This window comes from Akebia trifoliata, chromosome 2 (assembly GCF_017979445.1).
Source record: "Akebia trifoliata isolate Shusen 1 chromosome 2, ASM1797944v1, whole genome shotgun sequence".
In the NCBI taxonomy this organism is placed as follows: domain Eukaryota; kingdom Viridiplantae; phylum Streptophyta; class Magnoliopsida; order Ranunculales; family Lardizabalaceae; genus Akebia; species Akebia trifoliata.
The window spans coordinates 3,768,891-3,877,649 of NC_141376.1; the positions used below are offsets into that span (position 1 = coordinate 3,768,891).

General features: G+C 34.2%; 10 protein-coding genes and 1 pseudogene across 27 annotated transcripts; 7 read left to right on the forward strand and 4 right to left on the reverse strand.

Moving 5' to 3' along the window:
- The first annotated feature begins 641 nt into the window (after window positions 1-641).
- Window positions 642-4,601, forward strand: LOC147408874 (ubiquitin-conjugating enzyme 15). The gene is made up of 6 exons (XM_086423196.1): window positions 642-799; window positions 922-1,025; window positions 1,132-1,234; window positions 1,334-1,397; window positions 3,908-3,996; window positions 4,101-4,601. Exons 1-6 carry the CDS (start codon window positions 770-772, stop codon window positions 4,194-4,196), a joined length of 486 nt encoding a protein of 161 aa, XP_086279322.1. The 5' UTR covers window positions 642-769; the 3' UTR covers window positions 4,197-4,601.
- A 322-nt stretch (window positions 4,602-4,923) lies between these two features.
- Window positions 4,924-10,618, forward strand: LOC147408875 (Tetrapyrrole (Corrin/Porphyrin) Methylase). Of its 3 annotated transcripts, none has more exons than XM_086423139.1 (9): window positions 4,926-5,694; window positions 5,940-6,007; window positions 6,734-6,830; window positions 6,996-7,124; window positions 7,485-7,593; window positions 7,706-7,850; window positions 8,218-8,260; window positions 10,054-10,227; window positions 10,351-10,618. In XM_086423139.1, exons 1-9 carry the CDS (start codon window positions 5,509-5,511, stop codon window positions 10,351-10,353), a joined length of 954 nt encoding a protein of 317 aa, XP_086279265.1. In that variant the 5' UTR covers window positions 4,926-5,508; the 3' UTR covers window positions 10,354-10,618. The 3 variants fall into 3 exon arrangements, with proteins under 3 accessions (XP_086279271.1, XP_086279265.1, XP_086279255.1); XM_086423129.1 differs by having other exon boundaries at window positions 4,929-5,694; window positions 10,347-10,618; XM_086423145.1 differs by lacking the exons at window positions 10,054-10,227; window positions 10,351-10,618 and adding an exon at window positions 8,359-10,045 and having other exon boundaries at window positions 4,924-5,694.
- Window positions 10,619-11,986: 1,368 nt separating this feature from the next.
- On the reverse strand, window positions 11,987-20,302 carry FOLT1 (folate transporter 1). 10 transcript variants are annotated; one of them, XR_015171866.1, is made up of 12 exons: window positions 20,064-20,301; window positions 19,910-19,986; window positions 19,713-19,789; window positions 18,931-19,024; window positions 18,682-18,775; window positions 17,118-17,191; window positions 15,355-15,468; window positions 13,727-13,798; window positions 13,607-13,627; window positions 13,171-13,283; window positions 12,942-13,009; window positions 12,334-12,403 (listed from the first exon to the last, which is right to left on the reverse strand). XR_015171866.1 is itself a non-coding variant. In XM_086423153.1 (11 exons), the coding sequence occupies exons 1-11, from the start codon at window positions 20,167-20,169 to the stop codon at window positions 12,271-12,273; spliced, it is 930 nt and encodes a 309-aa protein (XP_086279279.1). In that variant the 5' UTR covers window positions 20,170-20,294; the 3' UTR covers window positions 11,987-12,270. The 10 variants fall into 10 exon arrangements, 6 of the variants coding, with proteins under 6 accessions (XP_086279279.1, XP_086279285.1, XP_086279299.1 ...); XR_015171865.1 differs by lacking the exon at window positions 12,334-12,403 and adding an exon at window positions 13,416-13,534 and having other exon boundaries at window positions 12,994-13,009; window positions 20,064-20,302; XM_086423153.1 differs by lacking the exon at window positions 13,171-13,283 and having other exon boundaries at window positions 11,987-12,403; window positions 20,064-20,294.
- An 8,445-nt stretch (window positions 20,303-28,747) lies between these two features.
- On the forward strand, window positions 28,748-38,407 carry LOC147408877 (BEL1-like homeodomain protein 7). 4 transcript variants are annotated; one of them, XM_086423218.1, is made up of 5 exons: window positions 28,748-29,178; window positions 29,986-30,989; window positions 36,557-36,936; window positions 37,033-37,093; window positions 37,423-38,407. In XM_086423218.1, exons 2-5 carry the CDS (start codon window positions 30,003-30,005, stop codon window positions 38,116-38,118), a joined length of 2,124 nt encoding a protein of 707 aa, XP_086279344.1. In that variant the 5' UTR covers window positions 28,748-29,178; window positions 29,986-30,002; the 3' UTR covers window positions 38,119-38,407. The 4 variants fall into 4 exon arrangements, with proteins under 4 accessions (XP_086279344.1, XP_086279326.1, XP_086279331.1 ...); XM_086423200.1 differs by having other exon boundaries at window positions 28,749-29,178; window positions 29,858-30,989; XM_086423205.1 differs by having other exon boundaries at window positions 28,749-29,178; window positions 29,870-30,989.
- A 1,404-nt stretch (window positions 38,408-39,811) lies between these two features.
- Window positions 39,812-42,396, forward strand: LOC147408878 (Pentatricopeptide repeat (PPR) superfamily protein). 2 transcript variants are annotated; one of them, XM_086423231.1, is made up of 2 exons: window positions 39,812-41,304; window positions 41,401-42,396. In XM_086423231.1, exons 1-2 carry the CDS (start codon window positions 40,228-40,230, stop codon window positions 41,923-41,925), a joined length of 1,602 nt encoding a protein of 533 aa, XP_086279357.1. In that variant the 5' UTR covers window positions 39,812-40,227; the 3' UTR covers window positions 41,926-42,396. The 2 variants fall into 2 exon arrangements, with proteins under 2 accessions (XP_086279357.1, XP_086279350.1); XM_086423224.1 differs by having other exon boundaries at window positions 39,813-42,396.
- A 3,244-nt stretch (window positions 42,397-45,640) lies between these two features.
- On the forward strand, window positions 45,641-53,338 carry LOC147408879 (uncharacterized). Of its 2 annotated transcripts, none has more exons than XM_086423245.1 (8): window positions 45,641-45,799; window positions 46,749-47,261; window positions 47,837-47,979; window positions 48,364-48,635; window positions 49,598-49,752; window positions 50,214-50,476; window positions 51,768-51,830; window positions 52,720-53,338. In XM_086423245.1, the coding sequence occupies exons 2-8, from the start codon at window positions 47,015-47,017 to the stop codon at window positions 52,975-52,977; spliced, it is 1,401 nt and encodes a 466-aa protein (XP_086279371.1). In that variant the 5' UTR covers window positions 45,641-45,799; window positions 46,749-47,014; the 3' UTR covers window positions 52,978-53,338. The 2 variants fall into 2 exon arrangements, with proteins under 2 accessions (XP_086279371.1, XP_086279377.1); XM_086423251.1 differs by having other exon boundaries at window positions 45,648-45,799; window positions 46,738-47,261.
- A 1,314-nt stretch (window positions 53,339-54,652) lies between these two features.
- Window positions 54,653-58,610, forward strand: LOC147408880 (26S proteasome regulatory subunit S10B homolog B-like). Its single transcript, XM_086423259.1, has 10 exons — window positions 54,653-54,813; window positions 56,332-56,451; window positions 56,584-56,720; window positions 56,894-57,055; window positions 57,171-57,257; window positions 57,353-57,439; window positions 57,530-57,667; window positions 57,757-57,948; window positions 58,039-58,137; window positions 58,278-58,610. The coding sequence occupies exons 1-10, from the start codon at window positions 54,717-54,719 to the stop codon at window positions 58,350-58,352; spliced, it is 1,194 nt and encodes a 397-aa protein (XP_086279385.1). The 5' UTR covers window positions 54,653-54,716; the 3' UTR covers window positions 58,353-58,610.
- Window positions 58,611-59,448: 838 nt separating this feature from the next.
- LOC147408881 (NAD(P)-binding Rossmann-fold superfamily protein) lies at window positions 59,449-62,710 on the forward strand. Its single transcript, XM_086423264.1, has 8 exons — window positions 59,449-59,768; window positions 59,954-60,046; window positions 60,450-60,528; window positions 60,805-60,886; window positions 61,601-61,640; window positions 61,740-61,874; window positions 62,042-62,179; window positions 62,263-62,710. The coding sequence occupies exons 1-8, from the start codon at window positions 59,464-59,466 to the stop codon at window positions 62,540-62,542; spliced, it is 1,152 nt and encodes a 383-aa protein (XP_086279390.1). The 5' UTR covers window positions 59,449-59,463; the 3' UTR covers window positions 62,543-62,710.
- A 3,625-nt stretch (window positions 62,711-66,335) lies between these two features.
- RAB18 (Dehydrin family protein) lies at window positions 66,336-67,535 on the reverse strand. 2 transcript variants are annotated; one of them, XM_086423275.1, is made up of 3 exons: window positions 67,393-67,535; window positions 66,966-67,298; window positions 66,336-66,844 (listed from the first exon to the last, which is right to left on the reverse strand). In XM_086423275.1, exons 2-3 carry the CDS (start codon window positions 67,290-67,292, stop codon window positions 66,644-66,646), a joined length of 528 nt encoding a protein of 175 aa, XP_086279401.1. In that variant the 5' UTR covers window positions 67,293-67,298; window positions 67,393-67,535; the 3' UTR covers window positions 66,336-66,643. The 2 variants fall into 2 exon arrangements, with proteins under 2 accessions (XP_086279401.1, XP_086279397.1); XM_086423271.1 differs by having other exon boundaries at window positions 66,336-66,847.
- Window positions 67,536-72,785: 5,250 nt separating this feature from the next.
- On the reverse strand, window positions 72,786-75,120 carry LOC147408883 (protein CASPARIAN STRIP INTEGRITY FACTOR 1-like). The gene is made up of 3 exons (XM_086423285.1): window positions 74,962-75,120; window positions 74,178-74,233; window positions 72,786-73,183 (listed from the first exon to the last, which is right to left on the reverse strand). The coding sequence occupies exons 1-3, from the start codon at window positions 75,029-75,031 to the stop codon at window positions 73,043-73,045; spliced, it is 267 nt and encodes an 88-aa protein (XP_086279411.1). The 5' UTR covers window positions 75,032-75,120; the 3' UTR covers window positions 72,786-73,042.
- Window positions 75,121-89,808: 14,688 nt separating this feature from the next.
- LOC147408884 (bZIP transcription factor 44 pseudogene) lies at window positions 89,809-91,433 on the reverse strand (annotated as a pseudogene).
- Between the last annotated feature and the right edge of the window lie 17,326 nt (window positions 91,434-108,759).

The window sequence follows — 108,759 nt, forward strand, 5'->3', positions numbered from 1 at the left end:
AAAAAAAAAAAAAAAAAGATAATGAACTTTCAAATTTTAAATTAAAATCCCAGGTGAAAAAAAAATCTTTTTTTTTCTTAAAAAAAGATGCAAAAACTTAAGATTTACAATTATGATCATGATTTTGAGATTACCTTTACTACATCTTCCATATTGTGTGATTTATGCAAAGAATGAAAGGATGATAATCGATTTTCTCTAAGATTTTAATATTTATTAAACTGAGAGGTTGAAAATGATAATAAACTTTTTAAAATAAAAAACTCATGATTTTCAATCTTACACCCTAAATCTGATGTCCCATACAAATTTTGATATTAAAGATCTTGATTATTTTATTGGATTTTAATTTTAAATTATTTTAATCTTTTAACAATTTCTTATCCTCTCAAGCGTGAACATGACTTAACTAGAAGGGTATTTCAATCTTTTGATAAATGATTATTATCTCAAAGTGTGATTTGATGTTGGTCCCTCCACAAGAACATTAGTCAAGGGATCTAAGTCATCAATTTGAAAATGTGAGGGTATCACTAATATTAATTGAAACGTAGAGGGGGTATGTCAAAATCACCCTGAAGAATACAATAGTACCATATTGTCTTGGTCGTTAGTCCACCCATTAAGTTACTCCATCCCCCTAGAAAAGGGCAAAATGGGTAAATTAAAATAAATTAATGCACATAAGAGGACGATGCTCCATCCATCTTTTAAATACAACCCTCTCTGAATTTATTTCTTCGATCTCTCTTCAACTTCAACCCCAACCATGACGAGCTCTTCTACCCCTTCTCGCAAGGTTTCTCTCTGTCTTCATTTCTGTACAGTCTCCATCAATCTGTGCCCTAATTTTTCTGTTATTTCTTCATAATTTTCTGCAAGTTTAGTTTTTTATTTATTTCTCGTATATGTTCTTGTTAGGCTCTGAGCAAGATCGCCTGCAATCGTCTCCAGAAAGAGCTTGTTGAATGGCAAGTTAATCCTCCCACAGGATTTAAACACAAAGTCACAGATAATCTACAAAGGTTAAGCTTGTAGTTTTTTTTTTTTTTTTTTAATCTGGTTGTTCTGTTTTTGTTCTTTTCTTGATTCTGTGTTTCATGTTTTTTTTTTTTTTTTGGTGATCCAAAGATGGACTATTGAAGTTATTGGAGCTCCACAGACGCTTTATTCCAATGAAACTTACCAGCTTCAAGTCGATTTTCCCGAGCATTACCCCATGGAAGCACCGCAGGTAAAAAGATCGAAACTTTGTTTCGAACTGCGGTTCTTATGTGATTTTGGGGTTCTGTATCTTAATTTTTTGAATTTGTATTGGTTGGATGTTGGATAGGTTATTTTTCTCTCTCCTGCTCCACTGCATCCTCACATTTATAGCAACGGCCACATATGTTTAGGTAATTTTGTAAATTTCTGATCTTTTGTGTGGATTTTGGTTATCGAAGTTGAGTCGTTCAATTTTGATTTGCGGAACAAATGTTTTTTTTTTTTATGTTGTGTTTTGTTTCAGTTCTTATAATACAAAATAAAGCGAATATACTGAATGACTGATGCTTAACAATTTAAATTTACCCTTTCCATGGTTTGTGAGTCAAATGTTATTTTTCTGCATAAATTTCATTTCCCTATAGTTTTGATGGATTCCAATTGGAAGTTGTGTTGTTTGTTTTATTTTACTTCTATAATTAAAAATGTTGGAAGCTTTATAAAGGTGAAGGTTCTTGACATTGGGTTGGAGCCAATTTTGGGGTAGATGGGATTTAGAGGCCATTGCCTGGACAGTTTGTGGAGCATGGGATGTGAAGCCTTTTTTTCTATCAGATATCGCTGATAGTTTCTCATTGGGGCAAATTATGTGACCTCTAAAGTATTCTTGGAGTGAGGAGGATCAGACAATTATAAATTTCTCTCCCCAATAGAGTTCCAACACACATTAGTAACTGATAGAAGTTACCCTGAAACTTAAACTGGTATATTGTTTATGCATTTGGATTGAATGTTAGCATAGTTAAATCTGGATGATTCAACAAAGAGTTTTCTTCGCTCATGTCATTGGGCGGTATACATGTGAATTTGCCAAAACCCCAAAATGAATGTTAGTTGTGCTGTTGGTGGAGGTGGCTGTAATTCGGCAACTATGGATTTTGTTAGAAATCACTGGAAAAGTTTTAGTTTGTGAAATGTTTAACCACATTTTAGGGAGGTCATGATCACGTTTATTTGTGACTGAACTGTAGCTAACCAATATAGTATCTTCTTTCTATCTGACTACATTTTTATTAGTGATTTTGAGTGCATTGTTGTGGTTATAATTACTTTAAAATAAATAAATAAAACCTTGGGTATCTGGGTCTTTTAGAGCTCCTGACCAATCCTACTGGACATGCGTCACCCCTTCCACACATACCAAGTGTACTGGGGTGGCCATAATGATTCATTTCTAATGTCAAATGCTTCTGCTAAACATGGATCTTGCCAAGGAAATGCAAGCTGCCTACTCTGTTGTTTACTGGTATACTTTATTAGCATCGATAAATAAGGGTCATCCTAATAAAAGTAAAAAAAAAAAAATCCACATATTGAGGAATGAAGGAAAAGGCTGGTATCAAATAGAATGGTCGCTATTTCCTGCCTTCACCTTACACCTATAAAAAAAAAATGGTCGCCATATAACTAGGACATATACCCAATAGTTTGTGAGATGGTAGTTGTTGATTCAATTCTCTGTGTGCTACTGCTAGTTGTTTGACTTTCCAATTTAACAATTATATGCTATATAAGCCTCTTTTGAAATTCGTTTCAGTTTTGATCTAAAAGTTATTGACAATAGTAATGATATTAATAGGAGAGATTAAAGAAACCAATTTAGCAAAACATGGTACATAAATAGGGAAGATCGACTGCCAATAGCTTTAGAAGTCCACAAATCTTTAAATTAGAGGTCAAACAATACAAAAATAACCAGCTCTCCACGCTATATTTGCAACTTTTATACTGTAGAGATTATTACACTACATAAGAAAATTCTGCAAATACCGGTATTTTAGTTCCCTAAGAAAAAACGTAGTTTTTTCTTTCCTGTTTTGTTAAATATGAAGTCTTACTAAACATGGTGCTTGAAAGTAAGCATCTTGTTTGAAATGAAAATACCTTTTGACCATTAACCACGTTAGAGATCTTGTCTGAGAAGATTCATGATATTGAATAATGCCAGTGTGATTCGAATGTCTGTAACAAGTAATTTTGGAACTTCTAGTACAAAAACATATTCTTTCTCCATTTGATCTTTAAACTCTTTTGGGGATATCCTCTTAAATAAATTAGCCTATATAGAATAAGTAGAAAAGCTAGTTCATTTGTTCCTCCACTCACAGTTGCCATTTTGGAATTTGAACTATGTAATTTTGTAGTAGGCAAGATGGATATTATGAAAGTACTTTGGAACCCTCTTCACACAGCTTTCAACTTGTTCTTGCTTCGGACTGATCTTGAATGGTTAATTTTTTGATTGTATGAAATTTAAAATTTCAACTTAGGATCAGTTCTACTTGAAGTGACCATATGCCTTCATTTACTCCTCCACTCAAAGTTACCATTTTGGAATTTGAACTGCGTAATTTTGTACAAACGAAGATGGATATTATGAAAGTACTTTGGAACCCTCTTCACAGAGCTTTCAACTTGTTCTTGCTTCAGGACTGATATTGAGTGGTTAATTTATTTGATTGTATGAAATTAAAATTTTCAACTTAGGAATTGGTTCTGCTTGAAGTGACTATATGCCTTAATTTTTTCTAACACTGAGCTACTAAACGGTAACCATCAATAAAAATGTATTTAAGCATTCAAACAGTGTGTTCCTCCACAAATGGACACCCTAAATCCCTCGGTTCTTTTACACTGACAGACATTTTGTATGATTCGTGGTCCCCGGCCATGACTGTTAGTTCCATCTGTATCAGCATTCTCTCCATGTTGTCAAGCTCGACTTCAAAGGTATGGACCCAATGCAATTAAAATTTGAATTTCTTGGACGAAACACATGGATGCCCTTGTTTCATTGTTCTTCTATCCTGACATGATCCCCACTTTGTGTGCAGCAACGCCCTGCAGATAACGATCGCTATGTGAAGAACTGTCGGAATGGTAGATCGCCCAAGGAGACAAGATGGTGGTTTCATGACGACAAAGTGTAATAACAATATGATTAATAACCAATACATCTTCCTGTCCTGCGAGTTAATCAACGAGGTAGTTATTTTGCTGCCTCTTTTCAAGGGGAAAAAAAGTGCATTCCAGTGCCCTCCAGCAAAGTCGGGGTTCAGAGCATGTTATGTAATGAGCTTCAGTTAATTTGCATGCCTGGTATTTGTGAAGGAAGAGTATTTTGTGTTTTAGCAAATATGTAATTGACCAGACAGACTGGCTGGTGCCAATGGGTAGTTTGGGTAAATACTTTGTGCATTTTAAATTTGTGCAAAATGACATAACCGGAAATAACTGGTTATGTGGTTCTCACCTAGATCTGTATAAGGCTACTGTGCCCCATTATTGCAGCAAGCCAAACCATAGATTAGTCTAATCCTGGATTAATTATATTCTATATAGGATATTGTCGACTGGTATCGTTATCTTTGGAATTTCCTGTCCAAGATAACCATTGGAAAGCCTGAGGTAGGTCAATATAAAAAAGCCTAATACAAAGACCCATTCACATACACACACACTCGAATACAAGTTTAAAAGAAAATATGGATGTATGACTGGTCAAGGCATGCCCAATATGGGCAAGCTTCATAAATCTATGCAATGTGACAGGAATTTGTGCACACGATTGTTACACAACCCAACTCGAGTTCGTTGTGCATCATGACAATAAAAGCAGTTAAGCCACATGATATATGACATAAAAAAGATTCGTGCTGGAGTGATCTCAAAGATTGTACCTCATATCGCACATCTTGACGTGAAAGTGCATAGGAACTATAGATGCTTTTTCAATTGTATCTCGATGAAAAGCATTAATGACTCCTATATACTTTCACTTCAAGATGTGCGATGTGAGTTATAAACTTGAGTTCACTTCAGCATTATTAAAAAAAAAAAAGGAGGAGAAATGTGGGAGAATGACCAGCAACATGCTTGCCACCACATTCGTGTATTTCCATTATTTATGAGCTACTCCTTCTCACACGCCAATGGAATGAAAAGAAAAAAAATCAATAATTGTGGGAGAAGTTTTAACTTGCAAGAACCTAATTTTAGATTAATTAAAATTAATTTCTATTAATAATAAAACAAATAACAAAATTTTACTTGAGCAAGGTTCTAAAAAAATTAGTAATATATACAAGATGTCTCGGCCTCAAATTACAGGTCTAATGACAAAAGTTATGTACTATCCTGGATAAGGACACAACTATCGCTGCATCCAAATACACCAACACAAATCACAACTAGTACTACTTCCGCATTAGTTCGGACAGAGAGAAACTGAGAAAGAGAGAGATGCTGATTTCTACTCCAGCTGTTCTTTCATGGAGGTTAAGGTTTCCCAAAGTCCTCTCATTTTCCCCAACCAAGATATATTCTGCTCTTAACCCTAAAAATGGCGTCTTCGCCTTCTCTTGTTCGATCTCACAAGAAGCCACTGGACAACCCACGGACCTTATCTCTGAAATATCCTCCAAAGGAGTAATCTTCTTCACTTTTCCTTTCACGAGTATCAGATAGATTTTGGTTGCCATTTTTTTTTTTTAATATTTATACTCTCTCTTTGTTTCTTTTTAGAAGTTCTGTAAATTAACAAAAAAGTACGTATTTTGTTGTTGTTTGTATGTTTGTTGGAGTTTAGTTAGCTTTCATGTATAAACACTAAGCCTTTCGAAACATCTTTTAGTGTAAAACGATAATATCTCTACGCTTTAATAAATTTTCAGGGCACTTTGAAACCAGGCTTGTATATAGTAGCAACCCCAATTGGCAATCTCGAAGACATCACCTTGCGGTATGCGATTGAGTAATTTTATAGAATCTAATGTTCTTATCATGTATATGTTCTCTCTTTCTCTTCTTAATTACAAAAACAAAACCATGTTTAAAATTCACCTTACCCATCTAGTGCATCAAGTTAACAACATAGGATGAATCTCACTTTTGGAAATTATGTTGGTTGCACTTCTCAACCATCAACTATAGTTTTTCGTTATCTTGAAGAATCCAGAGTTGTGTCCCTCCCTGTTAACAAGGCTTAAAAACATAGTGAAAGAGATCCTAGCTTACCCATTGAAAGAAGAGTGAGGGAGCATCATCTATTCCTTTTTATGCCAAACATACTTGAATCCTATTTCACCATTCAACTCTATTTTTATTTTTTTGATTGGTGAGCTGGACTTGAACCCAAGACCTCAAAGTTGCTTTGTCATGTATCAAACCAACTGAGCTATGGTTCTAAGCCCCCATTCAACTCTAATTTAAACCACATTTTCTTTCATTATATCTTTTGTAAGTACCACCATCCATGTAGTTTTCAGCCTTCTTGCCATTTAGAGACCTCGACTTTCACCAAAGCTTTCATTTGGCTGATGTCATAATGGGACTTAGTTGTACATTCCCAAAACCAGTTTACCCATTAACTGGAAACCAAAAGGAAAGAAAGAGATTTTAAGGAGATAAAAGGATTCTTGGTCCTCTATTTGCCAGGTTCTTCAATGTTTTGATTTCATGAATGCAGTGCTTTGCGTGTCTTGAGGTCAGCCAACGTCATACTTTCGGAAGACACTAGGCATTCAGGAAAGTTGCTTCAGCATTATAATATCAAGACTCCCCTTGTAAGTTCTTGTTGAAATTTCCATCAATGAGTATGTTGAATTGTTTTTTTATTTATTTTTATTTGGGCAAGCTGGACTTGAACCCCCACGACTTCAAAATGAATATATTAAGTTATTTGGCATATTTTTTACATTATTTCTAATTTTTCTGTTTTAGATTTTCAGCTGAGTTATCACAAATTTAATGAATCACTACGTGAAAAAACAATATTGACGAGACTGCAACAAGGTGATATTGTGGCATTGATCAGTGATGCGGGGACACCAGGCATCAGTGATCCTGGTATGGAACTGGTAAGAATTTGTTAGATTTTTTTTTAAAGAATGGTTTGTTCCACTTGTGAGGGAAGAGTTGCATATTCATGACCTCGCGGGTTAGAAATTAACTCTAACCTTGATATTGGAAAAAAAAAAAAGGAAAGAAAGAACGGAACGGAACGGCTACCCTCTTTTCTTAAGATAAATATGTAACAGAAAATTATTCAAGTTTTCAAAAAATTTAACTTCACTAATTTGAAATTAAATTTCTTGTAATCTTCTGATTGTTACTTTTGTAGTAGTAACCTGGAAAGCAATGGTACTATTGAGAATTAGGGAAGCTTTTTTTTTTTTGGTGTCTGATGCAATCAAAGAACATTTCAAATCTTGATGCAGGCAAAGTTATGTGTGACTGAGAACATTCCCGTTATTCCAATCCCTGGGCCTTCTGCTTTGGTAGCAGCTCTTTCTGCCTCGGGTTTATCGACGGAGGAGTTTACATTTGGTAATTTTCTGAGATAATTGACAATCTTCTGTTGGGATGCAACAAACTTTATGTGAACACTCTGTCAATAGCCCTTGTTTATTGATGCCTAGTTTTGCATTTACTGTTGCAGTCGGGTTTCTTCCTAAACATGCTGGATCGAGAAGAGAAAGACTGTCGGTTTCTGCCAATGAAACTGCAACACAGATATTTTTTGTTCCTCCACACAAGCTTCATCAGTTTCTTGAAGAAACTTCTTCGTCTTTCAATGATTCAAGGTAAACATCACATAAGAAAACTACTTTATCTATAGTATCATAATGGAAGCACATATTGATCGACATCTATTGGCTCTGAGTGACTTTATAGATGCTTGGGTTTTTAAATTTTTATCAAACAATAGATATAACCTTGATTAATCTGGAAAAGGGTAAATTTCTGGATAGCTCAGTAATAATAAGCCGTATCTCATCTCTGTGGAGTAAGCTGTTCTTCCATTTCTATCTAAAGCTATATTTTCCATCAAGGCAAGTGTCTTCATATGTGCTCTCAGTACCTCAATAAATGTTGTTTGAGCTAAATACATGAGCATGTTATTGCTTTAATGCAAAACATCCAATGATGCTCTCCTTTGATTCCTTGTAGGCAATGTGTTATAGCTCGGGAGATAACAAAACTTCATGAAGAGGTAGCTTTTTATTAATTGAAACTGTCCTAATTGCAATGTTTCATGTTGGTATTGGAGATTTGAAGCTTCATGTTCTTATTATGACCATTTTTCTACAGTGACAATTCCTCCACTACATGGTATGTTATATACTATTTATTGAGAAATATTTGCAAATACTGCCCTTTTCTTTCATGCCTACGTCCATGGTGAATAAGTTTTTAGAGCTTCAATGATGAAGAATTCTAAGGCTCGGTGCAATTCTGGTGCTGGATTTATTCAAAGGGCTTGTACATTATTTCATTTTGTTGATCTTATATTTTGTTTCAGATATCTGGGATAGTGTCAGTTGATTTAATATTAGTTAGTTGCTTCCTTGATTTTTGAAATCCTTAAGACAACACTAGAGGATTGGATTTTTGAAGTTGTATTATTCAAGAGGGTTGTACCTTATTTCATTTGCTCTCCCTACATTAGTTCCAGGTTTGTGGGATGGTGGTTAACTGATTCCATACTATGGGTTGCTTTATTTTTGAACTCTTTAGACAATACAAGATTTGAAAGCAAAGTTGGGACATTGTTTAGATACTTGTTTTCATTGTATAAAGACTGATTCCTTCTTTCTTGATCAACTCAAGTAACTTAAAATTTCTAGCTTTTGACTCGAACACTCCCAACTCCTGGAATTGCAAGTTAGACGTCTGAACCTGGTTGATCTTTTGTAAAGGGGTGATTTAAGAGTTAATATTGCAACATTTGATGCTGCTTCAAAGCTAAAACCCAGTCTCATAGGGGTCCCCGAGTTTGAGTGGTTTGGCTAGTGACACCATATGATTAATATATTTTTTTTCCTGAAATTGAACTATTTTGGAGCACTTTTGTGCTGCAAAAAGTGGATAGATTACAAATTGCATATTCACATATTTGGCTGTGAGTTCCGCTTAGTTTCAAGGACCCTCTCCTATTATTTCTTAATACATTCTACTTTTAAGGGTTTATTTTATTTTATTTGATGGGTAAGCCTGTTTTTAATGAGATCAATAACTTGGTGATGGAAAAAATTGAACCCATATCTATGGTGTCGTCACCCATAGACTTTACCAACTAAGCTAACTGGCACCTTCATAGTTTGATAAGTTAAAGCTCCCTCTTATGGGGATGGGGGGATGCACACGTATATGTTATTTGAATAATATGTTTTTTTTTGTGCCATAGAATCAGAGTTGAATGGTTGCAGTGGATGTGCACTTTGGAATGCTATGTGACCCATGCTTATCAATCAAATTAAAAGGGAAATTTTATAAGTTGGCATTAAGACCATATATGCTTTATGGAACTGAATGTTGGACAACCAAGAAGTTTCATATTAATAAATTGAGCATGGAAGGGATGAAGATGTTGAGATGGATGAGTGGAAAGATAAAATAAAAATGGATGTATTCGATAAAATGTAGTAGTTCCAGTACGTGCTAAATTAAGAGAAAGTCAATTAAGATGGTTTGGAATATACAAGTTGAAGATTCTAAAAGAACGATAGGAAGGCCCAAAAGAATGTAGATTGAGATAGTGTAAGTGTATATGAACACCTTCTCAATAACAGTAGATGTGAAATTGAATAGAATTGAATAGAATTGAATGGAGGAACAAGAATTATTAGCCAACCCCAATTCTTTAGGATAAGGCTTTCATGATTATGATGATGATGTATATGATCTTTTTTCCCCTTTGTTCTCTGATAGTATATATGTTGATGAATGTATCTCTGGGAGTTCTTATGAAATTTTTAGTTACTGATATAGATAATGTTTCATTAGTTTTGGCGGGGCACCCTAGGGGAAGCAAAAGAAGCATTCTCAACTCACCAACCAAAGGGAGAGATCACACTCTTGATAGAAGGGAAGGCAAATTCTACTCCTGAAACTCCATCAGAAGCTCAACTTGAGCATGAATTGAGAGATTTAATCTCCAGTGGCCAAAGTCTTTCTATGGTAATTGATATTTGGACTTCCCCCCACCTCTTCTACTGTTCTTTAGACCCAAAAAAAAAAAAAGAACTTTTAAGTTTACTTGCTGGCTATTGTTTCTCTGACAACTTGGTTTTGTTTAGGCAGTGAAATTGGTATCTGAAGGAACATCAGTGAAAAGAAAAAAAATATATGCACTTGCACTTCGGAAATTTGGAAAAGTAGATGCCGAGGATGGCTCAAGTTAAGCTAATCAACCTGTTAAATTCGGTTAGTCTTCATGACAAAGTAACTGCCCATGCTTCTCATCTTTTTATCCTCAACAACAGTAGGGGAAAAAAAAAGATTAGTTGGTAAAATATGTTGATCATGAACTATGTGGTTTGCAAATTGATTATGTGTCATGACCAGTTTATGACTAAATTTTTACTGGGTGGTGTTATGTACAACAAAAATCATCAATAGTTGTGATGATATTGGAACTGGGAATTGCAATGAGTTAATTCATTCTTGTTTCTCATGGCCGCATATCTTGGCCGGTCCATCAGAGCCGTTCGGCTTGGACGCACAACAGCAGAATGATCCTTTTTTTCAAAAATAGGAGGGTGAGGGTGTGTGGGGGGAGTTCAATGTATCAATCTATACTTTCTCTTGCATGGTAAAATTTTTTAAGAGCAATAGGTTAAAAAAAATTCCTGGAAATTGAAGATTAGGTTCAATTAAGCTTATTTTTTCACTTGAAGGTCCATCATATCAAAAGTATCAGTGGACCAAGTGAATGTACCAATCAGAGTCTGGCATTGTAATCAGTGTGACAAAAACCTGCAATTTTTTTAAAATATCACAATTAAATCAAGATTTTTTTTTCAAAAAATCATGATTTAGTTGATTTTTTTAATATATCACAAACTATTTTTATTTTTAGTATTTTTCAAGTATTATTTTATCATTTAAAATACAAAATACATATTTTTTTACTTAAAATTTATTTTATTTAAAAATTTTTCTGATGATTTTTCGATCTTTTCCCCAAGCTTTCTCTTGCCAAATTATTCCCAAACCTGACTTTGTCACTCTGATTGTGAGTGTGAAATTTGTTATTAGGTCTGTTTGGAAACATTAGAAATTTAATGACAAAGACTAGATCTACTCATATTTAAGATTAGTTCTTGACTAGCATGATTTATTCATTGAAATAATTCTGTGCATCCGTTATTAAAATAAAAGGTAAAGAACTTCACTGATTTATCTGGTCCTCTTTCGTATTCATAAAAGTGAAACCTTACTAACATAGTAAGATTTTGAGTCTTACTTAGGGTCGTTTTGTTAAAATATATTGAAAACATCTGAAGTCCACCACCACATCCCTCTTAAGTTTCATCGAAAACTCAAATTCAAAAAACAATTTATTTTGAATTAGATCCAAGATTTTGAAAATGGCCTGATCTTCCACGTAACTCCCAAACTTAAAAATGAAATTCAAACAATGAAAAATTACCTCTTTTTTTTTTTATAATCAAAATTCATAGAATTTCGTCCTCTACAACCCTGGAGCATCAGATCACATTTGTGAATGCCAAGAGGTGAGCCCATGGACAAGGGTGAAACCCTTACTAACTTAGTAAGGCTAAGGGCACTCTTCATCAAAAGCAAGAATTTATAAATGGTTAGGGTTCAAGCCCACATAAATAATGAGGGACGTGATATTGCCAGATACCAAAATGCGTGGCATAATAGATTTTTTCGTAGGCCGCATCCCCACTATAATAGTTAGATCACAAAATTTAACCCAATTTTTTAGATGTATGTAGAAACTAATATCATGTTTATCTAAGGTCCTGCATTGCACCTTACAAAAGAAATTTCTACTACTTGGGAAAATTTCTAAGCTTCCAAGAAAGGCCCAAGAAGAATCTATTGCGCAATTAGTTCAAGTGCTTTGCATGCATTCATCTGCGAGGAATACAATATACAACTAATTTATTTTTTCCTCTCACAGTGATATAAATATCACACTATCTACATGCCGCGCCACCAAAGAATTGAGAACAGAAAAGCATACACATGTCAGTCTTCGCTTCTAGCTCGTTTAAGTAGTTTCAGTACGTTCTCGTACACCACAAATGTTATCGAAGAAGCAGGAACATTTTTCAGCAGGTTTGGCATGATACCCTTGTAAAATCCTCGAAAACCTTCAAACCTAGAAAGGCAGGAAAAAAAACATTAGGAAAAAAAAAATGCTAATCCCTTGAGAAAGATAGCATTGATGAGTGAGCCTCAAACGTGGGGTTGAAATCAATATGCCCTAGATTTCAATAACAAAATGAAACAGGTTTTACAAAGAAAAACGTAATTTCTTTCAAAAAGGAGGGTAGCTCACCCCCCTTGGTAAGCAAATCCTCAAGCGGAGGTCATCGAGCCTGCCCAACTAGCGAGTTAACGCAAGAACACAAGTTCCACAGTCTTAGCTTTCCCTATGTAGGGTGTCACAGTCTTGGTAAAACATCTTAAAGCCACCCAAAAGGCAAGTTATCGAGCATGTCCAACCAATCAAGTTAAATAAGATACAAGCCATCAAGTTTTAGCTTTCTACCCCCCCCCCCCAAAGGAGGGTCAACACGTTCAGATTCATAATGGCTCCTATGGTTTCTTATATTCTCTAACAAACTATATTCTTTATTTAGGAAAAAAAATGCAGATATATATGAAATAGTTGACATGACGAGCGTGAATCTCACCGTACTGTATCCTTCAGGACATGCCAGCTATCCTTATATTTTTGGATTCCATCGTTATTGGGTCGTTGCTGCAATGACAAGTGACATGCATACCAAATCAAATCTAGCAAGCAAGAAAGAGAAATCACAGATCTCTTAGGGAAAGGACAAGTTTTCAGGTTAATTCTACGATGCTAAAAATTCTACAGCATCCAGTGAACACTGAGTGGGACGAGATTCCATAGGAAACCTGTATTTCTCTTTGAATCCCAAGGGAATTCTTCCATCTCAGCCATATGTTGGACACTGTCCGACGTCATTGGGCATTTGGGCCCCAGAAAAGTCCCGAGATGAGTTATCTTCCTGGATCCAAAACCAGTATCAAAAGTGGCACGGTTTCCTTCAATTTGATTGATTTCAACAATTCAATTAACAAGATCAAAACTTGTTTAAAAACAATGTTTCGGTCAGGAAAAGAACCGAGATGATCTTAACTGAAACATCTGAGGTACTTCAGAACATTCCCAAAACATTCAATGTTTTGCAGTCGATGTTTCCTTCCAGTCTCGGTCAAAACTGGAATGTTCCGCCAAAACGATGTGAAACTTTGAACCCTGACTATTATTATGGAAAAAAAATTAAATAATAATAATAGAAGAAAGAAAGAGGGTGAATATTTATTATACCTGTAGTCGTGCCCTAATGACCTGGAATAACAAAAAGGAGTCACCCAATGAACATTAAGGGAACTCAAACAACATACGATATCTAACAAGACAAGCTTTTATAAAGAAAAGAATGCATGCCTGATAAGGATATGTCAGAAGCATGGCAGTGAGTTTAGATGATGCCCCCAGCATAGCATAATCAACTGAATTCTGCAAAAACATAAAAAATTATTACAAATTGAAATACAACAGGGGAAAAGCAGTCAATGCACGGAAACCACCAGTGTACCATTAACATTTAATCATCAAGCAGTAAATGGGGCCAGGCTAGCTCAATATTCAACCAAAGAAGTGAATATTAGAATGTTGCAGTGAATTTCAGGGCCCAAGTCAACAACACCAGCAAGTGTTGGACAGAATTGCACCACCCATGAGGGCTGAAACTAGTTTGTACTTTTTCATTAGTTTTACTTCTAGTAAGCAATTTTGATTTCGCATTTTTTGTTCTTGCCAATGAGATTTGACAGTACTTGTACCATTTGAACTTGCAAAATTTTAGTACGGTCATTATGATTGATGAGCTAATCATAACCTAGTAAAAATTTGAACATCCCATGCTACCATGTGCTTTTTTAATTCCTTTTTTTTATTTCATGTGGGCTTCTTGATTTTTTTTTCTCCTTTCTCTGAGTGTACTAAATCATGCTAAAATGTATGTTAAAGGCACATATGCAACACTCTTGAGATTTGAAGCTCAATATTATGCATGAAATCTGTTTTAGATCATTTGGGAAGTCTGTCACAACTTTAGACACACGAACGATGAGACTTATAGCACATATATCATCAACACACTACCGGATCAATAGGATTCACCTTCAACTCAGTTCTACTTCATATTGATATGAAATTCAGGTAAGCACCTCCCTTCTCTCACTGTCTTTGGTAAACTCAACTCCCTCTTGCAACATTTTCTGTCAGAGAGTGTTGATTGGATAGATTAAGAAGCAAATTTACTGAACAAGGAATCATTGTGTTTTTTTTGTAAGTAGGAATCATTGTGTTTTTATTGCACTTAAGTCAATGGGACCTGATGTTTTATGCTTCAATATTGTTGTACTAGTATTCAACCATAATTCTCTGGTATTTTTTAATTTATTCAACACCTTCAAGCAAATAGCAGACAAAACTAGCAACTCAGATCAACCCAGCTAATCTCAATGTATTTACACTCATCCAGTCATAATTGAGCTTTCTGGTATAAAAGTTGGATGCCAAAGTAGCATATTTAAAATATCAAATTCCACAAGATGAAGTTCTGTTCAATCAAATTATTAACTCGACAAGGAAATGTTGATAAGGTAGCCCAATGCTGTCTCTTTTCCTAGATTGTCAATGTTCCAAGGAGAATCGTGTGTTTTACACTTTTTTTTACCACTACACTAGGAAGTTTCTCCTCTCCTAAAACTAAGATGAAAGATATCACTTTTATTCATTTCCTTTTTTTAAAAAAGCTTATATTTGATACCAAAAAAAAAACTTATATATTAGTAAAAACTGGTCTTCAAAATTTAAGAAAGTTCCCCTTTCAGCCTCTTACACCCCCGCCCCTGTGTGGTGATAAAATATCAATGGCAACGTAAGTAAAGGTATCCCTGTGTGGTGACTGCTGATAAAAATCAATGGCAATGTAAGGTAAGGTATCCAGAACATGCAGCTTCAAACTACAGATTACTCCAAATGAGAACAGAATTGTAAAGATTTACCAATAATTTATCACCATTGGCGTGATTTGTTTTTCCTTCTTTACACTTAAATGCAACTACAACTTTACGAAGCTCCTCGTACACAGTGAACTGAATAGCGCCATGAGAAACCTGCTGAAGCAATACATGTGACAATTAAGTTGCATCGTTAAGAGCAGTACACATAACATAACAATCAACGAGATTGTGCATGTAAATATTATATTTCTAGCTTGCTAATCAGGTTAAAATCTGTGAGTGTTGATACCATGACCTGGGTTCAAAACCTGCCTTCACATATAATTCTGACCGTGTAAATCAATGTCTTTGAACTGAAATTGAGACCCAATTGAAAAGCAAAGCTTTAATACAAGCAAAATCCACCTAACTTATACACAACCTCAAAATATGCACATTCCTTTGCTTCCAAATACTAGAACAAAAGTTCAAGGAAAACATTTTCCAAAATATACAGCCTCTCACTTCAAAGACACCTTATCGACCAGCTTTGGACAGTCTTCAACAAGGTTCCAGGAAGAATTTGCTGGAGACTGAAGAGATGATACAAAGTTTGTTGAACAGTTGCAAAATTGCAATGGATAAGGATAAATTAATGCCTTTGAAAACTGAGAAAATAAACATCTGGTTACTTCAGTGGCATAACATTACCTAGCATTTTTTATTTTCGGATACAAGACATGTATACTCTAATATCTGTCATACACATGTCTAAATCTCCAACAACGTGTTTTTTACGTCCACAAACCATATACCGGGTGCACTTTGTGGTGGGAGGGAACTCCTCAAAAAGATACCAAACACCAAAATTCTTACAAAAGAATCAAAAAAGTGAACTACCTGTGGACAGGAATTGACAAAGAAAAGAAACCACACCTGATAGGAACTATGAAATACAAGCTCAGTTGCACCAAGCAGGAGTGGGTGTGTTAAAGTTGAAGGTAACTGCTGCAAACTAGACTATCTAGGAAGCAAGAGCAGGAGAGATTCTGGAGCGGGTGAGGGAGTGGGAGTGAAACCTAGGTCAGAAGGTTCTTGCAACTACAGACAAACGTTCCCCAACTCTGATCCATGGTTATTGGTGAAAAAGTTGCAAAGGAGAAAAAATGGGGAGGAGAAAAGCATGTCTAGGAAATTCGTTAACAGAGGCATAAACAAAGAATGATTGATCAAGAAATCACCCTCATATACCAACGAATAGTAGTCTTTCGACGGCAAGCTGAGAGAATAGTGTTGGCACCCACAGCTTCTCAATATATCCTCTAAAATCCTAAACCAACTCCGAACAAAAACAAAAAAAAAAAAACTATGAAACATGCCTAGATCATGCTTCTCACCTATGATTTTAGGAAAGCGCATGGCAATGACCCATTGTTCAGGGTGCCATTTCCCAAGTCTCAATAGCAGGAATTTCTAAACTTTTTTGTGTACAGTGGAGTTGATGCCCCATATCTTTGTTGAATACTTGAGTTAATCAATTGTTGCACCTGGTGCATGTCATTTCATGTTGCACACCTCAGAATTTTGTTCTTGCTTAGTTCCCAAGGATTATCCACGACAGATTCCCAACTCAATCATCTACTATAGAAAGATACAATATCAATTAAAGAACATCAAATTTTCTTCCAGTTTCAGTCTTAAACATGCAAGCTTGCAACAGAATGAAGTACATGATGAAATTTCGTAAAGATCATTTCTGCTAGTAGTGATCATTAATTAAATTTTAAAATGAGATAGAGAAAGAGATGAATGGTATAGTAGCTTACAAGCAAAAGGCCAGGTCCCATCCCTCTATAAAGTGCACGCCATCCTTCTTCTTTCGTTATGGTTCTTAAAGCATCTGATATTAGATGCATAAGCCAGAAGAATTACAAAGTTGATTATCATGTCATATCTTTTCACCAATTGAAAACACCTACACGCATGAAATCTGGCTATTAAAGGAAACAAAAGAATTAGACAATAGAAATGAAAGAGTCTACGGGAGGTACTTGAAAGCCAATGTTGTATGCTGGTTTTGAAGTTTTAGGTTGATGAGGTCTGCTACTCCTACGTCTCAACAATGTTCCCAAATATCTTCAAGTTCAGGTTGAGAACCGTCGCAGTGATTTTATTGACCTATGGTAATTAGGATTTCAGCTAATTGACCTCAAAAATAGCAATCGTCAAACAACGAACTATTTTTCATAAGTACAAAAATTTCTATACTAATTAAAAATATCGTGCAAATAGGGAACGCAACTTGGATTGTGCAACAGTCCATGTGATAGAATATAATGGTCCATTCTATCGCCATCATCATTTATAAACAACTCTAAGATCTCTATCCTCCCTTCACAAAATAAACCTCCAAATGCAACTAAACCAGAATTTCCTTGTTATCACTCACTTGGAAAATTGTTGAGAAAAAATATTGGAGAAACACATTAATATTACAGGAAATGATAGAAGAGACATGATGACAACAATCACAATTTTTTGTATAAAAGATGGGAGTGTGCAAAATGAATAGGGCTCAGGTATTTCTGCAGGTATCTAAGATACTGAGAATCCGATTGGAAAAAATTACAAGTAACTGTTAAAGATGATATTATTTTGGATTCTCAAGTTCCAAAGGAAGGAAACTAGGGTTTCCCCCAAATTTTTTATCTCCTTAAAAATCTAAAATATAGCAAATAAATCATTACAAATGCAATTAGAATTGTAATCTATTGCATTTACACATTTGTAATACAAATATAGCTTAAATGTACAATGAAAGCATACACACTTATCAAAATGTGCGGATGGAAATGCTTTTAAATACCTTTTCTTCCAAAATTCATCATAATAAATGGCTCCCACCAACTGAAATGAAGTTTATTGGGTTCATGCCAAAATATCTCCCAAATATTTTTTGTTTTAAACCAGTAACCAATGGATTTTATCCTACCCACCCACCCACAGAGAATAATATATATTCTAAATATTGAAATTACCAGCAGGTTCAATAAATTTATTAGAATGCCTTTTCTACCAAAATTAACTTTTTTTTGGTTCAAATTGAAATGGTTTAAATACTAACAATATTGATTAAAAAAAATTCAGTTCTCCAGTCTGTTTAGTTGAAGAAGATGTTTAATCCGGCATATTAATGAAAACACTCAGTTGTGGTAGGCATCCAACTAGTGAAGGGGGTGAACTATTCTTACAAAATTATAAGAATCAACATAGAATTAAAAGAGTCAGCTTAAGATAATCTTTATAACACATAATTGACACAAATCGCTATATCAACAGTAACTTAGCAATTTCAAGTGTATCATTAGCAACATAAGAAAAAGAACAAACCATAAAATCCAGAATATGGCCTTGTTTGGTGAAGGGGTGTCTGAAGCTGCAACCTTGTTTTAACAAGCCAAATAGGATTTGTGAATAAACATACCTGATGGATGCACAAGTCAGGCGTCATAAACTTCCACGAAAAATATTGCAGAAAGGAAAATAAATAAATCTACATTCCATAGGGACAGTAAGCAGTTATCGTTAGTAAACTCTTCCGAGTTCCAAGTCATTAAAAGAGCAGTTAAAAGTAGTTACCAAAGCGCCTGCCTCTGCAGCCGAAGCTAGATGAAGGGCAGGGCTCAGCTTCTCGTCATAGATTTTAGAGTACCTATGCTTGGCTCTACTATAGCTACAATATGACAAACTCGACAAAGTTATTTACTTCGAAAAAGTATTAAATAATATCATCCAATTTTGATACAATGCAGAAGAATGAAGCTCAACACACAGTAAATTATGACTAGAATAGATATACTTATCAATAATAAAAAAATCTAAATTTTTTAATGAGATCTGTAATTCGGTGATGACGGGAATCAAAACTGTGTCGATGGTACCATCACCCATAGAATTTATCAACTAAGTTAGCCAGCACCTTCTTCTTGCTTATCTTAATAGGCTCGGAATTAAAAATAGGAAAAATTCACAAAAGGTAAACAAAAATTGAAAATTTCCTACACTATTCATTTTAATTCCGGAAACGGTAAATTACCCTTTTAATTTCAGTAAAACAGTTTTAAAAAAAAAGTTGTGTTTTATAAAACAGTGAATTTTTTCCCTACTTTAGCAAAAATATTTTTATTCAAAAATGTTAAATTATTGATATCGGAATTAAAATGAACAGTGTGCCGCTTTGGTAATTTTTCGATTTTCAGCTCATGTTTTGGTAAATCTCAGTGAATTTCTTACTTGGTGATCTGGGATTTAACATGGTCTTCAATCTAAAGCCATTCGCCCAGCTAAATTAATCTGCTTTTCATTATCAGTTAATATTACAAGCTAATGGAGGGAGCCAATTGTGTTCAAATTACACTTACAAAAAGAAGTATAAACCCCAAGAAACAGTCGATCCAAGAACTGCGGGGAAAAAACCTGCATAAATACCCTTCAAACCCTGAAAAAAAAGCACGATTGTATGAAATCAAACCAAAAACCAAAGCCCTAAAACATACTAAACATTCGAAGAACCAAAAAAGAGGAATCTTAGGGAATTGGATGAGTTAAATAAACGAACCTCCACTCGAGCAATGGTGAAGATCGCGTGTGCAGTGTTCTTGTACAGAGGAAGGTTGGAGACTCTACCATCGTTAACTGGTAATCAAACGAGAAACAAAGAATTACGAAACTAAAATCTTCACTTTATGAGTCTGAACGAGAGAAAGAGAGACCTTGAAATCTTGTACGGACGACATCGAGAGGGTGGAGAGAAGCAACAGTTGCAAATCCAGCAATGGCACCTGCGGTGGCGCTTTCCCATTGCCACTCCCCCGCCATTTTTTCTCCTATTTTGCAGACTATGGAGTATGAACCGGAAGAAAATAAGGTTCACTGATGGGTCGGGTCCGGTCCGGCCGGATTGGCTCAGAATCCCATAAACCCGGGATCTCGAGATAGAGACATAAAATGAGAGGATCTCCGAGCATTTAGGGAAATGTTCGGCACCCTACGCTTTACCCTACACTTTACTCTACATGTTTTGTCCTACATGAGTTAGAAGTTTGGGAATGGACTATTTTTTGTGAGGATGAGCTCTATGGTAAGAAGATCCTTCTCACCAAAAATCAATCCATTCTGAAATTTCTAATCCTATGTTTACAAGTTGTAAAATCGTGGATCATCTTTTTTTTTTAAACCATTTTTTATGGGATTAAAATTTTTGGAATGGGCTGATTTTTGGTGAGGATGATCTCCTCACCATAAAGATCATCCTCACCAAAAATCAATCTATTCCAAAACTTCTAACTCATGTAGGACAAAACACGTAGGGTTAAAGTGTAGGGTAAAGTGTAGTTTGTCGAGTGGAACCCATATATCTGGACCTTGAGATGTATGTAATTTGGTTTTTTTAATTATCTTAAGTTCACTAATTAATTTGATTTCAGGAATGCGAGTCATGAGGACATAACTTTTAATGTTAAAAAAATGCATGTTATAGATGATGATGTTGAGACGAACTTGTAATAAAATAAAATTATGAAAGAAAAAAAATCAGAAATATGTAAAATAAAAGGAATCCAAGAAGATTGGATTAGGAGAAAATGTATCATAAAGTCAATTAGACATGTACAATTATAGGTACCTAAAGCTATGAAATCTGGATATAATTACTTGAAATTAAAGTTCCTTAAATGAAAAAAATAATTAATTAATAAATCATGATAATTTCATGCTATTTTTTTTTTGTATGTTCTCCGATGTGGTAATTCATATACTCATAAATCTTTGTCTTTGTATATCTTGAAGAAAAGGAACTACGATTTTGTGAAGGAAGCGTATAAAAAAAATGTGTCAAAGTATCATCACTCTTAATTAATATGATTGATATGAATATTGATGTTTAATCAAATTATAAATATTCAACAGCAACGTCAAACATGATTTTAAAACTCGTTTGGAAGTCTTGTTTCGTCGATGAACAATATCAAATCGTTTCAGACGAGATTTAAAACCATGATATCTATTCAAATAATATGATGAAGATATAAAGTTCAAACATGGAGTCAAACCAAATACTTTGAAATGATGAGTAAGGAGTGGTTGGGCTTGCTCCACAGTTCATGACTTCGAGTCTTTACATGCCCCTCCACAGAAATATAACTACATAAATGTCGTAACACGTGATAAGATGTTTGATGGTACGTGCAGTCCTAGATAGATTAGTCTCACCACAAGTGGAGATACTCTTTGGGTTACAAAGTAATAATAATAGTATACCAATCCCTATACCAAGAGGATGGGGTAATTTAGTGGTGTGATGTAAACCTGACGATACTATGCATGAATTGGGCTTATTGGTACAGGCCAAATGCATATACGACAAATTGAAAGGCATATCACTGTCCATTCAACTATCTATGTAACAAAACAAAACAGTGGATCCCACTCTCATTGCCTAAAAATTTATACCCATAAATGATGTATCTCGATGACATGTTTTTCTTTTTTTAATCTTTTCTCTCATTCTTCTCCCCCAATAATACAATTCCAACTTTATTATTTCTCTCTTTTTATTCTTTTAATCTCAAAGATTTTTTAATAATAACTCTTCAACTTTATTATTTTTCCCCTTTTACCTTACGACATGAGCAAACTCTAGTTTATATAGTAAAAGTAAAACACAACGGTGGATCCACTTCAATCTTAGTTTTGTAGGGCTATAAACATTCCACTTTAGCTACTAGAGTGAGGATCATACTACCCTCATTTTATTGTCTTTTCTCTTCACTCCCTTTAATTTTATTGTCTTTCTTCCTCCTCCTTTCCTCTCCCATTTTCAATAATATCCCCTTCGAGTTTATTATCTTTTCTATTTTATCCCCTTTTTAATAATATCCCTCTAACTTTACCATGTTTCCTTTTTAACCCCTTTAATCTCAAAGAGGATACTTGTGTTATAAGCACATGCAAACTCTAGTAATCCGATAAATATAGTTTATTTATGATTTTTTTAAAAACTATATTATTTATTGTCAGTTGCCACTATTTTCGTAAAAATGTTTATATTCAATTATACTTTTTAAAATCATAAAAGTATTCATTATCTCTCACCCATTGTAGATAAATGTGTATATTTGCCCTTACAATAGAAAATGTGGATTGAATTGGGATGAGGTGCAGACACCGTTACTCTCTTTAAGACATTTCATACTTTTAGATAATTATTGAAAATGTAGAAAAATCTACCACAAAATGACCCAAGAATACGATGACCAAGATTAACTCAGAGATGTCATTTTCTCATCTTTTGTGGTAAGACTGAAAATCAAATAAAAGCAACCATTTCTTTGCCTATGGGTAGGATGGAAAAAATAAAATTAAAGTTGAAAGACAATTGAGAAATCCCAAGAGGCATGGTTGACATGTTTTTTTGTGAGTGTGTGTGACAAGATAAAATATTCTTTTTGATATTTTTGATAACAATAGAACCACGGTATGAATGTAATTTCATCATCAACCCTCATTTTTAACTGTAAGGTTTTATCTACTTCAAGTTATAGGAATGGATTAGTGTTCATCCTATTGGGATGCATGACACCTTATTAAAAAAAAATGATTTTGACAAAATAAAAGCCAATGGAATTTTGGGTAGATAAATCAAGTAAGTTTAGGAGGGTTATAACGAAGGTTGAGACTGACGTATATGCACTGGGAATGAAGTTGAATAAATTGAAAATAATTTAGCTTTTAGATTATATATGATTAGTTTGGGAAGTAAAATAAAGAAATTTTGACTATAAAAAAATGAGGGCATTTAAGTCGTTTCATTAATATACAAGAGAAGACCAAGGTCAAGGGGTATACCATCAATTTGAAAATATATGAGAATATCTCAAATATTCACTGAAACATTGAGAGGTATGTCTAAATAACACTTCATTAATTTAAGGGACAACCATTACCAATTGCACTCCATCACTTAAAAAAATCACCTTTACATTCCATATAGATGATTACACTTCAAAAATAATTAAAACAAATGATGCACTCCTTTTTTGTATAATTATTTTCTTCTTTCTCAACAACGCCCACAAAAATAATAACAACACAAAGAAGATTTCACTAAACAAAATTAACAACATACAACAAAAAGGGTCATGTTTCTTTTTCTTTGTTTTATATTTAGAAATTAGTGTCTATGTTTTATATATATGGGAAGTGTTAGAAGGTCATAAAGAGAGCCAAACATTTTTCAAAAGTAGGGGTTACAAGTTTCGGAATGGGTTAATTTTTTGTGAGGATAATCTTTATCATCCTTACTAAAAATCAGCTCATTCCGAAACTTCTAGCTCTAGTTTCCAAGTTAAAGAATCGTGGACTGTTCGTTTTTTGTAAATCACTTTTGATGGGGTTAGAAGTTTCAAAATTGGCTGATTTTTTGTGAGGATGATCTTCACAAAAAATCAGCCCTTTCCAAAACTTCTAACCTATACTTTGAAAAAATGTTTAGCACAATCTTTGGCTGGACTCCGAACGCCATCCTGTGTATATATATATATATATAAATAGAGAGAGAGAGAGAGAGAGAGAGAGAGAGAGAGAGAGAGAGAGGCATTTAGAGGTCCTAAAAAGAGTCAAATATTTTTTTAAATAGAGGTTAGAAGTTTTAGAATGAGTTGATTTTTTGCGAGGATGATCTCTATGGTGAAGAGATTCTGAAATTTCTAACCCTAATTTACAAGTTGAAGAATCGTGGATTGTCTAATTTTTGTAAACCACTTTTGATGGGATTAGAAGTTTCAGAATGAGCTGATTTTTGGTGAAGGTGATCTCCTCATCAAAGAGATCATCCTTACAAAAAAACCAGTCCATTCCGAAACTCCTACTCCATACATTAAAAAAATGTTTGGCTCTCCTCATCTAATTTTTGTGATTTGTTCTATTGGAAAGAAGAACAATTGTAAAAGAGAAAAGAGAATCACAATGATTCTACAATATAGCAGCAAAAGTAAATATATCTCTATCGACACTTCAGGTAGATAAAAAATCATGGAAATTCAAGAGTTGAGATCCAAACATAGGTTTATATTAATTTCTAAACAAGATTCAAAGTGAGTTTGGAAAAATAGTAACTTAGGTTAGATCCAAAGAAAACACTTGTAGATCACCGGTAGAGATCACAAGCAAAATAGATCACCGGTAGAGATCACAAGCAAAAGAATACAAATTAAATTGTAGGAAGATAAATAAATTTTAAACCTAAGAAGATTATGTATTGAAGTGCAATCTGTGGTTAACGAAAATTCTATAAAAATAAAAAATAAAAGCCAAAAAACAAAGGGAAGTATTACCATTTATATATTTTGTCGTGGGAGGTTGTCGGCTCGTTGTTTGCATCCTAAAAGCCAAACCTCTGTGGGACTCACTTGACCATTTGCCTTTGTTTTTTGAGAAACATTTTTCCTTATTAACTTGATAAGTTTTCAAATCTTACCAAGGCCATTGTGCTCAAATAGATTACCAAATTGGCAAATCTAACACCACATCTCTCAAGAATTGATGGAAAAGCTCTGATCCAAAACATAAATTCAAAAAAATAATGTTTTTGGGCTTAATCCAATATTTTGAAAATGAACGGCTATTGAACTCCCACCAAATTCTCAAATTTAAATTTAAAATCTAATGGTGAAAAATAAATCTTCATCTTTTTAATTATTATTTTTCTAATTTCTTAGAATTTGGCCCTCTACTGTCACAAGATGGGCTCAACTACCAAATCTTACTAATTAGTAAGGATATACTAACTCTTGTTTTTCTCAGAGAAATTGTCCAATCAAATTTCACCGTTGATTAACCTCGGATACCCAATCTGAAGGTTTTGTTTTGACGAGTTCTCACTCATCCCTATCTATCTTTAATACAACGGGTGTTGGATGAGCTCCCACGCATCACCCCAAAGGTTCAGCTCTTTTCAGATAAGTTCTATTGGCACCCCACCCTTGACCATCGTCTCAAATTATTTATCACACCCCAATTAAAAATTAACATACACCGTTTAAAGTGGGAAATATCTTTCCACACCAAAATTTTCTTCATAATACTTACACAAGATAAAAAAGCCACGAATTTATCGCTATTAAAATAGCCCATCAAAAAGAACAAATTGACATCACAACGATCTTCTTCTTTGAAGCTGATCTCATGCTCTTTCCTCTTCGATATCTCTCAATCATAGAGAAGGAAATATTTATATCTAGCCCTTTTGTAAGGCGAAAGAATGATATTCTCATTATTAGTTTTTGTTTTTTTTTTTTTTTTTAAATTTAATTTGAGTGTGATAAGTAAAAGTTGAGGTGCCAATGTAAGTTCTCCTTTTCTTATTGCCAACCTTGCATTGATCTGCTTCATATATGCCCCTACTATTGATTTTTTTACGAAAATGCCATTTGCTTAGAATAAAAGTTGAAAAATTTGTGTTTGAAGTAGTAATCATTTGCATTTGTTTTAGCTTGTAAGCCAAAATAGAATAATAGATAGATAAATTAAAGATATGATAAAAGAAGGAAATTCTGGTACTGCTTCACCTAATTTAGTTTTGAATGGCCCCATTGTTTGATCACTATCAAGAACAATCCGACGATGACATTTGGGTCATATTCATTGGATATAAACTTACATCGTGATGTATAAAACTAACAATTATCATGCACTTCATGTAACTTGTAAAACAAACAAACAAACGAAACAGATGGATTGTGGAGATAGTTGTACCATCCTCCTATCCTCCCATAAATGTAATACATTCTAATATTCTTGATCTCAAGGAAATTTTATTTTGAAATAAAATATTTATAAATAACTCATCAATTTATTTTGATAAGGTAATTTAAAAAAATAATAAAATAAAAAAATAAAAAATAAAAAATCTTACTTATGTGTATGTGTGTGAGAGAGACTCAAGTTCATTGACTCACGAAAATGACATAATAAAAAATACATGGCTCCCATTGTGCAAGTACGAAATCCAACTGTCGACCTTATTCTTGAGACATGCATATGTATTAGAGTCGTGATAATCTGACACCCCCTCTGACATATGCCCCCCTACGCTCTCATCATAGAATAGTAGATCATTTGCTTTAGGATACACAATAAAACGATTTATAATTCTACGTTTCTCGAGATAAATGATCTACGATTCTGTGATGGGGGCATATGTAAAAGAGAGACATCAGAAAATCATTATTCTATATATTATATATGTTCACAAATTTAGTTATTATTAAATCAAGAGTCTTGATAATTTTATGTCCCCGTAGACGTACGCCCTTGTCGTATAACCATAGATCATTTGTCTCGGGATATACAGGAAAAGATTTATGATTCTACGTGTATCGAGACAAATGATCTACCGTTCAATGATGGGGGTGTAGGTCATAGGGGGTGCTAAAAAATCATTATTCTTGAATCAAATAACAAAACCAGCTGTCCTTAATATGAGTTAATATTTTATGGAGAGATTTTAATTCTATATACGTCATTGCCCAACTAGACAAAAAACTAAATCGAGTGAGGATCACATTAATTATTTTATTAGTATTGTTATAATTATCAACATCATTGAAACAGGCTTAAAGATAAGACGTGAGTAAATGATATCATCAAGCTTATTTTTATACAACCCCAACCAATAAATGCACAACAATTATATATACTATTCAATGACTTCTAATAAGATTATTATTAATAATAAAGGGCATCCAAGGGATACTATTTAATTGATGCTCAACCATATTTTAATATTTTTTTTGGGGGTGATATTTGACATTGATAGTTAATATTACCACACCAACTTTTACTCATACCACACCAATTCTTATGTAAATTACCAAATAATTGCACAGATTTGGTGTGGCAATAGTAGCTTTCTTGACGTACCTCTGTGTTTTCAAATGGATGATCACATGCTCCTTTGGGATGGGTTTGCGCTAATATACTAATATGAATTTATCTTAAAAAAAAAAAAAAAGAACATGTGATTTTTCTTTCTAAAAAATTGAACTTTTCAAATTATTTAAACTTTATGTCAAATAATTTTTAATCTAGGGATCTCAACCTTGCCTGGACTCCATGTAGAAATTTCTTTTGTTTTTCTGTCCAAAATTTCATAATACTTCTATTTTTAAAAAATTCTATCTCGATCTTGAGATTAAAAGATTTAAGTGATAATATTAAAAGTTGCAAAAATTCAAAGTAAATTTTCACGCAAGATTGCATTACCATATGTCAATGTTCCAAGTGAACAATTATCATATTTTTTCCTTATAAATGTCATATATCATTGAAAATATCCATGACATGGCTAAGATTAAATGCATGGATGATGATAGAATAGATGAGTTGGATTTATTTTTGCTTTTTGTGTGGGTAAGCTGGACTTGTACCCATGACCTCAAAGTTGCCTTACAATGTATCAAATCAATTGAGCTATGGGTCTAACTTAGATGGAGACCTTGAATAGAATGAAGAAGATTGAGAGATGAGTTGATCTGAAAGGGAAGACATCGGGAGAAATTTTTATTGAGAGACAGGGTAAATGGAATGGTACATCACCTGATCTTATACATATTATATATTTTACCATGAGGATAGAATTTGAACAAATTTTTGACCCTACACATGACAAGATTTGCGAAGGGTTAGATAGATAGAAATAATTATATTCCAACATCATTCAACCTCAAAGTACTTACGATGGTTGAGTGGAGTTGGTTATTTATTAGAATAGTAGTGTAGACGATTGAGACAAACTCAACTATCCTTCCAATTGTATTGGGAGAGTATCTTAAAATTTTAGCACCGGTTGATCATATCAACCACATTCCTTCCTAAATGGATAACTTTGCATTTTGTGAGGATTTTCCTTTAACTACTACAAATATCCAATTGAGGATCATCTAGGATCCCCTCAATTAAGGAAAAATGACAATGTGTCTATAAGATCAGTTAGGTGGTTCAATCAAATAATCATTATTTTATAAAATTATAGTTTTAATTTGAGCATTGGAGAGTTTTTTTTTATAGATATTATACATGTATTCTAACTCGACGGAGTAGACTTATTCACCATTATAACTAGCGTTGAGGTTTAACTGTGCATGTATATATATATTTTTAAAACTTTCTCATAATGATATTTCTATAATTTATTTATAACAATTAGATCATCCAAGAAAAAATGATTTTTATTTTATTTTATATCTGACCATAAAAAAGTAGGCCTGATTGTATCACTTGTGTCATAGAAATTAGGCTGGACAAGAGAGGTGGGTTTAAGAGAGGTTTAGGTCTACCAACTGGTGGTTAGAGATTGAACACCTTAACTAAATCCTTAACCACAACGAACAGCAAGAAAACCAACGCAACGCAACGCAGCCAAGCCCACAACCCAACCCACAATAACGACAGCAGAAGAAAAGAGGGAAAAAGTTGAAAAAAACAAAAAGAGAAAGTTTGATTGATGGGTTTTTGTTTTAGAGTGACCTTTTGAGGGGAGAAGTTTTCATGGAGAGGTGTGAGGTGGGGTTGTGTAAATCTCACGTGTGAAAGATAGATGGAAGATATCTGTATATATAAAGCAGTAGAGTAGAGCACATAATTTATTGTTGCTTTTTTGATTTTTTATTTGAAAATTGAAATCTGATGATGTATTGTTTCGACGAAAATAAGTTGTTGTTTTGGATCTCGGGATCATTTTGTCTCCGTTTTGGGATGTCTGTTTCTGCCGATCTGGCCTGATTTCGAGCTTTTCTGTTCCCCACGGCCCGCTTAGTCTCGGGTTTTCAGGTAGTTTTTTTTTTCGTTTTCTGTTGTTATTTTTGATTCTGATGTTGTGCATGTTGTTTTATTTTATTTTTATTTTTTTGGGTTTATTAGTGTTGATTATCTATGCTTTCGTGCATGATGATGATAATGATCAGGAAAGAGAAAAAGTTTTGTTTTTTATGAATATTTTTAATTTGGGGTTAATTTTAATTAATGTTTTTTCGATTGTTTTTTTTTTTTTTTGGTTGACTTCTGTTTTGTGGGATTTCTGGAAATGGGTGGTTGGTTTCTGGGTTATCTTCTCTTTCTAAGATTTGGGGTTTAAAAAAAAAAAAAAAAAAAAAAATTAAATTTCTCGGCTTGTTCGATAAAAATGTGGTTTTTGAGGAAATTTTCCTATTTTCATTTATTTTTGTCTCATGGTTTTGGGTTCTAGCAGATAATACGGTGATTTCACAGAGTCTGCGATACTAACAAAAACAAGAACCCATAAAATGGTTGGCTATGATGCATGATTCCTCTTTGATGTTTAATTCTTCTCTGTTTATAACTGTTACTTAGAACTTGCCATCATGTTTTCTCGAGCTTCCAAAGTTGCCATTACACCTACTTTGTTCATGAAAAGCAATTAATTTGTTGTTGCAATTATTATTGGTGTTGATAATTTCAAAGAATTACTAAAACTTGAAATATTTTCAAGAGGTCTTGACAGATAATCATCCATTTTTTTTGGAACACCATTAGTTCCTGAGGCAACAAATTTCTTTGCAAAGAAAGCTGGTAATGTTTTGTTCTCCAATTCTAACTCCTCCATGGGAAGTCTCCAAGGTTGAGGAGGAGAAAAGATGGCTACTTATTACCCCAATTCAAGCAACCAACGAGAGGCTACACCGACTCTTTATCTAGGGGACCCTATGCCTGTTTCGTATCCCGAAGCACCAGTACTTCATGGTAACATGATGATGTATCTAAACTACCCATCTTCTTCCGGGTCGCAGCAAAACTGTGTCGAGCTCCCATCAGTCGGATCGCTTGAACACACTCCCTCACAGCAAGGAATCCTATCAAACCTTATCACTTCCAATACAGGGAACCAATCTTATTGGAGGGATGGAAGAAATGAGATGCTGTTTATGCAACCAACAGGTGGCCCCACGACCATGCAATCCATTGGTGCAACCGATGATCTGGTCCGCCGATCTATTACCGAGGATTCACATATGAGTCTGCAGACACAGCTAGGCATTCTACACGGTGGACAAAACTTGCAAGGGCAGGGATTATCCCTCAGCCTTGGTACACAGGTGGTCCCATCCAATGTCCCCGAATCTTCATTCCAGTTCCGGCATCCTAACCCAAGCCTTTGTTCCGGAACCGAGTCGTGCAGAGATGATGAAAACTCTCAAAGAAAGCAATCGAGAAATGCTGAATACTTGTCACCCGGGTTTCATGGAGGCAATCAGGATGCAATAAAAAGAGAGGCTTTGAACAACATTCAGTGCTCAATGGGACCTAAACAGATGCATTCGGATTCTACTCTATATGAACTGCCCGATCTCGCAAGCACAATCCCAAACTCAAAATACCTCAAGGTAGCACAACAACTGCTTGATGAAGTAGTTAATGTCCGGAAGGCTCTGAAGCAGCATGAGTCTAACAAACAGCAAGGCTTTCAAGGGTTTGGATCAAAGGACTCCAAAGAGACTGATGGGGGATCCGGGATGCCCTTAGACTCTCAAGAATTAACTACCAACTCTAAAGGTGAGCTCTCACCTGCCGAGAAGCACGATTTACAGAACAAGATGACAAAGCTTTTGTCCATGTTGGATGAGGTGAGCCCACCACTTTCATTTTCCTGTGCTAATTCCACGATTGTCCTAAATTCCATTTTTTTGGGCATGATAACTCGTTTATATTTTATCTTATACTTGAGCTTGTCAACTATAGTGAAATGAATTAAATCTCCTCTTGGCTGAGTTCCTTCTGAAATCTAATTAAATGGTTGTCAATTTAGCAAAGTTGATCCAACCTCTTGCACTCTTTTGACCCTTAAAAGCAAGCTATTTTTTCTTTCCTGGTTTTCACAGGCTTGCAAATGGTTCCTACTGCTTTGAAAACTGAAGAGAAACAAGCTATTGACAATATTGTTTTTGACAGTTAAAGCATTGAAGTCTATATAATAAGAGAAGGGTGACTTATGGAGCATAAACAATAGCATCCAATAGAATGACTAGTTGAATGCACACTCTAAAATAACTACACATAGTGTTTAGTTAATAGTAGAATGATGTTGATTGCTTCATGTCTGTTCTAAGAAATTGGGTACACACAATACAAGCAGTTTTCCCCTTATTTATTTTTTGGGAAAGAGAGGCATAGTCTAAAGGAGAAAAATGAACTCCACAAGTTGGTGCCACTGCCCTTGAATGAATCCAGTTGGTTGTTGATGTTATGTTGGATACATAATGGTGATTTTTCAAATTAAGATGTTAGATAATATTGAACATGGATCAAAGGAAAATGTGTTGTGAAAGATAAGAATAGCAGATAATTGGCAGATCTAGCTTGAAACATTCTGGAAATTGTGAAATGGAGAGGTAATGATTTGAACTTGCAGTGCATGCAGATCTTGTTCATGTTGTGTAATGTATGAGCTTCTTGAAGCATTGATGACATCTGAAGTTCCAAATTTTCACTAGGATAACGTGATTATTAATTTAAGTAGTCTGGTGTTGTGTCAAAGGGGTGAGGGGCTGCGTGTTGTGAATGGGGAATCCACAAACACCGGAGATTGTCTTTCACTGATGTTTGGAGTTATATTTATTCATCTCAAAGCATACATATACCGATAACAGTGTCTTCTCAAAAGGCCTTGGAAGAATGGTTAATTCTCTCATATACAGCTTTGCGTTATTGTTTTGGGACAAAGAAGTTCACTGAGAGAATCATATTCTTATTCTCATCTCTTTAATTTAGTCCAAGCTGGGTTTTGTTCTGATTATCTAACTTGATCTATATGATTTCATTCTATGTTTGGTAGTGTTCAAAAGTGTCAATAGACATATCCTATAACAAAATCTGCTATAGTAGTAGCCCCTCATTTGTTTTTATTTCACTGTTTAGTGATGCAGTGGTTTTCATAATCGAAGAAGGGTGATACAGAAACACTTCTATCTTTTCAGATCCTCCATATCATACTCATGAGTTCATAGATCAATGAGGTCTTATTATGATTCCATTAAAACTCCTAGTTCAATCCTACTCATCAGATTTTAATGTTCCTGAATTTTGTAGAAGATCACAGCTGAGCTACAATTCATTGGTAGTCTGTTGTGATCATAGCAGAAATTTCTCTTCTCAGTGCTACTTTGTCTTGCACTAGTAGTGACCATCCTACTTTCTTTCACTCAAATTTGACATTTTTGGTACTTTTTCTTCTCTTTTCTAGTTTTCATTGAGTAATGGTAATAATTCCTGATCCATGTTATGTCTACATTTTCTCCCGTGTCATCTATAGGCTTCACAGGAGACAAAGACAATTTGCTGTTATGTTAGGGGTACATATGGTAGTACTATTCCAACTTTATTGTAAAGGAGGGAGGATGGTTAGCATTTTTTTTTAAAATCGAGATTAGTGTTATCATAATACCTCAGAAAAGTTGCTGAAATAAATCTTGGGAGTTCTAATGAATAAATATTAAACGCAAGTTTGGTGATGAGTACATCACAGTCTGTTAGGAAGAATAAAAATCTGCCTATGCACTATATACAAGGTTGTCTTAGGCATCTCCAATTTAGTATGACAGTATCCTTCCAGTATTTTCCAAATGCTTGAATTGATTCAGAACTATAAAAGACCGTATCCTTCAGACCTAACATGTAGTCAGATAATTGATCATATTTCTCTAGATTCATGTTGTTTTTGGAGATGACTATAATATACCATATCCTTCTAGGTGGCTTGAGAATTTTGCATCCTCCATAATGTTCTTAGAGCAGAACAGGAGTCCTTGTACCTATCAAAGTGGCTTTGAGAATATGAAAGCGTCCAAAGAGCTTCCATCCTTGAATATCTCCTTTGCAACATTCATTAGTACATCAATGAAGTAGCTTCCCAAGCATCTTATACTATCTGGTGTTCCTGATATCCAAATTCCATTTCAAGCACCAAAAGCATCCTTGGTTGCCATCTCTCCATAAAATCTTTCATAAGTTCCCAAAGTTAGTTTTTTTTTTTTTTCCACAACATTGCTGTTTATCCATGACTACCTTCTTTTGGTGTCAATCCTGAAATATCCGCTGCTTCATTTTGTCCATCTTCAAAGAGTATGATAAAAAGATAAAGGCACCAATTTTTCATCATGCTAATCCCATCAAGAGGTGTCCTTACTATCCAAAATTAGATCAAAGGAAAGGACCCTAGTGGACAAGATCTGGAAGTTGCTTTATCCTTTGAAGCTAATCACCAGCAAGTAATTTTCCATGGATGGGGAATACAAGTTGCCAGGACAGCCAGCCAAAAAGTGTCACCTTGGCTTGTATGGCACTATGGTCTGGATGAACAGTGCTAAAAAATATTCCAATTTGTGTTGATGCATCCAACACTGTAGTTCTAACCTTGGTGTCGTGGCAATTGCATAGGACCCTAGTTGGATGCCTTTGACGGCTTTGATGTTATTCAAGTCAAAGGTATGTGGAAGGATTCAAATATGGACTTTTTTCATTTGAACACTTCATTAATATAGCTTTTTCATGTGTAGTCTATTGAAAAAAAAAATATGAATCATATAAAGTAACCTATGCTCAAGCTCTACAAGAGGTCGTTATATCCATCATAGGGTTTTATTTTTTATCGTAAAATTATCAAGGCCTTTTAGGGTGTCTTCTTTGAGGACTTCTTATTCAGATGGGACTCAATTCATAACCATCGTGAGTAGTCGTGGTTCTTCTTGCTTTTTTTTTTTTCTTTGTAGGTAGGTCTTCTCGACATCCTCCCTTGTATTTGGCTTTTATTCTCAATGGAATTTACACCTATCAGAAGAAAAAAAATATAGAAAACAAAAGAGGAGTTAGTTATCTTCAGTGACAGTGGTGTCGATACATGTTAGGATTGATGAACTAGGAGATGTGAATATATTTTTGACTCATTAGTATAGGACATATTCGACCATGGTTTCACCAATGGGCATTGCTTGTAATCTCCATTGTCTATGTGTCGGGTTTGAACTTTGAACTTCGAACTGACAACTTAGTTGCAGGAGGTTTCTTCTTAAGGTGTTCCTTGCCTTGGAATATCCCTACCACACCTACTTCCATTTCAGGAATCCAGGCCTTCAACTAGTATCTTTAGCTACGATTTATAATCCATATGTAACACCTGTAATTTTATGTGGTTCATTGTTTTCAGATTGTAATCATTGTTAAAATCTAAGTTTGTGTTTAAGCAATTTGTTTATTACTTCATTTTCATTTTAGTTTCATAATATGGTGTAGACACTTCCTACACATAATATTTGAAAAGTACCACTTCTTGGCACCGCTGGAATCCATTGATTTCTCCAGTGTCTCGTTTAATAATGATTTAAGCCATGTATTGTTTGTCTCTCTTGAAACCTGTTATTCCTTGATCTTTCATTTTTTGGACTAATATTTTGAAGGAAAATATATTTACACAGTCAATTCCAAGGAGTTGATTAAGTCTCCAATTCATTTACATTTATAACATTATCCAGTCGAATCAAGTCTTTTTGTAATCCTTTTTCTTTTCTTTGAGCCAAGTTATCCTGTCCTCTTAGAGCACCCGACTAATCCTCAGGGCACGTGCAGGCTCGTATCCTCACACGCACCAGGTAATTTCTGGGATAAATCCCTGAGGGTGGTCCACCAAGGGGGGATTTTAACTCCAGAAAATTTTTTTTAATGGTAAGCTGGATTTGAAGCCACGACCTGAAAGTTGCTTTGCAATGTGTCAAACCCCCACTAAGCTATGGGCCTTTTTGTAATCTTATTCACTAGATGCTAGGAAAACATTGCATTTCCAATTTGACATTAAAAATATACTTCCTTGGTACTAAGGATGACTAAAAGAATAAATGAAAATCTGTCCAACGTGTTTTGTTGATACTCTTAAGTAAACCAATGAAGAGTGCTTTGGTGCAAGCAGAGGGCTTCAAATGGACAAGAGGAAGACCAAAAATGACATGGATGTAGGTAGTAAGAAAAGGCATGAAGGAACATTCCTTGATTGAATATATGGTTCAATAGAGAGTTAAATGAATAGTATTCATGTCGATCAGCCGAGGAATTTGGATAAGATGTAACCTGATGATGATAACTTGATGATGATGAGGATGAGTTCAAAGTTGTTTATCAAATCATTTTGATGTAAACAAAATGAATAAAAGAGTGAGGGAAATAAAAAGGGCTTTGACACGCCATAAGTTTATTGCGTGTTGGTATAATGTAACCTTTCCTATTTGCTACTGATTCAGTCAGCAATGTACGTGGAAGAATATAATTTTTAGGATATTGGTGATTACTGCTTACGTGGTATTAGTGAGTATTACATTCTTCGAAAAGAGTATTGCCCCTTCAAATGCCATGGATGTTTTTTCTCACGTCTCCCTGACCATCCTCCAAAATTACTCTCTTGGGACCGAGGGATAAAAACACTTATACCATTGCATATCTGCTGCTTGTAAAATATTTGGTGACTACCGGTCAGGCAAAGGTGAGAAACCTTTGATTGGTGGAATACCAGTAAGATTCCACGCTTTTTACTCTCTTTCAGGTTTTGATGGTGACTTATGACAGGAATTTACCTAATATTTCTCTTTTTGTTTGCCAATTGTTGGTGGAAATTTATCTGAGCTCTCATGCCTATATCAAAGTTAAATGCTTAATTACCTTCATTTAAATCTCTATTAGAGCTCAAACCATATATGGTGGTTGGGAGACCATGCCGATCTTCATTTTGTTCAATATCTGTGGCTTGATTGAAGTGTGGAGTCAGAAAAATACTTGGAACCTTATGCCATCATGTATGTACTATTGTGTGAATGTAGAAATTCTTCTTCCATATTTCTATGCTTAATCCCATATATATATTATATATATATATGTCTAGAAAACTCTTCTTACATATGCCATGTACCATTATGTTGTATAGAGACATAATAACCAAATATGTAGAAGAAAAACATGATGGGAAATCCTCCATGAAAGTCCAGTCAGATTTCAAAAAGAATGTTCCTGTAGTTGAAATAAGTATGGTAAAATTTCATAAACTATTCTCATGTTGTATATGAACTTGGACCCCACTTTTTTGAGCTGTAATTTTGACATGAATTATCTATCTTTCAAAAAGATTTTTTTTTTAATATACATCATCTTGTCACAGGTTGATAGACGATACAGACAATACTACCATCAGATGCAGATAATAGTGTCGTCTTTTGATGTAATAGCCGGGTGTGGGGCTGCTAAACCATACACTGTACTTGCTCTCGAGACTATTTCCCGCCACTTCCGCTGCTTACGAGATGCAATTGGCAGCCAGATTAAAGTAACCCGCCAAAGCCTCGGGGAGCAGGATACTTCAGGAAACAACAAAGGGGGTGGAATATCTCGTCTTCGCTTCGTAGACCAGAATCTCAGTCAAAATAGGTCTCTTCAACAGCTCGGTATGATGCAACAACATGCTTGGAGGCCACAGCGAGGACTACCAGAAAGCTCCGTGTCAATTCTCCGGGCTTGGCTGTTTGAGCACTTCCTTCATCCGTATGGCCCTCAAATATGCTGCTCTCTTCTTTTTTTCTTTCTTTATTAGAAATCACTTGAGGGTCTCAAATTTATTGTTGTGTTGATGTTCATCAGTTATCCGAAGGATTCTGATAAAATCATGCTAGCGAGGCAGACGGGCTTGAGCAGAAGTCAGGTAAAAATAAGTGTAGAAAATTGAAGCTCCTCTCAAGTTGACTATAGTGACGGGTCTTCATCTGTTGTAGTGTGGGGGACTCCAAAATTTGATAGGTCCAACTAAATCTCCTATACTACAGATTTCCTTTTAGTTGACCCATTAAATGCGGGGTTCTATCCCCCTAAATTTGCACCATATATGTATTTAGCTCCTTTCATTTCCTCTGCAAGGAACGCTGAACACAATTATTTTTCAGTTTCTTCCATTCATGCTGGATAATCTTTAATCTTTCAATTTTTTATATACGTATATTTTATTTTTATTTTTATTTATTTTTTATTTGTCAGGTTTCAAACTGGTTTATAAATGCACGGGTCCGTCTTTGGAAGCCCATGGTTGAGGAGATGTACAAAGAAGAATTTGGTGACCCTGAGATGGACTCGATTTCTTCAACTGATAATGCACCCAAAGCCACAAATGGCGATATCAAAGTCGCCGAGGATAGGGGGGAGGAGTTGCAGCAAAACATAAAATCTGCAACCACTGAGGGAACCCATCCCAGCCAATTCCATGAATCGATATCCAATCTTGTTCCTGATGTAGAAATGACAGGGTGCACAGGAGGAGATAGCTTCCAAAACAGGGCTCATGAAGAAGATGAGACGGACTATGGGGGTATGAGGTTAAGGGGATCCCAAAAACCCAATGTCGATGACTCTCTTCTTCTCCACGATGCACTCATTCAGCCTGATGGGAGTGGAAGCAGGGGATTTATAGCTTCGAATGCTGCATACCAGATGGCAGAGTTGGGGAGATTTGGGAGTGGTGGTGGGGTGTCGCTCACGTTGGGGTTGCAGCATAGCGATGGTGGTGGCCTATCCATATCTGGTGGGACACATCAGAATTTCGTAACCAATAGGGGGGATGGGATGTACAATGAGGCTCCTCTGGGGCCTGACACGGTAGATTACGACTGTATGGATCCAGAGAGCCAACGTCATAGGTATGGCTCCTCCCATCTGTTGCATGATTTTGTAGCCTAAGATGATACTTGCCTGCAAAAATGAGGATAGCAATTCAAGCTCTTCTTGAGAGAAGAAAATGATAATGGCTTTCCTTCGGGCCTGAGCTATTCCTCTTGGTACCATACCATCCTCCGAGCTTGGAAATTGTTGAAACATGTAACAAATTCAGTCAGTATAAGTATGACTATGGTCATGGTGTTGGATATGAAACAAAGTTGTAATATAGAAAGAGATTGGTGGTGGGAATGTAGCATATTTGTAAGATATATATGACAACATATTTTTGATGTAAAATCTGTTGAAGAAACTTTGTACAACTACTTCAAATTGTAGTATTGAATGGTGGGTATCACATCTTTCCCGCAAAATATGAGATCAGAATTGACTGATTTGTAATTTTGATTTTTCTAGTTGTGAAAGTGGGTGTTCGTAAGATTTCAAGTTTCCGAGATGAACTTCTTGGTTTTACTCCTGAATCACCTGAGTACCATTCATTCACACTGGATGTGCTATATACCCTTTTATTTTCTCAACAAAGGAGCTATTACTTGATTGCCCTAGGAGTTCTTTGCTTTACTATCTTATAAGGTGGGAGAAGTGTGAAAATTGATAATTGTGAAAATTGATAATTGTTTTTTTCCAATCCATCGCTTGCATTGGTGCTCTTTCCCAATTAGTGATACACGCACCAAGGTAGCCAGGCCTTGCCTTTTAGAGTACCGGACTAAGTGTATGTTTGGTAACACTTTTGAAGTCTGAATGGAAGTGGTCCATCTATAAAATTCAGGTTTTAGAAGTTTTAATCTCGTTTGTTTCGTTTCAGATTTCAAACTTCAGAATCGAAAATCAAAAGTTTTGAATCAGAAATCAGAAAGTAAAAAACAATTTAAACTTCCAAAGTGTTACCAAACATACTCTAATTCTCGAGCATGTGCAATCCCTTCTACCCCCCGCCCCTGAGTAATTTCTGGGATAAATCTTGAAGAAATGATTAGAACTCAAGATCTCTCTTTCTTGAGACGTGGTCTTGACCATCTCATCAACACTTTTACCCCAAGTTTTGTAGCAAACAATGACCTAAAATAACACATAATTATGTAGAAAGAGAATTAAGATCATTATGTTTTTTCAGACTTGAGATTAGGTGGTCGACCTACTTGAGTTACAATCCAATGTGAAGGGTTTAGTGTTGAAGGCACCCCAATTATTATTAGGGCATGTCATACCATAGTCAATTTTTTTATTTTATTTTGACTATGGTGTGAGGGCACCCTTAAAATAATTTAAGGGTGCCTTTAACATTGAACCCATGTGAATAGTAGGCAGAAAATTAGAATCCAAAATTTAGGAGGTCCACCTAAGAGATCAAGCCACTGCAAATGATCACGACTCGTCCATATGATTCATGGGATATTTTGAAAATATCAACCGAGTTATTAGAATTTGACTGAATTAACATTTATTTTTATATATTTTAATAAAATTTAATAAAATAATTAGTGCTTTAATAATTTAAATACTTATCATCAAAATAAAATTATGCTCTTGTGACTGAGCATCATCTAATCCATCTTATTTTATAAAAAAAAATTGTAGTTCTTTAAATAGAGTTAAATAATTTATCTAGTGGAAGACGAGATGACTCAAGTGAGTCAACACTGTACCGAGACGAGATGGAAGACACACCGAATTCTGCAAGTTTAGAGAGATAAAGCTTGTATGGTGGATGAGGTTGGTGTGGAGATTTCTTCTCCAAGTAAAAGGAGAACGACACAGAGAGTGCCTGTGTATGTTTCTTTCTCACTCTCTCAATCTATCTATCTATCTATCTTTCTCTTTGTTTCCTTTACTGCATTATTTTCATTTATTTACAGTAGAAATGTCAAACCCATCTCCAGAATCTCATCACCATCTTCTTCAACTTTTCTTTCTCACTACATAGAAAATTTCTCAGAACTCCTTCTCTCCCTCTCTCTCAATTACTCTGTCATGCTAAAAAATCTCACAAACTCATAAAAATAAAAATAATTCTTGCAAGAACATATCTCCAGAAAGAAAAGAAAAGGAAACTAGTTGATTTAAATATACTTGAGAGAAATAAACAGTATAATAATCTCTAGTAAAGCCATGACATCAGCCTTGCTTCATTCCGTGTCTCCTCTCCCAAACCCAACTTCAGGAACTACTAGAAGGAAATCTTGCTGTTTCTTCTCTCAAATCCCAAATCTCCATACCCTTTCACTCAGCAAGGGGTTTTCAAGGATTTTAGCTTCCACCCACATCACAATTCCTCCAAAGGAGACTCTTTTCACGCTACCCAATTGGAGGAATGGGAAGAGTGATCCTAGAACCAAAGAACAAAGACTCAACGACGCTTTTTTGTACTTGGAATACATGATAAGGAAGTCCCACAAACCCGATGTAGTTCAATCCACTCAGCTCTTATATGATCTCTGCAAGTCCAATAAGATTAGAAAAGCAATTAGAGTTATGGAGATGTTACTCACTTCAGGTACCACACCTGATGCAGCATCTTATAATTTCTTGGTGAACCAATTGTGCAAGCGAGGTAATGTTGGGTACGCAATGCAGTTGGTCGATAAAATGGAGGAATATGGTTGCCCACCCAACACTGTTACTTATAATTCACTTGTTAGAGGCCTTTGCATGCATGGTAACTTGCAACAAAGCTTGCAACTTTTGGATAGATTGGTGCACAGGGGACTTGTCCCTAATGTGTTCACTTATTCGTTTTTGCTTGAAGCCGCATACAAGGATAGAGGGGTAGATGAGGCGATGAGACTCTTGGATGAGATAATTGACAAAGGTGGGAGGCCTAATTTGGTTAGTTACAACGTTTTGATAACTGGGTTGTGCAAGGAAGGTAGAACCGAAGAGGCAATTAAGTTCTTCAGGAATTTGCCATCGAAGGGTTTTGATCCAAATGTTGTTAGCTACAATATTTTGTTGAGGAGTTTGTGTCATGAGGGGCGGTGGGAAGAGGCAAATGAGCTTCTGGCCGAGATGGTCGGTGAGGATCGTGCCCCTTCTATAATTACGTACAATATCTTGATTGGTTCGCTTGCACTCCATGGCCATACCGATGATGCTCTCAAGGTCTTGGAGGAGATGATGCAAGGACGGTTTAAGCCCAATGCAGCGAGCTACAACCCTATAATTGCTCAGTTCTGCAAGGAAGGAAAGGTGGATCTCGTAGTTAAGTGTCTAGACCAAATGAATTATAGGAATTGTAGTCCTAATGAGGGGACATATAATGCTATTTCTGTGCTTTGTGGGCAGGGGAAGGTACATGAGGCGATCTCCATAATCCAAAGCTTGGGTAATAAACAGAAATCCTCCATGCAAGAGTTCTACAAGAATGTTATAACGAGCTTGTGTAAAAAGGGGAATACTTTTGCAGCATTTCAGCTTTTATATGAGATGACGAAGAATGGGTTTACTCCTGATTCCTACACTAATTCATCCTTGATTAGGGGTCTATGTTTGGAGGGAATGCTTGATGAGGCAATGGAGATCTTTGCAGTAATGGAAGATCACTATTACAAGCCTGATATCGACAATTACAATGCCCTTATACTTGGGTTATGCAAGGCTCAAAGGACAGATCTATCGTTGGATGTTTTTGAGATGATGATCAATAAGGGTTACATGCCCAATGAAACGACTTATACCATATTAGTGGAAGGAATTGCTCATGAAGATGAAATGGGTATGGCAGCAGAGGTTCTGAGGGAGTTGTATATGAGACATGTTGTGAGTCGGAATACAGTGGAGAGGCTTGTGATGCAATATGATCTGGAGTAAAAGAAAATATAACCCCGAGTTTGAAGCAAACCAAGATAGTCTTGCGAGAATTGATTTACACAGATTTAATTGGAGCAAGAGATTGCGGCTGTTTAGATCAAGAGGAGGGAAGTCTAATCATGGATTCAGTAAAGTGACGAATGAAAATTATTAAACGAGAGTTGCTCTTTAAGCTTGATATTGACATCAAAGCTCGAAATGGTAGGGAAGACATATCCATAGATGAAGATTACATGGGTATATAAGGTTACTTTCCTTGCCGCATGCTTTTTTATTTTAATTTTGTGAATGATCATAAGTTGATTTCCTTAAATTTGTATTATCTGCCCCACTTCATTTGCAACCTAAGGGCTTGTATCCTTCAATATTAAGTTCACCAAACTGAATCAAGTGGTTGATTTGATTATTTTGTTTGGTTGGTCAGTTCCACACTTGGTATGGATATGGAAACTATAGATTATACTTGTTCCCCTTTTTTGCATTACTTTTTGTTAACATTTACTACGTTATCTTTTTTCATTTTTTCTTTTAAATATCTTGGTACCATATGTGGGCCTTCTTCATTTAGCAACATGTATAAGAGGCTTAAGACATCACCCAAGATACCGTAAAGAAACCATTTTGGGTGGTAATTGAGTATCACTTGGATTCCATTGTTATTGACTTCTATAAATACTAAAGTCATTTGCAGTAAGCAACAGGTTTAGACCTGGCCGTGTTGAGTGAGGCAAATATGTATATAAAGTTGGTAAGAGCCTATGTTGTTGAGTGATAGGTCATGTGGTTCAAAACTCATTTTCATCTTAGTTACTAGATCGTTAAAACTGCCTTTTTGGTGGCACCACCAACCTTTAACCTACCTATGGATGTAATGTTGTCCAACTAAACATTGCATAATTATAAAATACACACTATGGAAAAAAAAAGTATCTTTTCACTCAACCCAATAGACACACTCAATGAATTGATTAGAAGGATCATCCTATGTTCTTATGTCAGCCTCAAAATCTAGTTTCTTAAGTTGCACTTTGTTTTATACGGTTTGGCTCAATTTTGGGGGTTGTCTCACTAAGACAAGATTCATCTGAGACTGGAAAAGAAAACAAAGAGAATTACAAGGGAAATGGTTGAATTTCTAGTCATGTGGGTTTACACATTAAGTAGACCAAGTCGGGCTCTTGCCTTCTCCATGCAATTAGGACCCTGGTTCCAAGTTTCTGAAGTTAAGGTTTTCCCAACCAGCGAAGAAGACAAACACCACTTCTCCTCATCTCCATGTTATTTCATATCTATAGAAATTAAAATGGAGCAGTGCTAACAATAGAAAATCTTGCCCTTGAGTTAGTGAAGCTCCATAGCCCACTTATGGCACTCGAGACCCCAGTAATTGGATTTTTAAAAAAGTTTCTCTATGTGATCTCAAGTCTTCATTTTAAATTTCATTTCTCTAAGAATTTCAGTGGGAGAAGAAATGACTAAACACTAGTAGCTTCTCTTCAGCAGGTTCGCTCAAATCATTCTTTCTGCTTGTAGCACCAGATTGGGAAGCACAATGAAGTCATTAAGCTTGGGAAGTTCCTCCAAGAAATTCCCTATGTAATAATGAACCTTACTTTTCATCTCCCAAAGTTATACAATTACATTGATTTTCATTCTAAAACATATTTTTTTCTATAGCGTCTCTTCAATCATTGAAGAAGGTTGTATCCACCCTAGTTCTAAACTGTCTTGCTCCCAATGAATATCCATCTCCTCCTCATTCGCAGGGGACTTTGCACTACGAATTTCTGCTTCATGTGCGGAAGGGATGGAGAGTATGTTAGCCATCTATTATTACATTATTCGCTGACTAGGGAGTTCTGGTTGTACTTATGGGATCTCTTTAGTGTTGTGGGTTGTCTTCCATGTTCGGTGAAAGCTTTCTTTGAATCTGGTTGGCATGGGTTACTCTTTCTCGATGGTGAAGCGTATTCTGTTGTCTATAACTCCTTTTTTTGTTGGGGGGTTTGGAAAGAAAGGAACTGTCGAGTTTTTGAAGGGAAGGAAGCCTCTTTTGATGATATCTTAGCGTCAAAGGTTTTTTGTCTTCTTGGTGTAAAGTTTTTGAAGAGTTTTAAGTATTCTTCTTTAAGGACTTCATGCGGAGATGGGACCTGGTTTGCAGATTGGCATAGTTTAATCCATCTCCTACTCAAGACACATCTAACGATAACCAGTGAAGATTCCAACTTTGGGAATTTTGTACAACAACATCCCAGATGTTAGAATACTTTAAAAACATCATTCAGAATGAGAAGACCAGTGATCTTCAGGAGTATGTGAGTGACAGGTACCTGACTCTTTACTGCTACTGGCACTCCCAGACTATTTGAACTGCTTATAATGAACAAATACCTGCTTTTGAAGGGAGACAACAAAACCAACAATGGAGCAAATTTTTGATTATGTAGATGTTCCAAGTGACATAAAAAGTGAGAATAATAGCCATCCAATTAGAGAAGCATGCATCAACTAGGAGGGATAACACATTCAAACAACTGCAATAGTTGTTTACAATTAGGATTTGACTTATATAAAATCTTAAATCTAACAAATAGAAATCTAAAAGAGAGAGAGAGAGAGAGACAGAGAGAGAGAGTTTATATTGGCACCCCAACTTTTATTGACGCTTAGCCATTGACTTTATTTTATTTTAATTGGGTGTTTAAGTAAAAGTTGTCGTGGAGCAACTTTCAATTTTTATTGAGGACTAGAAGGTGTCATGTTGTCCAAACATGGGCTGATTTTAATTTAAAATATGAATTAAAAGGACTTTTGAAGATTATATAGTGAAAAAGGATAATTGTATAATTTTAAAAATCAACCAACGAGATTATAACATGATTTTAAAACTCGTTTTAATGGGATAATTTTGACAATGTTTTCAACAACATTTTTGTTCTTTTTTTTCGACGGCAAAAAATTGATGTGTTTACTGTTTGATAAAAGAAAAACTAAATATTCATTTTTGAACTACAATTTAGATGAGCGGTAAATTTGAGTTTTTCCAATTCATGTTTATGGGAGAAGCAAACGATAAAAATGACTTACGTGAAAGGACTCTTGTACCCTTCACATATTCAACATTTTCAAGTTGAGTAATGTTAAAGGCACCCCCATCGTAGCCAAATTTTATTTTTATCTTATATGGATTAAATTTTTTTTAGAATAAATTGATTTTTGATGAGATGATATTTGTAGTAAAGACATCATCTTCATCAAAAATCAATCCGAAACCACTAATCTCATCAAAATTGATTTACAAAAGAAATGAATAATTTACAATTCTTGAACTTATTTTAATGGGATTAAAAGTCCTAGAATGGGCTTATCATCCTCATAAAAAATCAGTTCAATCTGATTTTTTTTTTTTTTACTTATAAAAAAAAAAAAATTCAGTTCAATCTGAAAATTTTAATAGACAAAATAATTTTGCTTATGATGTTAGTTGCCTTTATTAATACGTGGGGTGACTTTAGCATTACTCTTCTAACTCCAGTCCCACGAATTAAAACAGGAGTGCTGATTTTGTAGCTCAACCTCTCAGGGTAACTAAAAAACTCACTGAACATGTGTAAGAACCATAGATTTTTCCTCAAGATACACAATTACACATATTTTATTGAGATGAGAGCTTGGGTATCCCGAAGAGAAAAATCTACGGTTTTTGAAGGGTACACGTCAGTTGAGTTTTTGAGTTCTTGTCAAGTTGAGTTGCAAAATCATTACACTTAAAAACAGATTACACCAACAGAACCTGGTGGCCATCGGACAGATGATCGAACTTCGATCGACAACAACCACGACCTCCAACTCCGATCGACTGAAGCTACAGGTATGGGGATGTTTTCCGATTTAAAATCCATTAGTGCATGTGTTATTGATGTCGATTTGCCGAAGATTCCTACTCTATTTTCGATTGTGAAGAACCCTAACTCTGTTTTCGAGTTTTATGTCTCATCAACCATCGAATGTGACGATCTGTGAAGAACCCTAACTAATCAACCATCGAAATGCCGTGTAAAGAACCCTAACTCTATTTCGATCTTTTATGTGTAATCACCATCGAATTTACCGATCTGTGAAGAACCCTAACTCTTTTCAAATATTTATGTGTAATCAACCTTCGAATATACCGATTTGCGACGTACCCTAACTCTATTTTTATTTTTTATGTGAATCAACCTCTGGGTTGAAATCAGAATGTAAAAGGGTTTCAGTATACTTGAAATATACCCAGTTGGTTGATTAAATTTTGTTTTTTTGTTTTTTTTTGTTGTTGTTGTTGCAATGGTTCATTTGTATATATATAGTCTGAAAATGGTAATTTTTTCTTGAAACTTGATAGAAATATTTGAACTATGATTTTTGATCTTTGATGGTATGCATTTTGGCAAAGTCTGAACTTGATAGATACAAAATTTTGAACTTTCCTGTGTCGATTCCTTGTAATAAATTTTGAGCTTTGATTTTTTTTTTCTTTAAATCTTTGATCTATGTATTTTAATCTGTGTGTGTTGATAAAGTATGTTTTTTTTATATAAAAAAAATCTTTAGTCAAAATAATAAATGTATTAACATTAATTTTTATAATTTTTTCATAAAAAATTCTTAAATTCATATATTTTAGTATAATTATATATTTATCAGGGTCATTCTGTTTAATTTGGTGCATTATTAAATATCAAGGGCATTCTGGTCATTTTACCAGAATACTGTAGAATCCAGAACCTGTATCAAACAGTAATTACCAGATTTTGGTAAACAACACAGTACTTTTACAGGACTCTATCAAACGAGCATTTCAGAGTTCAAGCTTTTATCAGCTGGTTTGTCTAGCTGCTTCCAATCGCAAAATCTGACAGCAAAAGCTCACAGCGTTATCAAATTGGCCTCAAGTAACATCTGAATTCTGAAATCCAAAACCTTAAAACATCTCGAAATCGTTAAACCCTAAAGTTTGAGATCTCACGCAAATTAGAAAACCAACCACATACAAAACCCTAAAATGCCCGAATCTGCAACAAGATCAGAACCTTAGGTCTCAAAAATGGCGAAACAATCGGTCGGGTGGATCGCGTATCAGAAGAGATGGCTCTTGATGCTTCTCGTCATATTTTCGATCTCAACTGCTATTGTGTTCGTCATTAGAGCTGCATCCGACTCTTGCGATCAACATTACAGAGGTACGGACGATGGGATTCACTTGACAACGCAGACTGGAAGCATTTCAAATCCACTCAATTTCATGAAGTCGAAGCTCATTCTTCTGGTCTCTCATGAGCTTTCTCTCTCTGGTATTGTTCGATCTCATCTCTTTCTTTGATTTTAGTACTTTGAGTCCAAGCAATTTCATGTTTCTTCCTTTGATTTTCTCCTTTTAAGGCCAATATTATTGTCCTCGTGTGTGTTAAGTTGCTTCGGTAGTGGACTGTCAAGTTAAATTTTAGAGGAAATTATGCTTATAGGAACTACCGATAAAAAAAAGAAATGCTTATAGAAAGTCACTCCCCTTAATGTAATGCAGAATGGAGATTTATTTATTTTCATTTTAACTATTTAAAGTAAAGAAAAGAAAGAAATTCATCAGGTTTTTGTTCAAATTTTTTCTCATAATTGAAGCCAAGATTTAAAATATCATATCAATTGAATGTGTAGGTTAATGAAAAAACTGATACAGTATTGGTCGATACAAACCGCTACATTCTCGAAACATTCAACGTTTTGGGGTCAATGTTTCATATTGGTCTCAGCCAATACCAATAAATTTCGATACATTCTGATATTTTAAAACATATTGAAACTTAAAGGTCGTCGTCACAAATTTTTTATTTATTTTTAGAAATGAGTAATGAAGAGCATCTTTATGCAGGTGGACCATTATTGTTGATGGAGCTAGCGTTTCTGTTGAGAATTGTTGGTGCCAAAGTTGTTTGGATTACCAACCAAAAACCAACTGAAAGAGATGAAGTGATATACAGTTTGGAACAAAAGATGCTCGATAGAGGAGTGCAGGTAGTATTTTTTATTTTATTTTATTTTTCAATGTTCAGATTCTATTAGTTTTCTTTAGTGGTAAAATATAAGAAATTTTAGTCATACTCTCTTGTTGTCACATTATCTTGTTAATTCTATATTTCATGTGTAATCTTGTCACTAGAGTGTTGCATCGTTCGGTTTCTGGTTTTGGTAAAATTTGAATTTTTAGTGAATGTTGAAGGGATTATTATATGAACAAAAGTCGAAGCTTCTCTTTCTAACTTATCTCCGATTGGTTGTCTGCTTTGGGTTGGGGAGAACTTCTACCAAATTTAGTCTCTCTTCCCATAAGTTTAAATGGTTTTTACTTTGTCAATGTGCCATATACCTTTCTAATTACAGGTTTTCTGGCATTGTTAGGTCTTTTCTGCAAAGGGCCAAGAAGCTGTAGATATAGCTCTTAAAGCTGATTTGGTTGTTTTAAACACTGCTGTTGCCGGGAAGTGGCTGGATGCTGTTCTCAAAGAAGATGTTCCTCGTGTCCTTCCAAAAGTTTTGTGGTGGATTCATGAAATGCGAGGGCATTACTTCAAACTGGAGTATGTTAAGCACCTCCCTTCTGTTTCTGGTGCCATGATTGATTCACATACAACGGCAGAGTACTGGAATAATAGGACTCGAGAGCGCTTAGGGTATGCCAATAACAACTTCGCCCTTGTTCTGCAGCATTGTGTGTGTGCAGCAATTCTTTTAATGCTGTTGCCTGTTACAATCATTGCTTAAATTTCATGTGTACCATTTGTATATTCTCGGTTTTATGAGAGTATCAGAGGCTTTCTCTTGCTAGGGAAGGCAATTTGACTATGCTTTGTGGCTTGTTAATTGGCACGGAACTAACTTATAATGTTTAGATGACCTCTTACTACTTACTAGTAGTGGATACTGCTGGGTGTTTGTCCAGGTTATTCTTCTTCGTTGGGTGTCAGGCTTCTAATGCATTTTTTTATATTGTTCTCCATGTTTATTCATGTAGTTGTGGGTTTTGATCCAGGCTAATTCCCATATTTTCTTGGTTGATTCCCATTTTTCTTCTATCCGTAGGCTGTGTTTGGTTTGCTTCATGTCAATTCTAGGTGGACTAGCATTTCCAAGAAAACATTATGGATGTGGGACTTTTGGTGCCTAGTTGAGTCTTTGTATAATATCATAAAAAACTAAGCAATCTTTTTCTACCCATTCCATGACATTTCTTTCCTAGCAAACCAATCCGAGCATAAAAAAATGGAAAGAAAATTATTTCTTATCCCATGGGTAAAAGAAAAGAAAGACAATATCCATTTCTATAATTTGCTCTTTTGAATTAAATGCTGATTAACTTTGAGAAGTTGATAAAATTAGACAAAAGATCAATGCCAAGCTACTAGTGGCATATCATCATCAAGCAATTAATGCCCTTATGAGTAAGATTCATCAGTAGACTTATCTCTTATTTGGAGATTTCTCTATTTGGACTATTATATTTGTTGGTAATTGTTTTCTGTTGATGCTATTTCTTTCAGAAATTTTCTCCTTGGCCTACCTTTCAGATATTTTCTTGATTTATGGTGTATTTAAAAAAAATTATTTTCGTTCGTTTTCAATCATTTTCCCTCAGGATTAGGATGCCCCAGATCTATGTCGTTCATCTTGGAAATAGCAAAGAATTAATGGAGGTAGCCGAAGATAGTGTGGCCAAAAGGGTTCTCCGTGAGCATGTACGGGAGTCCCTCGGAGTGCGAAGTGAAGATATACTCTTTGCCATCATCAATAGTATGTCCTCTACGCTCATGAGTTGATTAGTTGGTTCTTAACCACCTCCCAAGTTACAACTTTAAAATTGTGAACTGCTCTTCGATACTGCTAGACAATTTTAAATTTATGATAATATTCAACCGAACTTCACTAATAAATTTCTGATTCTCATCAATCATAGTTGCACTGAAATAATCAATATTCCATTTTATGATATGAAGCCCTTTCATTTTACTTTTTTTCTAATGATAATCAATATCATATTTGGGTATTTTTATGTGTGCCCTTAAAGTGCATTAAATGCACCTTGGAAATAAGCATTTGAGGCTATTTTGGTAAGAACCTTTTTTTAGGGCAGTTTTGCTACGAAAATCAATTCCGAAGTGCATTTAATGCACCTTAACGCGTGCCTTAGGGCACATGTTAACAAAACCAATCATATTTTTGTCTTTTGTGCACTGAGCATCTGATAACTGCAGGTGTTTCCCGTGGGAAAGGTCAGGATTTATTTCTTCGTTCCTTCTACGAAAGTCTGCAACTGATCCAAGAAAAGAAGCTACAGGTGCCATTGATGCATGCAGTAATAGTCGGAAGTGACATGAATGCTCAGACGAAATTCGAAATGGAACTCCGCAACTTCGTAATAGAGAAGAAGATTCAGGATCGTGTTCACTTTGTCAACAAAACCCTAACTGTAGCTCCCTATCTTGCGGCAATTGATGTACTTGTCCAGAACTCTCAGGTATACGCTTGTTTCGTATTGATGTTTTGTACGTAGGGAACTCTTTGCTCACCTTTTTGTGATAGGCTAACATGGATACAGACACGGTATCTGATCCAATTAAAACGATTCCTCCTTTCTTAAAATCTAAAACAAGGATACAGAGACCGGTATCCTATCCGATAACTTTTAAGTCAATACATTATTTTTATCATTTTTTGACTTAAATGTTATCCTTTTGCATCTACATTTAGCAAAATGCAGTAAAATTTGGAAATTTGCCAAATTTTCTACATTTAGCAACAGTAGTATGATGCTTAGCTTAAAAAAGAAGGTATTAAAAGACTTGTTTAAGTCAATTAGAAATATTACCCAGCTACTATGGAAGATGTGAGTAATAACAGAGCAAACCTAAGCAAATGATAGTCTTGCACCTTGTATTAATCATCATCTTAACTCCTACGTGTGATTAGTTTCACTAGTATTTAACCTAGTTGATTTTGTACTATGATTTGCAATTCCTGAATCTAGATAGTCTATGGCCATGTCAGTGGTTAAACCCAATCAATAAGTAATCAACTTATATATTTGGTTCAATAAGAAAATTAAGATCTTCCCTAGTTATTTATATGGTTATGTCATGGTAACTATGTGGCACTTGTGAGTGAGTCGTGACCTGCAAGTAAGCCAATGGAACCCACCCATGGAAGGCATACAAGGACACACATAAGATTGCTGTCAAACTGGCTTGGTTGGACCACCAAGCCTAGACCTGCACATGACCTTGAAACAAGGGCAGCCCACTTTCTGAAGTTCCTAAGAACCATTTGGTCTTCACTCATTTGAAAATGCTTCCATTTTGTGAACTACAGTGATGGTGAACCACTATGGAAACATCTCGTGATCTTGGGTGATGATGATGAGGAGCAGAGATTTGCTAATTGTGATCAAAATAAATTTTTAATGCCTATAATTGATGCTATATGTGGACAAAAGTTCCCTTAATGCATGATCCTTATAGAACATGGAAAATAATTACTCTGAAGAGTGCTTGAAGGATACATGGTATATATCTGTTTTTGGAGTATTTTATTTGATGCTTCCTTGTTCTACTTGGAACTATATGGTTCTCATCTTAGACTGTGCTTGGAGGGTATTGACTTCTTCCTTTCTATTTTTTAATTTTGTCCAATTGACTACTCAACGATTTTCTTTCATGTTGCCCCATTTCATGGTCTTATTATGCAGAGCACTGGAGATGAGGAAAATTGCAGTGTCGTTGCTAAACTTAGAACTTTTTGTTGTCATGTAGGCCCGGGGAGAATGCTTTGGAAGGATAACCATTGAAGCTATGGCATTTCAGCTGCCTGTATTGGTAAGACCTTTTATGGCTGCTGAACTTCTATTTTCAAGTTGACTATGTGATGTGCACAAGCTGGGTAAAAATTTGCTTCCAAGGGAGATAAAACAAACAAACAAGAAGCCACATTTGGTAGTTCCATCCTACTAACAATATATATATTTTTTTGATAAGTATAAAATTTTATAAATGAAGAAGGAGGCTGAGATAGCCCCCAAACAGAACAACAAGCAAAACAACAAACGAGCAAAAGAAAAAAAACAAAATAAAAGGGAAACTACACAACTGAAAGCTAATCACAAATGTTCTCCCAATTAAATAAGAAAATCTTGATAGCGCACTTCCTCAAAGGCTTTGTTCAACTTTGATCCTTTACTAGGACACCTCGAAGAAGATCCTTTCTTCATAACCACCAAATACGTAGGGTCTTTTGTACCTTGTACACTGCTACTATAGGATCTCTCATGATCCCTAATGAGAACACAAGAAAAGAGTCATCTGACATGGCTCTTAGGTCAAATAAAGGATCTATAGATTTTATTCCGAGTAATCATGTGGATGCTCCACGATTGTCGCAAGTTTTTGTCATATTCATTGTCCTTGGCTCTTGCAGCTTCTAGCTATATCATTGAAACTTGAAAGTACGAGTCATAGACTTTTGGCTTGGGTCTCATTATTGAAGTTTTAATACTAGAGACATGCTTAGTGATTGGAGAATGGTGACACTATCTTCCTCTTATGGCCTTCACAAGAAATGAGTCTCCAAAAGAAGGATGAAGTTAAATTCAACTTTGTGCTCCAATACTTGCTTGTGCAATCTATTGACTTTCCAAGCTCTTCTTTCAATTGTAGCATTTTCGTTATCGTCATTAATTGTTCTTTCTTTTTTAAAATTATGTATCAGGGAACAGCAGCCGGAGGCACCATGGAGATTGTAGTCAATGGGACAACAGGGTTGTTGCATCCTGTTGGCAAAGAGGGTGTGACACCCCTTGCGAAGAACATTGTGAAACTTGCTACTCATGTTGAGAGGAGGTTGACAATGGGAAAGAAAGGCTATGAGAGAGTGAAAGAGAGGTTCATGGAACGGCATATGACACACAGACTCGCATTAGTTCTGAAGGAAGTGTTGCAGAAGTCGAAGAGTGAATTTCATTCTTGACTTGAGAGGAGAATTTTAGTTCCTTGACTTCAATTTCCAAGGTTTTGGCAGTTAGTTCTCTTTGAAAGGTTTTAGTCACCAAGGCTTAGTCCTTGGGTTGAAGAGGGTTAGGAGCTCTGCCATGTCCGGTCATTTTTTGTGTGTGTTGGTGCCCATCTTGCATGCTTATGTACAAGTTTGTATCTCTATACAGGAATTAGAGTGTTTTCACTGTGAAATATGTGTAATCTCATCGTCAGTTCGTAACCATTTCATCCATGCTGACATGAGAGTGGAGAGCAACAACAGGAACAAAACCTGCTTTGTTAACATAGGCCAAATTCAGACAGATTAATATAAACGATTCATATCGTAAAAAGAACTGGTCACAGGAGGATGGTATGCACAGTTACACTCCAGAAGTACTGGATTTGGATCCCAAAGCATTGCCTTATCTACTGAACATGTTGATTTGGGGAGGTTTGTTAATGAAATGAATCCGCCGATTTGGCAATGCACTTTTTAGGGTTTGAATAATCACAAGGAAAACATTTTCTGAGAGGAAATCAATTTGTCAGAGAAATTGATTTTAGAAAATAAATCCCTCCTGACGTAATGTCAAATGGGTGTACTAGAATTTAGGGTTGTCTGCAACCAGTGAAGAAGAATATGTATCAATGAGAATATATTGAACTTTAAAAAAAAAAAAATGTTAATAGCTATGGCAAATTATCTTTGTTGGAAAGAGGAGTTAGCTAATTACATTTTAATGTGTTGTGTGTTTTTTTTTTTTTTAGGGGTATTTGGATGTTCTTTTTTGTCTCGTCTTCAAGAGGATTGAGTTTTTTCAAAATCATTCTTCTCACTTTTTGAAGGGGTGGGGTTTAAATATATTTTCTCTTAGAAAAAAACATCTTTGTAGTATCTTTCTTTCCATCATTGTTTGGGATCTTTGGAAAGTGAGAAATACCAAGGTGTCATGTGGAAAGTAGGTAATTTTGAGGTTTTTAAACTTTTGGTTGTGTGCTTTCAAGATTTTGTTTTTAATTGGGATTCCATTTATAACACTTAAGTCCCGTTCTTTTTGGTGTGTTTCTCTTCTTGGCTTATGTATTTTCATTTTTTTTTTCCCCTTCCATGGGGTTATTTCAGCCTCCTTTCTTCTTTGAATGATATAATAATTTTCTGACACCCTTCAAGCATCGTGAATCATTTGCCCCGAGATATTCAGAATTATAAATCTTTTTCTTGTGTATCCCAAAGCAAATGATCTATGGTTCTGTAATATGTATTTTTTTTTTCTAATAATTTTTTTATAATGTATTTTTTTTTCTAATAATTTTTTTTTACAATTTAAAAAAAAAAATGTTGAGAGCCATATATTAGAAAAGAAGAAAAAGTTGCTGTAGTGCTTCTAATGACGTGTCCGTTTCTTTGCTCTTCGTGTGAGCTAACATGATAATGTGATACCCGTCATACAATCAAAGCTACTAAATTTTGCCACGTGTTTGAGGGAGTGGGTAGTAAGTAATAAATAAACGGACTTGCTTAGGCCCATCAAATTACAAAAGCCATATATTAAGAGAGTTTCTATTAACACACTAATTTTTACTGAAAACATCCCTATACGTTATTTAAAAGGATTGGTGTGTTGTAAGTAAAAAATTAGTATTCCAACAGAATCTCTCTATAATAATAGTATCAAGCTCATTTCCTTCGCTTCTCGATCGAAGGTTCAAACCGACTCTCTGAAACTGAAGATGGACGGAGAGGATGCAGCCCGTCGCCATGCCGTAGTCGCAGAGTACCGGAAGAAGCTCTTAAATCACAAGGAGTTAGATTCCAGAGTCAGAACAGGTTCGTAAAATGGAGATTCACAAAACCCTAGTTCTTCTGATTGAATTGCTACTTTTCAGCCTTTGTTTGTGGTCCTGAATTTGTTGTAATCTGTTTTTTTTTTCTTTTTTTAGTTCCATTTGGAAGATTAGGGTTTTGATTGTGAGGTTTGAGTGGAGGGTTTTGAAATTGAATTTCTCGAACAAAATCTTCTGAATTTCATTGCTAACATGATTCTGCTTATTCCAGTTGGAGATTGGTAAAGAAACAGTCTGATTTTTTAAATTAAAATCTTAGTGAATGCCCATACTTGTAACAGCTCAAAAAGATAGATAAAATTTTAGGGTTTGGGCTCTACTTTGATACGTGATTTTTGGGTCTGATTTTATTTTTGTTCGTCTTGAGATTGAAATTTCATCACATTAGGGTTTTGGAATCAGGGGGTTAATGTTCTTATGAAATGTGGTGCGTTTCGAGAAATTTATAGTTGTAATTGTAGACTGAAGGAGAAGTTAAGCATCTTAAAGCAACTCTACTATGTCGTGTAAAAGATTGTCACCATTATCGTTTACACCATATACCAATTAGTAGGGTTGGCAGCATGAATCCTATTTCTCTTTGGATACAATGTTATGGCCTTGACCTCATTTTGTGGGGTGTAACGGGCTTGTATGTTTGAGCTTAAAGCCGTTCTTTCCTTGTTTGATCTGTAATGGAAGCATGGTTTTAAATCTCGTTTTGACGTCTTGTCTCGTCCATGAATGAGACTGACTCCTCTCGGACGAGTTTTCCGATATGTTTGAGTCGTCTTGTTCAACAATGACAAAAATGAACTGTTGTTTTAAATCTTGTCTGATACATTTGACTTGTCTATCTGTCTCGATGGTGGATGATACCGAGACGTATCGGACGTGTCTTCTTGGTCTCAGACAAGATTTAAAACCATGAATGGAAGTGAAAGGTGTTTGGCAAATATAAGCTAGGAATCTACACTAATAGAATGTTTTGGTGGTAATTCTAGATTTTATGTAGAGATATCTTTTGTCTCAGTTCAAGGATGAGTGTCTCAGTGTGCCATCTTCTCAAAGAAATCTAATAACAATAGAACTGATGTGATTCTCTTTGTGGATGAAGATTCTAACTTGACATTCTTTCAGTGCATTTCCGTTGATCATCATCATGGTGCCTTATAACTGTTATATGGAGTTTGGTGTCATAAATTCTAAAGTCATATCTTTAATGCTTTTCTCACTACTTCAATCCGCTTCCTCTTTGTTCATCGAATCACCATTTTAGAGCTAGACTTGGTCGAAAGTTTCTTTTCTTCTCTTCTCGTCTCTCTTATTTTGTTAGGCAATTGAAGATACATTTGAGGTATGTATTTACTTAGGGATGGAGGAATATGACTCATTCATACTACCCCAAATCTTGGGATGAGGCTTCAATGGTGATGATGTATTTCTTTTTCTTCCATCTCTCTATACATTGCCGACTATGCTCATGTAATTAACTAACTTGTACTGAAGCTGTTAAATGCAGTGAGGGAGAATTTGAGAGCTGCGAAAAAGGAGTTCGCTAAAACTGAAGATGATTTGAAGTCCCTTCAGAGTGTCGGACAGATCATAGGAGAAGTTCTCCGGCCTCTTGATAATGAGCGCTGTAAGTAACTGATTGTCTTCAATATCCATCGATGGTTATGGAATTAACTTTTGTTTGAGAAGCCATGGCCAACAAAGTTAGGAGCAACTGGTAACAACCATTCAACAAACTGATAAATTCTGTTGTTTACAGTGATAGTCAAAGCAAGTAGTGGCCCAAGATATGTTGTTGGCTGCCGTAGTAAAGTGGATAAGGAAAAGTTGACATCGGGAACAAGAGTGGTTCTTGATATGACAACTCTCACAATTATGCGTGCCCTTCCACGTGAAGTAAGTTATGGTGCTAAGTTCCTTGAATCATTGAAACTGGAAAATTAAGTAGTTAATATTTTATTATGTGGGTATGATCCCAGTAATTATAACCTAATTATATTTCTTTTGAACGGAGAAAGGACAATTCATTGGGTTTATTAATATGAAATGTGTTCTTATATTGATACCAGGTTGATCCAGTTGTTTACAACATGCTTCATGAAGATCCTGGTAATATTAGCTACTCTGCTGTTGGTGGGTTGTCTGATCAAATCCGAGAACTTAGGGAATCCATTGAGCTTCCACTTATGAATCCTGAACTCTTCCTTAGAGTAGGGATCAAACCCCCCAAGGTAACACTTATGCTCTATTTTGTTAATAATTTCAAAATTTAATTTTGGTCGGTTTTTAAAATAAAACTATCCCATTTAAATTTGACAGTGAAGGCTCTTAATTTTATGATTGCAGGGTGTTCTTCTCTATGGACCTCCTGGAACAGGCAAGACGTTATTAGCTAGAGCCATTGCCAGTAATATAGATGCTAATTTCTTAAAGGTAGGATTCTTTTATTTGTAGTTAGAATTCTATCATACATGTCCATTAATTTGGTTTCAATATGGAAAGTCGTGAATTATTTAATCTGCATTTAGGTCGTCTCAAGTGCTATAATTGATAAATACATAGGCGAAAGTGCGAGATTGATACGTGAGATGTTTGGATATGCACGTGATCACCAAGTAAGAACCCCAATATTGTGCATTACTTTTATCTGTTCGTGATGTTTATGTTCAAAACATGCTGGTCTGATGTCTAGTTTGTTCATAAAGCCTTGCATCATTTTCATGGATGAAATTGATGCCATTGGAGGTCGTCGATTCAGCGAGGGAACAAGTGCTGATCGTGAGATACAGAGAACATTAATGGAGCTGCTTAATCAACTTGATGGATTCGATCAGCTTGGGAAGGTATGCCCTTTGGTTTACAATCCAGTTGTATTAATCAATTTGGAAAAGCATACATTTTTCCGATTCTTATGTTAATTGGGGGATGTTAGGTTAAAATGATTATGGCAACGAACCGACCTGATGTTCTGGATCCCGCTCTTCTTCGTCCAGGCCGTCTAGACAGAAAAATAGAGATACCGTTGCCAAATGAACAGTCAAGAATGGAAATCCTAAAGATCCATGCTGCTGGGATTGCCAAACATGGTGAGATTGACTATGAAGCAGTTGTAAAACTTGCAGAGGTGAGTCATGATCTTCAGCTCCCTGAGAAACTTGTTTTCGTAAACAATTCATTATCTTATAAGCTATGGGTTGCCCTTGCAATTTTGCAGGGTTTCAATGGGGCTGATCTTCGGAATGTCTGCACTGAAGCTGGGATGTATGCAATCCGTGCTGAGCGTGATTATGTCATCCATGAAGATTTTATGAAGGTAAGACCACCTGACCATGGTTACAAGAAGACATGACATGAAATAGCCTTCTGAGTTAAAAATGTTCTGTAAATTTCTTGATCAGTTGGATAATTTCTCGATCCTTTGCTAAGTAAATTTGTAATTTTCTCTATTGTCAGGCTGTCCGGAAACTGAATGAAGCAAAGAAGCTTGAGTCAACTGCACATTACAACACTGACTTTGGCAAGGATTAATAAGAACATATACACTTTTATAGATGTTTACGCAGAGTTCATTCCGTCTTATTTCCAGTGTTCCTCGTTTCCATCCTTGTTTTTTTGTATCAAGTCCAAAACTGGTTATGGTTGATTTCATTGAAGTGTGTAGAAGAAAAACATATTAAATTGCTACAGATGGAGAATGATAGACAGGTTTGCATTGTAAGGTCTCAAACAATGCTCATCAAGGTGGCAGAAATAACCTATGTTATAAAGGAAATGTATTATTGAACAGGGCATTGTCTATATTCTTGATTTGTGTTGTTATAGCCGGTTCCCTTTAAAAGGCCCTGTGAGATCTTGGATGCTAGCATTCCTCTACGTATAATGTATATATAGGTTTTTGTTAACGTGGGTCCAAATGGCACTCGATAAAGTGCATTAAAAACACGTTGGATCTGATTTTTTAATCAAAACTGTCTTTAATTTTTTATTTTTTATTTATTTATGTTATTTTTTTTTTTTGAAAAAAAAATAGTCCATAGGGTTTGCTTCTAAGGTGTATTTAATGCATTTTGACTTTTGTCGTTGGGGTACATATTAACAAGACATATATGTATAAATTTGGATCTTTTGATGGGTTAAAGAAGCATAACAAGCCGACGGTCAAGTTGTCCATTCTTGGAAAAATTGAAGATAAAGGGTTGGTTCTGTCAATTTTTTGTTGTTATTATTTAATCTGATCGAATTTGTTAAAATAAGTTCAGTCTGGATCTATCGAATAAAATCTATTAAACAATGTCAGAATTTTTTGATTCAAAATTGTAGTTTTAGAGGTTTTAATACTGGGGTTTTTCATCCTCTTTAGTGATTAAAAAAAGGCGTAGAAAAAAAATGAGAGAGAGAGAAAGAGAGAGAGAGAGAGAGAGAGAGAGAGAGGGTGGAAGTGAGTTTTTTTTATGACAAAACACGTTGTCTATATGTGTGTTGAAATGGTTGTCGTTTGAACCTGACCCTTTTTTTATTTGATGTTTGTGATGTCTGTAATGAGTAAACATTAAAGGGTAAAAATGTAATTTGCCTTTCCTTAAAGAAAATATATATGTAATTTAAAGTGGGTGCAATTAGCCATCTCGGTGTGTGCAAAATGGAGCGACAGAACGAAATCACACGCATTTATCATTCCTTCTTCCTCTTCCCTCACCCATGGGTGTCTGGGTACCCTATGGAAGTCTGTAACGTATCGGGTCGATTGGTTGCTGCAGCTCCCCTTAAATTTGGATTCATATGTCGACGAAGGTCTCAGTTTAAAGTTCGAAACCCTCAAAAGTGGCCTCCTTCAATCTGTTTCTCACAGTGGAAAGAGAAACCCCAACCAACCAATCGGATGTTTATATTAGGGATGGGTTTCGTGGGACTGTCTTTCGCAGAGCAATTGAAGAAGGAGGGTTGGTATGTTTCTACGATCCCTGCTCGTACTGCCACCTCATTTTTGCCCTAATTCGAATGATTTTATTTGTTTTCTAATCATAGCTGTTTAAACTCTAGATCATGAGCTCAAGCTTCAACTATTGATCCAAGATGATGCCCTAATATTTTAGACGAAGTTGATATCATGTTGGTTCTTGATTTTGTAGGGATGTCTCCGGTACTTGCACAAATGCAATTAAGAAGAAGAAACTCGAGGAGATGGGACTCAATATTCATGTTTTCGACACAAATGACACTGAGTACGTTGATTATTGTCTCATTTCAATTCTTTCTAGCTATTATTTATCAAACAATATGCTAATTAATTGTTCAATAATATTACAGTTTGATCAAATTGATCTTAGTTTGCTAACTCTCTCTAGTAGTACCTCAACAAAATCGAACCAAATCAATTAAATTAAACCTAATCCCAGTTTATTAGGCAAAATCGTAGAGTTGCCACCAAAGAAGTTACGTTTGGGGACTTGGCGAAGTCACAATGTACCACTGATCAAGGTTCAAAGTGACTTGGCCAAGTTGTACCGAATTTGTTCAAGATTTTGGTGTGACCTCGTTAGTGACCTTGTTTGGCTCATTACGTCAACCAATCTTTCCTGCTTGCATTGGCCCCTAAATGACACCATTATCATTTTGTTTTTCCAGACTGAAAATTCTAACTACTTTGGAACATGCCACACATCTCCTTGTCTCCATTCCTCCTATTGTAGGTCTTGGTGATCCGGTAAGCTAAGAAAGTGTATTTTGGGGTTTGATACGCAAACCCACTTTTTTTAGAGTCGTGCTGGAGTAACATTAAAATGTACATCGATTATCACATTGCTGATGTGGAGCTGCACACATAACCATAGATGCTTTTCACTTGTATCTTAATGAAAGCATCTATGGTTTCGTACATACATCCACGTCGGCCATGTGAGAATCGATGTACATTTTAATGTTACTTCAGCATTTTCCTTTTTTGCATGGTAATGTTGCTCCTTGTTATCATATTATGTAGGTGCTTTATCAATTTCGTGACGTTCTACGAAGTAATCTAAGCAATGGAAATCTTCGATGGCTGTGTTACTTATCATCAACAAGTAATCTCTCTCAAAACTCTTCGTTAGCTGATTTTTTTTTTCATCTTGTTGATGCTTTTGTTCAGTCTGGTTGCCTTTCAAGTTTCAATGATCATTAAAACTCCATTTCCATGTAGATTCTTTTATTTCTAGAATGCATTTGTGCCTTTTGATGGTCTAGAAACACTTTTATGTCCTTGATTTTGATTATGAGACATTCTCGTTTTCACAACAATGCCTGTTATAAACTCTGCCAAACTTTCAGGAGAATTGGGGACACAAACTGTTTGGCTTAACTGGATTTCACTGTATTTTGGAAACTTTTGAAATTTGGGCAATTGGAGAGAGAATTCTTCAACGTCTCTGTGAGTGGTGCAAACTCTATTTTATAACAAAAATATTTGATTTCATCGTGATGCTGCACAGCTTGGTCATCTATTTAACAGCCCAAAATGTGAGGCTACCACTTGGACTGGGCGCAAATAAAAATTTGAACATTTTGGATTAGAGGTTCCAGAACCATGTGATGGTCATATAGCATGGAAAAATCCCATCATACTTCCTTGAAATGAAACATTCAGCATTAATTAGTTCATCACCCACTTAAAGATCTTGTATAGCTCACAGAAAGAGTTATTGTGGATTGTTTTTGCACCATACCCTCGTTTCATTTTTTTCTACATCATGTTGAATGGATGATACCTTAGATTGTCAGATCTTTCTTTTAAATTGCAGGTGTCTATGGAGATTGTGGTGGTGCATGGGTTGATGAGGAGTAAGCAAGTGCATCTGAATCAACTGTCTTTGGCATGTAAATTATAATGGGAGAAGATGAAGTCAGCTTTCACTAAGAAAATGCATGGTTCTATGGCAGCTATCCCGTGAACCCCACAAGTGAGTCATCTAAGTCAAGATTGGCTGCCGAGAAAGGATGGTTGAGTCTGGGCAATGAGCTTCGGTTATCCGTGCAAGTATTTCGGCTTGGAGGTATCTATGGACCCGGAAGAAGGTCCGTACAATAAATATATTCTGTAGAAGTGTATAACCATTGTATTGTATCCAGTTATTATTTCAAAACTATTTAACTATTTGTTCTCATATGGTGAAACTTGCCAGCACTGAATTCAAACTGTACTTGTTATGATTGAACTACTCTACTTGTTGATTCTCTTGCAGTGCTTTGGACACCATTATAAAGCAGGAATCTCTAACAGAAAGCCAGAGAATTAGGGAAACTAGGCATTACACATCCCGAGTTCATGTTACCGACATTTGTCAAGCACTCAAAGCTTGTATGGACATGCCATCATCAGGGTAGGATGCATCCGTGTATTGTATGATGGTTCAATTCTACATGGGTTTTAGGTAACTGACACCATCTACCACCATTGTTTCAGGAGAATATACAATATCGTTGACGATGACCCAGCACCTCGCTCTGAAGTATTTTCATTTGCAAGAGCCTTGGTTGAGGAAAGATGGCCGGGTCAGATTAAACTGAGATCTTCTTCCAGTAAATCAGATTCAACAAACCATAAAATAACGACGAGGGGTGAGAAGCGAATCTTAAATGCTCGTCTAAAGAGTGAACTGGGAGTGAGACTTCTTCATCCAACGTACAGATCAGGACTTGAAGACATCGTCAAATCCATGGAGAACCCGCTCCAGCAGCTTTGAGCATGGTTTATGTCTCTCTTTCGTATTGTGGGATTCAGTCATCAGTCCTCCATAGTTGTGCCTGGTTTAGTAGGCCACCAAACGTTCAATAAATTGGTTTTTATTGATTCTTACACACCATGGATTCTGGAATAGTTTGCACAAGCAATATCACTTTATAATTGAGAAGGGGACATTGTGGGTTTGTTTGCACATAGGAAAATGATGGAGTTGCCAGATTCCTCTGTTGGAATGCCCTAGGAAAGGATTTATTAGTTAATTTGGCTCTAGAACTGTAAATGCCAACACCATCCCTTTTCTCGTGTCACCTTAGTTTTGCCTAAAAGAGCAAAGAAATACACTATTAAACACGTAGTGGATGCCTCCCACCCATGTTCTCGAAGTGGGAGAACTGGTTTAAAACTGCAGGTGAAAAACTTACATAAGATATATTAAAAATTATGTAAAGTTTATTTATCTAATAATATATAAGATATTTATTTTAATTTATTATATGTTTTCAATATACATGTTATTAAATATAATTATACATGTTATGAAGAGAAAAAATTCACCATTTCTGTTGTTCAAAATAATAGATTATGCAAAAAAAAATGAAAAATCATGACATCAAGATATCATCATATATCTCATATTTTTTCATTTATGAATAATATCTCACAGTTAAAAAAAGAAAATGTCTGGGTTTTTTTTTTTTTTTTTTTAAAATTCTTTGAAACGTAAAATAATCAACTTTAACTTTCTCAAAAAAATCATTTTTTTTATTTTTTTTAATAGTCAAGAGGTATAAGCGGTTTGAAGGAGTGATTTTTTAGCTCAGAGAATTTTCTGTCGCAGTGCTCGCTCAGGCTCTCCAGTGCGCGCCACGTTAAACCTCACAACTCACAAGGTTAGTTTTGTAAATCAGGGATGCCAATTCATGTGATTGGTGGATCCTAGGACAAGAGAGATAGAGAGATCCGTTCCCGCAATAACACTAGAATTTGCCGACTAATGAAATTACCTAGGATATTATTAATCCAACAGCTAAGATACTCTTGTCATTTTAAAAGATAACTGTCGTACACACTCGTACTGGTCGACCGCTGGCCTTGGTAAGATATTTCACTAAAGGTCGTTGAGCCTTAACGATGAAAACTCAGATTTAAAATAAAGAAAAAAATATCTTTCTTTGGGCTTGAGGTTGACAATTAAAGGTCACGGAGTACGAACTCCCAAATTTAATGGTAAGATATTTCAAATCTTACTATAGGTTGTTGGGCCCACATAATTAAAAAAGTCTGGAAAAAAAAATATCTTCGGAGGTTGAAAATGGAAGGCTACGGAGTCCAAATTTAATGGTAAGATTTCAAATCTTTCTTTAAGGTCGCTGGGCCCATCATATGGTGAAAATTTCAGAATTTAAAATAAAGAAAAAAAAAAAATATCTTGTTTATGAGTTTTACGTTGAAGATAAGGGCGAGCACGAAAATCTTTTTTTATTTTTTATTTTTTGGTGTGAAAGGGACTAGAATTGTCCTCTCCTGCGGCATTGGATCATTTGGCTTGTTGTTAAGAAACTTTTTTCTGAGTAAAGAAAGTTATTTTCAAATAAAGTCGTCTCCATTAGCGCGACCAGATAAGATTATGTGTCCGATTAGGACACGTGTATGCAAGTTATACTACAAAGACAAATCTAAAATTACATCAATTTGGTCTCATTATCCAACGAGTAGGACCCACTAACAAAATTCATGATTCACCATTCAAATGAAACTGCGTGTATTGAAATTGAATTTCATAATTTAGGAACCTATCTTGTTAGTTATAAAACTAACTTGAATCGTGATAATCTGATTATCCCACGTGTCAAATTTAATCGACTAGCATGATGTGACAAATTTGAGAATCGTAAATTTGCATTCCCCGTGATACATGATTAGAGAATGGTAATCAACATTTCTCATGATACATGATATATTACGAAAAATACAGATCTACGATTATTAAACTTGTCATGCCAAGTAACCGATTTTGTCATGTGAGGTAATTAGATTATCCCGATTTAGCTAATTTTTTAAGATTGAGAGGATTGACAGTAAAAATTATGAGAAAAATCATTCGAATATAAATCCATTATGCTTGAGTTCACATAATTTGAATTTTACCCGTCATATGAACCCACGTGTATTGAATACATTCTTAATTTATAAAATCACCTGTGTCAATAAGAATATTATTGTTGCACATGATTTTTAAACTTGATATTTCATCTCCATAACGTTCGATTCTGATATTGAATTGTCTCAAACAAATTTTTTGATACATTTAAAATGTCTCATGAGATAAATCAATAAATTGAATTGACTCATAAATCTAGATAAAAAATGATTTTATGAATTAATCTCTTTCAATTTTAATACAAAATTAACTCGGACGATATATCTTAATCTCGAACGAGTTTAAAAATCATGTTGTTGCATGCTTAACACTAAAGAAGTTTAAGCATATACAAGACTACTCAACTTGGAGTTGCACACACCATCCAACACCCCAATCACGTATTACGATATTTTAAATAATCACATTTTCGTAGAAAAACATGTAAAGATTCGAAGACACAACCTTAATAATAAACTTAGTCACTCTTTACCATCTCAACTAATCCGATGGATGCACCACTTTATTTTTCACTGATAAATAAAAAACATAAATGTTACAAGAGTCCTGATAATCCGGACTTAACTACGACGTAACCACATGGCATACTCCATCAACTTATATCTAACTAATGTGATGTAAAAGTGACACGAAATCTCTAAACAACTTAACCAGCCCAAATTACGAGCCAACATAACAGTGTCCAAATCAACAATGAAGGTAGCAAGATTGGTCTTTACCTTCAACCGAGCGATGATTCGTAATTGAAGTTAAAAGAATTTCAAAATCCTTAAAATAAAGAATTTAATAAATATTAAAGGAATCAGGGAATATCCTCTTACCTAAATATAACTGTCAAAAAAAAAAAAAATTTAAATAAATAAATAAATAAATAATCTCTTATAAATACGTAAGTACAACGCGAAAAAAATATATATATATATAAATTTTTCGCATTAAATTTAACATTATTTTTTATGATACATTCAAAAATACAAAAAGAAAAGATCACGAAATAGTGTCACAAATCTCAAGATAATACAAATTTTTATATTTATGTGACTATAAAAATAATACACTTCTCCTTGGGATACACTTTCTTTTAAAACACGACACCGCCTCTCCTTGGGATACACTTTTTCTTTTAAAACACGACACCGCCGTTGGTGGAGGACCGATAAGACTTTAAAACATGACATCCCCGTGGATAGAAAATAATACAACTCTCCTTGCGATACACTTTTTCTTTTAAAGCGCGACACCGCCGTTGGTGGAGGACCGATAAGACTTTAAAACATGACATCCCCGTTGCTAGAGGACCAAGGCTATATGTATTGCCCACACAGTAAATGTGACGTCTTAATAAAAAATGTACCTCAATTTCTCAACCATAGCTGAGACGCCCACAATAAATATTATATTTTAATATAAAAAAATGGACCTCAATTTCTCAACCATACCCGAGAGGACTAGTTTGGAGCAAACTCCTTGAGACACATAATCATATAACTGCATCTTTTTCTGGGAAGCGTAATTTTATATCAGAAAAAAAAAAAAAAAACACGTCAATAATTCCCGGACCCATCACGTCAGATAAGTTGATTGAATTGCAACGTGCTTACGTTAGGTTATCAGCACATATTATAAATCAAAATAAAAATAACATCACATAATAATATTTTGATGAAAAAGATAATACATTGACAAGACATTTTAAAAGACCAAATAAACACAAACACACGCACGAGACACGAGAAACACCCTCACGTGCACATGTGCACGTGACATTATTATTTTTTTTTACCCTACTACATTAGCATGTACCAAAGACTAAGAGCTCTCCGATCATGATCCCAATACATACCATACTACGCCGTAAACACACACATTAATACTGACTAACACCGACATATAACAACAAATTAAACCACATAGGCAGGCAAAGCTGGTAGTAATAGTGCCTTAGTGGTGACCTGGCAACTTCTCCTTGATCTTCTCCATCATTCCTTTCTCGTGCTGCTGCTGTTCTCCTTCATACCCTGCCTGATACCCTGCTCCAGTAGTAGTAGTGGTACCTTGATGCTCCTTGCGTCCACCTGGCAACTTCTCCTTTATTTTCTCCTTTATTCCCTTCTTCCTCCTCCCTCCTTGCCCATCATCCTCCTCCTAATTATTATAATTTCAAAACTAATAAATCATCAAAATCCAACGACAAAACTAATCAAATTTTCCTAACTTATACTTAATAATTAATTTTTTTTTCCAGATGTATGGGTTTACTTACCGAGCTAGAGCTAGAGCCACTTCCGGAGCGATGAAGCACGCCAGTACCTCCTTGTTGTTGGTGGTGGTGGTGCTGCTCAGCTCCATATCCAGCACCAGTCATACCACCTACAACTCCTCCTGACTCTGTTCCGTGATGTTGCTGTTGGTGGTGGTGCATCTGTTTCTGCTCACCACCATATCCACCACCAGTCAGACCACCCAGCGTTCCTGACTCTGGTCCGGATCCAGTACCATACCCACCCGTTGTACCCGTTTGGTGGTGGACCGGGTTACCGTACTCGTCCCTGCGGATTACGTTACCGTACTCGTCCCTTGAATCAGCCATTTTCCGCTTCACAATGTCAAAAACATGTATCAGAACATACACACACACACACAAAACACAGAGAGAGAGAGAGAGAGAGAGAGAGAGTTAAAAGACTTACTGTGTTGTGTCTTTTCGAGCGTTCTTCGATGATGAATAATAATTTCTTAGAACTTCAGATGTTGATGAAGAAGAACGTTGCTGGATTGGTCATTATATAGCCAAGCAAGGGTAGTGGATAAGTGTCCAATCCAATTACACGTGTCTCATTTAGACATCTTTACGAAAAGATACAGCCACGTTGCGATCTGGCAGATTCGCAAGAAGACACGTCGCATTTGATTGTCGGTTAGAATCTAGTCAAGATTTTTCTCTTTCTTTTCTTATCTTCTTAAAAGAAGGAAAAGAATTTATTTATAATTTATTAGAGGAGGATTAATATATTACTTACCCAAATCAGACACTGTGGCGGTGTTTAAACCAGATAAGTTCCTCGTGACTCGTTTCGTGTAGTGTACTTTGGGGCGATGAAAAATAATAAGTCAAAATAATATTTTATTTTTTTTTAATTTTGGGAGATAAAGAAGAGGAGATCTTATCTGAAAAGTAGATATGGAGGGAGAGAGACACTTAGCCTTGAAGTCAAAAGCTAATTAAGACCCAGCAGTATACGTGTCGTCACTTACTTTGCCACGAAGCCAATTCTTAAATGAATCTAGATCCTATACAACAGGGTGGAGGATTGAAACCCTCCTCCCCACACCTAAACACATGCCACGTGATTCACAATTCAAGAAAATTTTATAAAGGAGATATTTTTCTAATGAATGACACATTAGAAAATTTTGAAAAAGAAATATTTTAGGCTTTAATTCTTTAAAATAGGGTTAACGTGGCATGTATGGAGGACGGTTTTATTTCTCCACCCTAAGTGCACACGATCTGAATTCTTTTAAGAATCAATCTGGCTTGTGGTTTATGTGACATGTTTTGAGGTGTGGGAGGAGATTTTCAATCGTCCACCCGGTTGGATAGGATCCAAACTCTTCTCAATCATTATCTACCTTATCATAACACATGTCTACGTGGCAAATTCTTTCAAGTAATTGACCCGCTAATATTTGGACTTTTCTAACTCCAACCCTCTCCTTCAAATAGACGGTTGAGATTAGAAGATAAATAATAATTTCTTAGAGATCAAAGGTTAATACAATCTTTTGTAGGGATAAAATTTGCTTGCATGTCGACCATTTCTTTTATAGAGAACTTCACCCACGTGGATCAAATATCGTCTAAGTACGATGATCATGGATCAGATGATTTAAATGGTGATTTTAGATATTGGTCACACTTACATACGAGCGAAATTGACCCAATCAATGATTATACGCGGCATTTTGTCTTACGTACGGTCAAGAAACAGGTTTGATTACCATTCGAAACACCTTAAGATCACTCAAGCCGTACCCTACGCTCATGTTAAGATCTTTGCTTTATCTTCTAAAGTAAAGAAAGGAACTAATAAATAAGTCTGGCTAGACTTACTAAGTTAGTAAAGATTTTACCTTTAATTAGGGTCCTTGAGCTCACCGACGATAGAAAAGTGTTTTCCCTCACCACTTATCATAAAAAAAAAAATTTATTATTATTATTATTTGCATCAAAAAATAAGATTTTATTAACATGTGCCTTGAACTGCATTAAATACACTTCGAAAAAAAGCATTTGAAGGTATTTTTTATATTTAAAAAAATCATTTGAGAGTATGTTAGGGTAGGAAATTCAATTTTCAAAGTGTATTTAATGTAGTTTAATGCTAACAAAACCCCAAAAAATATCATCCATGCTTCAAGATTCTAGAGGGCAAAATTTTACGTAACTTTGAAAAAACGTTACTTTTCACTATTGAATTTCAATTTTAAGTTTGGGAGTTACGTCGAAGTTCGGTAGTTATTCATTTCTAAAACCTTGGATCAAACTCAATTTTTTTTGCTTTTGGATCTAAGCATTTCAGGGCTGTGGTATTGAAGTGCAGATGTGGTATTCCTTCTAATCAAAACGACCCTTAGTAAAGCTTAAAATCTTACTTTGTTGGTAAGGAAAGTGTTTCGCTAATTTGATCAATAACACACATCAAACACTTGAAAGTGGTTGTACAAATTAATCATTAAAGGCTTAAAATCTTAATTTGTAAGTCTACCTACATACAATTTTGGCTCGTAAGTTTACTTAGGGATGTCAATTGATCCAACTAACCCATTAGTCTGCCTAACACTCTCGGACGAAAGAAGGATTAGATTTAGAGCCTTCAAATTCAACCCACAAGGGTTGGGGCCGGTTCAATAATTTTCAGCCCATGAAATCCGGGTTTGATTTGGGCTAATAGTGCCTAGTCCAGCCCGACCCCGGCCCACTATTATATCTTTCAAAATTATCACAAAAAATTTAATTAGACAAATAATTTTTTTAATCAAAATAAATTATATCGAATAATTATATTTAGGCAAGATTAGTTAAAGGACCCTTGAGGGGGAGGGACTTCTTTCAAAATAGTTCCTAAGTTTTGAGTGGTCTCTTATAAATAATCCATTTAGTAAACTTTTCTTTTCTTAATAATCCCTAATGCTTTTGCAATACCTGAACTACCATTTTTCTCATCTTCTTTGCATAATTAGGTTTTTCAATGGCGATTGCTTCTTTTTTTTTTTTTTTTTGACGATTTATAAATAAAAAAGAAGAATGAAAAAATGTAAAATTCTAAAATTTTATATTCGAGTGTTCGTTTCGAAACTATGATATATGCATTTTTGGTATTTCGAGAAGATTTACCTAATATCTAATTCAAAAAATGAAAAATAAAAATCCGAATCACATTTACATTTTTGAGTTGACCACTTTTTATTATTAGGTTCAACATTTTTATTGTCGGATTCACCACTTAGTGTTGAGTTCACCACTTTTTATAGTTGAGTTCAAGATTTTTATTGTTGAGCTCAGTACTTAGTTCATTACTTTTTATTATTGTGTTCAATGGTTTTATTGTCGAGCTTGTCATTTTTATTGTCCAGTTCAACGGTAGTTAAACATGACTTAAAGCAATGAGTTCATCAATAATCATCGTCGAACTCAAAATAGTAATATCAATTACTGATGAAACTGACAATAATAATTGATGAACTTGATGCTTTTAAATCAAGTTTAATTATGGTCGTACTCGACAGTAAAAAGTGGTGAATGCGACAATAAAAATGTTGAACTCAATAATAGAAAGTGGTGAACTCGACACTAAGGGGTGAGCTCAACAATAAAAATGTTGAATTAGATAATAAAAAGTTATAAACTTGACATTATAATGTGATCCAACTTTTACATTTTTTTTCAATTTTTTTTCTGACTTTGATACTGGGTAAATCTTCACAGTGCGAAACACTCTTACATCCAAAGTTATAATTTTTTTAGAATTTCAATGGTGTTCTTCATTCTTTTTTATAAATTATAAAAATAAATAAATAAAAAATATCTAAATGCTCAAAATTACAACGTGGGATGAGATCCAAGGACTATTAAAAAAGAAAAATAATATTAAATGAACTATTAAGATACCGCCCAAAACTTAGGGATATTTAGAAAAACATCCCTCCACCAAGATCCTTTTAAGTAATTTTCCCTTATATTTAAGTCTAATTTAGAATAATTAAAGGTTAATAAAACATTAATTACAAATTCAATAGTTTATTTTCAAACACAAAAAAAAAAAAAATTTAAACGAGCCTCTAAGTTCCGATAGGGGTATAGGCTGGTTCATGTAGAGCCACTTCTTTAGGGCTGGCTTAGGCTCAAACGAGCTAGGCCTGAACCCGCCCATTGACAGTCCTAAGTGTGCTACTTGTCACGGACCTACCCCTCATTACCAGGCGTCTGTGTGGTACTCAAGGTAATCCCCACGATCTAGCCCAAGTCAGCCTTACCCAAATGTCCTAGGAGTCACCCCCAAGCTACTTAGGTACACACTGAAGGATGAATTAATTATTTTTTAGATTCTAATTTATTATATGTTTGCTTTGTGTTTTAGATTAATTCTAGAGTCATAACTCACATGAAAATCAAAATCTCTCGTAGCGGATCTTTTACTCCATGATGAAGTGGTGAAGACACAACAACATCAACATAAAAAGGTGTAGATACCCGGGTACACCAAATAATATTTAATGGAGATTAGAAAATCTTAATCTAGCCCCAAAGGTCGATGAGATGGCTAAGATGACAATGCCTTTGGAAGCGGAGATCTTGAGTTTGAATGCCTCCATAGTGGGTCATGCTTAAGGATTATCCCAAAAATCACTTGGTACATGTAGGGCGAGGCCCAATGTGAAAAAAACCCACATTCAATGGCCCAAGGCTGTAAAATTTTTCATTGTAAATTTTTTCTTTCTATGGGCATGAAATAGTCAAACTAATGGAGGATGTGAGAAATTTGATGGCTCTAAGCTGTTGAATCTATGGAACATCAGAATTTCAACGGCGTAAGGCCATCAAAATTCGATTTCTAAAAATTGTCAGTCTTAGCCCATTGAATTTTCTTGGAGAATTTGTTAGTTAGCATGTAGTGAGGGGACTCTATGTGCCCCAAGATTACTCGAGTGCTCTATGTCTATGAGCCCTAGATACCTTAGGTCGTCCCTGGAGCAGTTGTACCGAAGTTTCGTCCAGCTTGAGTGAGTTCCCTTAAACACTGATGGAATGCCTGGTTAAACTTCCGGTATTCTCTGTTCGAGTGGACTCCGCTTTTGATCGCGAACAGCATGTCGTCAGCGTATCTTAGATACGCGATTCGACCATCTTTTAACAGCTTATCTTTGGAAAGACCCGAAAGGCTAGACTCAAACTCTTGCTTTTAGGTCAAAAAAGGAAATCTCTTTTCTGTCCGGCCGGAAATAGTATACCGCACCGCACTATGAGTTTATACTTCATTTTACCTTGGCAAGGTTAATTAAAGGCTATCCATACTCCCCTCAAAAGTGAGACAGAGCTGGAAGTAGGCCCTCGCCTCACCCCCGGGGGGGGGGGGGCTTTGATACTCTAACGTTCAGTCAAGCAGCGGGCAAACACTAGACTTAAAAGTCTAGCTTGTAGCTACGAGTTGAGCTCTTCTTTTGGTAAATCCTCTAATCATTTAGGTGTTTCGGAACGTCTCTTCTCAATATGTTGGGACTCGCAGAGTCCGGCTATACCAAAATACCTCCGTCCCCCCCACCCCACACATACACACACAAAAAAATGATAACAATATCTTCTACATTACAACTATGGTCACAATAGATTCCTTTCTAGATTAAGATTTTTTGTATCTTCCAATAATATTTTTTTTCTTTATGAACCCTTCTTTTAGAGTTATTGTAAAATCAAGTCCAATCAATAGAATTCAACCATTAGAGATAATTAACATAAAAATTATTTGCATGCATGGTAAAACTAGATCTCCTTCGACCCCCTTCACACAAGCACGCATATACATACCATAAACATTTTAGTATTAATACGCATTAACATATACAATACCAAAGCATAAGTCGATACATGTATACTACATTTCATAGTAATTGATACAGACATACTTTTTTGTACCTCATAAGTATAAGGAGTATATTACATAATAACTCTGAAAAACTTAGGGTTAAGTATAAGTAACATATATACTCTACATATACTTAGGAGTATTATATAGAGATTATCATATATTATTATAGTGATATTTATGTAGATTTGCAGTATCAGTTGGGTATGAGTTTGAAAGGAGGCTTGACAAGAGCTGGAGCAGGATCATACTTCCCATAGTCTTTTGTGTTAACTCTAAGTAGCCTCTCTTGAACATGACTTGCTTCATAATGGTGCAAAGACTTCCTTGATATTTCCTACCAAGTACAAACAAGTTTCAAATCAACCAACTTTTTAAGGAAAAAAAAAATAAAATCAAATATTGCACAAGTAATTTTCAAATATATATTGTGGAGGCTCTCCATCAACATGTCCCTTAGAATTTGAGGAAAAAATAGATTTCCTAGAGATCAGCTTCGATCATCTAGGGATTCACACAATTTTTTCCAGGGACACATTTTTCTTGGGAATTCTAACATCCCAAAGGTCATGTTTACGGAGAGCCTCAACACAACACGTCGGTTAGGGCTAGTATCGAGAGAGAGAGAGAGAGATTAGCAGTAGTAGAGGAAGTAAGAGAGATTGATATTTCACTTTAAGAGAACTATGATAGTTCAAAAAAAGAAAAAGAAAAATAGATATCACTAACAAAAGAAACTCAAAATATTAGCCGTATTCAGCCAATATAAGATCAATAACAATTTTCCTTCTCTCTCTCTCTCTCTCTCTCTCTCTCTCTCTCTTTTAAGGAAGGCCAGTAACAGTGTAACACTTGAGGGTTTTGGAATTTTTTGATAATTTTCCCAATAACATACTCTCTTTTTTCATTTTGTAGGAAGGCCAGTCATACTTAGGAGGACTAATAACGCACTTTTTTTTTCTTCTGTTGGAAGACCATTAACAGTAGAGAGTTTGGGTATTAATCTTAGGAATAAAATAATTATTTTAGAATTTTAGTCACTTTAGTGATTTTCAGTTGTAATCTACAACCCTTTTAGAAGGAACCTGAGTTGAAAGTTACCAAACGAAATGGAAGGAAACCAAAAAATCATTATTAAGGTAGTGAGAGAGCACATATAATTAATCACACTTGAATTACCGGAAGGCACGACTTAAGGTATAATTGAATGGGAAACAAAATTCGTTCAACCAATCCGATATTTTTTATACTAGACTTTCGTTATGATCTTCAACCATTTTAATTTTATCCAAATAAAAAAGTTGTACGTACTATCATAATTGATAACATACCTTATTAGCTGCACTCGCTTCCATTGTATGTTTGTTCACAAACCTCCATTTCCGATCTGCAAAAGCAATTTTGATGATTTAATTTTATCATGTCCAGTAATATATATATATATACGTGAAAGAGAACACTAATAAGCAAAAGACAAAGATTTGGAAAATATATATGCTTTGTAATAATCTGAGGAAATAGACTCCCATAATCATACTAATGAAAGCTATATACACAAAAAAAAAAAAAGGAGTTTTTGAAAAATTATGATTTTATTTTAGGAATATTTTAAACTTTAATAAGGAACGTTTGGAAATATAAAAAAAAATTATTTGAAAACATAATACTAAAACCACATCTACCATTGCCATTTCTTATGGTATTTGCTTAAAGAAGTGGTAATAGTTGCATCTCCCAACTATTGGTAATTCTTTGAAAGCTTGAGAATCCCATTTTATTTATTTTTCTCACATCTTAAAGTTGCATAAATGTTTGGTGATATTTATATCTAGTTTATTAAAACGCTAGTAGCCAGTTTTTATTTGAAAATACTAATAAAACAATAAGGTAAAAAAGAGAGAGATTTAACTCTAAAATACAAACTAATTGACAATTTTTTCGCTCGAGGAGTGGTCATTCCCTTAAGTTAACTACTAGCATAAAAATTGTGAAATTCCCATATTTTTTCAATCACCAACAAAAGTTTGAAGCGAATTTGATGAATAATCCTAAAAATCATGTGATTTTGATTTGAGAAATACTCTCTTAGGTTAAAAGAGAATCACATGAACCCACCTGCAAATGAAGTTGAAAGAAGTGATGCTGAGATGAGGAGAAAGAGTAGAGTAATGTTCTTGAGACCCATGTTTATCAACTTTGATCTATATCTCTCTTCAAGGAAAGTAGTGAAGGATGTTTCCTTTCTATATTGTGAAGTATTGAAAATTAATTATTTTTTAAATTCAAAGTTTGTGCTTTATAATTTAAAATTAAAAAATGGAAAAGGTGAAGGAGACCACTTTTCTGTTGTTGGGAGCACTAAGTCTAAGAAGTAAGTGGATTGATAATTGATTAAAATAATTGCATATTAGAGTGTAAACCCCAGTGCAAATTACCCAAATGCCCTAATTATTATTTTTTGTTTGGAGTTCCTAGCCCTAAATCTTGAAAAAAAAAAACAAAAACAAAAAAAGGATATAAGAAAAGAAAAAAAAAAACTTATTTGAGCTAAATCAGATCTCAAAACTAGAAGGAACAAATCACTAATGCAGTGGATTTATGGGAAATATCCATGTTATCATCATGGTTCATTAACAAATTCTTTGTGGATTGAATATAGCGGCATTGCAATGAATTTGGTTCAAATTTTCAGTTTTTAGCTTCACAACTATCCATAGATGACACTTAGTTTAATTAAAAATTAAAAATTTGCATCGTCTTAACTCATTGTGAAGTATCAAAATCACAAAGGTTCACGAGGCTACATTGCTGGGTTTGGTTGGTAGCGAAGAGAGTTGGATGATAATTCAAGATGCTTTGGTCATTTTGGGTTTTTTTATGAGTTGGATTGACTTCTTTAGTCAGATAATGACCTTATTTGATAATCATTCTGACTAAATTGATTATATTTATAAAATTAATTATGTAAAATAAATCATTATAACATTGAAGTAATAATACCAAATGCAGGTGCCAACGAGTTCAGTTTTTACAAAGAGTCGTGCCGGAGTAACATTGAAATTGACATTGTTTGGGACATTGGTGTGCACAAAACCATAGATGCTTCTCACTCATATATATCTTGATGAAAAGCATCTATGGTTCTATAGACACATCCACATCGGCAATGTCTGAAACAATATCAATTTCAATGTTACTTGAGCATTTTCCTTTTACAAAACAAATGAATTTTATATTTTCAGCCACTTTCAAGTCCCAACTCACCATGCCATTACACTTCAAAGTTGTGCAAGATAATTTTACATTTGTTGTAATGGTGAGACATGTCACCTCATGATGAGAAAGATGTCCATTACGATTCTCTGAATAAGGGGTAAGGGCAGTATTTGAGACTGAGTGCGAGCACTAGAACTCTTGTTGCGGTGTTGCCTATTATTAGTCTTGGAGTTGGATTTGATAAAATTGAAAATATACTAATTTTACTATACAACTAAGTGAGTGACTTAGGCATTAGAGTACTTTTGCAAGTGGTGTCAAAACATCATCTCAATTAGTGATGCAAACATTAGTTCTATACAAACTTAAGTCCAAAAACAAATAGAGGTATAGTTGAAATCCTTGCAATTTTAATGATAATCGAAAGAATAACTATCCTTGACCAGAAGGGTCTCAACTCAATAACATAATGATACATCTTTTAGACTTTGTCAATGCCAATGATCAAGGGAGGCAAATCTAAATCCTTGAATCAGGGGATGTACGTGGAATTTTCCAAATAATGAAGAAGATAAGTCAAAATATAAAAATAAAAAAATCTCCCCATTTTAACTACTTTGCTCTGATTACCAGAAGTTCAAAAGTGCTATAGGTCGTCTGGTGGGCGCAAGCTGGCCCAAATACCCTTCGTTATCAAAAAAAAAAAGTGCTATAGGTCATATCAGACCCAAAAAAATCAATATATTCTTGGGTCTAGTTGAAGGACTTGGCTTCCGATTTGATTACCTATTGAATCAGGTTTGGATCAACTATGTCTCAATCAGATAACATCTAATCCAATATCATGTGAGATTACATATATTATATATTATATGAGGAAAATGTTGAAGTAACATTAAAATTGACGTCGATTCTCATGTTGCTGACATGGATCTATGTACGGGCCCATGGATGCTTTTCACTTGTATCGAGATACAAGTAAAAAAGCACCTATGACTATGTGTGCACCTCCACATCAGCAATGTGAGAATTGATGTCAATTTTAATGTTACTCCAGCATGACTCATCATATTAAGAGTGAATATCAAATTGGATTTGGTATCCTCGGTGACACCTTGATTTTTGATAAAGAGACCCATGAGGTTCACACATGAATGCTGGATCACGAAGAACCTCCATCAATTGGTATGGAAGAAGCAGCAAAGACCCTCGTCAAAGGAAAATACCAGAGGTCATGCAAAGACTCGAGTTTAGATGAAAATCTTACCACTTGGGAGCAAATCCCACATAGTGAGTTCTACTCATGGAATTAATGGGTCTCGCTGCGCTACCATGGGGTGACAGCAGAGTCATTGTCTACCCCCGAAGAAAATCCAAATGATAGTCTTCCTTGGGATATATTTCTTATTGAATCACATTTAATCAAAATATTGATATTCAATATGAACCCGATCCAATTCCTATTGGTCTGGTCCCAAATCAACCCGATTCGATCCACTCATGATCAATTGACAACCCTAAATAGCATGACACATTAAAAAAAATTGGTAGAAAGCTTTTGTAAATAGGGTTTCATTGTCATGTCGTGGGGGATGTGTTTAATAGATAAATTTGGTAGGGTATAAAATAGGTTTGTGGATGGGTAGTGGCTTCAATTATCCATAACGACAAGGACAACGCACCAAATACCACTGAAAGGGCATTGGTGGATACTAAAGGGAAGCACTACTAGGTTTAAAAAAATGGGTATTTGTTGGTGTCTATGAGATAAAGTGAGCTTAAGACAGCTCCCCTAATCTAAGTCTCCAATCCAACTATTCCAATCAAATCAAATAATATTTATTTCTGGATAAATAAAACAATCACTGTTGGAATACGATTTCTTTAATCGACCTCGAAATTTTGGAATAAGACTCTAACGATGATGATCATTATCGTTCTACTTGTGCTATGTCCTCAAAACCTTTAACAAATGATGGATTTCGGACCACCGTGACCGACTTATATATTTGATTTATATTATTATTATTATCATCTTTTGATGGGTAAGCTGGACTTGAATGCGCGACTATAAAGAAATTTTGCAATGTGTCAAACCAAGCTATGGGTCTAAGATCATATTCATATTATTGAATTATTGATGCATCCGCAATTTCGCATGTATGGAAGTTTTCACATACATCATTTTCTTCCTCTCATTTTTTTTTGTTCGATCTCCCCAAGAAATGAGAAAATAAGAAAAGAAAGAAAAAGCAAACTAGAGTCATCATCAACTGATATTCTCCCATCCTGATTCTAAATTTGGGTACCCTTTGATACGAACCACTCCATCTCAATCAAAGGTCCACTTCTTAAGATCATGTATCAGAAACCATGCATACAAGTAATAGAGCATATTCAAATTATGCATCTTGCCCAAAAAATACGTTTCCCCAACTCTATAGCTTTTTTCTCCTTTTGGTTGTCCATCTTTGAGAACAAAATTGGATGGTAAAGATTGTATGAGGAAAATTTTGTACAGTAGATGTGTTGACAGGCACATATATCATATATATGGATTGTTAGGGTGCATTGTAAAAGAAGAAATCAACCATGAACATACTTGATCATACTAGCTAGAGTATATGTGAGTTAATCTATTAAGTCATGGAATTAGATGTACTTTTTGTGTTCTTTTTTTCTTTCTTTCTTCCTTTCTATGTCTTTTAAAAATTTCTTTGTGAGGTTGACCTGCATTTTCTTAATTAATGCACTATGATTAGTGCATCCCTGACCTATAAGAAAACTTTATGACCCCTTTAGACACTGTAAGAGACAAACAAGCACAAACCTGTTTACGTCATTTGATCGTTAATGGATTCCAGCAAAAAAAATAATATTCCAAACTTGTTCCATATGGCATAGAGGATTACATTGATGATTACTAGGTTAAACACAAGGCTAACGATTTTGGGACTCAATTTTTTTCACTCGGTCAATACTCAGCTGACATGGCAAAGGTACAAAATCATAGATCGTTTTCCTTGTGTATCCAAAAGAAAACGATTTATGGTTCTGTGTCTCTGCCACATCAGCCAAGTATTAGAAAAAAAAACAAAAAAAAGTCAAAAAAAAATCACAACTCTAAACAAAAAATGAAGGACCTTTTATGATTACGCATTGGAAATGAGGGGAAGATGATTTTCTTCCGAAAATGCAATTTTTAGTGTAAAATTATCTATTTAGCTGAAGTTCAATTTCACAACCCTCAGAAAATGATTTTCCTAACCTCACTTCCAAGCCGGGAAAATGATTTGTTAAACTTCCTACCGATAATCTTTCACTATTACACTGACCCTCGAATCTAAAAACTCTTCTCTTTCTTATATTTGTGAGGGTAAAATCAAATTAGGGAATACTTTTCTTTCTTGTAATTCATTTTCTAATTACCATTTTTCTAAGGAATTCATATTCTCTTGAAAAATGAATCTTGTACCGTCATAAAAATTGTGAGTTTTATTATTATTATAATATATCTTTACTATTATAACGAGAGAAGGTGGAAAAGAAGTGCTTCAACACCAATTTGAGTGGTCATAAATGCCCCCACTTTTATATTTAAGTTCAATATAATCAAAGTCAATTTTGTAAAAAAATCAAGAAAAATGCAATCTATAATCGCGTTGCTTAGTTTTCAAAATTAAAACAATATCTTTACTATTATAATGAGAGAAGGCGAAGTAGAAGTGGTTCGACAACAAAATTTGAGTGATCATAAATGCCCCCACTAATATATTAATCTTAATTTCACAGGGTTATTTTGATAAAAAAAACTAAGAAAAATTGCAATCTATAATCACATTGGTTAATTTTCAAAATTACAAAAATACCATTTTTAAGTCATTACGATACATGTGCGTTTGCACATACCACCTTCTGATATCTATATAATATGAATCTTAAGGATAAGTTTTAATTTTATTGTATCTCATCTTTTCTTTCTTTCAAAGAATACTCTTTTGACTTTGTTCACTTTCTCTTCTATCTCCCTTTCTAAGAATACCCCTTTTCAATAATACCCGCCAATTTTATTGTCTTTCATCTTCTACTTACTTAATCCCAAAAAGGATATCCGTGCCGTAGAACGGGCAAACTCTTGTATATGTATAGATGGATGATTATTTGGTAAATCTGTGGGCAATCAATGGGCTCCATTTTAGCCCAGGCGAGTTCAAGGTACAGCCCGGCCCATTGATAGCCCAAGGTAAAACCCAATGGAAGCATATGTTTTGTTAGATGCCTAGTACATACGTGCGTGCCTGCTAGAGTTGGTCAAGGATCGGCTCAAACTTGAAATCCAATCCGTATTGATCTGATAACTTCACGTTGAGAATTGAGCATGTAGTTTAATTCGATGCAAAGCGAAGAACCTTACCAGGGCTTGAATTTTGCGAATCCTCTTGAAAGAGAAGGGTGCCTTGGGGAAGTGAATACAGGTGGGCTGTGTTTATTAGGCTTTGTGGGTTCAGCGTCCACCCTTAATTGTAAGGTCTGATTAACAAATGGCCGATTTGGGCTTACTCTTGTCCTTTTTGCCTAAAAAAAATTTATATCCAATTCAAATTAATTTGATACTTAAAAGTTACAAATGGATTCCCACATCCTGAATGGGCTAATGGCCTGGATAGACATCCCCGAGCATATAAATGGGCTTTGTTAGTTAAAAAAAATGGTCCAGGTTCTAGTGTTATCAAGTCAAGGAATTAGATTGAAATGTCCCGTATAAAGGTCCATAATTCAATTAGAAAAGGGGTTAGTTGGTCCAAGAACCAAATTGTCTTGTCGTAGAGTCCACTCCAACGAGATGGATGTGGTCTATTAAAAATCCCTAAAACCACTAAAATTGAAATCTGATCATTTCAACATTTTTAGATCATAAAAAAAATATAAAAAATAAATAAAAAAATATAAAAAATAAATCTATTAACAAGTCAAGATCATTATGGGGGATGCTTGATTATTTTCTCCACAAGACTTTGACTCTTCTACGTTTGAGAAGAAGCAAATCATTCTCACAAGTAACATTAAGATTTCAAGGCTCCAAAGAATAGCTTAGAAAGCCTTGCAACCTTTGGAGTTTGTTGAAGTTCAAGTTCTGATACAATGAGTGAAAGGCCCAAGAGCTTATAAGGAAAGAGACAAGGCAATGAGCGCCCGATGTGCCACTAAACTCAACAAGTTCAAAGACAAGAAAAGCTGTATCAAACTTCTAAGAAAATATGTTTCCAAAGACATTATTAAAAAATTAATGCTTTAGAAATATCCCGAAGGGACCATTTTTGTTATTTAGAGTGTGTATTTATTATATATAAAGATGGAGAAATTGAGGAAGATATTTCCCATAGAATTAAAATTGGGAGGTTAAAGTGAAAATGTTCTTTTGGGAGTGTCATGCAATCAACGTATATAGATTAAATTAAAAGACAATCTTTCTAAAATGATTGTAAGACCGGCTACATTCTATGGTCACTGAATGTCGAGTAATCAAAAGCATCGTGTTAGTAAATTGAACGAAATAAAAATGTTGATGTTGAGATAGGTGAGTAGAAAGATTGGGAAAAGATAAAATTAGAAATGAGCCTACTCGATAAAATATAACGATGACTACTCTAATAAATGATAAAAGAGAAAGTCAACTGAGATAGTTTGGGCATATTTGATAATGATCGACTACAACTCCATTTAGGAGAAAGAATGTGATTTGAAATAGTGAAAGCAAATATGAATATACTTACATCTATTTTCAACAACAAAAGATATGGCTAACCCAGAGGGCTTGGCTTAATGGCAATTTCAGACCAATAAGCGGTTAATGCCTCAGGGCCACCCTGGAGGGGGTGCACCTTCACTTACCTGGTGTGTGTGTGTGTGTGATGTGTGGGGGTTTCACATGCCCTAGGGCTAGTCCTTGGACAAGACCATTTATCTATGGACTGGGAAAAGGCCCAGATATGGGCCCAGTCTACTGTCTACGGGGATACCCGGTATGGATGGATGAACATTTCTCATTTAACTGACCCCAGATCCTTTTGATGTCAATGTAAGACCTTCTTATGAAGCCTATAAACCTTCTCATTCGATTAAAGTTAATTCTGGAGAAAAGAAAAGTTACGTTAAGCTCTTGAACAAGATTAGCTAGTTTACAACTAATCCTTCTTAAGAGGCTTAGTAACCTTTGTAACCAAAATCAAGTTCAAATCAAGATAGAACAATTAAGTTAAGCTTGAAAAGCCCTTCTCAGAAGCCCAACATCAATTTCATATTGATCAGTGTGCGAAGAGACTGGACTTGAAATGTGTTGCACTGGTTGAGCTGATCAATGGGCGGTTTCGGGCCAGGCTCAGGGCTTGGTTGAGTCCTAGTCCGGTTCTAAAGAGATGGCTTCTACCTAGACTAGCCCAAATTAAATCGGGCCTACGTCGACTAAGCCCTAATCCGACCAAACGGGCTTGGGCTTGATTCAGGCCTGGTTCGGGCTAAACAGAATGATTAAAATTCAATATTTTTAATAATAATAAATAATAAAAATAAAAAATTGTGTGTGTGTGTGTGTGTTTTTTTTTTGTTTCTAAATTTTGTACATGTTTGAAGTCTTATCCAATCCAAGTTGAAATTAATGTCTTATTTACCAATGAAGATTATATATGAGAGTTAAATTGTAATTAGATAACATATTTTACTTTTATTTGAAAAACATTTTTCTAATTAGATATATTATAAATATTTCTATAAGATTAAGTGGTGGGCTTGGTTGGGCAGAATCAGGCCCAAGCCCAACCCGGATTTAACATGCTAAAAGTTTGTATGTCCGGCCCTGCCTTTGCGGGCTAAAAATGAACGAGCTAGCCCTTATTTTTTCGGACGGGCCGACAGGCTCAATTGACACCCCTACTGATCCATATATCACATCCCTTTGATCAATCACATTTTCCTGGTAATTCAAGGGTCTAGGCTTTAGACACACATAATATGGCCCACAGTCGGTAGCGTCTATGATACATCTCATTGACAGCAAATTTTGAAGGAAAAATTACTTACGATAAGGAATTTTTTTTTTTCTAAACTACCTCCTAATTTTTTATTTTTTTTCAGTAACTTGATAGTCCATTTAATGAACTTTCTTTTTAAAGGCCCTCACCTTATTTCAATTGGTGAGATTGATGATTCAATTTGTTGAGGTTGACAATTCAAATAATTCAATTTTTATTCCAATTTTGGAGATTGACCTTTTACAAATGTCAATATCAAGATTGTAAATGGTCTATCTCAACGTTTAAACACATCATAAAGATCAACATTCAAATTATCAAAATCGATCATATAATAATTTTCAATCTCGATATTTTAATATGATTAATCGAAAATTAATGAATCAATTTTCAAGATGGACTGTTTGAGAAGTTGATCTCAATGATCTGACTCATCCATTTTATAGGGGTGAAGGAACTTTGCTAAATCCTCGCCCCTTTGTAGAGTGTTTAATCATAAGAAACATTACATGCTATGATGTTAGGATTTAATTTAATTTATTATTATTATTATTATCTGAATAGTGATTTTCTGACTAGCAAGGGGCGTATGGAGGTGTGTATAAAAAAATCATGACTAATAAAACTCAATCATATAACACAATCAATTTATAAGGCAAATGGATTTTAATTGTTGGACTCATTCAAGGCATGATGAATTGGACAAATCAATCCAGACTCCGTGGGGAGCAGGACAGAGAAGGGATATCAGCCCAGGTTTTCAAACAATATTTCATTGTGGGCTTGGAACTTCGTAAGGCCCATGATGAAAAAATAGATAAAATCACCAATTAAGATGATTTTTGTCATGAAGATCCATCCAAGGATGGACCAAACATTCATGGGTCAACGGTTCCAAAAGGACTAGGGACCTAACTAACTTACGTATTAGCAGAAGTGTTCAAATTTTTAGCTTTGGTCACATAATAAATAATCAAAAATGAAATCCTACAAATGAGGAAAGTGACGTGGAAATTGGAATAAACATGGATAGATTCATTCAACAAATATAATCAACTCGTGAGCATTTGATGTTGGTCGCATAGAATATCGCCTCATGAGTATCCTGATGATCCTGTTGTGGGGTTTTATTAGTGAGAGCCCGTGCTTCGTGTACTTTGCGGGGGTAATTCATCAATGTGCATTGACGAAGTTGCGATACTATGATGGTGGTGGTGGCCATAATCCCAAATATAGTAGTATTATGATCTATAATCAACAAGTGTTAGGTGTAGTGGCCAAACCCCTCTTTGGCTACCTATATGGATTTTTCCTATCTTACTTGGTATGTGTGATTTGTTAGTTTTTGCATGAGTTTGGGTGAGGCATAGTGCTCTAAGGGGCCTCGCCCCTTGCTAGTCAGGCTTATGGATCTGGACACCCCATCATCAGAAAAAAATAAATAAATAAATAAATAAATCTGGAGGATAAAAATGAGAATCATCATTTATTAATATGCTACACTACATTAGTTATCTAACAAGGGCAACAAACGAAATTAATAATGCAGATTTAATATCCTAGGTTGCAGTGTTTATGTAGACCTCGTCAGTGTCGGTATGGGATCCCAATGTATATAGGTCATTGGATGGTAATCAAGATTCACAAGACATGAATTTCAAGGACCATCCAATGGGTCTAGAGCCTTATGACAAGGTCCAGTCCATCTAGGGCTGAGAGTATCATTTTCTTCCTCTTAGTTGATATTATAAAGAGTTACTATTTGTGTTAGGTGGGTATGACTTTTAAATCTTACATCAGATTTTGTGATTTCTTGTAGGAAAAGTCCTCGAAGAATGGATTTCACGGACCCCATCATCAAAGTCTTTTATTAGAAATTTGGGGTCAGTTGAACGTAATTTGTTCCTCCATTCAATCTAAAATCATGTCTTTTGTCAATTTTAATGTTTTCATATCTATTTTTATATGTATAAATATATACACATATGAAGATATTGTACCTTAAAATAAGATGCATGCGTATGAGTGGTGGGCTCAATTTGAATTATCAGTCTGAAGAGACAAGGCAAAGATTGTCCGATGTGAGACTAAACTAACCATGTCCCCGCACGTATGAGCTGGACTGGGTCAAAGCATGTGGAGATATGAACTAAATGACGTGGAAGAGAGAAAGGCCCGTTGTGATACTATGATAAGTTTGGAGATCCAACTTAAAATCAATTGGTTATGAAAATGTCCAAGAGCTTATAACGAGAGACAAGGCAATGAGTATCCAATGTGGGACTAAACTCAACATTGAGTTACTATACATGTATTAACTAACAGGAGCACAAATTTTGCATCTGAAATAAGACAAGCAGTTTGTAGAGGGAATTATTTTACGAATATGATGCAAATAACATGAAAACTTGTTCTCTCAGTTGGAAATACTAAAAATCTCAAAATCTACTTTTCGTAGATGTATTGCAAAATATTGTAGTGGAATATTTACAAATTTTGTGAAAGAATATACTTGGTTTATGCTTTGGCTGCAAGTGTTCATATATCATCAACTAATTGCAAAAGTAAAAGAACAGACCATCATCTCTTCCTTGAAAAAGAAAGAGAAAAAAAAATTATAAATCTCAAATGCAACTTGTAATGATAAAGAACTTACCATCCAACACTCTAAATGATATTTAATATAAAATTACAAAACACTTGAATTATTCTCACCCACCCATGAATTTTAAATTAAATATGAAACACTCTTTTATCTTTTAATCTTTTAATCTTTCTGTTGTAATCAACTATTTTAAGAAACAACAAGACCCAAATCACTCTCTTGCTACCATCACAGACCCATTAAAAATTACTAACTCCCCACTAAACAAAACCAAGAAAAGGACCTTCTTTTCTCAACTGATATTGGGATCCTTTTCATTAATTGTTGGCCACATGCTTTCATCATCTCTAATTACAATACTTATATCCTTTTAGCTCTTTCCCTAACATGCAATCAACAAACATAGAAGGGCATGACAACTGATTTCATCATCCTTACCTCTCTCTCTCTCTCTCTTTTTAAATGGTGAGTCTATTAGAAAACTACTACTACACCTTAATTAACCCAGTTCTTTGGCTCCCTTTAACTTTTGTTTATTTATTTATTTTTTTCTCCTGTTTTCCTTCCTAACAAGGGTTAGGATTCTCAATAAACAAAGAAAAGATGCTCCTTTTCCGCACTTTTTATTCGTATTAGAATATTGAAACTTGGAAAAGCAACGAATGTTATGCTTTAAGCTATGCAATTTCTAGAAATTCAAGCAATAAATTTTAGTTTATAAATATTCCAATATTTTTATAGTTCTCTAGGCAATTAGCCATTGCACCTACATATATACCAATGTGCAAATGGGCATATTGGTGTATGATGGAACAAGAATTATGTCACAAGGTCACAATTCAGCTCCTCAAACCACATTTTAGTGTCAGACTAATTTGGTAATTAGAATAGGCTAATATTTTTGGAGTAATTTTGGTGAAAATTACGGATAACCGACTTCAAACCAATGACATACCCTTCGACTTTGATCTTCCATCAGAGACTAACATAAAATAACCGAACTCTCCTTAGCTTAAACTTGCTTCAACACCACCTCCCTTTCATTGGTAAAATGGTTTCTATCTCCTCCAACCTTCAATCATCAAGAGCAAAATATCATTTTTGGGGAGGTTCGAGATTATTGGTTTTTAAGGAGAAGTGTTGGGTTTTCAGATTTTGAGTCTTTGACAATAAGCCAAAGATAAGGGCATTTGGATAATTTCATGTAAGACATCAGAGGGGTATGCCTTCAATTAATCTTTCCAAAAAAGGGGTATGTCTTCAATTTGAAAACCAAGTGTATTTTAAATTTAAATAATAAAACCCAGAGGGGCATGTCTTCAAAGTGACGCAATATTTGTATTTTAGGGAAAAAAAGTGAGTGAAGAGTCAGTGGAGCAATGTGGGAGAAATTAATAAAGAATCTTCACATGTTTTATGTGAGAATTTGTTTAATTGAGTTGAGAGGAAGTACATTAGTTCAGAACCTCAATATAAACAGTCCTTGTTCTTTCAGTATAAATAAATGAATGATCCTTCAACCCGCTTTTCCTATATGTCCCCTTCTTACTCCAAGTGATAACTGGTGATATTCCTCTCTCTTCTTCATTTCTTTATGCAACTTTCTTATAAAAAATAATATAAATAAATAAATAAATAATTTTAAGTTATTGTATGTTTGTTTATTTGATCAAATAATAAATTAAAGTGCCTTAATTAGGTTCTCCTTTTCTTTATTACTTTATTCATTTTGATGGATTGAAATGCTGCCCTTCAATCGATGGTTACTTGCTTATAAAAAATAATATAAATAAATAATTTTAAGTTATCGTATGATTGTTTATTTGATCAAATAATAAATTAAATTGCCTTAATTAGGTTCTCTTTTTCTTTATTACTTTATTCATTTTGATGGATTGAAATGCTGCCCTTCAATCGATGGTTACTGGAGTTCAAAGATTTGAAGTAGTACATGTCTCCATAAAGATTCATTTGAACAAGAAAAATATTTATATATATACAAACCAAGAAAATAAAAGTCTCATTGTCGTGGACCAATAGCAAATTTTGTAAATTATTTACAAAATATTATTGGACAATGGCAATAAATACCATAGTATGGCGGCTTTTTTGGGATATATGGTCTAACTTTGGGTTGGAGAAAACAAATCTGCTTTGGGGATTTGGACGGCAAAGAAAAGTTTGGGAGGGAAATTCATGGTACTTCGGAGGAGACTTTAATGTAAATTGGTTCCCGTTCCAAAAGAAAGGAAGACCACTACATATTACAAATATTAGACACTTTGGAGTTTGGAGAATATGTGAAGAATCATTTTTTCATAGGTTTACCATTTGAACTTGGAAGTAAATCAAGTGATTCAAAATGTTTCTAGATTAGATAGTTTTTGAGTATCAAACGAGTGAAATTAAAAGACAAAATATGATAATTCTTTAAGAAGTTTTATAGAGGCAAAAAAAAAAAAGAATGGTTTCAAAGGTTTGCAGTATCTAATGTCATTAGCATCTACAAAGTTCTATACATCAAAAATATTCATGACTGAGAGTGTACTTTCAATATCCCATTGGACATATAGATAGCTTAGATGGTAAAGTCTTTGGGGTGATGGTATCAAGATCAATGGTCAAATCTCATCAGCACCGAGTTATTGAATTCATTAAAAATAGGTTTATCATATCAAAAAATTAAAAAACGAAAAGAGATGATCATTGAGTTTTACCGTGAATGATCTGGATATTGGATAACAACACTTATTATTCATATAGGAAATCAACCCTAAAATTAGGAATGAAATTCTAAATAAAATTATAAAAAGAAGAATATATAATAAAAAATGGAAAATGGTATTGATTACAGAGAAATAGATGCATGGATAATGTATGACAATAGTGGTAGGATTCCTCAATCACATAAATTATCGTAACTTTTGGAGGTCACATGACTCCCATCTTGAAAATATTTACAGCACAAGGTTATGGAAGAGCAAAATCTCAACTCTTAATTCTCATGGTGACATCAAAAGATCACTTCACCTTGTCTATGGGGAACTTCATACTAAAATCCACCACCCCCTAACATGATTCTTAATCATAAATTTCATGGATATTTTGATCATCATCATCATCCATTTTCCCAACATTCGAGTCGGCTGAACACATCTTGTTCAATGATACCACAAAGACATTGCCATTAGTTTTCTCTTTATTTTGTGTTTAAACACTTTGTGTCCATAGTGTCACTTCATGAAGTATCCTCAGGAGTAGGATAACAATACTCCTCATTAGTCATTCTATCATTTGCGTGTACTAAAAGCAACCTACCTCATATATATATATATATAAGGTTGGGACATGTTACTTCACGATAATGGACTAAAGTAAATACTCCAAATTTAGATTAAAGCTTCAAATATTTGGTGGACCAAAGATGCTTCAATAGTTCCGTTATTTGGTTTTTCTTCTCTTTGTCAACAAAGGCTTCTCCCTTCGTTACAAGAAAAGAAACCCAATTTGAATTCTCTTTCTTTTTTTTTTCTTTTTTTTTTTTTTGTTATTTGCAAACAAGATTAATGGGCAATAATTAATTAGTAGGTTAAGGTAGAATTTGAACCCAAGTTATCGAAACTCGTGAACTTTAACCAAGCATCCTTAAAGAGATTATATAAAATAAAAACTTTAGTTGCAGTCTCAATTCTCAACCAATTCAGTAATTGCCTTCCCTTAAATCCAAACAAGAGGTTTCTTTCATCATCAAGTGCCTCAGTTGGATTATAATAAAACTTGCTAATTATCCATAACACTTGAAATAATTGAAGGCATGACTTTAGACATATAAAATTGTGATTCAAACTTTATCAAATAAAATAATGATGACCAAGATAATCAATGATATCCTATAATCATAGTTTTGACGTCACGATCATCACCATTAGATGGTGATCACGAGCTTATCTTCTAATACGTCCAATCACAAAAATCCAACGATAAAAGAAAGAAACATACATCACTAATGAGATCATGATATTTTCTTAATGATAAAATTAGTGATGGTAACTCATTATTAAACTTTAGAAAAATTATTAATAAAAGATCATTAAAAAACAGAAAAGAAAGAAATAATACCAATAATAGAGGTTATTATATATATCACATTAAATAGAGAGTCCAATTACATATGTAGCCCTTGAATCCATACTTATATCAACCCATGTACAAGCCACTATAACCCAATATAACCAAAGCCCACTCTACTTACTACTACTACTATTACTACGACCATCATCCCCTACTACACCTTCTTATAGTCACTATTCTTACAGGGCCCCCTACTAGAACTAAAAACGTCTTTTTGTACCCCCCTCAGCCACTTATCAACAACCTGAACAAAACACCAATAACACCACCACCACCCAAACCAACTCAACTACCCATATTGAATCATTGGGTCTGCAGAAGCCATGATTGGTTGATTCATGTAGAGCAAATTCCATGGGCTTGGGTTCATGAATGTTTCAGTACTTAAAAGAGAATCTTCATTCTCAAAACCACCAATATTGTTTGCATTTAAGTAACTAATGATCTCGTTGAGAGACACTAGTCTGTGACTCAATTCTCCCATTTGAGCTCTCAAGACTGAATTTTCAGACTCAAAATTCAAGTAATGTTGAGTGGTGATGTTCAAGTTTGTAAGAATCTGGTTGTTCTCCTTCCTGAGTTGACTAACTTGAGCCATTAGATCATCCAAGTGCTTCTGTTTTCGCATCCTTGATCGTCTCGCCGATTCTCGGTTCGACAACTTTCTCTTCTGTTTCCTCTGATCCATTACAAGCTGAAGGTCTTCCTCAGAACCAGAATTCTGAAGCAGACTTGATCCTGAAGAAGTCCCACTTGAGGAAGCCATGGTGGAATAATTTTGAAAGGAAAAAAAAAACTAGATTTTTTTTTTTTTTTCAGATTGGATTGCAGTAGAGGAAAGACACAAGACCCAAATACTACTTATTTAAAGATGATTCAGATTAATAATTTAATTTATAGAAAGAGAAGGAAGCAAGGGTGTGTAGAGATCAGATTCTAGTGAGATAACTCTGAAAAAACATAGAACCAGTAAAGGAAAACCACAGAGAAAGACTGAACTAATTGGGTCTTGTGCCTAAATGTGGAATTTATCATAAACTCAGAGAGAAAAATTTCACTGAGAACTTGAGACATGAATCTCAAACATCAAGAACAAGATATTAAGCATCAAGAAACAGAGTGGAGAAACTTCTGTAGAGAAATGGAGAAGAGGTCAAATTAACACTAAAAAACTCCAACTTTATAGAGAAATCACAGATTTCCCAGAAGGGTTTTTGGTATTTAATCCAAATCCATACCAAAAAAAAAATATCCCTCAAAGTCCACCATACAGAAAAAAAAAAAACCTCTAGAAAAACAGAGTCCTGTTATCTAAAAAGCAGGGTCTCTGCATAAACCCAGAGAATAAAACACAGATCCAACGAATGGGCTTTCAATTTTAACTCCGAAAACGAGAACCCACACTTTAAATCAGAAATCTAAACAACACCCAGACAATCCCAGCTTCAAAACCCAAGAATAAAACAGAGGGGATATAGCTTGGATTTCTAACCAAAAATCTTCAGAACTCACAGAGCTATCAAGATCTCTAAAGAGAAAGAAAAAAAAGAGGGAGAACTCTCAAAGATGTATAGGGAAGAGAGGAGAAGTGGAAGGGCTTTTGAGAATGCAGCGGATGGGATTTATAGAACCAAAAAGCACTGAACAGGAAAACAAGAAATTGAAAGAAAAAAATAAATATAATTAAAAAAAAAAATAATAATAATAATAAAAGCAAATGGCTTTGGAATCTCTTGAAAAAGTTGTTGGGAGAGGTGGTGACGCATGTGGGTGAAAATGAGATCTCCACAACCATACAATTCCAGCTGTAGCCCAACAACATCAACAATCAAACTTAACAAATATCAAAAAATCTCTCACAGATTTTAAGTTTGTTTGTTTTTTTACCTCTCTTTCACCACATGTACCAGATTTACAGTGCAATTCCGCCACATGTGACCCACATGAAGCAATGGAATCTAAGGGTAGAGGTGGTATTCCAGCTTCCAATTTTGGGCATTTTTGTCATTTGTGTTGTCCCTAATATTGAATCCTTGGGTCACGGATGTCCCTACCAAATATTGAATCCTCACTCTCCAATCTTGAAAATTTTACTTTTTTTTTTTTAATAGCAATTTTTAATTATTTATTATAATTAAAACTACAAGTACAAGAATGATTTAAAAATACAATAATAATGTTTTAAAAATTGGAATGATGATTGGATTGAAAAACTAATCAAATTCATGAGACCATGGTTCAATTTTGATAACGCTACTTATTTTTTAAATTTTTAAATTTTATTTTTTTGAAATTACTATAATTTATTTTCATAAAATCTCGATTATGTAATTAATATGAATCGATTTTCAAAGTATTGCTAATAAATAATAATATTAATTAAGAATTGTTAGGTTTGAACCTATTCAGTCCAAATTATGTTTCAATAAAAAATAGGTCTGAAGAAAATTCAGTCAAATTTTTTAAGTTGGCCAGCCAAAAATATGTCTAAAACACTAATGGTCAGTGGACCAAAATATGTCTGAAACCAAAGAGGGTAATTTTGACATTTTGATAAACTTAACTTAATTATGCTCTCTTCAATGGGACTATGAGATCCACCTTTCGCTTTTGTAGATTTATTAGGATCTCAATCGGGTTGCGACCGTGTTAGATGTCCCATGAGAAATATCCTAATAAAATATAATCCTATATTAACCAAATAATTAATTATAAGAGGCACAAAGATCTACTAGAAGTTCATTCAATGATTAATTATAATGATTTTCAATCTTCTTCTTTCGTGTAACCTCACTCATGAATGCAATCAAGATATTTTGATGCGAAATCTCGATCATCTTGTATGAGAACCCTAATTATTATTTTTCCTAATATTTGGATCAAAGAGAAGGAGAAGGTGTTAAAGAAGAAGTAGAGGCAAAAGAAGAAGAGGAAATGTTGGCCATGACATCTCATCTCGTTTATAAATGATACTGAGATGACTCATCGGATCAGCTCGATCTCGAACAATTTTTGAAATCATGAACCCCACTCACAACCTTAACTCAAAATTTTCATGGTCTTTATCTTGTTCTTCTAAAATTTAGAATTTGCACAACTTACATTCATGAGATATATTTTATCCCAAAATATATTTTCATATACCCTTTCACTATCTAAATTCTTTTTTTTTTTTTTTTTTTGTTTCATAACCTTTCCCTCGTTTGTCTTAGAATTTTAAATTTATACATTCTTTATAATTGAGATTGTTGGTCTCTGTTGCACATACCAAACTATTTCAATAGATTTTATCTTAACTCATCACATACTAGGAATACTCATGTATTTTCGTGAAGGTGTAATTTATTATTAAAAAAAAATCATGAAAAACTTATAAAATGTTGTAATCATGCATAAATCCACATTTTTATAATAATACATATTTGCACGTGCCACACCTACCAGTTACGTGTAAGAAGAATGTAATAAAATAAGTCTAGTAGATTCTTGAGAATATTCTAAAATAGTACTAGAATTTTGGATAATTTTCTAGAGTGATTCAATGATGTTGATCAACACCATAAAGGGTTTTTAGGCCGCCCATTTCACCTCAAATTGAAGGTATAATGCAATTCTTTTTCTTCTTCTTTTTACGTCTTTGTTTGGGTGGATACCCTTAACATTGTGTTTGAATTGAAAGAAATGGAACGAAGAAAAAGGAAATGAGTTTCTCTTCATTTCTCTTATTTTAATTGTTAGGTGGGGAGAGAAGATAAAAAAATTGAAGAGAAATAGAGTGAAATCCTTTAAAAATATTTTACAATTCCAACTTTGTCTCTAAATCTCTTTCTAAGGTATTTTAAAATTTCAAAGTTATCACATGTTCTCTCTTGTCAATCCAAAAATGGTGGAGAGTAATTGAGTTTCTCTTATCTTCTTATCCCTGCTTTTCTCTTCTCTCCACTTCTCTCAATCCAAACGTAACCTAAGAGTTTGAGGCAAATTATACTTTGTAGTTACAAGATAACTTGTAAAACATTACTTAGGATACTCATTGGGATATTAACTTATGTGATAAACTTGTATTTAGAAGTAATCAACAAAGCAAATATTTAAAAAGAGATAATATTGTCACTCAAGTGAAGCATTGGATGTTAGCAATCTCCATAATCATTCTTTTTATCTTTTCTTTTTTCAGAAATGCCCATTAATTAAATGCAATGATATAACTAATGCTGAGATCAGTTTTGATGAATAGGGGTGCAATTTTGTTTGATTTGGTTCGGTTTGAGGTCAAATCAAAATCGAATCGCCCTAGGTTGGTTCCATTAAATGAGAACCTGAACCGAACCAAATTGCCATAGAACCAAACCAACCGAGCTAAGGTCAGTTCGATTCTATGGGTTGCCAATATCTTAAATACCTAATTGAATCAACATATTTTTAATGAAAACAAATAAATATGAATATGAAATCTCATATAATAAGACATTAATCTACCTATCAATAAAATAAAATCATTAATGTATCCATTTTTAAAAAATCAATAATTTTTCCATCAATTAAAGAAAGTCATTAATTCATCTATCCAAAAAATTTCATTAATCTATTCATAAAAAATAATAATAATAATCAATTTATCCATAAAAAATGCGTATAATTTATTAAATTGATTAATAATATTTATTTATAATTTTATTGATATAAGGATTCAGTTTTCGGTTTGGTTCAGTTCTATACAAGGCATGAATCAAGAACCGAATTAAATGGGTCAGTTCTCTACTTTGTTAATTCGGAATCAAACCGAAATTCATTATAAACCAAACCAAACCAAACCAATTTGAAGCTCTCTGTTTAGTTCGGTTCTCTATTTGAACCGGATCAAGTTGCACCCCTATTGATGAGGTAAATTATTTAAGAAGATAATAATACGTGTCTAGCTAAGAGAGCCGGTGTTGCGTACACCTAGTGTACTCATGAGCTATCTCGAGTCTCAACAAACTAGTTTATCTATCAAGGTCCAAAGAGGTGACACGTGGATTGCAAATGCACCTTTTAAGTCTGAGGTTGAATTAGAAGGAATATATTGGATGGTTATATTGTAGCTCCGGCAATTCTATCAAATATTCTTTTCCTAATTTGAGCGATTTGCTTAGATTTGGAAAAATCTCTAAGTTAGTGACAACCTCTGCTTTGTCCTTAAGATCGCCAAAGTTTGATGAGAGAGAGAGAGGAATAAAGAAACATAATCGTCGTTGGGCATCTTAATTTGAATCGACAAGACTATAAGGTTTTCTTACTTTTATTTTCGTTCTGCTTTCTTCCCTAAGAGGGGTATTTGGTTCACACTCATCTTTTTATCTTTCGCAAACAAGTGGTATTTAAATTTTGATCCTTTTAACATTGACCTGTCTGATATCCTATATGACTTTTCTAATATTTTAAAAATATCAGACAAATCGATCTATTTTTTTAAATAAATTTTATCAAAAAATAATTAAAATCTTAATCATTTTCATATTTATTTTCTAAATAGAAATATGATCTTATGACTAAGTATATAAATCGAGTTTAACGATTTATCTGATTTGAGAAGACATGATTCACACGATTCAACTCAATATCAATAGGAGGTGAAACAGAGCATAACTTAAATTTATTTAAAATATATGTATTTTCTCCAAAATATTATTTTTTATTTATAGTGAAAAGTTATACTAAAAATGTACTTAGAAAACCCCATACAAATGCATACTAAAAATTGGGTGCAAATCTAAATTATTTTTTCTTTTTTTCCTTTGCTAGGTAAATAAGGTTATTAGTAGTCAATATGAAAGTCGGTTCAACAAGCTTTGGACCTATCCAGTAAGGCAGAAATGACAGCCTTCTCACAACCTAATCCACCAAATAGGTATAGCAACCCATCACCACTATGTACCTTTCAGAATTGGTGCATGGATGTATATGTATACAATAATGTATGCGCTAACAATATGGTACTCATCATCATATATAATGCATGGCTTAATTAGCATATATATGTTAAAGTGCTTGAACATGCATGCAATACACACTAGGATCATGAAAGGATCACTACTTGAAAATTGAAAAATTCAACAAAAAAATTCATCGGGCCAAGGCTCAGAATCAAACTTCAATAGCCTCAAGGCCATTGAAAATTTATATATTCCCTATATCCAACAGTTTAGAGCCGTTGAATTCCTCCCATCCTTCATTAATTTGATTGTTTTGAACCATCAAAAAACAAATCGACAATAAAAATTTTGATCATTCAAAAAACATAAGGATCATTAATGTACATATATGCACATGTACATGGATGCATGCACATTTTTCTCCATTTTTATAATAAGGCCACACATGATAAATGCAAGCTAATTATGGAAAACAAGTACAAGTATGTTCATAATTTATTTTATGCTGTTTGGAGAATGGTCTCAGTAAGGAGAAACTTAACTTGGCAAGTTCCACCCCACCCCCTTTCTAGATGGAAAGACTAAGCCGACTAGCTTGTTAATTATCTTTGTATAGCAACCTGAATTTCATGCTTATGGTGTGAATGCAACGTATCAAGACCTAACTTTAACTTATTATAAGATAAGATGTTTTATAATGCTACGTGGGAATAAAGAAAGAGTGAGCTAATACACATCTCTTACTCACAAATAAACAAAAGAGAAGAGAATAATTTTTTCTAGGAATAAATAAGAAAATATTTGATTCGATTTGTTCACTTCAATAATTTGCATAAAATCATGAAAGAATAAATCCTGAAAATGAATAATTAACAAATCATTTCATGTACAGAATGGATTGAAGAAATAATTTGTATAAAAAAAAATCCAAACCATCTTTCAGCGATCATTGTCTGTATTACAGTCTGTCTTACATTATTTCTTTGATTGTTGTTATTAAATATCTCATTTGTCGATCGTGGGTCAGGATTGTCTGTTCTGCCATGGCTTCTAATAGATTTATCACTTTGAGCCATCTATATATTGTTAATCATTAATGGAGAATGGTGATGCTAATTAAGCTTGTATCAATCAGCCTATATAGATCTCTCTTTGTCGATACAATATTACAAGTATATGCTTGGATCATGATCCATCCAATATCTTGATTTGCACCATATTCACCAAGTTGGAATAGGAGTTTAAAACGGGAAGGGAAAACATCAGAAAAAATGGGAGGAAAATGAGAATAAAATTAAAAAAACCATATATTAGAAATTATAAAAATGTAATACATTAGATATTTATTCTAAATTTTCAATATAATTTTGAGAAAAAATGTATTATTGTATGTATATGCATGATGATATGTTTCCACACATAATTATACATTTTATACTGTTAGAAAAAATTTAACCATCAACAAATCTTTTTAAGAGAATAAGACACCATTAAGAATAAAAAATTGTAACATCAAGACATTATCCTCAAATCCCTTATTAAACAACATTTATGAATCTAATGATAAACAATCATAAGACTAAAGAAATACATCAACCTACAAAAATTGGGATTTTATTACTTTTAAAAAAGGGATTTAAAATATAAGAAACACATTTAAAATGTAAAAAGAAACGAGTTTAAAATGTCAAAACGTGTAAAAAAAAATGAAAATACATTGAAAATTAAACAATAATATTGCACATTTGTCTATGTTTTCTCGGACAATTTTTCTCTCACGAGAAATCTTTATCCACATCTGTAGGATTTTATTTCCAACCCCTAACTTTTGTGACAAAGCTCTAACAGGTGGGGCCATTTGAATTGATGATTGGAGAGTATCGTCCGATTTTTTGTTAATTGGTTGGACCGTAATTTTAACAAAATACTATTATTTTTGTAGTTTTCTTTTTGTTACCATGCATTTAAATTCACACTAATATAAATTATAGAATTCAAATAAATTTATCTATACTTTCCAATAAGATATTTGTTATTTAAAGCAATTACTTGAACAACAATAAATCATCATTAAGTTGTTGAAAAAGAAGTCCCATGGCCCGTGCAAGGTCGAGATATATTGCATTTGATAAGGACGTATTTTGTGTCTTACAGGAAAGTAATAGATCTGATTTTCTCCAGGTATTGTAATGTTCATAGTTATAAATAAATTTGATAATTTATTTATGATAAATTTGCCACTTGTGTGACTCTTATTTTTCTTTCTTCTTTCAGCCGTACAATAATAAATGTAGATATAGAGATGTACAGTTGTAGACCCAAAGAGACATTTATGAGGGCCGAAAGATGACGAAAATTGTTTCAGATATTTTGTTGCGTACATCCCATCTCCATGTCCGCTCATTCACAGGCAACACTTAATATTTTGGTAGAAAATGGGGGACATTTTTTTTAAAATTTAATTAAAATAATATTTTTAATAAAAATAATGCATTTTTAAAATTATATATATATATATATATATAAATACTTTAACGGTGGCATTTTTACCAAATTACTGAAAATCCACCATAAAAAAATACTTGTTGTAAAGTAGTTTTTCAAATCAGGAATGTGTGATATCCTTTGATTTACTCAAATGATGAAAATAAATACCATTGTCTACAATCCTTTAAGTTTTTTCTTTTAAAATCAGTCATCTTTAATCTCTTTACAAAATATTTTTACCTTCATTTCCAACCTTAATATTCTATCTATTTCAAAGAAAGAAAGAAAGAAAATATATTTTAAAAAATAGAAGAGGATATAATTTGAGTATATAAATGAAGGGTCCTCTACAATGAGGTGAAAGTGCCAACTTAGCTAAGTTGGTGAAAGTGTGGAGAGTTGATCCCATGTCTTAGGTTCAAATCTCAATGAACTCACTTTCATGTTGACATCTAACCACCTTGCTTGCGTAGCATTTCCTGAGATTGAATACATTGAAAATAATTTACTCATAAAAGTTAAAGATAATTGTTTTACTAGAGGTTGAAGGGGATCAGATCCTCTGTCGTACTTCTTTCCTGTAATACCTTATAGTACTCCTTCAATGTTAAGAAAGAATCCAAAAAATGAAGATTCGACCCATCAGTCATGTAGTGATCATGGTTTGGATCAGGTTTGAAAAACAAGATTAAAAATCATTTTTTTTATGTGATAAGTTGGATTGAAATTGAACGGTTGTTGACTTCCAACATATCCACGTAAGGATTTTGGTATTTGTATGGCGTGGCGTATTCTCAACCATCAAAACAAATTACAGAGTGTTGCTGCAAGAAAAAAGTGTAGGAGTCAAGGGGCATGTCATTAATTTGAAAACATTGGCGGTAGCTTTGATATTAACAAAAGTGTTGAGTCAAAGAATAGAGGTTTAAGAAAATGTAACTTTCATGTCGAATCAAAAATTAATATTACAATTTTTCAAGGATGTCATTATCTCTAAAATAAATTTTCTATATAAAAAAACACAAAATTACAGTGGAACATTCTGGACCAAACAAACACACCCTAAAATTGTTGCTCTCATAAAACCTAATGAAAACAAGTGGACCAAGTTGCATGCAAGAACATGGAGAAATGGACGTATCACCTCAACACTGGGCTCCACAGTCCACACCTCAAGATTTTACTTGTGTAGAGCGAAGGTTGTCTGGGTTTTTACTACATTTGTTCTTAGTGACTAAGATATCACTAATGTGGTCCCTTTCTTTATGGTACAACAAGCTGCTTTGAGAGATACCCACGTGGCAAAAAATATCTGGATTTGATGGTTTGGGATTAATTGATGGATTCATTTTCATCCCACCTTTTGCTTTTGCATCAAGTAATTCTAATCCTTGCATACATACACAAATCGCTTGTTGATGTTGAGTAAAAAAAAAATTTATTTCTCCAAAAGAATTATAGAGTTACTATTGTCACACCAACCTTTACTAAGGCCATACCAATTGTGTGCAAAAAAATTTTATGAATAAGATATTTTATAAATAAGTGATCAAATTTTGACGAATTTACGATTCTGGCTCACTATTCATTTTAATTACCAAAATGTGAACGATAACGAATCTGGAGGTTTTTAAAGTGACTATTTCACAAGTTTAAAGTGACAATTTCATTTTAAACTTGCGAAATAGTCACTTTGTTCTGATTTTTTTTTTTATAACGAAAACATGATTGTTCATATTTTGATAATTAAAATGAACAATGAGCCAGAATTGTAATAACTCATTTTCAACTTACGAAATAGTAATTCACCCTTAATTATTTACATAGGAATTGGTGCAATTTGTAAATTAATACCGAATTTAATGTTACTTTATAAATAGAAAATTAAGGTTTGGAATTTAATTTTCAACCAAATCCAGAAAATTCTTGTCAATTATAAACTCCATTTTTAAGAGAGAACCTTGGTTAAAATACCCAATTAAAACAAACCCTAATTTTCGAATGTTTGAAAGGAACATAACCAATTATTTGATGCCAGAGAATTTCCTTAAGTAGGTGGAATAATCAATTACCTTCTCCTTTATCCTTTATGATACAAATAAAAAGGGATGGAAAGCATCCCAATTGTAGAGAGGTGGTGTGGGAAGATATAAAATTGATCAAATGAGAAACACAAACATAATTTTCAAGTTCTCTCCTAACCCAACCCTTGTCGGTTGCTTTACTTCAAATAAATACAAAAAAGAAATCAACACAAAATTGCTACCACAACATAAATGTATGTATCATGGACCATGACTAGTGACCTCTATGTTTTTTTGCAAATAGCCTAATATCTACTTTCTTCTTCATCTTCTTTTAGTTGGAATCATCTTGAAATTGTTCATGAACGAGACATTTTGCCTAAGATTTGTCTTCTTTCTTTTTTATTTTCTTTTAATTTTTTCCATCTTTAAAAAGCTTTCGTTTCACCTAAGATTTTGGATGATTTGTTCAAGTCATCTCGACATTGTTGAGAACGAGATAAGTTGAGAATACTAAGTTTTAAAATTAGAAAAACATTTTCCTTATTAACTTAGAGTAAAGATTTTAAGTCTTACCAAGGGTCATTTTGCTCAAATGGAATTCTACAATAGCAATCTAACATTACAACTATCTAAATTTCATGGAAAAACTAAAATCCTAATATATATATTAAAAAAATATTTTCTGAGGGACTTTATCCAGAGTTTTGAAAATGAATGACTACCAAAGTTTTACCTAATTCCAAAATTTAAATTCAAATTTCAACAGTGAAAAATATCACTTTTTTAAAAGTTTATAGAATTTTGTTCTCTAAAATCTCAAAGCATCGTATCATGTTTTATGATGTCACGAGGTGAGCCCAAGGAACCTTAGTAAGGGTGAAATCTTTACTAACTTAGTAAGGCTAATAGGACTGTTAAAATTATGGTGACTGTTGTGATGTGAAAGTTCCTACACGTGGCAAACATTCTGGGATGATGGTAGAATATTCGTACTACAAATGTTGGTTGTTGCTTACATATGTTCAGTGTCATCATAATATCCCCTCACAAGACAAAAGCAACAAAACAAGTCACTCAAGTGATAAAGAAATTTGATGATTAATGTAGGTTCCACTAATATTTCTTGGCGATCCTATTTTTGTTGTTCCTTCGTATTCACTTTATTTAATTTGATTTATTTTTCTATCATATTTTTCTTCTTTATTGAAAATTAACTTCTCGCATAAATCGAACGAAATAAGAAATATTCCCCCCCCCCCCCAGAAATGTCAATACGGTATTTCACAAAATCTTGGATTGATTAATTGTAGGACGTCATTAGTCTTGAGGGTCTCACTTACATAGTTTTTTTTTTTTTAGGGGTGTTTTCAATACATTTGACATCTTAAATTTTGTAATATCCTGAATTGACTTTCTGTGAGTAAAAATAATCTCACAAAATAAAAATGAGAACAAATATTTTTTAACCCAACAAAAAAATTAATGTAGACCTCCTTTATTTAAAACCACAGTGTTGTTTTTCTTAAAAATGTAAATAAATAATTGAAAAAAAGGTGCCAAAGGACCAACATAGAACTTGAACCCAAATTCCTATTTGGCATTAACAAAAGTTGGTGTGGCAATAGTAACTCTCTTTTTAATCATTATTTTTTTAACCCCGAATTTGGAATGGAAGATATAACAATTTGAAAAATTAATCCAAATAGAAAACCAAATGTTTTAAGACAAAAGGAGTAGTAGTACTCCAAGGTGGGCCTCTAGCTAGGTTCCAGATTTGGGCCCGACCTACGGACCTAGTATAAAGTGAGGATCGGATCTGATTGGGCCCAATTAGATCCATTTTTGAGTTCTTACTACTGTGATAAACTTGAAGGGACTACCTATTTTTACAAGTTTTATTTGTTTTCTTATGGAGTAAAGCTTAAAGTCCCACCATAACCAAAAGGGTGCTAACAAGCTTAATTGTAAAATCTATCAGTGATGATGCTATCGAGGAAAAATTAGGATATCGTCGATATTCCAAATTCCTCCATCAATCAATCACGTAAAAATATAAATTATTCCAATATAAATAACATGTAATTTTCTTACAAGGTTTATCGTGAATCCAATGACTATGTTCCTAGACTCCCGAGAGTCATTCCACTGCTTTTCGAAAATATATTTTACATGCCTTTCTAAATAATAATTAATTACAAACTATAACTGTTCTATTAATCATCCTCCAAATAAGATAATCACTCTCTTAATTGAAGAATCCTTCCATTTGAGAATTATTTCTCTAATCAAATTCCAATAATAACACATGAAAAGTTCTTGGATACACACCAATTTACTCTATTAGCTCTACATTAAGTCATAATCACAATAAGATTTGCATTAATTGGTGTCACAAAATCTATCTAAATAAATTAAATACTATTTTATCCTTCCACAAAAGAATAGACTAAATTCAATTCCACCTTCACCAAGATACTAATCTTAACAAAAGGTTTATGGACTTTAAAAAAAAAAAAAAAAAAAAAAAGAATAATGATGAATGCATGCTGTAAATCATACGTGATTTGTACGCAGTTGATGTGGTAAGAGCACAGAATCACAAATCTTTTTCTTTGTGTATCCCGAAGAAAAAGACCTGTGGTTATGTGTCCTTGCCATATCAATCACGATTGCAAGTGATTAGTCGTGTGCATTCATCACGACTTTAAAAAAAATGTGACAAATTATATATATAGAGAGAGGGAACAGTTCGGCAGCCCTAAAGTTTGCCAAGTTTTGTGCAAAACATTTTTTGTAAATTACTTTTGATGGAGTTAAAAGTTTTGGATAGGCTGATTTTTTGTGAGAATGATCTCTACGGTGAAGAGATCATCCTCACAAAAAATCAGTTCATTTTAAAACTTCTAACCCTAATTTACAAGTTGAAGAATTGTGGACCGTCCAATTTTTGTAAATTACCTTTGATGGGGTTAGAAGTTTTGGAATAGGCTGATTTTTGGTGAGGATGATCTCCTCATCATAGAGATCATCCTCACAAAAAATCAGTTTATTCCAAAGCTTCTAACCCATATTTTGAAAAATGTTTGACATCAAACTTTTCTCAATATATATATATATAGAGAGAGAGAGAGAGGGACGAATGTCAAAATCATTAGAAAAAGGGCAATGTGGGCTGTTGGAACTGGGGACTGAAGGCAGACTACCTATTTTACCTTTAACAATTCTCCCATTATTGTATATGTACTTGAGGAGTAACGAGTTTCACATGCTTCCACATAGGAGATATTGAGTGTTTCTTTTGTTGGCAAAAGGAGCAATGTGTGCCCCTTTATGTGTGCCCCTTTAAAGAAGAACAACTTCATCTTTGTCTTTCTTTTTTTCTCTTTCCCTTCTTACCCTTTCCTCCCAATGTCTTCTTTATCATTTATATGTAATATTAAGCACTAGAGTTAGGCAGATCCGCCCAGCGTATATTAGAAAATATATAGAATAATTTATCAAAATGGTACACTTTTTGAAATTAATTATCAAAATGGTAAACTGTAGTAATTAATTTCGAAAATGATAAATTTACCATTTTTGGAATTAATTTTTTTTACCAAAACGGTAAAAACAGTAAAATATAATTCTTTTTTATCGAAAATACCCTTTTTCTGTTTTACATATGTATTTACAATTTTAACCTTAAAAAAATAAAAATCCAACTAAAAAGATTCACTCTCTTTCGGTAATTCAACAATCATATGTATTTATAATTTTTTTTTTACCGAAATCAATTTTATTTTCGTAATTTCAGTCAAAAAATAAAAAAGGGTATTTTCGGTATTAAAAAAAATATTTTATTGTTTTTACCGTTTTGATAAAAAAAAATTAATTCCGAAAACGGTAAATTTACCGTTTTCGGAATTAATTGCTATGGTGTACCGTTTTGACAAATATTCAAAATGTTGTGCATGTTTTGGTAAATCTGTCAAATATATATATATATATATATATTATATATATATATATATTTACATAAGTTGAATGAATTATAAGAAGGGAAATGTTCAGCAACAAACATTTTGGCAAAACATTTATCAAAACATGGGTTAGAGGTTTTGCAATGGGCTGATTTTTGGTGAAGATGATCTCTACGGTGAGGAGATCAACATCACCAAAAATCAGCCCATTCTAAAACTTCTAACCCCATCAAAAATGATTTACAAAAAATTGACGGTCCACGATTTTTCAACTTGTAAACTGGGGCTAGAAGTTTTGGAATGGGCTGATTTTTGGTGAGGATGATCTCCTCACCGTAGAAATCATCCTCACCAAAAATCAGACCATTCCAAAACCTCTAACCCATGTTTTGAAAAATGTTTTGCCAAAATGTTTGTCAAAATGTTTATTACTGAACGGACCCTTATAAGAAATTAATGAATGTTAGATACATATGAGAGAAAAGAAAGACTAAGAAAAAGATGTCCAAAGTCTACACCAAACTTAGGTTGTGTCTAGTAAATAAAAGTTGAAAGTGAAAGATAGCAATTCTCATAAGTTACTAAAGATTGTATGTTTGAAAAGTTCAACTCACAAGAGTTATCAACTCACCAACTTCCTATAATTGCAGTTTTTAACTTTTACCTTAAGAGGTGAAATTTGACTACTCTTACTCTCATCCTCTTTTTTTTTTTTTTTAATTTTATTTATTATTATAATATTGTAAAATAAAATAAATAATAATAATAAAACTTATATTACTATTTTATCATATTAATGAGAAAAGATAATAAAAATAAAAACTAATAATAACAATGCCTATGATAGTATTTTTATTGTAACAATGAGAAAAAATAAATAAAATAATAACAAATAATTAAAATAAAAAATAAATATAAGTAAATAAGAAATTTTCAAAAAACTCACCTAGGAAGGTTTTTATTTTTTATTTTTTTTATTTAAAAGTTCCCTCTATCTCTTAATGGAGTTGTAGCTCTATATAACTCCAAGGTTAATTCTTGTAAGCAATCAAATACAATCAAAGAGTTGAAAATTTGAAAGTCCAACTCTCACAATGAACTCTCACTTATCATATAGACCCTTAGTCTACTCTTAAAAGGAAGATATTAGGCAAAAGGTTCTTCTATTTATGTGTGAAAGATTTACATATTTATGCAAATAATTTACAAAAAGATAAAATAAATATAATTAATTACTAGAACCTTCCTTCTATAAAAGGTAACTATTAATTTTGAAAGACCTCTATTCTCTCTGTTTTCTCTATTTATTGGTGGAAAATTCCTGGAGCAATGGTTTTATTTTAATTTTCATAGTAAAAAATAATTTCCAAAGCTAACAACCAACCCTCTTTTTGACAAAAAAAATTTTGAGAAAATTTATTTTCATAAGATTATATTTTATTAAAACATTTTCTAGACATGAGGAGTCCAAAATTGAGTAGCTCTTTAAAATCTTTTAGGGACGATAGTCAGAAGTAACGTGGATATACGGAAGCCTCGTTGTCACCACGTAATACACAATCTCTTTTAAGGATTCTTCTAAGATATTTACGATCAGACCCAAACATTTTTTTTTTTCCTTCTAAACTCAAGCAACTATCACTCTCCTTGCTTTCTTTCTTGTACTTTCTACTAGTCTTTGAGTAGTGGTGTATAGTTTTCACACACACTTTCATGCATGCATGTGCCACTTTATGGCCATAGGTGGCCATCAAGCCTATTATAACTTTATCTCCTTTATATCTCCATGAGATTCATCTCTCAAAAGTAGTTAGGGTTTCTTCTTAGAGATAAAAAGCCTTGCATGTAACAACAGTTTCACAGTGACCATAACTGTTAGGGTAAGAGTAGTGCTGTCTTGTAACCCTTATCAGATCTTGCAACTTGGCTTCTTCTTTTCTAAAGAAAAAAAACCATGTTCTCGAAAGATCTCAAGTCTTATCAACAAGGCTCTAGGTATGTATGTATGTATGTATGTAATGCAGTTGGTGCATAATATTCATATACAAACATGTAAGAATAAATGTTATGGACAACATGATGAAATACATTGGTACTCAATGTTGAGTTTAGTCTCACATCGGACAATAGTTGTCTTGTCTCTCTCCTTATAAGCTCCTGAGCCTCTTCACTCATTACTAATTAGTTTTGAATTGGACCGTCAAATTTATCATGGAATCAGAGCTGACCTTTCTTTCCCCCACGTCATTTAGTTCGTATCTTCACGTGCTTTGACCTAGTCTGGCCTACACATGCGGGGGAATGTTGAGCTTAGTCCCACATCGAACACTCATTACCGTGTCTCTCTCCTTATAAGCTTTTGAGCCTCTTCACTCATTGTTAATTGGTTTTGAGTTGGACCCCCAAATTTATCATTGATATGGTATATCTCATTTATCATAATACAGTGCATCCCCGAAACTTCTCAAGAGAAAAAAAATCCTTACGAATGGATCTTAAAATGATTTGCCATTTTTCTTGTGTGAAAGGAATACGTACAGTAAGCCCACTATCTTTTTCTTATTTTATTTATTGTCTTTAATATATATGCTTATTTCATGGGTAATGATCTAACAAAGTATGTTCTCTTGAGAATCATATTCGTAAGTCTATTGAATTAAAATTCAAGGTTCTATAAGTAAATAATTATAAATTATATATAAACTATTCAAGCCGAATACTGGATTTTTTTTTCTACTTTAGGAAGTCTAGTCCAAAAGCTACAAAAGAAACTCTAGTTTATCTAATTTGAACCTTAACCATGTAAACAAATCTAGAAACATGTGCTACTTTAAATTTTCTACAACCCATCAGAGGTTTCCTTCATTGTTTTGGACCTTAATTTGATCCAATGTGCATTTGATAACTTATCTGAACCTTTCAACTTCCCTCTGTTCCGAAGTAAACCTTCTCTCGTAAAAGCTCAACTTTTCTTTTCTAAAGCGGAACCTTGTAAAAAGGGTTCTATGTAGGGTGAATTACCATTTCATGTGTTGAAAACGAGTTATTTACGATTCTGGCTAAGTGTTCATTTTAATTATCAAAGTGTGAATGATCACGTTTTCTTTATAAAAAAAAATTCAGAGGTTTTAAAGTGATATTTTCCAAGTAGTCACCTTAAACCTGTGAAATAGTTACTTTAAAAATCTCTAATTTATTATCATTCACATTTTGGTAATTAAAATGAAAATTGAGCTAGAATCGTAAATTCTTCTAAAGTTGATCACTTTTTCGTAAATATCCCTTCTATGTAGATGACCTATTAATTAATTTTCTGATAAAACTTCAAGTTCAATTTCAAAGGCTTCCTTAGAAGATTTAATGGGTCTACCAAACATCATAATCCCAAAATTGCAATAGCAGAGTATATTCCCCTGAATCTTGTACAATATTTTATGTATATTTTTAAAGTCTTATTCCATAGAGTTGGGGTCGGCTTAAAAGTTAAAAAAGCAGAACAACAAAGTAGACTCTTATATATCTACATATGCAAGTTTACAGTTTGTGAGATATTCCATTTCATTCAACAAAGACAATTGACTGTGTGCATATGATGAGTCATAGACTAAGATGATCAAAAAAGCAAATAATTAGTCTTTGAAGTGAAGAGATTAAGAATCATTAAATCTAACTCAGGATTAAACACATTCATTAAAGTGTCACTCAAAACCCTAGAAGTGACATAAAACACTCATAAAAAGACAAAGGCACTCACCAACCAGTTGATTCAACTGCCCATCTTCTACTTTTTTAAACCCAAAAAAGCTACAAAAGCACCCTAATCTTGGTTAATTTGTCCCCCTAATCATGTTAAGGCTATTAAGCATGCACTAGCAACTAACAGGATGCCCAAGACTTAAGAGTATTTTGGACTTTAATCTCATCATTAATTATTGCATCTCTACTAGTCCCTTTTAAAGCTTAGAAGTCACCTATTATTCCACAAACCATAATTTCTAAGTCCTTAACACATGTAATAATAACCCTCTTGATAACATTTCACCATTTTAATCAGAGGGGATGGCTCAATGGCAATTTCGGATCCAATAAGGTTGTGTGTTTGATACCCAGTATGTGTAAGATTTCCTCGGGGCCACTCGGGAGAGTGCTCCCTCACTTACCTGGTGCATGCGTTGCACGTGCCCGAGGGATCAGGCCCCTGTATTAGGACGTAAGTCGGGAAACCCCCGTTATAAAATATAAAATAAAAAACATTTCACCATTTTAAGATTTATAATTATAATATTGGTGATGTGAAGTTCATAAAAAAAAAAAATGTTGATCTTTGTACTCCGGGAGTACATAGCAACAAAAATTGTATTGAAATATTGGCACCTTTCGAAGTCCACCTATTCATTGTTGTTTTGAGAGATCCATCGGTGGACCAAAACAATAATTATATGCTTGATTGGTGATTTCTAAGCATTTGTTCAGAGTATTTCCATTGAAGTCTCTGAGCTATATGGCACCTTTCAGATTCCACATATTCATCAATGTTTGAGT

Coding starts and splice junctions, on each gene's coding strand:
- LOC147408881 (XM_086423264.1), top strand. CDS start 59,464: ATGGAGCGACAGAACGAAATCACACGCATTTATCATTCCTTCTTCCTC. Junction 60,887..61,600: donor GTGTTACTTATCATCAACAA/GTAATCTCTCTC, acceptor TTTAAATTGCAG/GTGTCTATGGAGATTGTGGT. Junction 62,180..62,262: donor ATGGACATGCCATCATCAGG/GTAGGATGCATC, acceptor CCATTGTTTCAG/GAGAATATACAATATCGTTG.
- LOC147408883 (XM_086423285.1), bottom strand. CDS start 75,031: ATGGGTCTCAAGAACATTACTCTACTCTTTCTCCTCATCTCAGCATCA. Junction 74,234..74,961: donor TCTTTCAACTTCATTTGCAG/GTGGGTTCATGT, acceptor TTGCTTTTGCAG/ATCGGAAATGGAGGTTTGTG. Junction 73,184..74,177: donor AAGCGAGTGCAGCTAATAAG/GTATGTTATCAA, acceptor TGTACTTGGTAG/GAAATATCAAGGAAGTCTTT.
- LOC147408880 (XM_086423259.1), top strand. CDS start 54,717: ATGGACGGAGAGGATGCAGCCCGTCGCCATGCCGTAGTCGCAGAGTAC. Junction 57,258..57,352: donor TAGATGCTAATTTCTTAAAG/GTAGGATTCTTT, acceptor ATCTGCATTTAG/GTCGTCTCAAGTGCTATAAT. Junction 57,949..58,038: donor CAGTTGTAAAACTTGCAGAG/GTGAGTCATGAT, acceptor GCAATTTTGCAG/GGTTTCAATGGGGCTGATCT.
- RAB18 (XM_086423271.1), bottom strand. CDS start 67,292: ATGGCTGATTCAAGGGACGAGTACGGTAACGTAATCCGCAGGGACGAG. Junction 66,848..66,965: donor GTGGCTCTAGCTCTAGCTCG/GTAAGTAAACCC, acceptor TATAATAATTAG/GAGGAGGATGATGGGCAAGG.
- FOLT1 (XM_086423153.1), bottom strand. CDS start 20,169: ATGGCGGGGGAGTGGCAATGGGAAAGCGCCACCGCAGGTGCCATTGCT. Junction 19,987..20,063: donor CGTCCGTACAAGATTTCAAG/GTCTCTCTTTCT, acceptor TTTGATTACCAG/TTAACGATGGTAGAGTCTCC. Junction 19,025..19,712: donor TGGGGTTTATACTTCTTTTT/GTAAGTGTAATT, acceptor GTCATATTGTAG/CTATAGTAGAGCCAAGCATA.
- LOC147408875 (XM_086423129.1), top strand. CDS start 5,509: ATGCTGATTTCTACTCCAGCTGTTCTTTCATGGAGGTTAAGGTTTCCC. Junction 7,125..7,484: donor GTGATCCTGGTATGGAACTG/GTAAGAATTTGT, acceptor ATCTTGATGCAG/GCAAAGTTATGTGTGACTGA. Junction 7,594..7,705: donor GACGGAGGAGTTTACATTTG/GTAATTTTCTGA, acceptor TTACTGTTGCAG/TCGGGTTTCTTCCTAAACAT.
- LOC147408877 (XM_086423218.1), top strand. CDS start 30,003: ATGGCTACTTATTACCCCAATTCAAGCAACCAACGAGAGGCTACACCG. Junction 36,937..37,032: donor TTTGAGCACTTCCTTCATCC/GTATGGCCCTCA, acceptor GATGTTCATCAG/TTATCCGAAGGATTCTGATA. Junction 37,094..37,422: donor CGGGCTTGAGCAGAAGTCAG/GTAAAAATAAGT, acceptor TTTATTTGTCAG/GTTTCAAACTGGTTTATAAA.
- LOC147408874 (XM_086423196.1), top strand. CDS start 770: ATGACGAGCTCTTCTACCCCTTCTCGCAAG. Junction 800..921: donor CTTCTACCCCTTCTCGCAAG/GTTTCTCTCTGT, acceptor TGTTCTTGTTAG/GCTCTGAGCAAGATCGCCTG. Junction 3,997..4,100: donor TGTCAAGCTCGACTTCAAAG/GTATGGACCCAA, acceptor CTTTGTGTGCAG/CAACGCCCTGCAGATAACGA.
- LOC147408879 (XM_086423245.1), top strand. CDS start 47,015: ATGGCGAAACAATCGGTCGGGTGGATCGCGTATCAGAAGAGATGGCTC. Junction 49,753..50,213: donor ACTCTTTGCCATCATCAATA/GTATGTCCTCTA, acceptor TGATAACTGCAG/GTGTTTCCCGTGGGAAAGGT. Junction 50,477..51,767: donor TACTTGTCCAGAACTCTCAG/GTATACGCTTGT, acceptor GTTGTCATGTAG/GCCCGGGGAGAATGCTTTGG.
- LOC147408878 (XM_086423224.1), top strand. CDS start 40,228: ATGACATCAGCCTTGCTTCATTCCGTGTCTCCTCTCCCAAACCCAACT.